At 40.2% G+C, this 144,179-nt stretch overlaps 1 protein-coding gene and 1 pseudogene across 4 annotated transcripts; one reads left to right on the top strand and one right to left on the bottom strand.

Annotated features, from left to right (window-relative positions):
- Positions 1–41,638: 41,638 nt before the first annotated feature.
- Positions 41,639–101,644, bottom strand: TAB3 (TGF-beta activated kinase 1 (MAP3K7) binding protein 3). Of its 4 annotated transcripts, none has more exons than XM_053917244.2 (9): positions 101,224–101,644; positions 87,465–87,567; positions 70,874–71,065; positions 65,841–67,272; positions 64,617–64,777; positions 58,750–58,843; positions 55,619–55,702; positions 48,746–48,847; positions 41,639–45,151 (listed from the first exon to the last, which is right to left on the bottom strand). In XM_053917244.2, exons 3-9 carry the CDS (start codon positions 70,973–70,975, stop codon positions 45,003–45,005), a joined length of 2,124 nt encoding a protein of 707 aa, XP_053773219.1. In that variant the 5' UTR covers positions 70,976–71,065; positions 87,465–87,567; positions 101,224–101,644; the 3' UTR covers positions 41,639–45,002. The 4 variants fall into 4 exon arrangements, 3 of the variants coding, with proteins under 3 accessions (XP_053773219.1, XP_024413319.1, XP_053773220.1); XM_024557551.4 differs by lacking the exon at positions 101,224–101,644 and adding an exon at positions 94,661–94,912; XM_053917245.2 differs by lacking the exon at positions 87,465–87,567.
- A 14,945-nt stretch (positions 101,645–116,589) lies between these two features.
- On the top strand, positions 116,590–117,771 carry LOC112302018 (tRNA 2'-phosphotransferase 1-like; annotated as a pseudogene).
- The last annotated feature ends 26,408 nt before the right edge of the window (positions 117,772–144,179 follow it).

Below are 144,179 nucleotides of genomic sequence, written 5' to 3'. Positions count from 1 at the left end.
TGTTAGAGAGGGGAAGGGAGGGAGAGAAACGTCAATGTGTGGTTGCTTCTTCTGCACCCCCTACTGGGGACCTGGCCCACAACCCAGGCATGTACCCTGACTGGGAATCGAACCGGCGACCCTTTGGTTCTCAGGCCAGCACTCAATCTACCGAGCCACCCCAGCCAGGGCCAAAGCCCTTGAAAATGAGATTTTGCCTTGTTAAATGCCAGTAGGAGACAGCTTTAAAGTCACTGTTGTTTTATAAACTTCAAATATATTTCTGGTAAAATTTGCCTGATTAGTTATGTGACTGTTGTGACAATGAGATATGATTATAAACTTTATTCCACCTTAACACTTTGTAAAAATTAAAAATAGCATCTAATGGCAGTTGATGACAAGTGATGGGAACCCGAGTTCCACTAGGGTGGTAGATTGTAAACATGGCCAAAATTTTTTCTCTCCCTTCGCAAGATGCAGTCTGTTTATCCACCCCTTGACTTGCTTTGGCCAATGGGACACTAAAAACTGCGACACAATCAGAGGTTTGAAAAGTGCATGCACCTTTGGGCTTGCTCTCTCTTGTACCTACCTCATGGAACCCTCTGATTGTCCTGCTGAGCTGGACTGCTGAGGACAAGAAACCACATAGCCCAGCCATTTCCATAGTGCCCCAGCCAAACAGCGCCCCCCCCCCCCCCCCCGCCAGACTATAAGTGAGGTCATCTTCTAGGTCATGCAGCTGTCAGCAAGAGTGGCGCATGAGTGAACTCAGGTCAGATCAACTAAGGCAGCGCAGCTCAAAATCATCCAGCTGATGCACAGTATCATGGGCTCAATAAACGCTGGCCTTAGGCCACAGAGTGTTGCAGTAGTTACGCCGTAAATGCTAACTGCTCTACAGCTTCAGCCAAAAACGATTAATTGGAAGACCTCTGTGTGTGGTGAGGCCGAACCAAGTGAAGGAAGGGATGTGACAAATTGGGCTTCAGAACAAGTAGTACCAAAGATTTGAACATCAGCACAAAACAACAGCATCATCTAAGGTGAAGATATTTTTTAAGGTATCTATACATAGCTGGTAAGGGATTTTAAAACTCTAATGTTGACCCAAATAGAACTCCAAATCCACCTTTTAAAATATTCCCTGACCCTGGCTGGTGTGGCTCAGTGCTAGCCTGCAAACCAAAAGGTTGCTGGTTCGATTCCCAGTCAGGGCACATATCTGGGTTGCAGGCCAGGTCCCCAGTGGGGGGGGGCACATGAGAGGCAATCGATGGCTGTATCTCTCACACACGGATGTTTCTCTCACTCTCTTTCTCCCTTCCCCTCTCTCTAAAAATAAATAAATCTTAAAAAAAATATTCCCTGTATGATTACTGCAAAAGAAACCACCTGCTTTAATGGAACCTTCCAATTTTCCCTGCCCGAGTTCACCAGTGCAGGTACTGCCTAAAACACCAAGCAAGCAATTCCAACCTTCATCACGGGACTTGATGCTAGTTTGGTTATTCATCAAAGGTGAGTGCATATTCACTGCGGAAGCTATTGGCCCATTAGAAAGTTTCCTTTCAATCTTCTCCATGAATGAACACAAGTCACTGCATCAGCCACATAGAATTTTTAAAAAATGTATTATGCTTTCAAGGACTGCCTCAGAATGCAAGGATAAAACATACATCATTAATGTACTGTAATGAATAAATGCGTAAATACTTAAAAGAGTATGACCTTATATATTATTTCTTTTTAAAATTTTTAAAAAGATTTTATTTATTTTTAGAGAGAGATGAGGGGAAGGAGAAAGAAAAAACAATGTGTGGTGGCCTCTCGCATGCCCCGTACTGGGGACCTGGCCTGCAACCCAGGCATGTGTCCTGACTGGGAATCGAACCGACGATCCTTTGGTTGGCAGGCCCACACTCAATCCACTGAACCACACCAGCCAGGGTTTATAATTTCTTTAAAAAAAATTTTATTTATATAATTGACATCTACTACTCTGTAAGTTTAAGAAGCGCAATTGATTTATATATTGTAATATGATTACCACAACATTGGCTAACACCTCCTTCACATCACATAATTATCCTTTTTTTGTGGTGGGAACAATTAAGCTCTAGTTTCTTAGCAACCTTGAAGTTTATAATACAGGACAGTTGTCTATAAACACTAGGCTGTACATGAGATCTTCTGGACTTATTATGTATAAGTTGCAAGTCTGTATCCTTAAATAACATCTCCCCAGTTCTCCTATCCCCAGCCCTGGTAACCACCCTTCCACTCTGTTTTTGAGTTTGGCTTTTTTAGATTCCATATAAGTGATGCTGTGAGGTCTTTGTCTTTCTCTCTCTGACTTACCTCATTGAGCACAATGCCCTCAGGGTTTATCAATTATTGCAAACGGCAGGGTTTCTTTTCTTTTCCTCATGGCTGAATACTATTCCGTTGTGTGTGTTGTATGTATGAATAATCTCCTTTGTCCACTCATCCATTGCCAGACATGTAGGTTGTTTCCATGTCTTGGCCGTTGTGACTGATGCTGCAATGAACGTGGAAGTACAGATATCTTCAATGTTCCGTTGTATTTCTTTTGTTTTCCTTTTTTTAAGGGAAAAATGTTTATTTGCCTTGTTTTGTTCCATTTCCAACGCTCTTCATTCGCTGTGTAATTGAATAGAGTTGACATTGCATACATTTAAGGTGTACAACGTGTTAACTTGATACATTTATGTACTGTAATATGATTGCCATTGTAGTGATAATTAGCACCTCTATCACATTATGTAATTATTCTTTCCTTTTGGTGGTTGAAATGATTACATTTTAGTCTCTTAGCAAGATGTTTTTATTTCCTCTGGCATATGGAAGGTTTTTATTTTTTGAGGAACCTCTGTACTGTTTTCCACAGTGGCTGTACTAGTCTGCATTCCCACCAGCAATGCACTAGGGTTCCCTTTTCTCCACAACCTCTCCAACACTTGTTTGTTGATTTGGTCATGATGGCCATTCTGACAAGTGTGAGGTAGTACCTTATTGTGGTTTTAATTGGCATCTCTCTGATGGCTAGTGATGCTGAGCATCCTTCTATGTACCCGTTGGCTATTTGCATATATTCTTTGGAAAAATGTCTATTTATTTCTTCTCTCCATTTTTAAATTGGGTGATTATTTTGTTCCTGAATTGTATGAGTTCTTTATATATTTTGGATATTAACCCCTTATCTGATATGATTTAAAAATATGTTTTCCCATTTTGTAGGTTCCTCTTTCATTGGCTGGTGGTTTCTTTTCTTGTGAAGAAGTTTTTTACTTTGGTGTGGTCCCACTTTGTTTTTAAAGATTGTATTTATTTATTTTTAGAGAGAAGGAAAGAGAGGGAGAGAAACATCGATCGATGGCCCCTCGCATGCACCCCACCCCGCCTGGGGACCAAACCCACAGCCCAGGCATGTGCCCTGGCTGGGAATCCAACCTGAAACTTTTCACCATGTGGGCCAACGCCCAATCAACTGAGCCACACCAGTCAGGGCAGTCAATGTGTTTTTTTTTAATGGCAGTACCTACTGTTTAAGTTAATATAACTTCTTTTTTTTACCATAGCTTACTGTACAGTTTGAAATCAGGAAGTGTGATGCTTCCGGCTTTGTTCTTCTTTCTCATGATCACTTTGTTCAGACAGAGTGTTTGTGGTTCCATACAAATTTTATAATTGTGCTAGTTCTGTGAAAAAGGCTGTTGGGCCCTGGCTGGTGTGGCTCAGTGGATTGAGTGCTGGCCTGCAAACCAAAGTGTCCCTGGTTTGATTCCCGGTCTAGGGCACATGCCTGGGTTGCAGGCCAGGTCCCCAATGAGGGGACACACGAGAGGCAATCACACATTGATGTTTCTCTCCCTCTCTTCCTCCCTCCCTTCCTTTCTCTAAAAATAAATAAAATAAAATCTTTTGAGGTGTAATTGACATGAAAGATTATATTAGTTTCAGGTGTACATCATAATTCAATATTTGTATACTGCTAAATGATCACCACAATAAGCCTACTTTCCCTTTCTCCCTGTCACATCATAAAGTTACAATAAATGCAATACAATATTATTATGATTATGTTAATGCTCATCTGAGGATATACTTAATCCAGAGAAAGAAGGGGAGGGGGAGACAAAGAGAAAGAGGGACCCGTATACACCCCAACCAGGGACTGAACCTGCGACCTAGGCATGTGCCCTGACTGCTAATCAAACCTGAAGTTAAGAACAGTCTAACAATAGCCAGGGGGGAGTAGGGAGGGGACAGTGGGGAGAGGGGTTTACAGGAGCTACTATAAAGGACACAAGGACAAAATCAAGGGGGAGGGTGGAGGCGGGGGAGGGAGGTGGGTTCAGCTGGGGTGGGGTGGAGGGATGGGGAGAAAACGCAGACAACTGTAATTGAATAACAATTAAAAAAAAAAAAACAAAAAACCCCTGTGACCTTTTGGTTTATGTGCGATGCTCCAACCAACTGAGCCACACCAGCCAAAGCAATGCAATATTATTGACTATAGTCCTCATGCATCCTCATGACTGACTTATTTGCCATTGGAACTTTGATAGGATTGCATTAAATCTATAGAGGGCTTTTTATAGTGTGGAAATTTTGACCATATTAATTCTTCTAATCCATGAACATGACCAATCCACTGACGGCCTTACTGGGTTCCTTTGTAGGTTAAACTTCTCTCGGGCTGCTTGATGATTTTCTTTCTTTGATTTTTTTGACAGTTTCATTGTAATGTCTTGGCAAATACCTTTTTGCATGGAGATAACAGGGTGACTTATTAGCTTCATGAACTGGAATGTCCAATTCTCTCCCCATGTTTGGGAAGTTCCCTCTTATTTCTTTTTAATTTTGCTTATTTTTATTGAATTCATTTTTCGTCATTGTTGATGATGGTGGTATCTAACTATGTTTACTTACCCCATTGAAATAACTTTCAATTCATAGTTCTTTAGTGCGAGGCACACTCCTAAGAGTCCTCTATTTCTATGGTTTCCCAAGACTGTCCATTTTGTATACTTAAAAGAAAAAATTAAATGTATTAGGGTAGCATTGGTTAATAACACTTAAATTTCAGGTGTACAACTTTATGCTATGACATCTGTGTACTCTATTGTGTGCCCATCACCCAGAGTCCAGTTTCATTTTGTCACCATGTATGTGACCCACTTTACCCTCTTTGTCCTCTCCCCACTCCCCTTCCCTTCTGGTAACTACCATTCTGTTGTCTATATCTAGGACTGTTGTTTGTTGCTTTTTTGTTTTATACTCCACATATGAGTGAACTCATATCTTCTTGTCCTTTTCCATCTGATTTATTTCACATAGCATAATACTCTGTCCATCCATGTTGTCATGAATGGCAGTATTTCATCTATTTTATGGCTGAATAGCATTCCATTGAATATATGGACCACATCTTCTTTATCCAGTTATCCATCAAAGGACACTTAGGGCCCTGGCTGGTGCAGCTCAGTGGATTGAACACTGGCCTGCAAACCAAAGGGTCACCTGTTCAATTTCTGATCAGGGCACATGCCTGGGTTGCGGGCCAGGTCCCCAGTAAGGGTATGCTAGAGGCAACCACATATCAATGTTTCTCTCCTTCACTTTCTCCCTCTCTTCCCCTCTCTCTAAAAAAAAAAAGAAATAAAATCTCTAAAAAAATAAAATTCAAAAAAAAGGACACTTAGGCTGTCTCCATGCCTTGGCCACCATGAATAATGCCGCAATGAACACAAGGGCAAATGTATCTTTACAGACAAGTGTTTTCAATTTGGGGGGGGGGTAGATACCCAGAAGAGGAATTTCTGGGTCATATGGTAGTTCCAGTCTTAATTTTTTGAGGGTCCTGCATACTGTTTTCCATGGTGACCACACCAGTCTGCATTCCCACCGGCAGTGCACTAGGGTTCCCTTTCCCCACATCCTCACCAGCACTTGTTTGTTGTTTTGTTAATGTAGCCATTCTAACAGGTGTGCAGTGGTCTCATTGTGGTCTTGATTTGCATTTCCCATATAGCGTATTTTTTGTACTATATGATGCACCGGACGATAGGATGCACCTAGGTTTTAGAGGAGGAAAATAGGAAAAAAAAATTTTTTTGAAGCAAAAAATGTGGTCCTGCTCCTGCCTCCTGTGACCCCCGCGCCACCGCTGCCGCCCCCCCACCCAAGCTAGCCAGGTAAGGTACATTCGGACTATAAGACACACCCCCATTTCCCTCCCAAATTGGGAGGGGGTGCGTCTTATAGTATGAAAAATACGGTAACTAATGAAATTGAGCATCTTTTCATGTATCTGTTGTGTATGTACATGTCCTTCTTGGAAAAGTGTCCATTCAGGTCGTTTGCCCCCTTTTTATTAGGATCGTGTGGGGGCTTTTTGTTGAGTTGTACAAGTTCTTTCTATATTTTGGGTATCAGTTCCTTATCAGAGCTATTGTTGGCATGGCCTTTTGGTTTGGTTGTTGGCTTCTTTTGCTGTGCAGAAGTTCTTTTTAGTTTGATGTAGTTCCATTCTTTTATTTTTGCCTTTACTTTCTAGCTATTATTTCTTCAAATAAGCTTTCTGCCCCTTTTCCCATCTCTTCTTGTGGAACCCTGATTATTCTAGTATTTATGTGGTGTTTTTTATGGAATCACACAGATCACATAGGCTTTCTTCTCTTTTTTATTCTTTTTGTCGTTCTGAGTTACTTCAAAATGTCTGTACTCTCATTCTGTCCTTCATTGCTCTTCTCTCCTGCAGAAGATGCTCTCTATTGAATTTTTTCATTATTTTTAACTGCAGAATTCTTGTTTGCTTTGCTTTAATGATTTCTATCTTTTTGGTAAATATCTCATTTGACACATGTATTTTTTAAACGTATTTTTTCATGATTCCACTAAATTGTCTGTACTTCCTCGTAGCTCCTTGAGTTTCTTCAAAACCGCTCTTTAGAATTTTTTATTAGCTAGATAGCAACAATTGTGCCTTTCAGGTTACTGAATTATTCTTTTGGTGATCACATGTTTCCTTGATTTCTCGTATTCCTTGTAGTTTTGCATCATTGCTTTTACATTTGAAGCAACAGATATCTCCTTAAATATTTGTTAATTGCCTTCAGACGGGGGATTCTCTCCTTTGGCGTAGTTATTTTGTGGAGTTTTCTCTGCTTTTGTATGCATACACCAACTACCTTTTCTTGCTCCCTCTTGTGGCAGAATTCTTAAGCGTTTATGTCTTTTCTGGTTCTTACAACGAACCAGGCTGGCTAGTAAAAACCTCTTTTTTCCAGAAGATGGCGCTACAGCTCAAGTTTGTGGTTTCTCCCAGGCCCAAAAACCGTTTCCCTGCTCCGCCTGCTGCTCTAGCTGCAAGCACTCTCTGTGCACAAGGAGCCAGCGGCAAAGTGCGGGGACCTATGTGTTTAGAACTCAAGGTATTGGGGGTGCCAGTGGATCTTGTAGGGAGTTCCCTGAGTGTGGTACCCCCAGAGGCTCTTGACTGGACTTCCTGCTGAGTGCAGTCAACAGAACAGTGTCCTTTTAATGCCGTTTTATGTTCTTTCTGTTTCTTGTTTTCTTCGCTTCACTGCCAGTTGTGCAGGTCCCATCGCTGTACTCTGGGTGCTGCTCCAGCTGCACCCTGCACCACTGGACTAGCTGGGCACTCACTTACTGCTCCTCTTTCCCACGGCGGGAGATGTTGGCACCACCTGGTAGTACTAGCCCTGTGCGGTGTTGCCTGGCAGAGAGGTGGTGCTGGTAAAGTTCTTACACTCTCTCCCGTGTCCAAACTTGTATACACATATATGTATACGTTTGTTCCAATAGCATGGCGGAATCTCCCCTTTGAAAGGCTGGACTAGGGCAATTTCTCTCTCTTCCATGGGTGTCTGCCCAGGTCAGCGATCTCCAGATTGTTCTCAATTGTGATGGGAGGGCTTAGGGCAGGTTTGCTGTTCCACTGGTTGTGTAGCCTCTGTGCTGATGTCCGTGTGCCTCGTTCCAGAAGCGCAAATGGACAAGAGTCCTCCCAGGTCCCTTGATGTACTGGTGTTGGGTCCCACACCTCCTACAAAAGGGCTTTTGTTGATGGACAGATGTCTAATTTTTTGTTGAAAATGGGTACAGAAAGGAGGAACATCTTATGCCATCATAATACTCTTATACTTTCTTAATAAAAATAAATTTCAAAACTTTATTGATTTGAGAGAGAGAGAGAGAGATTTATTGTTCCACTTATTCATGCATTCACTGGTTGATTCTTGTATGTGCCCTGACCAGTGATTGAACCCACAACCTTGACATATCAGGGGTAACACTCTAACCAACTTAGCTACTTGGCCAGGGCAACACAAATAAGTTGTCATGGAAAATATATAAATGTATCTGTCTTCACGGTTTTGAGATACAGGTGTTTAGGTTGAGGTTTAGAGGACCGTGAGAAAACTGTGGGCTCTGCATTCTGACAAAGAAGGTTGAAGATCATCTATGACACTATCTAGTTCATTGACATTGGGTATTGTACTTACCTAACCAAGTTACAGGTTTCTTTAACTACAGGTATTTAGCATAATGTCTAAAATGGTAAATACACAGGACATCCAGCTATTGTATTAGTTAGGGCATTAATAAAGGAAGCTTTAGTCTCTGAAATCAAGTGAGGAAAAACCTCATAGTCTATAAGAGCATGTGTTAAGATAACTCAGAAGAAAAGGTGTCTACGTCTCTACATGATTTAGTTCTTTTGGAGTGAGATGACAGTGTATGTACCTCAATAATGCACAGGCCTGAGCCTGTCATTGGAGCTCATTCTGCTTGGTAAGGAAACACTTGGATTAAACAGTGTGTTGATTTTGTAGGAAAGCGTTTGGTTGTAAGCAACAAAAACTAGTTGTAGCCAAAAAACCCCCCGAAAACCCACAAATGTGTTTCTTGGGTAGACTTTAGGTTATATCTTGGACCCTAAGTACAGAAAGGCAGCTCGTCCAAGAACTAGGTCATCTTCACGTCCCTGTCACTCTTTCATCTCTCTGCAGGCAAAGATCCTTATTGTCTGTCACTGCAGACCAGCATTATCTGTTTCTAATTCACACGGTTCAAATTACAACTACCACAACTGCCTGAGTTTCAGGTGACCTTTGATAACCAGGGAGAGACACTGCCTCCTCTCCTGTCCCTGCTGTTGTGATTGTAGCACCAAGTGATGCAGCAGCTGTCAGCCTAGCCCCAGGTGACCGTTCTGAGTAGAAACGAACTTTTGTTTATTTAGCCACTGAGATTTGGGAGTTGGTATTGTAGCATAAGCTAACTATCCTGCTAATAGAAGATGTTTCATATTCAGGGCTTTGGTAGATTTTCTCCGTATCCTTCCGTGACAGAAATACACAGGTGATTCTGGGAAAGAGAACTTATGCTGAAAGCTAATTGGCGTCCTCTATACCAAGGCTTGCGTTCTTAGTTATCTTAATGCTATGGATAGCTAATCTATTAAGCACAGTTAGCTAAAAACTGCTAAAAATGTTCTCTTCTAGGAAATAATTTGCTTGTTCTTACAAAATATCACTTTTATGGTATATCGTTTTATTTATTGATTTGAGAGAGAGAGAGAGACAGAGAGAGACAGAGACATTGATTTGTTCTTCCACTTATTTATGCATTCATTGGTTGAGTCTTGTATGTGGCCTGACCGGGGATCAAACCTGCAACCTTGGTGTATCAGAATGATGCTCTAAGCGACTGAGCTACCTGGCCAGGGCTGTAACTAGGGCATATTCTTAATTTACAAGTATAAAACACAGTATTTAAAAGCTGCATGCAAAAAAACTCACCGTCAAATCTTCATAAAACAAGATTTGAATAACTCAATGCAGGTGTTGCTTTAAATAGATAATAAAGAGCAAATGTAGGTATATATTTCAGTGATTTTGGTTTACCTGATATTATTCCTGTAGTAAACGCTGAATGGATGGAAGTGACCAGGTTTAGAAGCGCTTCAGGTCACGCATTTGACTGCTGGGTTCAAATCAATACTCTGCTATAAACCAGTCTAGCAACTTGCTTCTCTTGATCTCCTTTCTTTCTTTCAGACACAACAGAAAGCTGAAACTAAAGGACAGGGAGAACATGATTATCAACAAGAATCGTTAGAATACCAGATCTGGGCTTGTACATGCTTGGTCATGCACCATGACCATAATAAACAAGAGAACAAGAAAACGTTGTTTTTAAAATTGTCATATTAACCAAAAAGTCTTCTTTGTTTAATTTCTTTAGTAAATTATTCTTGGATTAAATATGGTATACTAAAAGAGATACATCTAATTATAATTAAAAAGCACAACATACTATGAAGTCTATTTAATACTGTGCTGAGGAGGTATTTTGCATAAACTAGTATTTGAATTACTCAATATTATGTGAAAAGTATCTGCATCTGTAAATTTTAAATATGGTTTAAAATTGGTGATTCTGATTCTGCTCAATAGATATGTCTTTTTGGAACAGGCAATTTGGCTTCAGAAGGCATTTTCATAATTATTATTTGCATGCATTATGCTACCAATAAATTAAACTTTGGCCTCTTCATTGATACACTGATTATAGAATTTACTTATGAGAAAGTTTTCTTCTTTTTTAAGATTTTGTTTTTTTTTTTTTAGAGAGAGGAAGGAAGGGTGAAAGAGAAGAACAGAAACATCAATGTGTGGTTGCCACTTGAGTGCCCCCTACTGGGGACCTGACCTGCAACCCAGGCATGTGCCCTGACTGGGAATCAAACCGACAACCCTTTGGTTGGCAGTCCAGTGCTCAATCCACTGAGCCACACCAGCCAGAGCTGGGAAACTTTTCATATCATCTCAAATGTATGCTCTCAGACTGTACTTTTCTATTTTTGTGTAGCTTTTGTGTTTATAAAGGACATCATTGCTTTACTACCTACATAAAGTCCTATAAATATTATTTTCAAAATAACTTACACTGTCTTCTTTCTAAAATCAGTATATTTTGTCTTCAAGTCATTGTTCAGTGTATTCCAAAAGTACAAATTATGTGTACTCACGCACTCAGGTATATTAATATTCTAAGGATTTTGTTACTGTATTTCTATAAGCATGAATACTTTCATTATTAAATGGAAAAGCACTCCTTTCTTTTCAAATAACATTTTGGAGAAAGAATTATAATGGTGAGGACAGCTATTGGCTGGTACACTATCTTCCGTGGCCAGAATTCCAGAGTACTGTTTAAAGCACTTCATGAATATGTTAAGTACTACATGAATATATTAATTGGGGTATTCCTAGATCCAACAGCTATAGGGGGGAAAAAAGGTGGAGCAGAAATTTATCTCATGAGCACAAAGGTATCAGTGATGCCCACCCCACCCCGTCCAGCGCATACACACACACACAGACAGACACACCCCCTACATTATTTCTGCTTCTCTCTGCCTGGTGATCTGGTTCTCTCTCACAGCAGAGAGACTTCTCCACAGAGAGGGTACTGGCATGGGACATGGAAGCCCTGGGCACCCTTCTCTACTGTATTTTTATTTATTTGATTATTTGAGAGGGAGAGGTGGTGAGAGGGGAAGAGAGAGAGAAACATCAATTTGTCATTCCATTTATTTATGCATTCATTGGTTGATTCTTGCCCTGAGTGGGATCAAACCTGCAACCTTGGTGTATTGGGACGATGCTTTAACCAAATGAGCTGCCCAGCCAGCACCTCTCTACTGTGTTCTGACTGACGAAGGAAAACTTCCTATCTAGCTGCAATCCAGAAAATTCTGGAGAAGAACTTGGGCCCAGCTGCAGCCAGTCACCCACCCCCTCAGACTACATACCGTGGGTAACAAAAAGGAAGAGCTACGGTTGGCAGTTCCAGAAACACCTGGATGAAGTGAGGAAGGAGCAGCTCCTTAAAGAAGATCATTATTCTGATGAGATAAATAATATCTATAATCCAGTTGTGAACCAATAGATCTAAACACAGAGAACAGAATACAGTACAGGTAGCCTTACCAAAGATCATTTTTAACTGATCAATATATTATGATAAACATAATCCAAAGTTTCAATTTGCCAAGAAGTTATAACAGATACATTTTATGCACTTAATACAAATATAATCCAAAAATATATAATCCAACATGATAAACTATATATATGTGTCTCCAATATGTTATATAATATACAGATCAGGGGCAAAAGTAAGTTTACAGTAGTTCATATAGAAAATAATGCAATAATTAATAATGAACACAAGAATAAACTCTGTGTCTCACATACTCACTACTGTAAACCTACTTTTGCCCCACTCTCTCTCTTTCCAACTTAGTGATTCCATTTTATTTGGATACATTCCCAGAAGTGGACTTGGTGTATCGTGTGGTAGTTGTCTTTCTAATTTTTTTGAGGAACCTCCAACTGTTTTTCTAAAGTGGCAGCACCAATTTACATTCCCACCAACAATGTACAAGGGCTCCCTTTCCTCCACATTCTCGCCAGCACTTGCCTTGCCTTTTTGATGACCATCATTCTAACAGTTCTAAGGCGGCATCTTATTGAGGTTTTGATTTGCGTGTCCCTGAGGATTAGTGATCTTGAGCATCTTATCATGTGCCCGTCGGCCGTGTGGGTATCTTCTTAGTTCCTCTGGCTCTTTTAAATGGGATTGTTGGTTTTTGCTAGTAAGTTCTTTATATATTTTGGTTGTTAACTCCTTACAAGATATGGGATTTGCAAATATTTTCTACCACTCTGTAGATTGCTAAAATATTTTCTTAAAAAACTAAACAATGCGCGAAAACTTTTGGCAATGGCCCTCACTTGTTCACAGAGTGCTTCTGAGTGAAATTGACTAACTTGAAGTAGAGATTCGGTAGCTACTCGGCAGATGTCTTTTTATTATGAAAGTATATGCCTAACCTCCCCCAACCAAATAATTCCAAATGGTTGGCCCTCCAAAATTTTTTTCCTAAAATCCATTCTTGTCCATGACCCTACCGCATTGGCTATGTGGACTCTCTGGACCCATTCCATCATAATCGTGACACTGACGCTGAGTAGTCCCAGCTCACTGCGTTACCTTTGAAAATTCATTCCAAAAAGATGCATGTTCACATATATAGACTTAGAAAGATGACCTAAAGCTTCATAATGGGAACTTAGAATTCATTTCCTAATCCTTCCTCCTCTCCCCCTGCCCTCTCTTCTTTTCTTTAAATAAGTTAGTAAGAAATTTAATGCCTCTGCAGTTATATTGTTTAGATCAGTAGCAGGTCACTAAGTCAATGATGGGTTTGTAATTAGGGTAAAGATCTGTTTGCCCATATTATCTTTTTAGAGATTTTATTTATTTATTTTTAGAGAGGGGAAGGGAGAGAGAAGAGAGGGAGAGAAACATCAATGTGTGGTTGCCCCTAGCGTGCCCCCTACTGGGGACCTGACTTGCAAGCCAGGCATGTGCCCTGACTAGGAATCAAACCAGGGACCCTTTGGGTTACAGGCTGGCACTCAATCCACTGAGCCACATCAGCCAGGGCCATTTACCCATATTATTATTATTTTTTTGCCACGTGTAAAGTCTGCAATGAAGTAGAAATTGGGTAAACTGAAACCATTTCAACTGCATTCATGTGGCTCATGTGTATTTGTAACAATTTTGAATGGGAAAGACCCCAAAGACACACCAATACACTTGCCGAAAGTTCAATGACAAAGTCAATGGGAAATTGGTCAGGGCAGCCAAGAGCGGAATAAGGAGCACATGAAAACCCAGAAGATGCTGAAGGAATAAAATATAGTCTGTGTAAAAAAACAAAAACAAAACAAAAACAAAAACAAAACCTCTTTTAAAAAGTGGAGTTGCCTTTCACTCTGTGCGGTGGAGTACTCTTGGTGCAAGGCCCTTGCAATGAGTCAAATAAAAGGAAATGTTTTTGATTATATGAGGATTTTTTAAAGATTTTATTTATTTTTTTAGAGAGGGGAAGGGAGGGAGAAAGAGAGGGAGAGACACATCAATGTGTGGTTGCCTGTCTCATGCGCCCCCTATTGGGGACCTGGTCCACAACCCAGGCATGTGCCCTGACTGGGAATCGAACTGGTGACCCTTTGTTTTGCAGGCCTGCACTCAATCCACTGAGCCACAGCAGCCAGGGATATATGAGGATTTTAAAGAAAGAAAATAGAGCATATTCATTTATAATTTCTCACTAGTCGTTAGTGTGATAGCTGTGACTTCTTGTTCGCTGCCAAACGAGCACGTGAACGTTCTTCTGTGTTCTCAGCCACCACTCCTCCGGCCCTATTAACACAGATTTAAATGGTATGTCAGTTAAGTTGGTTTTTCTTTCAACACACAAATGCCTTTAACATTTTTTTAAGTGGAGGATAGTTAAATCCATTCTTTTCAGAAGATATTTTATGGTTGGTTGTAAATTATTAACAAGATTGAAATCCATAGAAAACAGGGTTGAAGAGGAATCTGATATTATGAGTGGTTCCCTCTTTGGAATGGGATTTTACTTGATTTTACTTTAATCTTTGTACTTTCCTATATTTTTCTACCATGAAGATATATTTCAAAATCAGGAGAGAAACAGACATTAAAATGGAAAACATGTCTGACAAAAGCCGTGTTAAAAACCAGTCCTTTCCTCAGGTCAATTGTTTCACTTATATAAACAGCAGATATTTACTGCCACCTTCTATTTATCTTGCTGCCATCCACAGTCCCTAGTTAGGTAACATGGTAAAGGATTTAAGTGGAAGGCACAATGCTAAGCAAGCATTGGAAGTGATGCAAAGGCTTAATACGTAGATACATATAAAAAATTAAAAATTATTTCTTTACAAAGACTTTATGATATAAACAATAGCTATATTTCTACAGATTAAAGAAACTAAATCCCAGGCCCTAGCTGGGGAGCTCAGTTGGTTAGAGCTTTGTTCTGACACGCCAAGGTTGTGGGTTCGATCCTAGTCATGGCACATATGAGAATCAAGCAATGAATGTACACCTCAGTGAAACAACAAATTGATGTGTCTCCCTCTCTCCCTCCCTCCCTCTGTCCCTTCCTCTCTCTCTCTCTCTAAAATCAATAAATAAAAATTTTAAAAAACACAAACTAAAACTCAGTGGGGTACAATGACATGCCCATTGTCATATAACAAGAAAGTGGCTGGGCTCAGTTGTTGCAGTAATGGTCCCCAAAGAAATACATCTTGCATACATATCCTTTCATTCATCCACACTGACTCCAGGCCATGTGACCTGCTGTGCCCAATAGGACATTAGCAAACAAGTGCAAAGGCCCTGTGGGATGTAGCAGATGGACTTGGAGATCATGGTTGAATAGGCTTGATCAACACACTAAGAATGGTATTTGATTCAACAGAAAAACAACCAGATATAGATTTTTAGGCAAAATTGTAAGATGGCTCAAAAAGCAAGCAATCAGAAGGGAAGAAGAGGTGGGGGGTAATTGCAGCCATTTATGGAAGAATCACGGCGATGCCCAGCCACACTGATGGAAAGGACGCAGCAGGTCAAAGCCTGCTGCAGAAGCTGAGTGAACGGGGCGTAATGACTAAGTAGGCGTGCAGGGGGAAATCCGGGGAAGAAATGTGGGGGAGCAACATTTTGAAAAGTGTATGGAAGGGGAAGTAATTTTTTGTATCTGCTGCGTGCCATGCACTTCACACTCTCAATGTCTTCTTTAACTTTTTACACCAGTCCAAAATGAGGTGAATATTATTCTTCCTATTATACAAATGAGAAAACCCAACCGTGAGAGAGTTTGAAAAATGTGCTCAATTTCACGCCAGAATTGGGACCCGAGCCTGTGTAACATCTGTTTGGGTGGGGGAGTAGTGGCATCGTGAACCTGGGACACTGGGGGAAGAATTGAGTTGAACTTGAAACCTGCTGCGTCTGAGGCATGACAGGCATTCAGGTGTGAACAGTCAGCCATCAGAAGGAACAAGGACTCCTGAGGATCTTGGGAAAGGCCAGAAAGCAAATTGGGGTCATTGCATATGACTTGCCATTCTTTTTTTAAAAAATTAAAATTTAATTCTAAGTAAAACCATGCATATCTTGGATTCTAGGGAAGTAATCAAAAAATTTCCTCCAAGCCATCCAAGTCAAATTGTAACCGAATGCAGGTCCGACTGCCTGCCGCTACAAAAGCCAGTACTCCAGAGGCAGGTGCTGATGGAAAGGAGAGTGGTTTAGTCACATGCTGGCCACCTGGAAGCCAGGGGACTCACGTCTCAAAGCCCATCTCGTGGGAATATGGGAATCTTGTCTCAAGTCCATCTCTGTGGGAAGATGGGGGACTCGCGTCTCAAAGCGCATCTCCACCTCTCAGTGAAGGCAGAGGGTTTTACAAGGAGGGAGAGGGGAACAGAACGCAGAGGTCACAGGAGGGCTTGCAAAGTCCTCTACGGGCAGATGAGCACAGTCCATTCCGATAAGGCCGGTGATGGCCCGGTGTGCGTCACCCTGGCTTCACGTCACCCTGGGTTCACACCATCCTGACTTTACTTAACCCTGGCTCCAAGGTTGAAGGTCAGCAAATCTCCCAGAGCTGGAGTGACTGAAGGTTGGAGTCTATCTTTTGCAGTTAGTTCCCAGGATTCTTATACAAACATGCTGTTCCTCTGAAAGCTACATATTAGTCAGAGTCAGCACTTACAGAAACAATGTCCAGAGAACGGCGGGGTGTGTTCCAATGCCCTGTTACAACTTTCCACTGTTACAAAATCTTTATCACCTTGAACAGAGTGAGTTTACTTCTCTCTCAACCAAAAATAACGCATGCTAGTGGAAGCATTCTTTTAATGTTTTCAAGGCAACGGTGGCACAAGAATCAAGGTCTTGTATTACTTCTGGTGATTTACTGTCTCCTGAATTTGCAGGAAGCCAAAATCAAGAGTCGCATGCAGGCAAAACATTTGGAGGACATGATGAAATAAATAACAGTTATCTATATTTTATATAAACATTCTTCTTTTCCCCCTTAGATAAGGAGTTGGCAAACTTTTTCTGTAAAAGGAAGGATAGTAAATATTTTTAGACTTTGCAGGCTCTACAGTTTCCATCACAACTATTAAATTCTGTTGCAACTCCTCAGTTCAGTCATTGTAGCTGGAAAGCAGCCATAGATGATATATAAACAAATGGGGATGGCTATGTTCCGATAAAACTTTATTTATCTCTAGACAATGGGCTGTAATTGGCCCACAGGCTACAGTTTGCTAACCTCAGCCTTAGCTAATTATAGAAGCTAATAGTGATATTTTTTGATTTACATGTACATTCTAAACCCATTCTTGGAATAGTTACTTTAATATTTTTAAAAAATTACTTTACATGATCTATGAATCTGGAATATTTGCAATCATTCCAATTTTCAGGGAATAAAACCATACCTTATTCATCCTTATATCTCCTGCACCTTGCTCAGTGCATAAAATATATTAAATGCTCAGGTAATGTCCAGTATAAATTGCTGAGTGAACTACATCTGGTCGACCCTCCTGTTTTGGAAGTGAGGCTATGGCACCTTTGAAGAAGCACAGTGTGGCTAGTAGGCGATGCTCAGAACTGCACAGGGAGCAAGCACGGGTTCTGGTTGTGATTCTGGCCCTAACAGTGAATTGCTACAAGCCCCTTTCCATCTCTGGGCCTATCTTCATCATCTGTGAAACCAGAGAGTTGGACTATAGCCGACTCTGTTGGTTCCCTAGCTGACTGCCATTCCCAGCCTTCTTCTTCCTCACCTATCTCCCCAAAGGAGGCTGAAAATGCCAAATCCTCACTTATCCAGCCAACTTTGCAGTCAGAATAGCCATGGGAGTCATTTCTGGCCAATGAGATAGAACGAGAATTCTAGGAGGTTCTAGGAAATACTACCCTCCCCCATGAAAGGAACAAGCCACGTAAGGAGGGTAACGCCTGAGCTGCGGCAGCCATAGACACCTCTAGTTTGGTGATATGGTTTAGCCAAATTTGACCAATATGATTAACTTAAGGGTACCTTTGAGATCTGTGACTAAATCCACATAAGCAGTTAATCAAGGAACTAAGCCTTGAACTCAGTCATCTTAATTCATGTGCTTTTACTAGTATATAAATCTGCCTCTTTACTTAATGTTCCATTTTATATATTTACTCATCCATTCTCTAATTGAATTAAATTTATTGGGACTAGTCTACAATGTAGTCATTTTCTTAAGTACACATTGATAACCACAGATGGTATTTTACATGAATGATCTCAAAAAGGACCTGCAGTTGCCCCAGCTGGTGTGGCTCAGTTGGTTGGAGTATCATCTTGTAACCAAAAAGTTGTGGGTTCGATTCCCAGTCAGGGCACATACGTAGGTTATTGGTTGGATATCTGCTGTGGGCATGTATGATTCCCAGTCTGGGAGCATATGGGTCGATGTTTGCCTCTCACATAGGTGTTTCTCTCTCAATCCCTTCCTCTCTAAAAGCAATGAAAGAATGTGCTCGGGTGAATGTTAGAAACAATGGAAACAGTACAATAAAAAATTATTTAAAAAAGAAAGTCCCGCAATTAACTGATATATGCCTCAATAAGGACTGAGGTGTGTGTCTGTTTCTCCAGATATGTCATGCAATACAAAATCTTAATTGATTTAGTGAAACGTAAGTTGAAATACAGTGAGCTGTGTCATTTTATATTTGATGAAAGCCAAACAGTTCTAATTAGGGCAAACAGAACACTTCTAGTTTGGCTGAAGAAAAGTTGCTGTGACAACCTCAGAAGCAAACAAATACACTCAGATTATACCAGAAACATTAATTTAAAACAAAAATTTATAATGAAATCTTTTTTTAAGATTTTATTTATTTATTTTTAGAGAGAGGGGGAGGGAAGGAGAAAGAGAGGGAGAGAAATATCAGTGTGTGGTTGCCTGTTGTGTGCTCCCTACTGGGGACCTGGCCTGCAACCCAGGTGTGTGCCGTGACTGGGAATCAAACTGGCGACCCTTTGGTTCACAGGCCGGCATTCAATCCACTGAGCTACACCAGCCAGGGCCTATACCAGAAACATTTAGAAGCTATATGCTAATCAAAGTTTATTGACTTGCCCCCAATTTAGAATAAATGTTTTTCATTAGGTGTTTTCTTTCTTTTTTTTTCTTTTCACTATAAAGTCAAATCTACCCCTTATATAATATAAAACATTTGAGACTGAAAATTTAGGGAAGATTCAGTTCATGTAGTGAATGGACCAAAGAGGATTTTAGAAAACGAGGGACAAATCTGAGAGCTAGAGCAAAAGTAATCAAAATCTGATAATCTGGCTCATTAATAGGACAGATGGTAACATCGGGAAATTAGAATATAAAAATAGTATTAAGAATTAAGCTGTTGCTTACTATTGAATTAATGACAATATGGCATCTTGGAGTTATTTTACAATTTTTAATTATAAGAAGTTTATGAAATAGAAACCAAGAAATATAAAAACTGAGAAAAAAAGGTAACAAGTTCATGATATAAGTAGGAGTGACCAGATCAATGTTTCTTCTTTCTTTTTTTTTAAATTTTATTTATTTGTTTTTAGAGAGAGGGGAAAACAGGGAGGAAGACAGGGAGAGAAACATCAATGTGTGGTTGCGTCTCACACGCCCCCTGCTGGGGATCTGGCCGCAACCCACGCATGTGCCCTGACTGGGAATGGAACTGGCAACCCTTTGGTGCGCCGCCGGGCACTCAATCCACTGAGCCACACCAGCCAAGGCTGTTTGTTCTTTCTAAAGAATAAATTATTGTCCTGGTTGGGTGGCTCCATTGGTTGTAGTGTTGCCCTGTCCCATACACCAAACAGGTTGCAGGTTGCATCACTGGTCAGGGCATATACTTCCTTGGTTGCCGGTGGGTGGGTGGTGGAGCGGGGTGGAGCAGTACGCATTTGGGAGGCAACCAGTTGATATTTCTCTCTCACATCAATATTTCTCTTTCTCTCTCTCTGTCTCCCCCCTCTCTTTCTCAAATCAATAAACATATCCTCTGGTGAGGATTAAAAAACAGAATAAATTATTTAGAAAAAATTATTTTTTAATTTTAGTAGAGAATAATTTTTTGGTGAAGAAAATATCCTAAACAATGTATCTCTCAAAAATGACTTAATTTTATGACTATAATAATAAATTGTTACACTTTTAATATCTCCATTTTATATTTTATATTTACTATATACCAAAAATATTATTTTGGATATTCCTTTCCCATATCGGTTGTATTACTGCAGCATGGCTCACTTTCAACTCATGTAACTAACCAAAAGTTGCGATGTTCTGGCCTCCTGGCTCAGTTGGTTAGAGTATCAGCCCCCAATACACCAAAGTTACAGGTTCAATCCCTGGTGTGGGCACATGCAAGAATCAATCAATGAATGCATAAATAAGCGAAACAACAAGCTGATGTTTCTCTCTCTCAAATCAATAAATACAAATGTTTAAAAAGTTATGATGGACTAACATTTTCATTGCCACTGATACTTACTCTTATACTTACTTATTGGTCTCTGGATTGATATGGTAGGTTTCTATTTCAAAATTTATAATATGACTAAAAAAGTAAGCTCTAAACATCATTAAAATATTCTCTCCACGTCATTTGCAAAAATTCAAGGATAATTTTTTAATTATTGGCTTATAATCTTTAATGGTACTAAAGGAATACTGATTAAGCTATCTAAATTTCACTCCAGATAATTTTATGTTACATAGGTGTGGTTCCAAGTGCCTTCAAATTTATTTTTATTCTATTGTGCTTATGTTGTAGAGTGTAAAAATGGCCACAATATTTTGCAGCTCTTCCCACCAGGAGGTGAAGTTTCTTTCCTCACACCTTCCATCTGTCTGGGCTGGCCAAGTGACCTGTTTCATTGAATAAATACAGTATTAAGAGATGTGCAAAGTTCTGCGCCTAGGATTAAAGAGGCCTTACAGATTTTGCTTTCTTGTGACTCTTGGAACCCTTTCACCTCCATGTGATCAAGCCAGGGCTAGCCTGCTAGAGAATAAAAGGCAAAGGAACAGAAGTAAGGTGTCCTAGCTGGCGACCCCCAAAACCAAATAGCTCTGAGTCACCCTGGTAGCTAACCACAGAAACATGAATGAACCCAGCCAAGAACTTCCCTACTGAGCCGAGTCCTAATTACTTACTCATAGAATCCTACATTAAAGGAATGATTATTCTTTTAAATCAATAAATTCTGGGGTAGTTTGTTACACAGCAATAGCTAACTGATACAATCTGCTTCTAAGGGACTAAAGTACAGTACATTAGTTCATGTTGTCACTTTTATATTTCCATTTCTACATGTTTATTGTTTTTAATAATTTGGTGAGGCTTAAAGATCATGAAAATGATTCTGAAAAATTAATCACTTAAATTATAGTTGGGTATGACAAAAATAGATTGTGTGTTGGAGTTTGAGGGAGATCAATAACAACCTCCTTCCCTTCAATCTCCCACTCCAATTTTAAAACCAGTTAAGTGAGTGGCCCCAGAGTAAAAGAAAAGAATAAATTCTCACTGTAATGGAGGGAGAGTCCTAGATTACGAACCTGATGCTACTGAGCTACAGACTGAGAATTACACCTCACTCAGAGCCCCTGGCTGAGTTGAAAGACTCTAGGGAATACAGAGTGGGAAGGCAGCCACTGTGAAATTTAGAGCAGGTAGGAGCACGAGTAGAGCATATGCCCTCTATATAGGAAGGAAGTAGGACAGGGAGAAAAAATTATGCCAAGATGAGCAAGTTCCTTCTCCCACATATACCGACAGATAAATCAGCACCCTCAGCAAAAGGCCAGGAAGGTTGCTCTAATGGACTGATTCCTCCAAATGTAAAGCTACATCAGGAGCATTGAACTCCTGCCTAACACTCTCGTGAACTGAAAATGATGTGAGTAACCTGAGCATTACTCAGAAGTGAGGAGATTTAAAATTAGAAATATACCTTCTTGAGAAGAGGCAAAAAATTCTTTAATATGTAATTATAACAAAAATAATAACAGTAATGGTAATAGCTCATGGTTTTTGAGCATTTATTATGGCCAAGCAGTATCTCTTATTTTTTTTATTTCCTTTTTATTAAATTTATTCAGGTGACAGTGGTTAACATAATTTATACAGGTGTCACCCTGACCCATGTGGCTGGGTTTGGCTTCATCCCCAGAGCAAGGGGTTGCTGGTTTGATTTCCAGTTGGAGCATGTGCCTGGGGCGCGGGTTCAGCCCCTGGAACTGACTCCACATTAAACAAGATGGAATGAAGTTGGGATCTTTTCTGAATTGTTTCCATCCAAGAGTAAAACATACTTTGAAAGATATAACAAGTGTTGGCAAGGATGTGGAGAAATTGGAAGCCTTATGTATTTCTGATGGGAATGTAAAATATTGTGATTTCATTTCCTGCAGATATAAACTCGAAGTGGAATTGCCGGATCATATAGTAGTTCTATTTTTTTATTAATCTTCACATGAGGATTTGTTTATTGATTTGAGAGAGAGAGAGAGAGAGAAAGAGAGAGAGGGAGAGGGAGAGGGAGAGGAAGAGATTGATTTGTTGTTCCACTTATGTGTACATTCATTGGTTGTTTCTTGTATGTGCCCTGACTGGGGATCAAACCCACAACCTTGGCATATTGGGACAATGTCGTAACCAACTGAGCTATCCCACCAGGGCCTTATTTTTAATTTTTTGAGGAAACTCCATACTGTTTTCCACAGTGGCTGCACCAATTTACATTCCGACCAGCAGTGCACAAGGGCGCCACTTTTCCCACATCCTCGCCAACACTTACCCCTTGTCTTTCTTATAACAGCCATTCTAACCAGTGTGAGGTGGTATCTCATTGGGATTTTCATTCACATTTATTTCCCTGATGATTCGTGATATTGAGAGCCTTCTCCTGTATCTGTTGGCCATTTGTTTGCTTTGTTTGCCCAGTTTTTAATTGGAGTATTTGAGGGGGTTGTTTGTTTTTGTTTTTGCTTTTGAGTTATATGAGTTTCTTGTCTATTTTGGATATTAACCCCTTATTGAATATGTGGTGTGGAAATATTTTCTCCCATTCCATACATTGTCTTTTTATTTCGTTGATGGTTTTCTTTGCTGTGCAGAAGCTTTTAAGCTTGATGTAGTCCCACTTATTAATTTTGCTTTTGTTGCCTTTGGGTTACATTACGTATTATAAACTACAAATTGGAAAAGAAATTGTTTCTAACCATTCTGAAAAGTACAATGGTTAATAATTTATCCTCTTCACAAGTTCACTTCGGCCAAAAAATAAAAATTAATAATAGCTTATAGTCATCAAATCTTATATCTGTAACATTATCAATATTTTATTTGAGCACGATGATTTTTCTCCTTCTTTACCATTTTTGTCTTTATATCTTTCTAATTAAAGTTTTTATTTTGAGACCACCATATATTCACATGCAGTTGCAAGAAATAATGCAGAAGGAGCCTGGGTAGCCTTTTGCCAGTTTCTTCTCCTCTTGCAAAACTATAGTTTGCACAAGTATGTCGTAATTATGTCATATTGCTACAGTCAGGATACAGAACCTTCCCAGCATCCCAGTGATCCCTTTTATAACCACGCCCACTCCCTCCCACGCTCACCCCTCCTTAACACACAGCTGTAAGCACTATTTTCAATGAATCAATGCATATATATATTTAATGAAATCAGTATCTTTTCAAATGTGTGGTCCTACCATAAAAGAAGTAAAGGATCCTGCTCTGGCTCATGTGGCTCAGTGTATTGAGGGCTGGCCTGTGAACCGAAAGGTTGCTGGTTCGATCCCCAGTCAGGGCACATGCCTGGGTTGCAGACCAGGTCCCCAAGGGGGGGGGGGGCACATGAGAGGCAACCACACGTTGATGTTTCTCTCCCTCTCTTTTTCCCTCCCTTTTCCTCTCTCTAAAAAATAAATAAAATCTTAAAAAAAAGTAAAGGATCCTTTTCTTTTTCTCCCTTAACATTAGTGAGTAAACTGCTTAGAAAGTCAAATTCTTCTTAATAAGGTCACATCAGTGGCAGACATTCATGATCTTCTACAGCAAAGGCTAGTGGGGCTTACTGCTTTATTTATTTTTTTTCCCTGCCCTCCCAACCCTTCTGCTTTTTTTAAAAAAAAAACTTTTTTATTTCAGAATAATTTAGAAAAAATCCTCATCTGAAGATATGGGTTTTTTTAAAAGATTTATTTATTTTTAGAGAGAGAGGAAGGGAAGGACACAGAGAGGGAGAGAAACAGCATTCAGTTGCCTCTTGTGTGCCCCCAAATGGGGACCCACAACCCAGGCATGTGCCCTGACAGGGAATGGAACTGGTGACCTTTAGGTTCACAGGCCAGTGTTCAATCCACTGAGCCACATCAACCAGAGCTGTTTTATTCTAATTGATTTTCTGAGAGACAGAGAGAGAGAGAGAGAGAGAGAGAGAGAGAGAAACATTGATACAAGAGAGAGAAACATTGATCAGTTGCCTCCTGTACTCACCCCTACCAGGGATCAAACGATAACGGCGGTATGTGCGCTGACTGGGGTGGAACCTGCCATCTTTTGCTGTACGGGGACAACACTCCAACCAACTAAGCCACCTGGCCAGGGCTGGGATAATTTTAGATTTATGGAAAAGATGTAAAGATAGTATGGAGTTCCCAAATACCTTTCACCTGGCTTCCCCTAATGTTCTTCCCCCTCTTTTGGAAAAAGCTATAAAATTTACTGAGACAAACATCCAACATAAGAACAGTCTGCATGTGTTCAGCTCATCTTCCTTTAAACCTGTGCTTGCCCTTCTCCTGGAAGATAATAAACCTAACAACCGGGAACATTACTTAGCAGAATTTGACTTAGATTCCATTAAAGGCATACAAAGGACACTACAGTGTTGGTTTGATAAGACAGACTTCCAAGCATCTATCTTACCAATATTTTTTTCAACGACACCTTACATTCAATATTATGCTGCATTAGTTTCAGATGCGTGGCTTCCCCTAAGGTTAGCATCTTACATAACTAAATACATTTGTCAAGACTAAGAAATGAGTGCTGGTACATTATTATTTACTGAACTGCAGGCTTTATTTGGAGTCCGCCAGTTTATCTTCACTCATTTCCTTTTTCTGTCCCAGAATTCAATCGAGGATACCACAGTATATTTAATTGTGGCATTATTTTAATTATAAGAATTCATCCAGTATGCTTGACAACAAACAATTTATATAGCAATTCCATTCTGATCCTAAAATGCTTGCATGTTGAGATGATATCCAAATGTAGCCATTTAGTAAATAATATTGGGTTACATTTTCCCAGGAAAATCTGCCCTAGTACCCAGAGAAAATATTGAACCAATAAACGGAGGGGCCATTAGGTATTTCACAAGTGCTTAGGGAATTGCATTCATATTGTTTTATGGTTATTTGCTCAAGAGAGACTTAGAACTGGGGTATTTTATAAAAAAAGTTTTATAAAGCTTTTGTCCTTCAGCGTATTCCCACTTTCTGGGTGGTAGAAATACAATATGATAATTATTTTAGTAGAAGTCTTCCTTCAAACGTATTCATTATTAATTTAATTCAACATCCTTTTAGCAGGTATTTGTTGAGTGCCCATAGGGTGCTGTGGGGGAGAAAGACACATTCCTCTTCCCATCTATGTTTTACTAGGCAGTCTAATAATGAAATCTACATGAAACAGATTAACAAGAGAAAAGAAACAAATTCAATTACTTACATATATATGGAAACCCCACCTACATGAGAGGTTCAGAGGGACAGAAAGTTAAGATGAGGTCTATATAAACATTCTGAGCTCAGGATGAGGTGGGGCACCTTGGGGCTTCTGAGGGGAGGAGAATGAGCAGGTAGATGTTCAGTCATTGGGAGTTTGCCCGCCGCATGGACAGGGCATAAAAAGTTGTCTCTGGAGATAAATCTTATTTTATGGGCAAGGGCCCTAATTTAAAGGCTTCTAGATGGTCAAAAGGTGGGAGCAGACGTTTCTCTTAAGCCCACGGGTCTCAGTGGCCTTTCACTCAAAAGAATTCACATGCCACAGCTCGGGGTGACTCATTGTAAACCCTTACAATGCCAAGCACTGTTTTAAACCCTTAGGACTTATGGGTGCAGTGTGGACCTCCTGATTCTCAAGGGCTCTTGGGCTCCACTCATAAATCCCACCAACTGTCTTAATCACTCTAGTTTATCGATCCTATTGCCTCTGCAGATATGGCTGTCACACTGAAATATTAAACATTCACTCTCCTCCCGTGAGACTATACTCACGACTAAACCCCCCTTTTCAAACGAGCAGTGGTGTCCTTAGCTACCATGTGAAAGGTTTTATAGCTCACCCCAGCTTGGTTTTTTGTTTGTTTGTTTGTTTTTGGAGAAGAAGAGCACCTCCAAGGTGAGTATGACTTGGAAAAGGGCCGCTTATATTCTCTGTTTGTATGTTTGTTTTTTGGAATCCCACTATCAAATGTCCTCTAGGCCAGGGGTCCCCAACCTGTACTGCAGTGAACCTGCACTGCAGGTGTGCTTGAATCATCCGGAAGCCATCCCCCCACCGCCCGCCCCCCAGTCTGTGGGAAAATTGTTTCCCACAAAACCGGTCTGTGGTGCCAAAAAGGTTGGGAACCACTGCTCTAGGCTATAGCAATCTTTAAAATTTTTTTTATTTAGTGATTGATTTAAGAAAGAGAAGGGAAGGAGGGAGGGAAAGCAAGAGAGAAAAAGAGAGAGAAAATAAACGTGGAAACATCAGTGTGAGAGAGAAACATCGATCTGTTGGTTCCCATACCCACCACAACCAGGTATGGAACCACAGCCGTAGGAACGTGCCCTGACCTGGAATCAAACCCACAACCTTTTGGTGTACAGGATGATGCTCCAACCAACTGAGCCGCCCTGGTGGGGCCGTACGATTTCTTTATATAAAGGTTAAAATGGACAGAACTGATCTATAATGATAAGTTAAAATAATGGTTATCCTTTGCGGGGAACAAACAAGCCTTCTTTGTAGGAGCTGATAATGTTTCATGTCTTGAGGCTGTAACACAAGTATCTACATATTGTAAAAACTCTCAGGCTCTGTGCTTAATATTTATGTACTTTTATATACCATCAATAACTTATATAAGGAAATAAACCCTTATTATTCCCTCTCAATAAAGTAATTCTTTTCTTGTTATCTGTGATATTATGATTGATAATGAGAAATATAAATTTGGTCTTTGTCACTTTCCTGGCACAGAGCTCCTAAAACCCTGGGAATTTCTTGAATAATGAAAGTGGTAAAGGTATCTTTGTTATGTTAATGAGGTGACTTTCCAAGTCCCTAGGTCACCAATGATGGGGGCTGGTTGCCAGGGGAAACAGCCACGTGATTAGAGGCTTAGAATGTTCAGTCCCACCCCCTGGCCTCCAAGGAGGGAAGAGAGGGGCCAGAGATTGAGTTTAATCAGTTGTGCCTATGTAATGAAGACGCCATTAAAACCCAGGAGGATGGGGTTTGGAGTTGGTGAGCACGTGGAGATTCGGCGAAAGGATGTGGAAGCTTCGTGTTGTTATGCGTCTGTTCCATTTGGCTGTTCCTGAGTTAATTCTTTATAAACCACCAATGATCTAGTAAGTAAAATGTTTCTTTGAGTTCTGTGGCTGCACTAGCAAAGTGATCAAACCTGAAGCAATGGGGATATGCATCAAGTTTTTCTTTGGCTCTAAGTTGTTCCTGAACAGTGTGTAAACCAGGGGATGGAATTAGGGGGTAGAAAGATGTTGCTTAAATCTACCTATCAGGAGATTCAAGTCCCAGCTGCAAGTCAGTGAAAATGCCATTACGTTTTTTTCCTTTTATATCTTGAGATTTACTTAAAAAAAAAACCCTCACCCAAGGATATGTTTATTGATTTGGGGAGGGAGGGAGGGAGGGAGAGAGACAGACAGAGACAGACAGAGAGAGAAGGAGAGACAGAAAGAAGCATCCATATGAGAGAAACATGGATTGGTTGTGGTTGCGTGCCATAGGCGCCCCAACCAGGATTGAACCTGCAGCCTTTTGGTGTAAGGGACGCACTCTAACCAACTGAGCCACCTGGACTACATGTTTTTAAATAAGAGGGGAAATCTAAAATGTTCTATCGGGCAAGTCTGTCCATTACCCAAAGGTAATGTATTTATAGCAGTCTCAATAAGTGGTTATCAGAGAACAAGCCAGAATTCTGAAGCTAAACTTTAAAAATAAGTATGGGTGGAGAGGGAGGAGGGGGAGAGTGCTTTTTTTCATAGGATTTCCTGGTGCCAAAAACAGTGGCACGAAGTTTGTCAGAGTTGAAAAAGAGAATTAATGAAAGGTACTTTAGGCCAAACGTGTGTGTGTGTGTGTATATAAAAGATTATATTTTTTATAGAGAAAGGGGAAGGGAGGAAGAAAGAAAGAAACATCAATTGTTTTCCTCTTGTATGCCCCGACCTGGGGACCTGGCCTGCAACCCAGGCATGTGCCCTGACTGGGAATCGCACCAGCGACCTTTCTATTCGCAGGCCTGCACTCAATACACTGAGCCACACTAGCCAGGGCCGGCCAGATATATTTTGATGAATATGTAATTCCAACAAATCTGTGAGTCACTTCCAATGAGGATACACGTAAAAGTCTCCCAGGGAAAGAGCCCCACTCCCATGGGATTGGCAGTCAGATTGTCAATTCATTGCTTCAGGTATTTCAAGATCTCAGGTATGTCACCGAAGTAGGTGGTGTGTCAGGAGGACAAAATCCTAGTGCTTTAAACAGGCTGGTCTAGTCCAGTGATTCTAACCCTTGGTTGCATTAGAATTACCTAGAGACCTTTGTTAAAATATTGATTCCTGGTTCCCACCATCCATAAATTCTGATTCAGGCGGACTGAGCAAGAGCTAATGCTGTAGAGCATCGCTGTGCTTTTAGCAGGTTGGGGAATAAATACTCGTCCATTTGGTTTAAAAAGATAGCCCTGGCTGGTGCGGCTCAGTGGACTGATTGCCAGCCTGTGAACTGAAAGGTTGCCGGTTCAATTCCCAGTTGGGGGCCTTGTGAGAGGCAACCGTTATCTCTCACACACTGATGTTTCTCTCCTCTCTCTCTTCCCCTCTCTCTAAAGGTAAACTAATAATATATTTTAAAAAAGTAGAGAATGAAGGGGCCCTGGCCAGGTGGCTCAGTTGATTGGAGGTTCCTGTACAGGTTGTACAGGTTGAGGGTTCAAAACCCTGGTTGGTGAACATATGGGAAGTAACTGATGTTTCTCTCTCCCTTCCTCTCTCTCTAAAATCAATATCTTCCGGTGAGGATTAAATATATATTTTTAAGATAACACAAGGAATAAGATAACCATCAACTGAAATTGAACTGAAATTCCTTAACTCCGGCAATCTTAGGGAACCCAAATTCAAGTATCACGCTCCAGGCAAGCATCCTTAAAGACTAAACCAAGGATAAAGGTTATCTGCTCAAAGATGGCTTACAAAACTTATCTCTGTAGAGACGGGCAAGTTCTGCCCCATTGCTGGAGATGAGACATGGTTCCGCAACAGACCTAGAGACCAGAAAGGGGGTCAGCAGATGGTTTTGTCAAAATACCCACTTGCGAGAGTGACATGGAACTCTCACAATGGAATGTAAAAAAGGAATGCAAAAAAGCAGCCCCCTGGAGAGTAAAGAGAGTCCTCCCTCCTATAGAGTCATGATCCTTTTTAGCTTGGCTTTTACAACCATGGGCTTCAGCCGCGGTTTAGAATTCAAAACCTATATTTTTGTATGTGACACGATTCAAAAAAGCCCCCAAATTAGATACATTTTAAGGGATAACATTTGAGATACACGTACGTATACTCACACACTTTTATACCTACAACACATACTGTTTCATTTGTGTTATTCCAGCTCCCTGCGAAGAGAGTATGCGGAAGGATTAATTTCCAATTGAGGAGTAAGGCATGGTCTATGAGAATTTTTACCGGGACACACACAGTGATTCTGGGAAAAAGTGGGAATCTAAGCAGACAGGGTCCGTCTTTCTTGTGTCCTTAACGTTTCTATGAGTGGACAGATTCATATCCCCGACAGCACAAGGACATGTGGTTTTAATTGAGGTATAACTGACATACAGCATTAGCTTCTGGTGTACAACGTGATGATTCGGTATTTGTCTGTATTTGTAAAATGATCACCTCAATAAGGCTGTCGCCGTATATAGTTAGAGGTTTTTTTCTTGTGATATGGATTTTTAAGATCTATTCTCTTAGCAACTTTCAAATCCACAGTACAGAATTAACCATAGTCACCGTGCTGTGCATTTCATCCCCTTGACTCACTTATTTTATGCCTGTTTATAACAGGAAGTTTGTGCATTCGATTACCTTCACCCGTTTGGCCTCCCTCCCTGCACCGGGTGAGATCGTACAGTATTTGTCTGCCTGCCTGACTTACTTCCTGTAGCATAATGTCCTCAACGTCCATCCACACTGTCACCAATGGCACGATGCTATTTTTTTATGGTTGAATAATTGTCTATTGTTTATATATACCATATTTTCTTTCTTTAAGTAAGGGAAGGTTTATCGATGCCTAGCTCCAGAAGATGGGAGAACTAAGTCTCAAATCCATCTTAAGAGCTCAAAATTCAGGCATCTTATATATAAAGGGAAAGGAGGGTGAGTGAGGCGAAGAGGTGGGTGGGGGCTATAGACAGGCAGGCTACAAAGGTGGACCCCTTTGTAGATGGGGAGGCAAAGGGGTCCAAGGAAAAGCGTCACCATTTCCAATGATCAGCCCCGCCCCCATCGGAGTCTAGTTCTGGAGTCCTTTGTGCTATTTCCCTACCTCTTCCCCACCTAGGGTCTACTAACGCCTCAAGCAGAATGTCTGCAGTTAATTAGCATATCTATAGCAGGAGCTATTAGCCTAAAGGCTGTGGGAGAGGAAGCCTTTCACTCTTTGGGACTTCAGGTTGAGGCCCAAGAGAAATAACGGACTTGAGAGAGCCCTCCGGTGGACAGGAAAGGAAACTGGAGGTGGGGGGTCCCACCAGGTTGTAGTAACCCTTCCCCGCCTTGTCCCCGCAGGACTAGGGACCGAAAGGGCTCCCACTGATGCTAGCTAGCCCCCAGTGACTGCACCAAGCCTACATGCCCCCCTGAACCTAACCCACAGCTCTGTAACCGGCCCCTTATTGAACTCTCCTCAAATACCCAGCTTAATAAGAATGACTATTTTGAGCTGAGACCTTTACATCCAGCCCGGGGCCACGCTGTAGACAGAAATTCTACGTGGGGCTGGCCAGCCTGAGCAACACCCAGTGATGCCCAGAAGACCCAGAGCAGGGCAGTGTGTGGGCAGCAGGGCCCAGATTGGCCCACCCACCCGGGACTGACTCCAGCTAAGATAGAGCACAGGGCTCTTTCCATTCCTCTCTGCCCAACAGCTTGAAGGCAGAAATGCCACATACTCACTTCTGCAAGGGCTGGATCCCAGCTCATCAGTTGTAGCCTCCCTGGAGTTTGCTGGGGGTTGGTGACCAGCAGCCAGGCTACAGAGGCTGCTTTGGTGGCAGCCGGCCAGCAGCACGTGGTGTCTGGGCCAATTTGAAGGCTGTATGCCACATCTTCTTTACCCATTTATCAGTTGATGGGCACTGGGCTTGTTTCCCCAGCTTGGCTATTGTGAATAATGCTGCAAGGAACATGGGGTGCAGATATCTCTTCAAATTAATATCGCTTTTTCATAAAGTCATTCTAACAGGTATGAGGTGATAGTTCATTGTGATTGTATTTTCCTGATGACTAATGCTGAGCATCTTTTTATGTGCCTGTTGGCCATCTCTACGTCTTTAAGAAAATGTCTGTTCAAATCTACCCCCCTTTTTTAAAGATTTTGTTTATTTATTTTTGGAGAGAGGAAGGGAGGGAGAAAGAGAGGGAGAGATACATTATTTTTGGAGAGAGGAAGGGAGGGAGAAAGAGAGGGAGAGATACATCGATACAAATCAGTTGCCTCTCACAGGCCCACAGCTCACCCACAAGTGGGGACCTGGCCCACACACCAGGCCTGTGCCCTGACTAGGAGTCGAACTGGCAACCTTTCAGTTCTCAGACCAGCGCTCAATCCACTGAACCACACCATCCAGGGCCAGATATACCTGCTTTTTAATTGGGTTTTTCTTTTTGTTTTGTTTTGGGGGGTTTTTTAGCTGTTGAATTGTATGAGGTTTTAAAAATATATTTTTTGGATATTAACTCCTTGTCAGATATGATTTGCAAATATTTTTTCCTGTTTTGTAGGTTGCCTTTATTTGGTTGCTAGTTTCCTTCTCTGCAGAAGTTTCTAAAAATTTTTTTAAAGGTTTTATTTATTTATTTTTAGAGAGAGGGGGAGGGAAGGAAAAAGAAAGTCAGGTGTAATTTCACCTGGCTTTACTGAAGATTGCATAGAAAAGGGTGGTGGTGTGCTCTTTTAAGATAAACAACCTTTCATAGTGTATGAGGTGGTAATTCTTGTGTGTACATATGAGAACGCTGTGGTAGTTAGAGTATGTTACGTTTAAGGTTCATCTGCTTGAAGCTTAATACAGAGCATAATCATTAGCTGATCAACCTTAGATTCTTTCCAAGTTCATACATCCTCTAAATGTTAGTTGAATGTCTTCTATATTCAGGTTCCTATAATTAATATGACAATTCTTAAGTCACATCATAAGACACTTATTCTGTAGAATAAATTGTGCTATTCTAAGAGATATTATGGCAGTTTAAAAACCTAATGACACTCCTACACATTAATATCTCAATATAAATAATTATTATATTCACTACTTGCTATCTGCTTAATCGAAGTATATATAAATATTTTGGCAAAGAAGCCCATCCATGTGGATGGATGAACAGAGCTAAGATTTCCTGTGTCTTTAGGTTTATAGTCTATTCTGCGGGCATCTCACACTTGCCTTCCAGGCATGCTGATGCCTCAATGCTGTGGACTAGCAACGTGGAAGAGAAGCCGAGAACCATCAAGGCCAAGATAAATAAAAACAATAAAATAAATAAAATCTTTAAAAAAAGAAATTTAGGTGTTAGATCCCTGTGGAGGAGGAGGCCCGTGTGATATTTACAACAGACAGACAATACCAGTGTTTCTCAGAGTGAGATCTTTGGATTCCCTGTATCAGAATCGCTTGGGGGAAGAGTCGCTTATTAGAGTGAAGATTCTGGGCCCATCTTGTGACCTACTGAACTAGAATTCCTCAGGGTGGGGGCTGATTATTTGCATTTTAAAAATAGAGGTCCCATAAAAAAAATTTTAGAAAAGATTTTATTTATTTTTAGACAGAGGGGAAGGGAGGGAGAAAGAGAGGGAGAGAAACATCAATGTGTTGTTGCCTCTTGTGCGTCCCCAACTGGGGACCTGGCCTGCAACCCAGGCATGTGCCCTGACTGGGGATTGAACCGGTGACCTTTTGGTTCTCAGGCCGTCACACAATCCACGGAGCCATACCATCCAGGGCCCAAATTTATTCTTTTATGTGGAAATCTGGTTGTCCCAGCACCATCTATTTTAGAAATTATTACCCCCTTCCCCCACCCCCCGCCGTTGAATGGATGTGGCACCCTTGTTAAAAATTAATCTTCCATAGAAACATGGATTTTTTTTCTGGACTCTCGGTTTTATTTTACTGGTCTCCTTGTCTGCCCTTTGACAGTACCAGACAATGTTTTGAATACCGTACCTTTGTAGTAAGTTTTGAAATCCAGTTGTTAAGTCCCTCCACCTTTGTTTCTTTTCAAGATTGTTTTGGCTATTCGGGCTCCTTGAAATTCCATATGAATTACAGGATCGATTTTTGTATTTCTGCAAAAACAAAGCTGTTGGAATTTTGATAGGGATTGCATTGAATCTGTAGATCACATTGGGTAGCATTGACGAGTTAGCAAACAATATTATCTTCTTGACCAGGAACACAGGAGATCTTTCCATTTATTTAGGGCATCTTTAATTTCAGCAATGTTTTGTAGTTTTCAGTATACAAGTCTTTCACTTCCTTGGTTAAAGTTATTCCTAGGCAATTTATTATGTTAGATGCTATTATAAATGAAATTATTTTCTTAATTTCTTTAGCAGATCATTCATTGTTGAAATACAGAAACAACAGGTTTTTCTGTGCTGTCCTTGTGCCCAGCAACTTTGCTGAATTTGTTTAGTAGCTTTCATGCGATTTCTTTGGCATTTTCTTTATATAGGATTATGTTTTCTGAGAATAGAGACAGTTTTACTTCTTCCTTTTCAATATCGATGCTGTCTCTTTCTTTTTCTTGTCTATTGGTCTGCCTGAAACTCCCAGTACAACGTTGAACAGCAGTGGTAAAAGTGGGCATCATTCATTCTCTTGTTCCTAATCTTACTGGAAAGAACATTCTTAGTCTCTCACCATTGGGTATGATGTTAGCTGTGGGCTTGTTTGTTTTTGTTCTTTTTTAAGATTTTTAAAACATAATTTTTAGAGAGAGGGAAAGGGAGGGAGAGAGGGTGAGAAACATTGATGTGTGGTTGCTTATTGCATGCCCTCCACTGGGGACCTGGTCTACAACCCAGGCATGTGCCCTGACTGGGAATTGAACTGGCAACCCTTTGGTTCACAAGCTGGCACCCAGTCCACAGAGCCACACCAGCCAGGGCAGCTGTGGGTTTTTCACAAATGCTCATTATTGTGTTGAAGAGGTTGCCTTCCAAGCATAAACTCCTGAGAGTTTTTATCATGAAACGGTGTTGATTTTGTCCGATGACTTTTCTGTATCAGTTGAAATGATCATGTGAGTTTCCCCACTTTGTTCTATTAATGTGATGTATTACATTGATTGACTTTTGTATGATGAACTACTCCTGCATTCCTGGGATAAATCTCATTTGGTCATGGAGTATAATTCTTTTAATATGCTGTTGGATGCAATTTTTGTAGGGGTTTTTTTTTGGTTAAGATTTTATTTACTTTTAGAGAGGAAGGGAGGAAAAAAGAGGGAGAGAAATATCGATCGGTTCCCTCTCTCACACCCACAACTGGGAACCTAGCCTGCAACGTAGGCCTGTGCCCTGACTGGGAATTGAACTGGAGGTCTTTTGGTTCGCAGTTCAGCGCTCAATCCACTGAGCCAACACAAGCAAGGGCAGTTTTCTAGTATTTTGTTGAGGAATTTTGCACCTGTTGCATAATGGATATTGACTTGTAATTTTTGTTTCCTGTGATGTCTTTATCTGGGTTTAGTATGTATCTGGCTAGCCTCATAGAATAAGTTAGAAAGTATTCCCTCCGTTTCTTTTTTTGGACGGGCTTGAAAAGGATTGGTTTGATTTTTTTTTCTTTTAACTTTTCTTTAAAGGTTTGCTAGAATTCAGCAGTGAAGCAATCTGGTCCCTGAGCTTTTCTTTTTTGGAAGGTTTTTGATAACAAACCTATAACAAGCAAAGACGTTGAATCAATTAGGATTTTCTGTTTTGCCCTGGCCGGGTGGCTCAGTTGATTGGAGCATCATCTCATACACCAAAAGGGTGGCATGTTCAATTTCTGGTGAGGGAGCATACAGGAGGCAACCGATCTCTCTCTCTCTCTCTCTCAAATTAATAAAAATATATCTTCAGGTGACGATTTAAAAAAAAGATTTTCTGTTTCTTTTAAACCACTTAGCTATCTCATGTTTCTAGGAATTTTTCCATTTCATTTAGGTTATCTGATTCGCAGGTGTGCAGTCATTCCATCAGTAATGTCCCCACTTTTATTTTTGATTTTAGGTATCTGTATCTATTCCTTTTATTTTTTTCTGTCTAAGTCCAGCTAAAGGTTTGTCAATTTTGTTTTGCTTTTCACAGAGACAACTTTTGGTTTCAGTCTTTCTCTCATTTCTCTATTCACTATTTTGTTTGTCTCTGCTCTAGTTTTTATTATTTCCTTCCTTCTGCGGCTTTTGGTTTAGTTTTCTCTTTATTTAGTTCCTCAAAGTGTTAATATCAGGTTATTATTTTGAGATTTTGGGGCTTTTTAAAGGTTTTGTTTATTAATTCTTAGAGAGAGGGGAAGGGAGGGAGAAAGAGGGCAACATCGATTGGTTGCCTCTTGCATGCCTCTAACTGGGGACCTGGCCTGCAACCCAGGTGTGTGCCCTGACTGGGAATCGAACCGGGGACCTATTGGTTTGCAGGATGACACCCAATCCACCGAGACACCCAGTGAGCGCTTTTGAAAAATATAGGCATTTATAGTGATAAAATTCCCTCTGAGCACTGCCTTCAATCCATTCCAAAAGTTTGGGTATTTTTCTTTCTTTCACCTCTGCAAGTATTTTCTAATTTCCCTTGAGATTTCTTCTTTGATCTATCAGTTAAGAGTGTTTCCTTTAGTTTGCACATACTTGTAAATTTTCCAGTTTTTCTGTTACTGATTTCTCGTTTTATTCCATTATGGTTGGAGATTATACTTTGTATGATTTCAATCTTTAAAAATTTATTGGAACCTGTTTTGTGGTCTAACATACGGTCTATTTTGGGAATGTTCCAAGTGCACTCGAGAAGAATGTGTTGTCTTTGGAGCGTTGTGTGTGTCTGTTAGGGGTAGGCAGTTTATAGTGTTGTTTCAGTTCTGTTTCTTTATTGATCTGTCTAGATGTTTTATCTATTATTTAAAGTGTTATATTGACATCTCCAACTATTTTAGAACTATTTCTCCCTTCAGTTGATACTTCGCTTTATATATTTTGTAATAATAGTGATAGTCTTAAAATAGTCATAACATGATAATGGCCAACAGCTTTGGAATGTTTAGGATGTGCTAGGGACTAGTCTGTGTGCTCTAAATATAATTATTTATTTAATCACCACAACCCAATGAGATAGAGTGCTATTGCTGATCACCTTTCACAGATGGGGCGGCTGAGTTTGAGAGGAAGAAAGCAATTTGTGGAAGACCACACAACAAGCAGGTTGTAGGTAGGTCAGGTAGTCCACCTCCACAGCTGGAATCCTTAGCCAGGAACAGTCCAGACCTTCTCACAAAGACAAACCATTGTCATAAGAATTTGTGTGGCATTAAAACAAAAAGGTGTGTGTGTGTGTGTGTGTGTGGTGTGTGCTTCTAATTGGAAGAATGTATTTATTTTACAGAACGAACACAAATGGGGTAGTTAATATTCTGCTTCATTCACAGTGACTATTTAGAAGGTAAACTTTTTGAACCTATACATTAATCCTGAGAATAATTCATATTTGCTATTGGAAACTAGCATGTTGATGAGGTAGAAAGACACTTACTCTTTTATTTATTAAATTTATACTTTTTAGTACAAATTCTCCTTCTTAAATGAAAATATTCTGTGATACAACAGCAGAGATTCTGACCTTTATGTCTGCCCCTCCCCAAACTTCTGTATAGAATTTTTTTAAATGTGAATAAAATTGACAAGACTTGATAAGCAGGGAAAGATATGATCTTCTTTCTTTTTTTTAAAGATTTTATTTATTTTTTAGAGAGAGGGGAAGGGAAGGAGAAGGAAAGGGAAATATCACTGTGTGATTGCCTCTTGAGTGCCCCATACTGGGCACCTGCAACCCAGCCATGTGCCCTGACTGGGAATCGAACTGGTGACCCTTTGCTTCACAGTCCGGAGCTCAGTTTACTGAGTCACATCCACCGGGGCTACAATCTTCTTGATTATCTGTGTAGATCCTGTAATTGTCTCCCATGGATTTTTAATTCGAGATGCTCCCATAAAGCACCTCTTTATTCTTCCTCAGATTTCTTAATACTTGTGATTGATTTATTTCAGTAATTTTTTGATTTAATGTATTGCAGTCCTAAAAATATGGCCTGTATAATTGTTTTAAAACTTGAGGTTGCCCTGGCTGGTGTGGGTCGGTGAATTTTACTTTTGTTTAGAAGTAAAATTAGAAATTAAAATTTTCTCTTCTGTTCTGATTCTGTGGAATGAGATCCTCCTTTCAGAATGCTAACTCTTTCCACACATTCACTGATTTTTAAGGAATTTTGACAACATGTGGGTCACTGCTTAAATATTTTAATCCTTAACAACAGATTTTACTTATTTATTTTTAGAGAGAGGGGAAGGGTGGGAGAAAGAGAGGGAGAGAAACATCCACGTGTGGTTGCCTCGCACATGCCCCCAACTGGGGACCTGGCTGGCCACCCAGGTATGTGCCCTGACTGGGAATCAAACCATCGACCGTTTGGTTTGCAGAACGCTGCCCAATCCACTCGGCCACATCAGTCAGGGGCTTTATTTTTCTTGATTAGAAATTGCTTGATTATAAAGTGTGGGGAAGACAGGGAAGTTCAATGTTTTTGCTAAGCATTACTTTTTGCCCCTCACTAAACAAGCACTAGGGGGTGCTGCGGCACAGTAATTTACTCTGTGGTTGAAAGTTGATCTCTGGAATCCTCCGCTAGGCGAAGCAAGTTTTTCCTCCCGTGCTCACTGTGGCAGCTTGCAGTGACTGGGTGCATTGTACCTCTTATCTATGTGGTCAAACCACTCCCACTTAAGTGCCTTGCTTATTTAGTGAACCCTGGTGTGAGGCAGAAAGCAAATGCCAGTCTTAGTGCTTCCTGTCCAGCATACTGATCCTTCCAGTTGCCCGCTGCTCAGTTCTCCGGTTTTCATGGGCCCTGTTGGGGAGCCCTACAGACCTGCTTTTTGCAAGGTGACCTTCACTGGTGACTGGAATTTGGGGCTGGCTGACCCTGGTTGCTACTGTCCTCAGTATATCTTCATCTGCATCCTGTCAATTCCAGTCTGCTGAGAACACCCTTCCCTGTTCTCCTGTTCTCCAACCCTTAAAAGTGTTTTATTTCAAAATTGGGGTAGAAAAACTCATTGTAATTTTGAAATAGGAGTCCCCCTGCCACGTGTAACCATTTGTCCAAGTGTATAGGGAATGCAATTTTAATATAACAACTCAATTCTGCCCCCCACCTCAAATGCCTTTCAAAAAAATTGTTTTTTAAGATTACTCACTTTTAGAGAGAAGGTAAGGGGGGAGGAAAGAGGGAGAGAAACATCAATGTGTAAGAGATATCATTGATCAGTTGCCTCTCACATGCCCTGCACTGGGGACCTGGCCTGCAACCTAGGCTTGTACCCTGACTGGGAATCGAACCAGCAACCTTTTGGTTTGCAGGTTGGTGCTCAATCCACTTGAGCCACACCAGCCAGTGCTAAAGATTTTTTGTTTTTTTTTTAATTGGGCACACCCAAAGCACACTATACTTAGTGATTTAAATCAGAAATGGGAGATGGGGGTATAGAAATGGCTATCAAGGGAACAGAACTACCTGAAAACAGGCTCAGTCCCCAAGACAGTAAATTATACAAGTCAGTCCAATAAAAGCAGAGTATGTAACATAGAATGTATTGACTAGCACTTTGTTCCCAAACTGCCATGCAAAACTTTAGGAAGCCAGGCTGTATCTATCACCTGAGTTTTCTCACACTTCATATTTCTTAACACCGGAAAGCCATGGAAGAAGGATGGTCAAAAGCACACCCACCTCTGTCCAAGAGGCAGGCGGGAGTTGACTGCTGAGTCTGGAACTGCAGAACCCAGAATCTCACCCACATAGAATACACCCTATTGAAACCTTTGACACCAACCATCGCCTGGGTAACGTCCTAGACTAAAAGGCCAGCGGGCCAAAGTCAGAAGTGTTTGTAGAAATGCAGGTAGGAGACAAACACTTTTGTGTGGAAAACTGAGCTAGTCACTACCTAGAGAAACCATTATTATCCAGAGCAGGTTACAGACACTGCAGTTGTCATGGATGCCTAATTACCAAAGTGAGAACCATAATGAATCACTGTCGTAACCCAACAGATTTGAAGTAACTTTCTATTTTCAAAATAAATCAGTTGTTTAGAGGGGGAATAAGGAAAATACCTCATGTACTATTTTTAAAGTTATCTTTGATGTTCTTTCTTTGCATTACTTACTTACTGTAAGATGTGGTGGAAGGTAACCAAATAGTTATGACAGAAAGTTTCCTTAAGATTTCTGACAGTAAGAGAGGGGAAAATGTATAAGCAGACTAAAGATGTAAGAGACTTAACAATTTCAAATGTTCCATTTACACCCTAATTGAGACATGCATGTAAAAAAAAAAAAAAAACTTGTTGGGACTTCAGCAATTTAACAGTAGATATTTAATAATAAATTATTTTGTAAGGTGTGATGTGAGTATATGGTGCTTATGTTAAATTTAGATGATTTGCTATGACTGAGGTTTGTTTCAAAATAATCAGGGAGGTGGATGAGAATATAGATGAAATAAGATTGCTTTATATATGGGAAATTTTCTGTAGTCTGTTTGCAAATTTTCACATAATGAAAAATGTACAAATTATTTTGACTTTAAATATATTTATTTAAAAAAAAGATTTTATTTACTTTTAGAGAGAGAGGGAGGGAGAGTGGGAAAACATCACTGTGTGGCTGCCTCTCACGTGCTCCCCACTGGGGACCCGGCTCACAACCCCAGGCATGTGCCCTGACTGGGAATTGAACGGGCAAGGCTTTGGTTTGCAGGCTGGTCGGTGCTCAATCCACTGGGTCGTACCAGCCAGGGATAAATACATATGCTTAATTACTGAAAAGCATCTCCTATAATTCGCCTGTGGTGATTTCTATGCAAAAGTTGGCAAGGCTGGCTCCAGACCCTGGCAAAATGAAATTTGGAGCCTCTGTGATTTTTTGTGTTTGAAAAACTAGCTACAAATAATATAAAGATTAAAAAAATTCTTTTAAGTAACTTAAGTTCCAAACACATTCCACCTTTTAAAGAAAATGTGCTTATACATCCTTTAACCCAATTTTGAAATTAATGTATACTTCATACCTCAAACCTTGCATGACTACATGTTCTAATAGAGCAGAAATGTGATCACCGATTAGAGAGACAGCGTATTTCAGTCCGGAAATAACGAGTGTTGGAACTACGACACGTTTGACACTGTAAGTCATTTCTAACTACACAGAAAAGATGCCGATGTAATGTTTGCTTTTAGTTTATTAATTTATTTTGAAGGAATCGTTGACTTTCCGAATATGTAGTTTGGAGGTACGATGCATGCATAGCCTTTTAAAATACCTTTGTACAACTTCACTTCAAAATAATTTGATTCACAGCATACACAGAAATCTAAGAGACATGGTATTTACAAGATTTAGTAGGTTCTTGCTGTTTTAATGAAGAAACTGATCAATTCTTTTACAGTAGGGAAACATGGACATGGGGTGTCATAAGTATTGTTCAGTCTCACTTTTCATGGCTTTAAAAATTAAAATTGAGTCATTCTATTATCTCTGAGTGCCCATGCCATGCAAAATCTACTTGTTTTAAATATTCGGGGATGCACATACTACAGGAAAAAATGTATGTCTGGTGAATGTGAAAATGTCATCACAATTAACTTTTACAATAAGAAAATACTGCTAATTCTTTCAGAAACATACAGTAGTGGCGCAACAGACAGTGCCCAATTTATTGTTTGCTTTTAAAGTAACATTTCAATTATCATTTTTTCCTTCTCTACAGATATACATACACACACTGTAACATGAAGTCATTCAAAGTCTGCGCAATGACTACAATATTAAAATAAATCAATATTAACTATAAGGGGACATCTTCACATTCCAGGATACATTGTTGATATTTTCAAAGAACAATCTCCCTATACCTTATATTCTTTTTGTTTATACCATCAGACATTACAATTACCTTGAAAAATACTATATAAAACTTGAGTTGCCACAGAAAGTTGGATACGAACCCTAGAGAACTGGGACAAAGCGATGACAAAATTTAAGCAAATAATTAAAAAGTACTAAAATTGAGACCAGCTCCTTAAAAGTTATTAAATTGCTCATCACACATCCCATTTCTTTCAGGGAAATAAACAAATTAGCAACACTTTCCCCAACATCATTAATCTGCTCTAAAACTACTTTTTTTTTTTTTTTTTTTAACAACGCATTTCTGTTTCTTTAAAACTCCCTGCCTCTACCCTCTCCCAAATAAGGTCGTTATCAATTTGCAACATTTACAACGCCTAGAAAGTTTCTGGGTCCTCTATTACCTCTATAAACTTTTAAGACCTCCACAACTTAGGAGGCAATGTACTTTAACAAAATGGTAAATGTGCTTTCTACAAACCCAGTTTACAAAAGTGAAATAATTTCAAATGTGTAGTTAGGTCTGTGTGTTAGGAACAAAACTTTTAAGAGAAACAAGAAGTGCACCAATCGATCCGAAGAGCACAGGCTCCCCTCAGCGGGCAGGCGCCAGCCAGTCCGTGCGCTGCCGTTCACATGCCGGTCGTGCGCAGGGCAGTCTGACTAGGAGATCCTTTTGAAAAGGCACCTTGAAAGTTGACCTAATTCTTCAAACTGGTCACAGGCAAGAAGTAGTGGATAGATGGGACGCGGTGAAATGTATCAGATGTATCTGTGTCAAATGATTTTGCTTAGTTCAAAAATGGAATACAGCCTCTGTTGGTGTATGAAATTGTGCACAATCAGGAATGAACACGGATGAAAAAACCTCCTGAAAATCAATCTGACGTCGCATACACCACCCTCTACCACTGTCAGACAGACTGGTGGCTCAGTTTTCCTGGCAGGTGAAAACAATGATTGACTAGATATGCCACCAAAGGGCTGGAACCATGCATCTACTGGATGATAGCAGCTTGTAACTTGGATGTAGGTTCATGCAATAGTTTTAAAGTCATCTACGAGGTTTTAATAAAGCATCAAACTGTTTTCATACATGCTTTCATTTTCAATTGACTGCCAAGTTAATGACTGCCACCTCAGCAGATCACTAAGAATACTGGTAAACCTTCAGCTAGAACACCAAGCTGTATATGTATTCCCCCAACTAAATTGTTACTGAAGACCAAATGGGGTCCACCAACCCCGGAAGAGACATGAAACGGTACAAAGGCAAAGGCACTGGCCTATTACAGAACGATAGGACGGGAGAGACTGTTATCAGAGACTGACAGTTACCAGTGTCACAAGTCTTTCAAGAACGCTGTTTTCAGGTCAATGCTTTTACGTCCATCTGCTTTCTCACCATTATTTTCACAGTTCTGCCACAGCTGTTGTATGAGATGTTTATCAGTGTAATTACATGGCCACACTTTGGAGTGTGGAAGTATGATTTTGATGGAAGACTATGATGCACTGTCATGCCTTTGGTTTTGTTATGCTATCAAGTGCAGCTTATTTTTCCAGATCTGCCAGAGTTTACTGCCAAATTCTAATAGAGTAACAGCTTGGTGGGTGTGTGTGTGTGGAGCAGGGGGAGTGAGTATTCCCTAAAGTCATAACCACAGGTTTAAAAATCCTTAAGGATTAGAAAACCTACCCATTTTATTGCTCTTTATATTTACCCCCCAAAAAAGATTCCAAAATCCAATTCTCAATGGTAGAGACCTTCATGAAATGTCTTAATAATTTTCCAGTGGTGCATTCTAGTGAATCACACAGTTTTCTATCTCTTCAGTTATGCACATCCAAAAGTTCTAGTTTCATAAATAAGGAGTGCTTCAGTATCATGTGAACTATTTGAACAAACTCAGTGTTATTTTCTGAACACGGTATGTTAAATTTGAAAAGCTCTCAGTTTCAAAGTCCTACGTATTCACCTTTTTCTGAATCCTGTTTCTTGACTGGCTTTCTCTTCCTTCCCAAGTGTGCAATTTTATGACATTGGCCAACTGTAACTGCCCTCACTGATTTATTAATGTATGTGCAAATAAATATTTATTGAATATTGATTTTCTTTCAGCTAAGTTAGGATTATGGCACAAAGTATTATCTGTGCTGTAAACATCATGAATTCCTCACAAAACTGAAAGCGGGGGGGACGGGACGGAGGCCCTGTGCACTGCAAATATTTCTTGTAGAGAACCACAGCTGAGACCAAGATTTCCAAATGGATTTTGGAATGGCTTTACATTTGGCATACATTCACTGTGCTACTGGCAAAGCACAGTTTTATGAGAAGGTCATTCATAAAATCATACTTTGTAAGGACTTGTTATTTTGAAAACCAGTGACCTAATAAAAGCATGCAATAACTTAAAAAAAATCTATTTACGTGGTGTAATTAGGTCTTAGTTACCAGTGTTGATATAGCTTGCTGAATCATCGTACAAGCAAAAGGTATCTCATCACCTCTGATTGTACTTCCGACAAAGGGCACGCAATATGCCTAATTCCTGACTACTACAAATCACATTTTAAAGCATCTTGTTTGTGTGTTGGAAATTACCTCTGAAAAAAGCAGCAATTACAAATACTCTTATTATTTTGCCACCCACCCCCACCCCCAATCGTATTCTGAGTGCTTTTTCCTGTCCTTCCCTTCAGTAGGAAGCAACAGGAAAAAGCACGGGAGCCTTGGTTTTCCAGAGAGCTGTGACCGGGGAAGTCTGCTCTGGGGATTCACAGCTTGTCTGCAGAAACTGTAACATGTCATACCGTGATTCAAAGTTCTAGTTTATAAAATAAGGGCCACTCAGCAGTAACTTGAATAAATGGGATTCCACAGAAGAGTTCTTGACTTCTCTGTGTACATTCTTTCAGGAGTGAATCCTTCCCCAGTTTCAAGTATCCCTTTCTGTGTCTCTGTAATGAGTTAAGAAAGGGGGAAAAAAACCCTCCCGCATTTTGTTGTAGTGAGCACAGGCGGCTACGGCGCCACTCTCCTCCCCCTATGTAATCTGAAATGGAAAGGCTGGACAGACGAAGATTCCCACGGTTTCCTTTTCTTCTAACTGGCGCTCAGCTGCACTGTCAGCGTGGTGCAGACCGTCCGGGACTCAGGTGTACCGGGGCATCTCGCACTGCTCGCAGCGATTCAGCGCGGGGTGGTTCAGGAAGGTGCAGCTGTCGCAATTCCAAGGTGCCCCTTCGTAGTCTTCATCTCGGGATTGTGTCCGAGAACTCAGTTTGGAGCCGGGTAGATGCTCTGAGGGAAGTTAGGATGAAAACAGAGAAGACAATGACTTTTTTTCCAAGTAGAATCCAAACTAAAATGAAAAACTATCCCCCCTCCCCCCACCCCCAAAAACCCCCAAGGGAGGTAGCTTCACATCTTACCTAGTGTGAAAGCCAGTTAGCATATGCAGCCACTGGAAACGCATTACCAAAGAAGAAGTTTACGATATATAACTGACTTTGTTCTAAACAATTTACTTCTTTGCTGTAAGACCGAAGTCCAGCATGGATTAAGATTACCTTCCTAGCTCATTATCCACAGACAGTGGGGTAGTTATCCCAGCCAAATGAAAAAATGGAATGTTTCACAGCATGTCCCATCTTTAGCCCTCTGTGAACCCCCGCCCCCCCCCCCCCCCACACTAGCCACGCTGCATTAACCCTCTGATTGAAGGTGCACCTTCCAGGGGACCTGCAGCCTCACAGCAGGCCTGTGTCCAATAATAACGGCAGTAAGAGTTCACAACAGCGTTTTCCCCCTAGTATGGTGAAAAGTGAAAGATAAAGACCGTGCAGTTGGTTTTTCATTAAGCTAAACTGATACAATATAAACGATGACCCTTTATTCTCAGATCCTTTCCTACCTATTAGGTTTTTTTTTTTTAATGTCTATTTTTAAAATGTCTATACCTGGCATCCTTATGTTGGTGCTTGGGATTTGATGTTTGAAATTTTTGAAACTTACAGTATTCCTAGGTCCTCATTCTCTCTGGACTTGTGCTCAAAAAAAAGATCTTTGCTTCTAGAGTCCAATCTGTAAATCCTCCCTTTCAGGAACAGTCCCTACTGGAAGTGGGGTCAGGAACAGAGGCTAACAGAGGCTAAAGATCAGCGGGTGGAATTTACCCTGGAATCTGGAGCAAGGTCAGGGAGTCTGAAAATTCACCAATAAAACACAGGAAAATCCTCACTGTCTACTGGAAATGATCTAAGGTAAGCAGCCTTCTTAAGCAGGTAATAAAAGAAACTGAGATCCGGGGAAGTTTTAATCAGTGACCATTTGGGGGTGAAGCATATCTTCCATGGAAGTTAATGAGCTGACTGTGGTTTACCAATCTGTCTTCAATGATGAGTGGCTGGTGTGAACATTCACCAAGGGGTTAAGAGAACTGGGTGTTAAACCCTGAACGTCACCACAAGCTTAAGGCTTGGACTCAATCAGGAGGTGATTTCAGCCTCACGATAGAAGAGAAAACCACTGGCTTCTCCAGCCTATTCCTGTGACTATAAAAAGGATACAGTCCTGTTCTTCTGGAATTATCACCCTTTAGTAGTTTTCTTTTTTTGTCTCATGGAGGAATAAAAAGCACATTGCCAAAGCCTTCTGTTAGAGGAAAAATGTTCTAAATGCCGTTCATTTCCAGAAAAGATCCTCTCGCATATAGTGATCTCTACCATTTAATGAAACAAAATGCCCTGAAAACTGAACATTTATAATGTATTTATCACAGAGTGAGAAAATCTAAGATGTTTAACCCTTAAACTGTTACATTCCATGTTGGTATGCTAACTCTAAATGTAGCTTCAATTTTAGATGGTAGTAGTGCAAATGTTTAGTGTGAAAAAGTTTGTCAAATTCCTCTTTTCTCTAAGCTACATAAACCTAACTAATCCAGGATACCTGGGGACTCTTTTCACTATTTAGTACAAGGGAGGAAAATTTTTCTCTGAGTTCTTAGCTGAGACCCTCTCGATATAAAAGACAGATTAACAGAAGAAAAAAAAAAACCCAAGTTTAATAACACGTATACCTCACAGATACATGGGAGAGACCCAGGAAAACTGAGTAACTGCCCAAGATGGCCCAAACCACCAATGTAATTAACACCTCCAGCTAAAGACAAAGAGATATTGGGGGCGGGAAAGCCGGTAGTGGAAGATGTAACTACCGAAAGCACAGTAAACAAGGGTACGGTCTGTTATGCAGATTTAAGTAGCTGTCTTTCTCCACCGCTAACATTCTCTTGAGATGGAGTCACCGGAGACACCCTTACAAATGGAGATTGCCTTTGTAAATGTAAATGTCCCTTACAAAAGGGTAACTTCTGTTTTCAGAATTTCTCTTGCACCTGCAGTTTCTCAAAATAACCCTAATGCCGGAGGCATGCTTTGGGGTGGTGTATTTGCTACCCTCCAGTAACCTAACAATTTAATTTGGAAAAAGAAATCACTGTGAAGTTAACTTCTCAAAAAATATATTTAAAAGTCACCTAATTTAGAATTATTGTTGGTCCTAAAAAAAGACACTGCTCATTTCATCATAAGGAAGTACTGTTTAAATAGAAGCATCTAAAACCCAAAATACATTTTAGATGTCTATTTTCATTTGACTTACAGGTATGAAATCTTTATGGAATAGTTTACAAGTTAAGACATTTCAGGCCTCATGGAAAATAAAAACAAAACAATGAGAATATTTATACACAATGAAAACTGAAGTAAATAGGTTTTCCTTTAATAGGCTGAAGTTCCATAAAATGACCATCCTCACAAATAGCACTTATCAATTTAATCAATATTGTTTGTATTATATAGTAATTAGCACGCAGAAGATAAAATGCTCAGAAAGGATGCAACTAAAATTTACAAAAATTCTAAGTATCTTTTACAGTTTCAAAGACAGCTATTATTTTTCCAGTGAGGGAAATAGGCCAATGGGTAAAGAATAATTGTTTTGTTTTGCTTTTCTTTTTTAACTACATGAAGTATAATGTAGTTTCATGCTTAGTTTGTTGTAAACCTAATATAATATTAAGAAAGATCAAGTAGAATAATTGTAAAATCTCAAACATGTACAATATTTTTACTGACGCACAGGATAAAGTGCAACAAGCATTATAAAACTTCAGTGAGAAGTTATGAAATAACATCTTTCAAGTTATGTTTACTTGGCCTTGCTTTCTAGATACCATTACCTTAGAGCAACCTGTCCAATGTGGAGACTACTTGAAATGTGGCCACTCTGAACTGAGATGCACACTGTAAGTGTAAAATATATACTAGGTTTTGAAGACTTAGCATGGAAAAAAAAAAAAAAGAATGTTAGTCCTGACAAGTGTGACTCAGTTGGTCAGGTGTCGTCCTCCAAAGCCAAAGGTCATCAGTTTGATTCATGGGATTCGTGGTTGGGGCACATGCCTGCGTTGTGGTTTGGTCCCTGGTCGGGCACGTACAGAGGGCAACCGATCCATGTTTCTCTCCCTTTCTCCCTCCCTTCCCCTCTCTCTAAGAATAAATAGAATAAATCTTAAAGAAAACAAGAATGTAAAATACCTCACTAATAATTTATATTGATTTCATATTGAAATGATAACACGTTGATAATCTTAAAATATATTAAGATTAATTTCCCTTGTTTACTTTTTAAATGTATTTCCCAGAATATTTTAAATTATGTGTCTGGCTAACATTTCTATTGGACAGCTCAGTCTTAAGACATTCACTAGAGACAGTATTTTTTAAAGTAAAAAAAAAAAGTTGGCCTTTACTTATGATAACTCTACACGGGTTATATGACACATGCCTTTGGACATTTTGCACAAACTCTGAACACACAAGTACAAACCATCTGCAGCTGCTGCCTGGATGTCATGGACGTCAGCCTGTACTTTAGAGGTCACGCTAATTCTTCGGGCTTTCCTCTCAATTGTGCAGGGGTCTGATGAATCTGCATGAGAAAAAGGGAAGCCAGGAAGCAGGGATCAAGCCATTCATTTAGAAGAGTTGAAAGGCGCACGGTTGAGTGTATACCTCCCTTCTATTAGCTCATGTTACCTTTAATACTTTGAGGGCAAGTGCCTACACAGACAGCAGTGGCTCTTACCACTTTTTCCATCCTCTCCAAATACATGGAATAAATACCTTATTTCACCAGTTTCCCACTTTCTCGTGGGTTAGGGGTACAAACAGTGATTAAATGTCAAAGTGAAAGCCATATTTGGGGTATTATACTTCAGCAATTTCCTGATTATGCAATGGGTTGAAATTGCCCATATAAGGCTAACCAAAGAACCCATTACAATAATAACATTAAACTACAGCACTTTATAATTAAAGGATAATAGCAGCACTTGAAAAACCAGAACCAATTCAAAATAATACTACGTACTGACAATACATGCTCCCCAATCATTTCATAAATTCCAATTACCTACGTGTGCAAGAGCTCAGTAAATACTCTCCAACACGGACTGCAGGCATCCCAATATATTGTGTCTGTTAACTAATAGGCCATTTGTAAGCAGTCCTTTGTATTAAATAAAAATGAGAAATGGCAGACTTCACATTATTTGCCCTTAAGAAACAAAAACAGAGTTTGCACTTTCTACCCAGTTCTTAGCCCATAAGCAGTTGCCATACTAGTTAGTACAGCCGGCCTTCGGAGACCGGTGCTGCAGAGTCCTGAGGGTGGGGCTTAGGCCCCAAAAGCACTCCATTATCATAAGGTAAAAAGCTCTACTTCTTAGATTTGTAAAGCACTTTATAGCATCACATACCTCCTTTCTCACCGACCCTTACTTAGCTTGCGCATCTTACAGCAGCGATCACTGGTCACCTCTCTGGCGCACAGACTGGGGATTTCTGAGGAGCTTACCTGTGCACTGTATTGCTTAAGCACATAATCCAGTGCGAATTTCTGCCCCCCTTTCTACTTCTCATTCTCTATCTTTAATTATCACACTTACTATTCAATCAGATGAACGTCTATATTCCACCTGGCCTTGTACATAATTATAACAACACCAAGACATTTATTCTAATAAAACAATTCTACCCATCATTTTAGTTGCTTTTTAAATTTAAACAGTATGCAAGATGACTTAGATCAAACTAGATAAAGGCCAATTTAGTTTTTAAAAATTTATACTTTATCCTTTTTAAAGATTTATTGTTTTAGAGAGAGGTGAAGTGAGGAAGAGGACGGAGAGAAACATCAATCAGTTATCTCTTGCAGGCCCCCAACTGGGGACCTGGCCCACAACCCAGGCATGTGCCCTGACCAGGAATCAAACTGGGGACCTTTCAAGTTCCCAGGCAGCCAAATTTGACTTCGCAGAGAAAACCAAATAGCCAACTAAATCTGTTATGAAAAGGCTTCCTAAGGAATGACAGAATTCACATTGATGTTTCTCTCCCTCCCTTCCCTCTAAAAATAAAATAAGATCTAAAACATAAAAGAATTATAGAATTTAACCAAGTTCTATTTATAAATTTTAATAGAAAAAGGTGAAAGGTTTAAAAACTAGAGGGTATATAACAGCACCATTTTATACTCTCACCAATAGTGTATATTATTATATAATTAAAACTCAATGAGATTGCTAAGTAGAGATCCATTTATAGTGAAGATGTTACTTCAGATGGCCTTCTAGGCTTTCAATTAAAACTATATTGTAGAGCACAGACTGCTTGCGTAGGACTCACGTCTTCCCTCTGTGGCATCAAACATCTATCTACATAATCCATCTGCGTATTTAAGAAAATTGATGGTAATTGGAATCCCATTACAACAAACTCTAAATGACTATCCAATATCAGTTTTAGAAAGAGCCTTTTTAGTGTAGAAGTACTTGTCGGGAGCTAGATGAAACTTGATATTAATGGCATATTAATGCAAGCCCTGCAATTCCTAGCTGAGACTCAACTCAAACACATGGTACTGCTCTCAAAGACAGAAGGCAGAATGACATTATCTGCAAAAATTCTATCACCACTGCTAGAACACTGACTTATATGGGCTCTCTACTTCAAAGTTTTCCTTGTATTTTCTTTGTGAATGTTTGAGGTAAAACTTATACAATAAAATACAGAAACCTTAAGTTTACTATGATGAGTTTTAACAAACGCATCTGGATAATCCAAATCCCTACCAAGATTTAGACTACTACTATCGGCCCAGAAAATCTCCCCAGTCCTTTTCTCAGTTAATCTCCAAGCACAGTTCTGATATATATGTTTTATTACCATAAATTAATTTAGCTTGTTCTATCTGGAATTTCATATAAACAGAATCATATAGTATGTATTTGTATTTGATTTCTTTCACTTAGCATTATGTCGAGATTCATGTATCAGTAACTTAGTTTTGTGCTGAGTATTACTCCATGGTGTGACTGTATCAATTCGTTTATCCATTCATCTTTTGATGGACACTTGGTTTGTTTCCAGTTTTTGGTTATTGTGAATAAAAATGGTATGAAACTTCTAAAAAACCAAGTCATTTTGTAAACATATGCTTTAGATTATCTCGTATAAATTTTTAGAAGTAGAATTATTGATGGGCTGTAGGGCAGGTGAATGGTTTTACGACAAAACCGCCAAAACGTTTTCCAAAATTTGGGATTTTAGCCATTCCGGGGGGTGAGAGGTGGCATGTCGGGATTTTAATGTGCATTCCCTACTCTCTTCTCAAGTTGAGTTTTTCCGTGTGCACATCGGCCACTTCTACATATATTCCTTTGTGAAGCGTCTGCTCAAATGTTTTGCCCCTTTTTGTAATTGGGCTTTTTATTATTGTCATAGTTCTTTATATATTCTTGATACCGGTTCTGTACCAGACCCATTTTGCAAATATTTTCTCCCAGTTTGTGGCTTGCCTCAGTAGTGTCTCTTGAGAAGCAGAAGGCTTCAATGCTTCCTGTGTCCGGTCGGAAAATCTCTACCTACGTCTGAGTTGCAAAGATACTCTACATTTTATTCTGGAAGCGTTATAGTTCAGCTCTAACCCTGAGGTGTGTAGGAACTATCTCAAATTTTTGTGTCCAGTATGACGTAAGGATTAAACTTTGGTTTTTTCCCCACATGGATATCCAGTTCTTCCAGCACAGGTTATTGAAAAGACTTTTCCTTTTCCATTAGTTGCTTAGGTGCTTTTGTCAAAAATTTAATGACAGTGTGAGGGTCTACACCTGGATGCTCTATTCTGTTGCAATTATCCATTTTTTTATGCCTATGCTAGTGCAGCTTTATAGTTAAGTCCTGAAGTTGTTTAGCATAAGACTTCCAACTTCGCTCTTCTTTACTAACATTGTTTTCAATGTCCTAAGTCTTTGGCATTTCCACGTGAATTTTAGAACTGGTTTACTAACTTCTACCAAAACAAGACAAAGGCCTAGTGGAGTTATAATCAGTATTGCATTATATCTACAAAACCAACATGGGAGGAATAGTTATCTTAACAATATTCATTTAATCATGAATATGGTATATTACTCTATTTAGGTCTTCAATTTCCTTTTGGCAGTGTTTATAGTTGCCATGGTACATATCCTGGATTAAATTTATTCAGTTGGTGTTACTGATGGTATTGTGAATATATATCAGCAAACCACTGGAAAATGAAATGAAAAAGATAAAAATATGTATTTTGTATACTGACCTCACCTCCCAAGACCCTGTTAAATTCATTTATGAGTTCTAATAGTTGTTTTTCAGTACCCTTAGGTATTCTTTGCAAATAATCATGTGTCCTGCAGTTGCTGCTGAACTGCCAGATGCCTTTCTGTCAGCTGATTCTAGTGAAATGACCGTGCACTTTTTCTCCTTTACTTTAATGTTACATTCCTGAGCTAAACCCAACTTGGTCATGCTGTATTATCTTTTTTATATATTATAAATATTTAATGAAGGCTTTTTTGCTTTTATGTACATCAGTGATATTGATCTATAATTTTGTTTTCTTTTGGAGGCAGTAGGTAGGTAATGTCTTTATCGAGTTTTGGAATCAGGGTTCTGCCAGCTCCACTAAAAAAAAAAAAAAAAAAAAAAAAAAGGAAAGCTTTCCTTCCTCCTTTATTTTCTCAAAGAGTTTATGGAAGACTGGTATTATCTCATCCTTAAATGTTTGATAGTCTGGAGTTCTCTTCGTGGGAAAATTTTTGATAACAGATTCAATATCTTATACATGTATTAATGTATAAGCTATTAATACTTCTATTTCATCTTGTTTTCAGTTTTGTCGGTTACATTTTTCAAGGAGTGTGTCAATTTCATCTAAAGTGTCGAGCTTATTGGCATAAAAGCGTCCATCATACTCCCTTATTATTTTAATGGGTAACCCATTATGGTTATGGTAATTTGTTTTCCTAATCAGTTGACTTTAGAACTTTCTGATTTTGTTTCTTTCAGAGGTCAAACTTTTGGCTTTGTTATTTCTGTTTTCTATCTTATTGGCTAGTCTTATCTCTCCTAGTTTCTTGAGGTGGAATATTAGATCAGTGATGTTAGATCTTTTTTTTTTAATTTTTAAAAAAACTTTATTTATTTATTTTCAGAGAGAGGGGAAGGGAAAGAGAAAGAGAGGGAGCGAAACATGAATGTGTGGTTGCCTCTCATGTGCCCACAAATGGTGACCCAGCCTGCAATCCAGGCATGTGCCCTGACTTGGAATTGGATCAGTGACCCTTTGATTCAGAGGCCTGTGCTCAATCCACTGAGCTATACCAACCAGGGCTGATGTTAGATCTTCTTGTCTTATACTACTAGCATTTAAAACTATAAATTTCCTTCTAAGCACTACTTTAACACCTGCCCAAAGAGGTCTAGCTTTGTCCCTGGCTCCCCGGAGATAAACTCTAAAATCTTGAAGATTCCCAAGTGATAGAAGCCTCTCTGTTATTTATGGTGGGCCGTCCAGACCATACCTGAGAATATATGCTAATGAGGTGGCTCAAGGTGTATATATCGTCCACCATTTCCTGCCAACTTGGTCTTCCGTTCCCAGAGAACAACTTTTCAATGCACTCCCTTAAACAGGGTGATTCCTCCATGACAGCCCTTGAATCAATTAACTTAAGTTTATCTATTGGATAAACTTTATCCAGTATCTATCTAAAGGATTATCAGTAAGTAACCCTCCCTTAGTAGACACTGAGGCAAAATCAAGTTTACAGATTCATATGTTAGCCCTGGCTGGTGTGGTTCAGTGCATTGAGTACCGGCCTGCAAACTGAACAGGCATTGGTTCGATTCCCGGTCAGAGCACAGGCTTAGGTTGCAGGCAACTGATTAATGTTTCTCTCCTTCTCTTCCCCTGTCTCTAAAAATAAATAAAAATTTTTTTTTTTTAAAGAAAGTGATCAATGGTATGTAACCCAGTGACTTTCAACTTGAAGCTGTATATAATGTTGCCATAGTGCGAAATCTGATGCTTGGCAGTCAACCACTAAAATTCTTCTTTGCGCCCTTCTTAGAAATTAGTAGGCTATTTTAAATGCACATCAGATGAAATATCCATGGTAGTAATAAACAGTAAGAAGAACAGATACCGTGTTGCAACTTATAAGTGAAATACTTAAAAACACTCTGTACTGAGCTTTAAAATAAATATTTAAGTAATTTAGGTCAGGTAATGTTATTTAGACAGAATTTACACATTCTCTGATTAATAATAATTCTGGTCAGATTTTAAAATGTAAGGGTAAAAGTAAGACATTCCAAAAAAAATGTCTTCATGATCATTCTATTTTGAGTTGCTTAAAGCCTTAAGGATTAAGATCTGAAATGCATACTTTAGCTCAGTCTTGAGAATTATATTTATAAAATAACATGGGCCATTAACAAGAATAGGGCAGAAAACCTGGCTGGTGTGGCTCAGGGACTGAGTGTCGGCCTGAGAACCAAAGGGTCAGTGGTTCAATTCCCAGTCTAGGCACAAGTATATGGGTTGCAGGCCAGGTCCCCAGTAGGGGACACGTGAGAGGCAACCACACATGGATGTTTCTCTCCCTCTCTTTCTCCCTCCCTTCTCTCTCTAAACATAAATAAATAAAATCTTTAAAAAAAAAATAATGGGGCAGAAAAAGTTTAAATTCAATGGCTGATTTAATTCAAAATAATGGGGCAGAAAAAGTTTAAATTCAATGACTGATTTAATTCAAAATAGTTTAAGATAATAAAATGCCAATTAAACATTTGATACATAAAAATTATAAGAGATTTGATATCTTTAATATTACATGAAAATAAAATGATTTAACAGTTACCCAAAAGCAATCTCTCCAAATCTTGGATTTGTGTAGGTAAGGTCTGTTGTGCTCGCCTGCTGAGTGCACAAGGAGGCTTCTGTGGCCTGTTAAATAATCTCAGATCTACTCAAATCAAACTTTCCATTCTAACACAAGACCTTTACAATTCTCATTATTTAGTAGGAACTATCTTTTAGGATTATAGTTTCTACAGTGCTGGGTAAATTTTAACTATATAATATAATATAATATAATATAATATAATATGGTCAACTTAAAAAATATCCTATTCAATAATCTTTGACAATAATTCTAGGAGTTAATTAATAAATTAATAAAGTTTGGGGACATTTTATTATTGCCATGAACAAGTTAATGAATATCTCTAATGGAAATTTTTTCAGCAGTAAATGTGAACTCCCAAAGAATTTTCATATTTATTTGTATGATGTTTGTGACATTTCGCTACTCACCTTTCTTAGATGGCTTGGGTGGTACCACTGGGCCAGGTTCGATGTTGTCATAAAAATTATTCATGGCTTTCGGGTCAAAGTTTCCTATAAAAAAAATAAAATCACCAGGCATTTAGGGTTATTTCTCTAGTTACTTGAATTTTTTGTTATAGATATTAAACTTGTAAGAAGGGAAAACTGTTCTCTAGGGTTTCAGAACTCATTATATTACCCTACTCACTTGCCACTGAAATTATTTTATCATTGTGAGAAAAGACCCAAGCAAACTAACACATCAGTGTCTCTCTAGTGTCCGCCTACAGGAATGTGTTTCTTACTGTGAAGCTAGTCTCTTTCGGCAGAATTAAGCATGTCGGCACATTTAGGGAGGTAAATGAAGGTGAGAAATGAAAGGATGGTTGAACTGTTTTCTCTTTCTGTTTGTTTTGATTTTAGTGAACAAACCTTAAGATTTAAACAGTGAAAGCTCAATTCCATCTCTTTCTTAATTTACCTATTAATAATATTTAATCTATTGTAAATTCAACTATTAAAGATCCCAAATATGTACATTTACAGATTTTTCAAGTGTTGGTATCAGCAGGTCATGGATACCTATCTTCAAAAAAAAAAAAAAGAATGTTAAATGTCGCCTACAGATTTATTGATGATAAAAGATGATACAGTGCCAATTTGAGGATAACAGAACAGTCCCTGAGAATTTTGTCTTGCCACAAAATTTTCTCCTCCTTACTAGATCAGGGAGTGAACATTTTTAGTGTCTACTTCAGCCCCATCTCCTGCCAGGACTCCTCCAAGGTCAGTTTTGATCCAGGGCCAGCTTTTGGTCCTACCTCCACTTCTGTGAACCTAGCACCGCAATCTCCTCATTCTGCACAACGCTAATTAAGCTTTATAACTGTACCCATGCTTATTGCCAGAGGATGGTATATGGCATTGATGAAGTTCAAATATATTGGATCTCTTGATTTCTAGACCTACTTTTTTCCCAGCAAAATTTTTCCTCACCAAAAGACAATAAAGCTGCTTTTCAGCAAATCATACACTGATTTGCATCTAATCTAAATGTCCCCCAAATGTCTACATTCTTTCTCTCACCTAAAAGTTTAGATTGGAAATTTATATATATAAAATTCGCCCAGAGCATGGAAGAGTAGAGATTTAGAAATGCTTAAGCACCAAAAAGAGCTCTTTGTTGTCCAATGGAGACCAAAAACACAGCTCTTCACTTATAAAATCTTAATAGTGGTTTCCCTTGCACGTCCTACTACAAATGCTTTTATCCATTTGTGTATGCTACTTTAAGATATTTTCTGAAAATAATTCCTATGGCTGCTCATGAAAGCCACAATGCTATTTGGTATATTAATTAGATCTTTATATGTTTTAAGATACTTCATATGTATTTCTTCAATTACTTAAGTTACAGCTGATGTTCCAATTTCTAGATCCCATTAGGTTACTATAAATACCCTAACCAAATGTTTGTTTGCTTTGCTTCAAAGAACACAAAAGCAAAAAAAAAAAAAAATTCAATGCTGTCTTCTAATAGAGTAGCAATAGTTTATATAACCACTACATTATGCATAGTAACGCTTTCATTGCTTAAAGCTACTAGGCTGTAGAGTAACTAGGCCTCTGAAAATAACTGTAAGGGCACCTAACTAGATCCTTCAACTTTCCCATTCAAACTTACTTGTATTCAGACAGTTCCATGGCCTTTAGGTTTCCCTGCTTCTACTATTTAACCTTGCCTAAAAAATGGCAATGGAGTAATTTTATGTATACCTCTTAAAATACAGTAGAAGCTCTCTTAGCAGCCATAATTAAGAACAGTAAGGTGGGGCTGACTAAAACATGGAATTGTTAAGAAAAATTACATGTAACTTTAATGTAGCAAAATATATAAATATGGCAATATTTTAATGTTGGACCAAGACCTTTTCTTTACCCATCTGTTCAGTGGAGGTTCTATATCGTCTTATATAAACTACACCCGTGCTGAGCTAAAGTGTGGTGGGCAGACTTTTTCTACAAAGTGAGATGATAAACACCTTAGGCACTGTGGACCTGTAATACCGTCACTGTTGCAAAGCCCTCAACTGCGCCACTGAAGCGCAAAAGCAGTCCAGGGCAATATGCAAAGAAATGGAATGGCTATGTTCTATTAAAACTATTTTGAAAAACAGGCAGCAGGCTACTTTGCTGAACCCTGATCTTTATTTTCACTTCTTCAGGATGGAGCAAGAAAGGCACTCTAAGATCATTTAATTTGACGACAGAAACCTCTTAGATGTTTAATTTCCCCCTTAACCCTTTACAGTAGCTTTCACCCATTATCTAATGCACAGTCCCTATTTGATTTGCCTTTGGGTCTTTAAAAGGGTTTTGCCTTTGATTTTTATAGGAAAAGCAGCTTTTCCTGACTTCCATCATTTTAATAACTAGCACGAAAGGGCACAGCTGAGTCTTGGTAAGCGGACAGTTCCAATCGTACACAGACATGCCAGCATGTGGCTTCCGGGCAGGGCCCTGCAGTGGCTGTGGGCTCTGTCAGTATAGTTTGCAGAGGAAGTGAAGAACATCTCTACCCTGGTGAGCTACGTAAATGAAAGTCAGTTAAGAGAGCTTCTACTGTAGTATCCTTCTATAAGAAAGCCAAAAAAAGAAAAAGAAAAACAAACAAAAAACTCCTGAAAACTCTAAGGTATAGTTCCATGTTTTTATGTAATATAAAATAAAAAATCGCCATATGGAATTTTCTTTAAAACCAGAAATCTGATATTCTGATTTGGGATCCCTATTTTTCCAAGTATTTTAGATGACTCACATAAAATGGACCTACTAAGTTTTAGAATTAAAACCTGTAATTTATAGTAAACGACTGAAAGAGGATAAATGCAGAGTAACAACACAGAACGGACTTAATGGTGAAATCACCAAAGTAAAACTTACTTTTTGAACCGCACTCTGACCTCCAGCCATGGGGTGGAGGGATCTGTTTACCAGGACTGTAATCTTATAATGGATAAAAACTGTCTCTTAAGTCTACAAAACCAAAATGATTGCTATTTAAGCAGCTTAAAATACCACACTATTACTTATGGTTTACCAAATAATCAATTCTATACCTCTAGATTGAAGGAGGTCAACTTCTTTCAGTGTACAGTCAACATTTATCTGGAGTTGTCTGTTCATGCTTCTCAATCTTGTCATTTCCTCAGGCTAGTAAGAAAGGACCCAAAATAGCAATTGTGGGAAAGTCATTATCAAGCCCAACATTTAAGAACTGCTATTCATGTTTAATCGTTCTGATTGGTTATTACCAAGAATATGGCCTTAGTCCATAACAGGGCATGTTTAAGAAGTCCTATGTGTTATATTTTTCAAGGAATAGTCAGGTACAATGGGGACATCAGTACGGCCACATATAAACAAAATCTGCACATAACGTGGTGGGCTAAAATACTAGACTGTTCTAGCACACAAAATACTACCACTTTAATCAGAGCACTGAGAATATTTTATTTCTATGTTTTCATGACAAGGGAAACTAACAAGTATGAACCTTGAAAGCAAGCAACATCCATTATTTTAGTCTTGTCCAGGATGGTGAGAATTACAACCGTACTAATTTTAATTAACACTTACTGAGTGGCAGACACTGTGTTCACCAAAATTCTCTCATTCTTTCCTTAAAACACTCTTTCAAGGTTAAGTACTAATATCACTCACAATTTATACATGAGGAAGCTGAGGCACAGAGGTTATGTAATTTCCCCAAGGTTATAAAAGAGATAGAATTTGTATTTAAGTCTTCTATACATATAACCAATTAATCTAATACATGAAAATTTCAGGAACAAATGGATTCCATTCTTCTTCCAACTTTGTTTCCTTCTGCCTGGACCTTTCCAGCCCAGCCTACTTGTTAGGCCTTTAGGGGGGCATACATAAGACACTGAAATGTGAAGAGAGCCCTATTCAGTTAAACAAAGCTTTTTGGAAGCCTTTATTTCCCCTTACATCCTGAATCCCTTTATTATTTTACATATATGTACAGGAAAAAAGTTAGGGCTTAGGCTCCAGAGGTGTGAGTACTGACGCTTTCAGCACAGCCTAGATATTGACTCAGTTTCTAAGGTGATTTTACAAAGTAAAAGATAAACACCTGCTATGACAGGAAGACAAAATAAAATCCCATTCTGTTAAAAACATGTAGTTTGCTAAAAACCAAATACTATGCTATTGTAAGAGTGAAGAAAAATGAGCAAAAAGGGTTATTTTAATTCACTGCAATGCAAGATCTTATGCTGTTAGGAGGTACTACTAGAATAATTGGGAAGGCCCACTAAATTAGCAGCTATCAAAAGTTTAAAATAAGGCCTTGATTGGTGTGGCTCAGTGGGTTGGGTGTCATCCTACAAAGCGAAGGTCTCTTGTTTGAATCCGGTCAGGGCACACGCCTAGGCTGCAGGCCAGGTTCCTTGGTTGGCGGTGTGCAAGAGGCAGCTGATCCATGTTTCTCTCCCTCCCTTTCTCCCCCCCTTTCTGAAAATAAAATCTTTTTTAAAAAAGCTTAAAGTAAGTGCTATAGCAGGCAAAACAGAGTAAGAGCTATAATCCCTAAGAATGCCAGGAGAACATAAAAGTCATTTAGAAATATTTATTAGGGGTTGCTTTTCTCTTCTTATTCCCATGGGTAAACCATGTGACATTAACACGTAATACCCTGTCTACCAGGCAATATTAAGACTTTAGCTAAAGCAATTGTTCAAGGATGCCAAAGACTAATGCTGTCTTACTAGGATTTGTGAAAGAACCTATTTTCTTTGTAGAATCCTATCGGCAAAGTCAAGCACCTGAAGAAGCTGATCATTCCTATATGTTGGGGGCAGGGTGGGAATGTCTCAGCCACGGCAGCCCTGAATAGTGAAGTTCTATAAGTAAGTATGAAAATATTACAATACTGTACATTTGCTTATAACAACAATTCCCAAAGACAGTAGAACCAGTGGAACTCACTGATCTAACAGTTTCCTTTGCAAGACTCCTGTGTCCTTTTTCATAGCTTTTGACTGAGCGGAAAAGTTGTTTCTGCAAGTTACTACCATTTATAAAAAAATAGTTTTTCATGGAGAAGGGGTTTCCAGAGTGGCTGTGTGTAACTGACAGTTGTTTGTAAATGACCAGGATGTTTATATCTGTTATTGCAAAGTGAAAAATTCTAAACTTTTTTTTAAAAGGTGACAAAAATACCTTGAGTCAACTATTCCAGCACTTTTGAGAAGCTGTGTCACAGAGACCAAGGCTGAAGACCGAGGATGGTCTTTAGTGGCTTGGCCCCAATTATGCAGTTGGGACTAAGTGGTGGGTTAATCCAAAAACGCAATTAATCAGAACAAGATGAATGGGAGGAAAAACTTTGGGGGTGGGGTAATAGGCAGCTCTCTGCCTATTAAAAGTCTATGTATCCTTAACTTTCCCCCTCCTCCATGAAATTGTCTCATCTTTGAACCCTACCAGCAGAAAACTAACATTTCTGTCTCCGAACTCTGAAGGCATCTAATAGCACTACCATTCAGTTGGCTGGCACTTCTGGTTTATTGCCTTACATTTTCTTCTTTCTCTCTCTCTCTCTCTCTCTCTCTCTCTCTCTCTCTCTCTCTCTCTCACTCACACACACACACACACACACACACACACACACACACACACACACACACACACACACACACACACACAGGTTCCTAGAAAGAGATGACATCTCCCATGGCATTTATACAATGCTTGGCAAATAGTAGACTGAGAAATATGGTGGTGATGCACCTTGTACTTCCGCCCTCCTTAGTTCCTCTAAGTTTCTGCAACTGTACACAAGCTGTGGTCACAAATATGCACTCCAGTCTCATTAGGCACACTTCTAACCGATTTTTCACACACTGCTTTAAAAGAAATGAGTGTTTGATAATCTGAAGGTAGCAATATGTGCTCATTACCAAAAGAGTCCATTCTCTATTGCATAATCTACAGGAGTGGGACAATGATAAATCAGGATAGCCACTTTAATGAGCAGCTACAACACACCAGACACTTTACATACAATACACTGTCTCTTGATCTTGACCAAAATATTAAAATGAGCTTGTTATATTCCTTTTTTTAGTAAGGGAAAATCAACTGCAGAGAAGTCAGACATAACCGGTCAGTGTTCTGGCTCCAGAGCCTATGGGCACTCTTTCAACTACGTCATGGTGCCTCAAATGAGCCTCGATGAACAAAAAGGGATTTCTGACAAATCCTTTGTTTTCTGATTAATATCCTACATATAATATACCCTTGTGGTGTGCATGTTCCTAAACTTAAAAGGAAATAATTTTTACAAAATGCTTCAGATTTGTGTATGTATCTTAAGCAGATTTTTCTAGTATCCTGCGACCAACCTTTAACTTATATGAATACTTACAATTTGTTGGGCATTATATATTGTTTAATGTGTTATTTAATCCTAACAAAAATCCCATGAGATGGGTACTCACATATATTATAGATAAGAAAACAAGCATAGAGAAGGTTTCTTATCCAAGGACATACGAGTGACATGAGATCAGCAAAAGAAGGGTTTGAATTCACACCTGAATCAAGAGGTCACTGTCTTAACCATATTGTCCCTCAGCCATGAACTCCAGGAGTCCCCATTTTACTCAAGGCCTGGCAGCAGAAACATGTGGGAAGCACACACTCAAATTTCTCACTTCTTAAATATTATCACCCACATGAGCAATCAATTTTTGAAGCTGGATGATGGCTACATGGGAGTTCATTATACTATTCTGTCTATTTTATTTATCTTTGAAATTCTCTTAATAAAAGGTTTAAAATAAATTAGAGCCCAGAACAGCAGTTTCATCGACTTCGCTCTTTTTCTTTTTCTAAGGAAGTCTCATCAATAAAAGCTCTCAAGTAAAACATGGGTTTTGTGAAACACTAACTAACCTACACTACAGTACATTGGACAATTCTCTACTTCCAACAACAAAGAGCCAATAGGCTTTATTTAGCAGGGATTATCACATGGGAACAGGCTGCTAATCAACGCTTATATGGTTATGTCAGAGAAAATAACTTATATGCTAAGAAAATTTGTTTCTGCCATACAAGTACCCAAAGGACTCCAAGTGTCCAACCACCACAGGTAGTTTCCCATATGAGTTACATTCTTCAGTATCTCCCCTTATCAGAGGATTCAATAAAGATTTCAAGTGAGCCCTGCAGGTGTGGCTCAGTGGATTGAGCATCAGCTTGCAAACTGAGAGAGTGCCATTCGATTCCCCATCAGGGCACATTCCTAGATTGTGGACCAGGTCCCTGGTTGGGCGTGTGGAACAGGCAACCAATTGATGTTTCCCTTCCCCTCTCCCTAAAAATTAAAAAAAAATTTTTTTTTCTAACTTAAAGAGAAATTAAAAAAGATTTCAAGTGAGAAAAAATGAGGCAGAAATACCATTTTTCCAAGTGTTTTCAGTATTAGGAAAAAATTCACTAAATTATCTTTTCAAAAACATCCACTGGTTTCCCATGATCAGCAGAATAAAGGTCAAACACCTGAACTTAAGTGTTCAAGGTCTAAGCCCCATTCCACCCATGCACATTAATCAGAAATCTCTGCTTAAGAGAGGGAACTGTAGTTGCTGCCTGCTGAAAGTCTGTCTTGACTTCAAGTGTTCATGTTCTTTTCTAAAATGCCTTCTCCTTTCCTCTACAGATACAGCAATAGTATACTGTTCAGGGCAGTGGTTCCTTACCCTTTTTTCCTTCAATCTAATAATAACCTTATGAAAATCAAATGAAAACTGTGGACCTGCTTCCCATACAAATATACATATGAAACTGCACATAATCTCAGGCACTCACAGATCTCCTTTGAAGCCATGAAACCCAGTTAAAAACTTTTCTATTGGGCCACAGCTGCAGACATACTATCTGCAGGAGGCCTGATATGTGCTGCCTTCTCTAAGCTTGTAAACTTTGAGAGAGAGAGGTCACTCTTAGTTTGGAGAGGGTAGGAAATGAGGAATGGCTCTGGAAAAGGCAGAGATCGAGTTGAGCCCTGAAGAACAGACAGGATGTGTACGTGCAGAGCTTTAGAATGGCATTTCAGCAGGAATGTGAGACAGCAGAGAACTGCACTGATGTAAACAAACTAATTGGCATATGAGTTCCCTTATCACTAACTGAGCATACCGAGGGCTTACCCCACTGTATTATCTGTTGATGGATCTACGGGACGTCTCCCACTAAGAACCTAGCACTGGACCACATTCACTGTAAAATCCACTCGTTGACTGAATAAATGTTAAAAGGCAAAATGATAGGTGGTTGGATCAGAGAAAGTTTTTGATGTCTCAAGATTTTAAAGACTTGTTTCAAAATTTTCAGAATTGTTCAAGATCTTTATTAAATATTAATGAACATGTTAAAATATATTATCCAAATCTTTTCATTAGAGCAGTTCCTGTTAGGACCGTTGTCAATACTGTTATCTTAGTTTCTACAATTATTTACACCTAACAAAAGTGCTCTGCCTTAAAATAGTCCATAGTCAACACTCCCAAAATTCATATTAATCTCATTGTAGTTCATGTGAATTAACATACTTAGAAAAATAATTTTTAAATGTTTGCAAAAATATATGTAATATGCTTAGGAGAATACATGAATACATGAGAACAATTTATAAAAGATTTGCCTGGGGTGAACTTTTCATTTCTATTTTGACAAAGCAATTTATTGTAAATGAGATCTATACCTTGATTATAATTATCAGCATGTGAAACTATCAATGGGCCTCTGGAATTCATACATGTGAAAAAACAAAGCATGCAATTATTTTGACGAGAACTACTGAAGGCAAAAGTCCTTCATCCACCGTATAAAAACAAAAACACTGCCAGAAACAGAACACCTTCCTATCAATACATCCCAACAGATCACTTACCGTTGGAATCGGAGTGGTGCAGCTGACCCTTCTGAGCCGTCTCTGCATCAGGTCATGCTCCATACTGTTAACTTCAGCCTTCAATCGCTCTAGCTCCTCTTTCTCAAGTTTCAATTGCTTTGCTAACCTCTCCATCCTTGCTCGCTGATGTAACAGCAAGGCTATATAGCATTACAGATAAAGTCATTGCAGAGAATAACATTGAACGAGTAACCAGGAAATTTCTATATGCATTGCTAATGTATAAAATACCTGTAAGAAACCCTGTCATTCAACTTGAGTTGGCATTCATTTTCGTGTCTCTCTAATGCTATTCTGCCTCAATATCTGTTTTAACTTAGCTCGTACTGTATTTTTCGAATTATAAGATGCACGGGACCATAAGACACGCCTAGGTTTTAGAGGAGGAAAATAAGGGAAAACAAACAAACAAACAAACCCCGCTCCGCCCTCCCCACCCCTGCAAACCAGGTAAGCTACATTCGGAGTATAAGACGCACCCCCATTTTCCTCCCAAATTTGGGGGGAAAGTGCATCTTACAGTCTGAAAAATACAGTAACTGTTGCCAAGATGACATCATCTGTATGTTGTGCTTGTTGTGCCCTCCTTAGTTTCCCTAACATTCTCTTTAACTGCCTTTTTTAAACAGGCTCAAAACCAGGCATACTGAATTACAATCGATTACTTTCCTTATATACTAAAAGAACACTAAACTCTCAGATGTCTTGAAACGATCTCGATTCTCCTTTATATTTAGTTAGGTCTATTTTTAACTAATCTAACAATGTTCATTACCAACCCAACTTCTTATAAATATCATTGCATCCTTCAAGCCATCCTCTTTGAGACAAGATTCAAATACTTTCACCTTGGTCGACTTTAGTCCAACCTCTATGCATCTCTTTTTCCCACTCCGTAGTTTGTATTTATGACAGTATCAATTTCACTTATCTACATTTTTCTCCCGATGGCTGTTCTTCCTAAGAAAATTGTCAATATAGGTAACTATTACATGCCTACATTTTCATATTTTAAAAGAAGCTCTGTAGATGATTCTCAAGCACTAACCCTATTCTTAATAGCAATGCTATTGGCCAATATTTAATAAATACTATTACGAAACATTTAACTGAAACTAAATAGCTAATACAAATGATTTCACTTTGAATAGGAAATTGCCATCCCACCACAAAGATTAAATTTCACAAAAGGGCTTTAATTACCTTGTGTATAGGCATAATCATCTGATCCAGAACTAGAACTCCTGTGATATTTATGGCTTCCCTTTTCTCCCGCAGAGCCTGGTATCACTGAAATGGGCTGAATAGGTTCTGGGGCTGCAGAATGTTCTTCTTGGTCCACTAAATTTAAAAGATTTTCAGTCGTTGCTCGGCCTACAGTAATTTTGAAAACTGTAGTCGGGTTTGGTATCACCCGAGGAGATGGTGATAGAGCACATGAAGGTCCAGGTGGCTGTGTATATGTAATATACACAGGGTTAACACTAAATGGAGGTTTTGGTTGACTGGCTATCCCTCTTGAAGGAGAACTTGAAGGTGGAGTGGTGGCTGTGTACAGTGAGTGCTGATTCCGTGGAGACGGCTGGTTACTGATAGGTGAAGTACTCCTTTGAGAGGGTTCAACTGTAATTTCTATCTTCTTCATGGATCCTTTGGGTAAGCTAGATGGTGTGTATGGGAGATAAGCTACTGAATGGTTTCCCTGTTTGTGATAGCTAGGAGGTCCTTGTTGATACAGATGGGGTGGAGTAGTTGAAGGACTAGGTGGCATGAAGATGTGGGAACTCGGGTGGCCCAACTGGGGAGGCTGCACTTGATGCTGTGGAGAGCTGAAGGGTGAAGGACACTGAGAAGGAGGTGGCGAATGGTAAGGAGGTTGAGGGATCTGTTGCTGTTTGGGAGAATACTGAGAAGGCTGATAGTTCTGTTGATGTGGATAAACAGGTAAAGGACGTTGGCTATAATGAGACACTGGGCCCTGTGGTGAAGACTGCCACGGCGTACTTTGAGGAGTCTGTCTTCCTGATGAACTCTGAGATGTCTGTCTAATATAAATAGAACCAGGAGACCCATAGAGATTGCTTGGAATTTGTGGAAGAATTTGTAAAGCTCTTGGTACAGTCTGTCCAGAAGGGAGGTTTTGGGATACTGTAACAGTAATTGGATTTGTACTATACCGAGGTATGTGCATGTATGAAGGAGGTGGCGGTGGTGAAGGCCCTTGCATAGCAGATGGAGTCATTCCTGTTTGCATGGAAGATGGCTGTTGAGGTGGCTGTGAAGGAGTAGCTGCACTTCTGTTCTGTTCATTCATAAAAAATGGATTGTAGCTGGGAGTAGCAGCCACAAGAGCTGGAGCCGAGTGTGGTTCCTGAACTAAACATATCAGCTGTTTACCTGCTGCATGCTGTGGATCAATGTGTCCATCACTTGAGCTATGTACCAGTGTTCGACCACCATTAAGTTGGGCTCCATCTCCTGGGTGGTAGCTACCAGGAGAATGGATGCCCAAGTTAATATGCAAAAGGTGATTTCTATTCATCCTGTTGTCATCTGGACTATGGTATTCCATATATAAGTATTTGCTACTCTCCTGGGAAAGGGCTCGGCAACAGGCTTCAAGATTGTTGTTATTCTAGGGGAGAAAAATGGTAAAAGTAACATTGGCAAGATTAACAAATCCTAATAGCGGAAGGCAAGCTTTTGCCAGAGAGTTATGCATATATGACTGTCACAGAATAAGCAGAGAACAATATTTTAAGCACAAAAAGCTTCATGGTCATCTATCCTGAAAAGGAGATCTCGAACGATTCATATTATTTTACAGACATTTAGATCACATAACTAGGACTACCGCTACTGCTACTGCTACAGAAATATAAAGTACCTACTAATGAACATTGTGACTCAAGCCCAACTTTTCTGACTCCAAATCCAGGCCTCATTTTATACTTGCTGCATCTCAACAAATTAAAATGCTGGGCTAATCTTGGATTCACCATAATTGCTGCAATATACAAGTATAAGTAATAGCCATCATTAATATTTAAACTGGTAAACATGGAAATAATCATGCTTTAGTTTTCTAAATGCACTGAAACCACAAAAGGAGAAAAAAATTATAGTAAAATTTCTAAAGTCAAAACAATAAAAATTCTAAAGCGGCTTTCACTTTTCTTTTAACCAACGTTATGCCTGTATCATTATGAATGGTTAGGTTGAACAACGAAGTCCACTTTTTGAACTATGGCTCCGCGACGTCACCAAAGTTATGGTGATTTAACATGAAACCAGGTCTTGACTGACTTCATTCTTTACATTCCTACAGTCTCGAGTTTACCCAATGAAAGGTAGCTTGGTACATTTTCAAAATCATTTAGAGGATTTGAATTTTTTGAGTTATACATACACGTGCAAAGATGGTAATAGCAAACAAACATATCAGATGTTCCAATTGCAGTAATGAAACTCTTAACAGGTTCCCTCTTTTTTAAATTTTACAATACAAGGTAAGTTTCCACGAATACAAAATTTAGAACTATTTTATTAGCCCAAAACACTATTATTCATTGCCTTTGAAATAATCTATTAACACTTCTCAATTAGCATCACCTCTGTACTTTATAAATATACATACAAATATGAACATACATACCTATTACCATGTATTTATTTTAAAGGAAAGTATTATTTTATCTAAAAATGAAAAGAACACTATACTTCGGCCAAGAACCAAATAAAGTTAAACCTAAGACAGGACATACACGGCTGCAATTTTAGAGCTGGGAGGACTAACTCATTTACAGATAAGGAAGGGATGCCAGGGAAGGTGCACGGCTTGCCAACGGCACTACACCAGTTTACTGGAGAGCCAGGTCTAGTCTTGGTCTCCTGACTTCCGGTGCTCTTTCCCCTAAACACAGAGATTTCAAAGGAGAGGATGTTGGGCCAAAAGTATAGTAAAGAAGATTTGGTCATTTGGTCAAGCAAAAAACCTCTGCAAAATGAATTCTCAGAAATTTAAAGAATTGGAGTTATCAAAACTCCGTAGATAACTTTTATCCTTTTTCTTATGTAAAGCTTTTGATACTCAAATTTAAATATGGAGCCATAGGAAAAAACAATTTTGAAATTTAAGAATATAATAATTAGAACTCTCAAAGACTGGGTTTTTTTCTTATCCTTGGAAATTATGCTTATCAAGAGAGAAAAGCTAATATTAAGTAAATTTGGATTCCAAGGATTCAAATTGATTGCCAACTAGAAAATGTTACTTAGCTGAAGGGAAAAAACATGAAAAGTGAAAATAAAACTATCTCCTTAAAGTTTTTATAAACCAATGGTTTAAGGGCAGAACACAAACTAGAGTTTTATTTGGAACCAAAAGCAGTTTTCTACATTGAATTAGGTAGTGTAATTAGTATTGCTGCAAAAAGGATCAAAATTCAAAAGGATACAAAGTTGGATTTGTCAGCCTATTTCAAATGCATGGTCTACAGTGACAAGTTGAGTAAATTTTCCCATGGAACAAAAAAATTTACTAACACAAAAAAGATATTTAAGTATTATGTTTACAGAAGTATTTTAAAAAGAATACCACCAGAATAGATTCAAGTGTCACATTTGACCTGCTAAATGTCTTTTAAAAATTCCAAACAGTAAACATGAAGAACAAAAAAAATCAAAATTGTTTAAAGAGGTCAGAATTTTTATGAAGACCTATGAACACTCTTGAAAAAACCAATGTAAAAAAGCATTATACTCTCAAAAAGTGATCCTAAATTGAGGGATGATAGCCCAGAGAGAGGCTGTAAGGATTATGTATTAAATGCAAACTACTGAGTCTCATATATTTTAATGCAAATAGAGGAAATTTCCAGACCCAGTAGGTGGTAAATTCCATATGAATTAACTCTAGTAATCCCAAAGGAACAAAAAAAAGTAAAAGACTAGTAAGGACAATGTAAATCATCACGAAATGCTCACTGAGTTGAATTTACAGTTCCATTCCTTTACTTTGGGGTAAGGTAAAGACACTAAGCCATGAAAAAACACAGGTAATAACAGGCTAAATAAAATAAAGTTCAAAAAATAAAAACAAAACAGCAGAGCTAGGTGGGGCCCTAGGAGATTGCTAGGAAGTGCTTTAACCCAGAGCCTCACTTGGCTTCACTCCAGTGGGAAATACCATTGCTCTGCTTGAGACCAAAGGAGAGAGGCTTAAGAGCAGAAGATTCAAACTGGGAATGCGTGTCAAAAATAAATAAGTAAATAAAACAATACCCCAGAGACCAACGATCACACTAAAATCATAAGCCCAAAGGTCTAGGTCTAGTAGAAGGGCTTGCAAACAAAAGAAGCACCTCTGTCGCCAGCACTGTTGTGCGAGTCTCAACTGTAAGCGGGTGTAGGTGCTATCCTGAGTCACTCGCACTGCAGAAAGGTAGAGTGCGAACTGACTGTTTGAGGGAGCGCAGTAGGCAAGACAGAAGTGCTGCTCCCAAACGTCAACCAAAAAGGGAAATGCTGTAACTCTGCCAACACTCTGAGACCCTGTCATGGATGATATAAAAGTCACCAGGGGCAGTGTTACTACTGTTTCTCTGTTGCCTCCTGAGTGGAAAGACATGGTCTGTCAAAGATGAAATATATTTTAATGGAAGAGAAGACAAAAGGAATGTGATTAAACAAAAGAATTAGATGTGTTAGAAAGCATTTACCAACTAGAAAAACAGTAAGAAAGGGAGTAAACTCTACTTTAGAAGTAAACTTCTAAAAATAGGCTCAAAAATATATAGTAGTTCTAAATTTGAGTTTCAAAATTCAATTCTACAGATTTGGGGTCTGGTGACACAGCCCAGGCAGTTTAAGAAGTGAAATGTGAGGATCTTTTTCCCTTTTTGCTACATGTACTTTTTTTCTCTTAATTGGTGGGGGAGGGGGTGGATTCTGTGTTCCATCAGACATTCAGCCAGGTCATCGAGACATTTTCGGCTGTCACAAGTGTGGGGATACTACTGGCATTTAGTCGGTGGAAGTAAGGGATGCTGCTAAACATTCTGCACTGCACAAAGCAAGACCCCCACAACAAAGATTATCCAGCCTAAATTCTGCTCTAAATGTCACCCCCAGCCCCTGTATAAGAAAATGTAACCAAGTTCTACTCGCCACAACACAAAGCCAGCTCTAAAAAGGAAAAATTAGCTTAACATCACTATCATTGGTGGGTAATCTACCTGTAACATGCACTGAGACACCACGCCCTCTGGAATCTCAGGGAAACGTTGTCGGAGGTCAAGGAGAACCTGCATATCAAGCTGAGGACTGCTTTGCGCCATGCCAGAGCAAATGGTGGTCAAGTCTCTCTCAGGAAATGGATGCTAACCGGCCTTCCAATAGCAATGTTCTTCCAGCACCGCAGTCATTTTCTGTTAAAAGAAATTAAAAGTATGGTTAAATTTAATTACATAGTTCACTTTATTCAAATACAAACCATTAATATATTCAAATGGAGACCTACATAAGTATACCCAATTCCAATGTTAGAAAACTGACAAATTCAACTTAGCCAAAGACTTTTCTGATGTAATACAGCCATCACTGGTTTAAAAAGAAAGAAAAAAAGCCACCCTCCCTTCAGTTTCATTTAATTGTTCAAACAACACCAAAAAAGCAGCTAGATTTAAAGTGCAGAGTTCTATTATTTGGCAACCGTATTTTTCTAGCCTTGAGAAAGCCTACTTATACATAATCCCTCATTTTTCCCCAAGCACTTCTCTAAAGCAGAGTAATTATTTTGGTGTCTGAAATAATAAAATAAGGAAACAAAGACTTGATAATATCACCACAAAGCACACTTGTCTTGTTTGCCTTACATTCTCCCTGTACTTTGAAGCCAAAAGGTTTGAATTTGAAGTCTGAGTGAAGGAAACCCAATGTCTAAATGAAACACCCGGGCAAACAAAAATGGAAATGTGGAATCCTTTGTTTTCAAAAATGTTGGTGGTGGCCCATCATTAGCCAGACCTGCCCAGCTAAGCTTTCACCTAGTTCTGATGCCACTGGCACAAGTGCTGAAATGGCAGGATGTGGGAGTATCGTGTGAGTAGAAGACTCTGATTCCCAATCTTACCGGCGCTAGTTGAGTTAAGCACCCATGTAAATAAAGCAACTAATGCAGTATAATGAAATCATAAATTAATGGCAGCATCAAGGGTCAATTAACCAATCTACTTTTTAATCCTTATTTCCCATTTTTAAAAGGGCAGAAAATCATACAGTGCATACCATACAATCTCATAATATTATGGCTGTGCTCACTCACTAGATAGTCAAGTATTTTTAAGAATGAGAAGTAGCCCTGACCAGTGTGGCTCAGTGGGTTGAGCATCATCCTGCAAAGGGAAAGACCGCCGGTTCAATTTCCTGTCAGGGCACAGGCCCAGGCTGTGGGTGCAGGGTTGGTCCCCAGGTTGGGTGCATATAAGAGTCAACTGATCAATGTTTCCCTCTCACATCAATGTTTCTCTCCCTCTCTCCCACCCTCCCTTCCCCCTCTCTCTCAAAATGAATTAAAAATAAAAAAAGAATGAGAAGTAATCACCTGCATCTTCATAGGATTCATGGAAATCATAATTATAAAATACATGTCTAAACCACACACATAAGGGAGAGTCATCCCACAACAAATTTTCTATCAGTGCAAACAGGCCTCAGAACTTTACATCATACCACTACTTAAAGCAATGCAGAGAAATACAGGAAATAATTTAAAAATAAAAGTATTTAAGGAAAATACTGATTTACTTTTGCTGGTTTATAACTAAGTAGTAACTAAAAACAAATATCATGGAACCTCTAGTTTGATTCATTTTTTGAAAGACTTTATTTTTACAGAGAGGGGAAGGAAGGGAGAAAGAGGGAGAGAAGCATCAGTGTGTGGTTGCTTCTCACATGCCCCCCACTGGGGACCTGGCATGTGCCCTGACTGGGAATTGAACTGGCAACCCTTTGGTTCACAGCCCATGCTGAATCGACTGAGCTACACCAGCCAGGGCTTTAACTTGATTTTAATTATAGGCATGGAATTTCATTTTGCATGCAATCTGTGACTTATACTGGGCATCTAGCTGTCTCTTTTTCCTTTTCGAGGCCAAGACTGTCAAGAGTTATGTATTCTTACAAAGCCCTTACGTACAAGACTCTGCCTAACCATAGGTAAAAAGAGCTATTAGGGACTGCTTTAATGACTTGCAACCATCAACACAGAAGATGTCTAAGGAACCTGAGGAAAAAGTAAAATGTGGGTGAAGAATACAGATAACTTCCAGTGTGCACATACACGGGCCTTCTGGCCACTTTGTACTTTTCTGAACCCTGCAATTCACTCCTTAGTCTATTCTAGTGTGATGCATCTCACTTCCACTGAAATACTCTCTCCATCATCTCTCTGCTGCTAAATCCAGATGATGTATCTTCTGGTCCCTAGGCTCCTTGAAATCTGAAGCATCTGACGCACAGCCTCTGTGACATCCTACTAGCCTGGTTTCTTCCCATCTGTTCTTACATTAACGTTTCCCTTATTTTCGCCCTAACCCTCTTCTCATTTCACCTGGTTTTGCCCAGCGATCAGGCCCACTACTAAGGTTTCAAAAACATTTAAAGGCTGATGATTCCCAAATTGGTATCTTAAACATCATATTCTCTCCAAGAGTCCAGACACATAGAGCCAACTGCCTACAACACAGCATCATAAAGATACACCCAAAGATATCAGTATGTCCAAGAAGGAACTCCTTACCACAACCCTTCCCCCCAAAGGCTCTCTGTTCTCTCCATGAATGTTACCACTCAGTTAACAAAATTAGAAACCAGGGTGTGATCCTTGACTTCCTGTTCTTGCACAACCAACTAAACAGTGTGTGAAATCAAGTGGGTCATGGTTTATACCCTGTTTCTGCTATTTATTAGTCTCTAGGAAAGATTCGCAATCCTTAAGCCTTTGAAGCTTCATCTATAAAATGGAAATAACAGTAGAATTTAAATGGAAAACAGTCATAAGTTAGGAAACATTAGCTACTATTATTCAGGGCATGTCTGAAACTCATCAACTTCCTGCTAGTCTCCCTGCCTCCGGTCTTGCCTTCCTCCACACCACAGCCAGAGAATTTGTTTTCTAAGATGCAAATCTGATCATGTTCCCTACATTCTGTGTATCCAAACCAAACAGCCTTGTGTGATCCTTTGCATGGATGTCCTATGTTGCCTTTTCTCAGGGCATTAGCCCATGATCATCTCTCTGCCTGAGATAGTTTTCTATCTTCCTCTCTCCCCTCTGCTTCTCCAAGCCATACTGATCCCTGTCGGCATTTGTGGCACCTCCCACTTACCCACCCCCTTAGTCCTGCTGCCTTGCCTCTCCTCCTAACACTGGGCTAGAGGACCCTTCACTACGCTTAAGCTACCAGAGCAGGCTGTAGAACCACACACACTATACTGAAGCCACCTGTGTACCTGAAGGTCTCATATAAAACTGTAGCTCCACCTATAATGCGCTGTTACACCAGAGAGTAAGGAAGTACTCAAAAAAGGATGGGAAGTGGTCTTAGGACCTGTGAGTCAGCTTAAAAAGGCTTCCCCTGACCAAATCTGTGACACTTTGAGCACCGAGAAGGGAGGGCTTTTGCTTGCATTTGAATCCAACTGGTAAGCATGCAGGGAGCGCTAGAGCTGGGAAAAACATCATTTTGTAGCCATCACACTATACTGACTGCTTCAAGCAAGAATCACCAGGGGATGCTAAATCTAGAGGGAAATCTGAATGATGACTAGGGTATATAAATGGTCTTAAAGTACCTGCCCCCCGAAACTGCCTATTAGTTGTGGGGGGGTGGGGATTTAATTATACAGTGGATAAATCGAGCAACATGTTGACTGCGTGATTAAATTAACATCACCAATGAAGGCCAAATGGACAGTGTACACCTCCAGGTGTGACATCCTGAAAAGAACATATTACTTTATAGTAGACTAGTTGTGAATGCATAATAACCTGAAACTACTCATGAGGAAATAGACAAAGCCCAAATTAAAAATGTTCTGTTTAAAAAAAAAAAAAAGCAGGGGGTATGGGGGTTGACAATGTCACCTTAAAAATACCTATGTCATAAAAAGACTAAGGTTAGAAAAATATCACAAATCAAAGTAGATAGAGCCATGAAAACTAAGTTGAATACCTGATTGTCGACGGAATCCTATATACTAACTGAAGAAAAAGTATTCTAACTAATGTTAAATTTATTGGATTTACTAAGTTTACTTGATAAACTTGATAACTATGCTATGGTTATATATGAGAAGGTCCCTATTTTTTAGGAATTAGGCAATGAAGCATTTGGAGGCAAAGGGCATGACATGCAGCTTACTCTCAAATGATTCTGGAAGGAAGTATGTATCCGTGTGTATATACAAACATGCACGCACACGCACACACACAATGAAAGGCAGCAAATTATAAAGCAAACAAGGAAAAAATGTTAACAAGTGAATCTGGATGAAGGGTATATGGTGTTCTTTTCTACTATTTTTATTCTTGCAATTTCTGTCAGTTTCGAATTATTTCCAAATTAAAAGACAAAACAGCACACAAATAGAAGGGGCTATGCCTTGTTCCACACTACATTTCCAGAGCCGCGCCTAATACCTGTTCATGTGTTTGTTAAATGACAAAAATTGATTTCACTACGCAAACCCAATCTAGCTAGTAAGACAGAAGAGTGTATATAGAAATCCAATTTAGATGAACCTTATCCCCTACCTCCTGCACACCCACCCCAATAAAATATTAGGGGATCAGGGATCTCTATGTAGAACAAGCATTTGTGAATGCTTAGGAGAAAAGAAAAATAGGTTTAGGCCACTGAATCAATGGATGCATTATTCCAGTTTGCCCCTTTAAAACATCCAAAATCCAAAATGCTAAGAGAGTCTACCAGATTAACAATTTAGACTTTGAAATAATTTACATTTTAAGAAAGTTCTTAGTGTTTAAGGCAATCTCAAATTTACAGTAGTCACAGGAGTCCTACCCTGGCAAATCACTGACACTCTAAGGCAGCACTGTCCAATAAAAATATGTGAGTCATTTTAAATGTTCTAGTAGCCACATTAAGAAAGTTAAAATTATGTTTTGCCCTGACTGGTGTGGCTCAGTTGGTTGGGCATCTTCCTGCAAACAGGAAGGTCACTGGTTCTATTCCCAGTCGGGATGTGTTTGATAGGCAACCGATCAATGTTTCTCTCCCTCTCTCCTTCTCTTCCCCTCTCTCTAAAAATAAATAAATCTTTAAAAATATTGTTTTAATGTGTAATCAATGTAAAAATCATGAAGTCCTTGAAATCCAGTGTGTATTTCATACTTATAGCACATCTCAATTCGAACTGGCCACATTTCAAGTGCTCGGCAACCACCTTAGGCAAGTGCTGTGGCTACCTTAGTGGACAGCATAGCTCTAAGGCTTCAGGATTTTCATTTAGATGACAGGAAGACCTACAGCTCTTAGATTTCCTCATTCAATATCTCCTTTGAGGGCATACAATTAACTAGGCAAAGGGCCTAGCATAGACTAGGTGTTTAAGAAATAAAGTAAAATGCATTTAATTTGATGATAGGAAAAGACCTTAGGTAATTGAATCTACTTGTATTTACAGAAATGGTAACAGCTTTTATAGCAGGAAATAATCCCTTTATATTTCAGGGGCTAACCACATTCAGAACACTTGGTGGCTACTTAATCATCATCAATAAAGAGCTTCTGAAGCACCCAAAAGCTCAACTTGAGCTTTCCTAGTGGCCTCAAAGAACAATTGTATTCATTTCTCAATCCTAATTTTGTCTTTGGCATTGCAGATGCCATTTTATGAGAAGAAAAGGTAACAAGGGTCAATAAAAACAAAAGCTTCATCTATCAAGAGTTTGGGTTCTGCAAACTTGAGAACTCTTAGGAGCTACTACTGGCTCTCAACTAGTTTTGTCAGCCTTCAGAACCTCTGGTGCTACCTGGGCCAAAGTCACCGTTAATTTTTATCACGCTTGGTATCAGCTACCCTTTATTGAATACCTATGTCCTGAAAGGTAGCTATGATCATCTCCTTTTTACAAATAAGAAAACAAACTCTGAGAATGGGCACATGGCAGAACTGTCACTGCAATTCAAGCCTTCCTTTTCCAAAGTCTGTGTTCTCTCCACTATGTCATTGGCAGGTATCGTGGATGTTCCCAGCAGAGTGATAATGTGTGCCCTTCCTTGGATGGGGGTGGGGGGGAAAGCCAGCAAACTCTCAACAGTTTATCATCCAAATAGGGGTTACAGGTACGTGGGAGATGAAGGACTGAGAGGAAAGGAACAAATCCTTGTACCAACAGCTGTTTTAGGACATGTGAGAAGCAGGGCTAAAGTGAAGAAACTGCCTTTTTAAAAAATTGCTGCAAATAGTTGTCTTTGAAAAAACATTGAAAAGTATCTTTAAAATTGAAGCCAACAACTTACACACCCGCAAAGATGGCTACCATCTGAAAAGATGATTAAAAGTAGATCTACTTTTCACTAAGAGTAGGAATCTAAACCGATTTTAAAATGTCTTCTCCTTAAACTATGTATGTGATCTTTTTTTTTTAATCCTCACCTGAGGACATGTTTCTTTCATTCTATTTTAGAGAGAAACAAACATCCATGCAAAAGAGAAGGATTGGTTGCCTTCCGTATGCATCTGGATGGGGAACCCAACCCGTATCCTTTCGGTTACGGGGGCAACACTCCAACTGAGCCACACTGGCCAGGGCGTGTATATAATCTTAATGGTGATTAGCACTCTGCCCTGTATATTCACTCACAGAAGCACTAACTGACGTTTATTATCATTAAGTATTTCACAATATATAGCACTACCAAACTTAATAATTTCTTGATGATCATAAAATGTTAAAATACCTTTTTTTTTAAAGCAATTTCCTTTCCGCTCACTGGGAGTTTAACGCAACAGATAAAAAACATTCCAGCCAATAAGATGAGCCCGTTTCCTTTAAAAACACTTAGTTTTAGCCCTGACTGGTGTGACTCATTAGGTTAGGCATCTTCCCACAAACAGGAAGGTCACTGGTTTGATTCCCAGTCAGGGCACATGCCTGGGTTGTGGGCCAGGTACTGGCTGGAGGTGTGCAAGAGGCAAGTTTCTCTCCCTCCATCTCTCTCCCTTGCCCTCTCTCTAAAAATCAGTTAAAAATCTTGAACAGTTTTATAGTAACGTATTACACTGTATTTTTGTATTTAATCCCATAAAATACAACTAAAACGAAGCACTGCCATATAGTATCTTACAGATTTGGATATGACACAGATCAAAACATACAATCTTCCTGTCCATATACAATTGACCATAGAACATGAGTTTGAATGGCACAAGTCACTTATATGCAGATTTTTTCAATAAACAGACAGTTGGCCATACACATCCCCAGCTCTCACATCTGCAAATTCAGCCAACCACTTATTAAAAACAGTATTTTTGAACCTTGGTTGGGAATCCAGGGATCCAGAGGGCTGACCATACGGATTATTCTATGCCATTTGATATAAGGAACTTGAGCATCTGCAGACTTTGGCATTGGGGGCGGGGGAGTATTCTGGAACCAATCCCCCAGGGATACTGAAAGACAAATGCAATTCAGTTTTGGGGAAATCAAAAGTTTTATATATATAAATGTGTGTGTGTGTGTATTCAACTGCACAGGGGTCAGCACCCATAACCCCCACATTGTTCAAGGGTCAACTGTATATCAATGTGTGCAACAACTATACAAAATACATATGGACTTTGTTAACATTAATTATATTGGGATGCTAGTTTTTATACAATATGAAAGTGATGACCTTAAAACCAGGCAGAGGACCCAGGCAGTACCTTAACTGTATTAGCTACACTAGGACATGACCAAATTCCTGGGGCACCCATGAAACACCCCCATGAAAGCACAGATGGCCACAGCTGTGGACTGTGGAGTTGTGTAGGCGGTAAGCCTAGATCAAAAAAGAAGAAACAGTGAAGGCATAAATCACAGTTCCAAAGCCACAAAACCCAGAGCAGTGGGGTCAAGCCATTACTACCTGTTAGCTTTGCAGGGCTCCTACTTCTTCAGGCAGGATGAAGACTGGGAGTCTGAGATGATAGGCTTTGCAGTAGAATCACTCCAGCTTCCTGCAGGAGTGAATCTACCCCACCTAACTCAGGAGTACGGGCACCACAAGATGCAGCAAGCTGCTGGGATTTCTCCCAATAGAATTCTTCCTCCTAAACAGAGGATGCTCCCCCAGAACTCTGACCTGATGCTAGGATTCTCCAAACTCTAGAAAATGGCCCTGATACCTAGTGCTCTCCTTCCACAACCTTTTCTAAGCTCAGCAAATATGAACAGTGCTGTTATGGCCCAGACTGTTTACCTCTGCCAGAATTTTAGCTCACTTCCTAAAACAATTAAATCACAGGTTACAAACCAATGGTCTATGAGCTGAATCCAGTCCACCCATCTGCTTTGTTAGTGTTTACAAAAAACTTTTTGAACCACAAAAAAGGAAATTTTACATAAAAATTTGAATATCTAGGTTCTCTCTGAAAAAATGAGAGGTCTAGCAACAGTAAGCAACAACTGACTGAAGCTGAGGAGTCAGTCCCTGGTTTAGAAAGGACATACACCCTCCGGCTTGCCTAGTTTCTACTTCAAGACCCCAGACACAGAGGCCTGGCCTTGCTTTGTTCATCAACGCATTTGCTGGGTCTGTGACACCCAAAATGTACTCTAAAGAGAAGCTTAAAGATAGGCCTTGGCTGGGTAGCTCAGCTGGTTAGAGCATTGCCTCAGTATGCCAAGGTTGTGGGTTCAGCCCCCGTTCAGGGCTCATACAACAAGCAACCAGTGAACGCATAAACAAGTGAAACAACAAACTGATGTCTCTCTCAAATCAATTAATAAAAAATGTATTTTTTTAAAGAGACTACTGTAAGTATCAGTCTAGTCTACTGTATCTTTTTTTTCTTTAAGAGGAAGAAAGAGAGGGAGGAAAAACATTGATGAGTGAAAAAAACATCAATTGGCTCCCTTCCTTACACATCCTGACTGGGAATCAAACTGGAAACCTTTATGTTTGTAGGACAAGGCCCAAGCAACTGAACCACACAGGCCAGCCAGGACACAGTCTACTGCGAATTAATGGTGTGCTATCGATGTGGTAGTAAACACAATAAATCTTTACCACGCAAGCCTGTTCCAAGTGTCACAGGGTGTTATACATTCTGGCCCCTCTTGTAAAATCCCAGAAACACCCCCGAGTGGTGCCTGGGAGACAACAGTATCTCCATGCTGACAACCACTATTAGCATGCCAGGTTTGGTGAGGTGAGTATTTCCCAGGTTTGAAGAACAGTTAGCCTTGTCTTGAGAGGACTTTTAAGATTGAAAAATAAAGGAATCATTCACTCTTCTGATTGGTCTGGTCCAAATAACAACTGTTGAACAAAGAGATGTGTACTAGTATAAACCTTTGAAAACTTTCATCCATTTTCTTGCTGTTTTACAGGGGTTTTTAAAATATTTTATTTATTTTTAGAGAGGGGGAAGGGAAGGAGAATAAGAGGGAAAGAAACATGAATCTGTGGTTGCTTCTCACGTGCCCCCCTCCTGGGTACGTGACCCACAACCCAGGCATGTGCCCTGACTGGGAATAGAACTGGCGACCCTTTGGTTCACAGGCCAGCATTCAATCCACTGAGTCACACCAGCCAGGGCTTCTTTGTAGGTTTTGATTTTTAGAACATATTTATTGAGTCCTATTATGTACCAGGCACTGTGCTACATGATTTATCTCGTTTAATTCCTATTATCATCCCATAGGAGAGATTATATCATCCATATTTTACAGATGAGGAAGTGTGAGGCTCAGAGAGGGTTGCTTGTGGGTCACGTACTTAAGCAGCAAAAAGCTAGGATACAAACTTGAAGTCTACGCTTTAACCTTTATTCTCCTGTACTGTTGCCTACATGGTAAGACTCTGATGATGTCATAACTCTTAAAGACATTTTAAAGTTTAACCCCAAAACTGCTTTAAAACAGAATTTTTGTACCAGAACGTGAATTCTTCGTGATAAACACCAACAAGAAATGGCTGATATTATCTTTTACTGGCAGAGGTAAGGGTTCTAATTTCAGAATTTTTCATATATATGTGTGTGTGTGTGTGTGTGTGCGCGTGCACGCACTACCAAATCACAAGGGAGAAGAATGTACAAGTTATTACCGTATTTTGCCATGTATAATGCGTACTTTTTTGCCCACGTTTTTGAGGGGGAAATAAGGATGCACATTATACATGGGCATAATGATTACATACCATGGGCATAACAATAGGCATAATAATCCTGTGTATACTGCGCACAAAAACGTGGGTATGCATTATACACAAAAGCGCATTATACAAGGCAAAATACAGTATTTCCCCTAAATGAGCCCTTCAAAAAATGTCTAAAACAATTATCCTATAGGATTTTCATTACAGTGGAAACCATTTTGAAATAGTGACATATTTGCTGTATCTATTTCATATTGTTATATTCTCAAGAGATGTGCCATGGATCAAAATAACATTCACATTTAAAAAATCATCAAAAGCATTATCAAGTTAAAAATAATTCTCAGAAACAAAGAGAAGCATATTCAGATTAAATTTAAAGTTAATGCTCACCCTGGCTGGTGTAGCTCAGTGGATTGAGCATGGGCCTGTGAACCAAAGGGTCACAGGTTCGATTCTCAGTCAGGGGACATGCCTGGGTTGTGGACCAGGTCCCCAGTTGGGGACACATGAGGGCAACCACATATTGATGTTTCTCTCCCTCTCTTTCTCCATCCCCCCCTCTCAAAAAAATAAATAAATAAAATCTTTAAAAAACAACTAAAAAATTAAAAAAACAATAAAGTTAATGCTCCTCCCCACAAGTGATTATCTATTTGCCAAATGCTCCCTATACAGGACTTATATTGCCACTCCCTGCTTTCCCCTACCAACTTTCCCCAAAAACAAAAATAAAGTTCAGTGACCTTACATAGTCGTATATGAACAAAGTGAATGAGAAGGCCTGAACTGTCTTTTTTTCCATTACCATCTATCCCCTCTATCCCCTCTCCCACCTCCCCGCACTCCCTCCCTCCCACCTCAATTCTTATGTATTAGAAATATTTTGCTCAAAAAAAATATATTGTGTTCAATTAAGAATGCTGAGTTGGTGTTTTTGGGAAAATGGTATATGGGCTAGAGAAATCAAAGGTTGCCTTTATAAAGTGACTTTTAAAGTATCTCAAGAACAGACGTGGCTGGTGTGGCTCAGTTGGTTGGGCACTGTCCCACAAATTGAAAGGTCACAGGTTCAATTTCCTGTCAGGGCACATGCCTGGGTGGTGGGTTCAGTCCCTGGTTGGGATGCATGAAGGAGGCAACCAATCAATGTTTCTCTCCCCCTTTTTCTCCCCCCTTCCTCTCTCTCTAGAATCGATAAAAGAAAAAAATATCTCAAAAACATTCTGGAAAAGGCAAAACGTACAGAGACAGTAAGAAGATCAATAGTTGCTAGAGGGTTGTGAGGAGGAAGGAAGGGTTCATAGGTGAAGCACAGGAGAACTTGTAGGGCAGTGAAATTATTTTGTATTGTATTATAATGGTAGATGTGTAATATTCCGCACTTCTCAAAACCCATCGAACTTTATAATACAAAGAGTGAACTTTAAAGCATGCAAATTAAAAAAACAAACCTTTTAGGAGGTTAGGGGATCTCAGGAAGAAATGGACACTATGACAGAATCTAACTGTATTACAAATGTATGAAACAGCATCACTGCAGGGAACAGAGAAAAAGGGGCTGATCTAGGTAACTTTGGAAATGAGTGGAGTCTTTAAGACCCAAGGCAAAAGGACCTGTACATAAGCACTGTACTTTAGTTGATGAAGTTGTTTCCCGTGGGGGTACAGGCTAAAAAAAATTCAGATAGTTACACATGGGAGTATTAGGTTAATAAAACTGATGTACATGTATAGATGTGTACTCGGATTGAACAATTAAGTAAATGACGGTGAATGGTGGGAGCCATGGTTCTCACTGTTGGGAGTGGGAGGTTATAGACAAGCAAGAGAAGAAGACTAGAATGACCCATGTGGGAATGAACCAGAGTTGGGAGACATCAGTATGAATTCATGTTTAGCAGATATAGATATATAACACAGATTTATAAATGGATACACAGGAACATTTATAGATGTGCATAAATACACAGATTGTATATACACAAGACTTCAGTTATGAGGGTTGAGAAGTAGCGACACTCCAGTAGCAAAGCGCACACCTAGCACCCAGATCTTTATTTCCAAAAGCATTCTGTAGTAAAAGAAACCAGGGCTTTGTGGAGACACTGCTTACTCTAGAACTGGAACAGGGGATATGCGGGATGGGCCTGGAGTGTCTTGTAGTGCAAGTGAAGTGCTAAAAACAAACAAACAACCCTATGACAATGGGGACATGTTAAAGTGACTGAGGAGCCAACCGAAAGTGCTCCCAATGGCCAAAGCTGGACAAATTTGAGCAACAAAATAAAAGTGGTATTGGATTATGACCTAAAGTATAAAATAAATATCCATGAGCCTATACTGATATAAAGAAATGACTGAATAAACAAACAAAGAAATAAATGGGGGAGAAGAGACACAATCTCCCATGTAGAATTCCCAACACCCTCAAGGGGATGAGCACAACTTTTCACCCCTTAAGTGCGAACAATACAGAGTGACTTCTTTCCAAACAGCACAGCATAGAAAGGAGTTGTTTTTTTTTTTTTAAAGAGTAACTTTACAGCAGAGAAACCTGATAAATACCTTCTCAGCCAACTGAGCAAAGTCAACATTAACAGCGATAAATCATGCTGATAGTTTGTACTCCTGATAGGATGTGGTGAGAATGACACTTCAACTCTGTGGTCTTCCCCCCCAAACCCCTAGCCCCAGTCTAATCATGAGAAAAAACATCAGACAAGTCTCAATGGAGGGGCAGTCTGCAAAATACCTGATCCGTTCTCCTCGAAACTCACAAGGCCAGCAAAACAAGAAAAGTCTGAGAAACTGTCACAGCTAAGAGGAGCCTAAGGAGACATGACGACTACACGTAATATGGTATCTTGGTGGGCTTCTGAGACAGAAAAATATACATTAGCTAAAAACTAAGCAAATCTGAATTAACTAAAGTACGAACTTTAGTTAATAACAATGTTTCAATATTGGTTAATTAATTTTTAACAAACGTACCATGCTAATGTAATACTAGAAGAAACTGGGTGCAGGGTATATGTATTATCTTCTCAATTTTTCGGTATAATTTAAACTGCTCCAAAAAATAAAATCTATGTTTAAAAAAATTTTTTTTAATTACCTCAGAGCCCTGGCACAGCAGTCTTATTCACATCTCCAGCTCTGAAAGCCCCTTCTTTTGAGTAGTCTGGGAGTCTGACAAAATGAGATAGTTATCCTTTTGCTAACTTCCAAACTTAGTACTGAAGAATGGTAAAACCTCACCGACTTCTAGGGCCTTAGAGTTAACAGGAGACAGAAGAACCACTTTTAGGGCAGGTGGTTCTTTCCCAAGTCTCATTGAAAGCTGAACTTCTTTTCCTTTAGGTCACAAATACCTTCTACAGTAATTACATTCTACATTATCCCACAGAAGAGAACAGCAGTTCAGAAAGGCAAAAGTCCACCGCTCATATCTTAAGGCTTTTTTGCAGCATGCCTGGTTGTGACTTACCATCCTAAGCTACCCCCCCACCCCGCCCCATTCTTTTTGGAGAAGAATGAGCCTGGGCCTATCAAGTATGTGTGAAATTTTCTATTGCATAGCCAAAATAGCATGTAACTTCCAAAAATGCTGACTATTATATAACCCATTTCTGTTCCATGAAGAAATTTATATATAGAATAATAGTAGCTTTATTGGCTTATTTTGACAAATGAGTATTCTCTCTCCCCATCATTTAGAAGCTATTTTTATTCCCGGTAAACCTAGTAATTCAATGTTAACTTTATCATTTTAGGGCAAATATTGGCTTATATCAGAGCCATCATGCACATAAGTTTCTAATTAATCTCCTGACTCAACCTCATTTTATAACCATAGCAGAGCTAAAATAACATATCTTGTTTATATTGTATAATTTTGGCACTTTACCAGACTTTTTATCTTAATTTCTGTTACTTTATCTTAAATATTACCCCCAAAATGAGGTTCAAGTATGAGCAAGAAGTACTCTGCACCTACATAAATGCTGTCCTCTACCACGTGTTGTTGCTTTTTCCAATCTCCTGACACGTGACAATGCAAAATCCACCCCCATTCAAGTCAACCTTCTCCCATCAACTTCAACCAACAGCTTTCTACCCCCACTAAATATCTATTAAAAGTCACTGTGTATTATTATCACTTTTAGCACTTGAAATAGTTTAATTTTTACTCTTCTCTAGGTTTTATCACTGCAAATCTTGAGAATGAAAACCAAACATGCTCGTTTACCTATAGTGCCTTGTGCACACTAAATACTTAGTATAAATGACAAAATGTACGGCTTTTAAATAATTGAAAAAGTAACTTGCTCTGGTTCGGATGTTCTGAGGTCTTTGTTGGGTCAATTCTTAAACGACATTATTTTAAAAGAAAAGACACGCCCTGGCTGGTATGGCTCGGTGGATCGAGTGCCAGCCTGCAAAACAAAGGGTCCTCGGTTCGATTCCCAGTCAGGGCACATGCCTGGGTTGCAGGCCAGGTCCCCAGTGGGGGGCATGTGAGAGGCAACCACACAATGATGTTTCTCTCCCTCTCTTTCTCCCTCCCTTCCCTTCTCTCTAAAAATAAATAAAATCTTTAAAAATAAAATAAAAAGACAACCTACTCGTAACAGATGCCAAAGGCAGATCATCTCCACATTTTATTACTTAGAGATTACTTAGGAACAGTGAGTGTTTTTTAAATGGTGGATTGTGACCTCTTAGTGAATTATGTAATAAATTTATAGGGTGTTGACAAGCATTAAGAAAAAAAAAAGAAACAATAGAAAATATTAGAGGGCTTCACACATAGTAATGGTAAATACTGAACCAACTTGTCTGAGGGGTATGTGTGTTATGTACGAGATCATGACTTGGCATGTATTTCTTACTATGGGTTGCTTTGAGAAATGCTGACTTAGATATGGTGAGGTATTTTAGGTTATGTACGAAAAATTTTTAGCACCTTTTTACTTTTATCTGAATAAATGGCGGGTTTTGAATGAACAAAATGGAGTTATCTGAGAAACTTCTGGATATGAAAGTTGAAAGCAACTCTTATAAATTTTTGTGTGACTTTTCCTCAAATTCAGCCTCGATGTGTTTTGTGCAGCTCCCTCACATACTATTGGAGGCACCTGTCTTACAAGATTTTTTTTTTTTTTAATGAGTTACCAGATTGATCACCCTAGAAATTCAAGATCACAAACTGGGAATTTCCTACTGTAAGGGTTTGAAAGATTTACAAAATGCCATTAATAATTATTTATTTAACAATATTGAGCCTGACAATACTACTACTACTTCTGGATTCCTTGTTCATTCAGTTAATAAAATTTGAGTACTCTGCTTAGAGACACAGAAGACTCATGCCCTCAAACTGAGAAAAATACACTGATAGTTATAACAGAGTGGGGTTAAGTCCTATAATAAGTTGTCAGAAAAAAAACCAATTAAGGTAGAACAATTAAAAGGAGCACCAAGGAAAGCTTCATGGAAGAGATGACATTCAAGCTGGGGTGCAAAGTAGAACTGAAAAAATAAAAATAATAAACGGCCAGGAAGACACTAAATGTCCTATAGTGCACACAACAGCCCCTGACAACAAAGAATTAGCTGGCTGAAAGGTCAATAGCGCCAAGGCTAAGAAACCTTGAACATAACCTTGTTTTACACGAGAAGGTAACTGAAGGCTAAGAGGGATTTAAAAACTTGCTTAAAAGTCAAGATTATAAAATAGGCCTCTTAACATCTTGTTCAGTGTTTAAGTCACAACACACACCCACCTATGTTATTATACTAGGAAACAGCTGTTAAAAAGAGTGGGACTATCTTTATAAGGTGGCAAAACAAGCTATCTAAAAATCGAAGCTGATATTGTTTAACAGCCTTTCTCGATACAGTTCTACCAATGGCTCAAAGGAAGAATTAGGATACAAATGAAAAATTATGATTTGTTCATAATACTAGATTTATCATCTATACAATTCAATTTTTGAACATGTACCTAAGAATAAGAATAATTACCAAAAAATTAGGAAGTTGGAAGATCAGCTTATGTCCGCACACCCAGTTACTCCTTAGGGCAAGTCTTTCAAGCTCCACTAGCTCCAGCTACTGGGGTCTGGGACCTGGGTAGGATTGATTAGCCCTCCCCCCCTTTATTCAGTTACCCTTCCATTTGCTGGTGTGCTTTCTAATAACAAATGAATTGTATAGACAACTTGCTTAGGGTCCTGATTTAGGGCCAAATCTAAACACATGAAATTACCCGAACATCTTTTCCTTGCTCTTAAATGCACAAAACAGATTTGGGGGGGCGGGGGATATTAACAACATGGATTAGTTTTCAAAAAAGGTTTTTCTCTAATACATTACAGGAATACACAGACACAGATATACACAGACACAGACGCACACTCCTTACCTCCAATTTCTCAACAGGTAAAACTTCAACTATGATACCTTGTCTACTTTGACATGCAGTAAATCACAATAAAAACCTTCAAGAAAAGGCTGAAGACACTGTCCTAAAAACAATAAAAGACCAAAAAGGAAAGATTTAAACTGTGAAAAGAAAAAACAGTGTGAGCAAGTGATACAGTATACAAATAAAAGGTCAAATAAAGAATGCAGCCACCTACGTATCTATCTCTACCGGACATTTCAGTGAATGAACTTGATAGAAACCAACAGAAAGTTTATCTGAGTGCCCAAACCACCCTGCTCCCCTTCCCAGGCAGTCAGTGACCTCTAGTACCTAATCCAGAGCTGCCAACAGCAGAGGTAAAACAGCAAAAGCTAAAGCTTTTCTAAGGTTTCGGCTTCAGAGAAAGCTAGCAAGGGGAACTCTAGTTGCATCCCTGGCAAACCATTAGGGTCCCCACAGCTCCTCATGATATACTAGTTATTAAAATTTTTTAAAAAATACTCATCTGAGGACATGCTTATTAATTTGAGAGAGAGGGAAAGGGAGGGAGAGAAATACTAATGTGAGAGAGAAACATCAATCAGCTGCCTCTAGCACATGCCCTGACTGGGAATTGAACCGATGACCCTTCAGTTTATGGGACAATGCTCCAACCAACTGAGGCGCACAGGCCAGGGCTAGTTATTAAATTGTAATGGGGCCCTGGCTGGTGTGGCTCAGTGGACTGGGTGCCAGCCTGTGAACCAAAGGGTTGCCAGTTTGATTCCCAGTCAGGTCACACACCCGAGTTGCAGGCCAGGTCCCCAGTGGGGGGCACATGAGAGGCAACCACACACTGATGCTTCTATCCCTCTTCCCCTCTCTCTAAAAATTAATTTTTTAAAATCTTTTTAAAAAACTTTTAAAAAATTGTAATGGCTTTGATTACAAAACTATGCAGAAGCCCTTAAAAGACTGGAATTCAGAGAGGTAAGCCAAGCAATCCAGAAGAAACTAGAGCACAGGTGGCAAACACAGGGCCCACGGGCCATCGGCCCTCCACCTTGTTTTATCCGGCCCGGCACCTTGTTTCTACCCAGTGGCAGCACCGAGCTCTCACTTAACTGTTAAGGAGTAGTTACATTTATACAGTCCTAAAATGACATTAGGCCCATTGAAGGCAACCACAAAGCTGATGTGGCCCCCCGTGAAAATGAGTTTGACATCCCTGCCCTAGAGGTTTTAAACTGTATCTGACAGCCCGATAGGCAAAGAGGGACAAAAGGAAAATCCACTTCCCCCACTTTCAGGTTAGGAACCCAAAGGGCTGCACCTTAGGAACAGGAGTGAACCAGAAATTAATCAGGTCATACACTGAATGCAACTTGGTCTTGAGTCATCTTGTTGGCCCATAAAAATCTCAAAATAATTTTTTTTAATTAAAAGAATTTATTTATTTTTAGAGAGAGGGGAAGGAGGGAAAATGAGAGGAAGGGAGACAAACATCAAATGGTTGCCTCTCGCACGCCCCCAACTGCAGACCCTGCCCAAAACCCAGGCATATTGTGCCCTGACTGGTTCTTGAACCAGTGACCTCTAGGTTCTCAGGCCAGTGCTCAATCCACTGAGCCACACCAGCCAGGGCTAAATAAATAAAATCTTAGGAAAAAATAAGACTCACAGGCATTCCAAATATTGAATTATCAAACAGATTTTAAATTATTCAAGGAGGTGAAAACCAAACTTAATGATCTCAGCAATGACGTAGAAACCATAAAAAGTGACATAGCAGATTTTTAAATGAAGCAGACTAATTCTGTAATTGAAAAATACTAAAACTGAAATTAAGAATTCAATGAACAGGCTTAACAGTCAATGGACACAATTGAGACAGTGACTCGGAAGATGGGTGGGTAGAAAAAGCTCAGAATGAAGAGAAGGTAAGAAATAGGAGGAGGCCCTAACTGGGTGGATGGTGGATAAGTTGGTTAGAGCATCATCCCAATACACTGAAGTTGTGGGTTCAATCCCAGGTCAGGGCAAGAATCAACCAACAAATGCATAAATAAGTGAAGCAACAAATCGATGTTTCTCTCAGTCTAAAATCAATTTTTAAAAAAAAAGAAGAAACATAAGGATACAGTGAAGAGGTCTAACATCCAATGCCATTATTTGGACTCCCAGAAGGAAAAGAGAGACAAAAGCATTATTCCAATGGCTGAAATTTTCCAAAAATGATGAAAGATGTCACACAACAAAGTAAGAATCTCAATGAATTCCTAGCTGAAAATCAACAAAGAAAAACTTTAAAAGCATCCTGAGGGTAGAAATATTACTTCCAAAGAAGCAACAGTTAGATGGATAGCTTAATTCTCAACAACAAAAATGGAAGCGGAAGCACTGAGTAATGGTATCTCCAAGGAGCAGAAAGAAAAACCACCACTAACCTAGTATTGTACTGCAGAGAAAATATCCACTAAAAATATAAAAATGAATAAAAACTTGAAATATTCTCACACAAATAAAAACAGAGTTCACATTCAGCACACCCCCCACTAAGTAATCATAAAGCAACAGAAAACTGACTCAAAATGGGAAGTAACAGATGCAGAAAGAAATGAAGAGCCGTGAAAAATCTAAGGGAACATTGTGTAAAATAACAAGTTTTTAAAATTAAGTTATCGACATTTAATCTGTAGAGCTTTTGAATATATATATATATGAAGGGGGACTCCAAAACCCCCAGAATTCACAAAAAATTGTGTATTTATTGTTACATGTTTAAACTTCAGTCAACTTCAAAGTATTCTCCATTTGATGCAATATACCTATCAACATTTTTCCTACTTGTCAAAACAGCTTTTGAACTTGTGAATTTTAATGCCTTTTAGTGCTTCTGCTGTTTTTTGTTTCACCTCTTCCACATGGGCAACACGTTTCCCTTTGTGAACTTTTTTCATCAGGGAGACAAAAAAAGTCACTCAGGGCAAGACTGGGTAAATAAGGAGGGTGGGGTATGGGGGCCATGGAGTTTTTTGGTCAAAACATGCTGAGTACTCAGCCTTGTGTGGGCAGGTGTGCTCGTAAATCACCCATCATGAAATGGGCAAATGCACTGAAAGAATCTTCAAAAAAAAATTCACTTAAGTCGAACGCAGCCTCTCACAACAATGCCAGCTGGTACACTGATACAGATGGGATCCTAGAACACTCACCTAGTGGGGGAAGCCTATACTACAAAGGGGCCCACCCTCCAGAGGACAATTCTGGGTTTTTTTGTGTCCCTCTGCTTGTGTGTGTATGTACATACATAGACACATAAAATTAAGGACAAGAGCATGTATGTCAAGAGGTAAGTAAATGGAACTAAAGTATTTTTAATGTTCTTGCTTCAACCAGGAGGAAGGTAAAGTATCAATTAATATTAGAGTTTGGTAAGTGATCATAAAAAGAATTAAAATGAATGGGCTATCTGAACAAAAAAAGGAAAAACTGATATAAAAATGATCATTCAAATGAAGAGAAAAATAAATACAGAATAGGTAGGAAACAATGTAATGCTGTATATACTTTCATTGTCAGACTAGATTTTTAAAAATCTACAAATATGTGTTGCTTTCAAGAAACCCATGTAAAACATAACACAGCAAAGTTAAAAGGATAGAAAAATACATCATGCAAACTTTAGCCAAAATAAAGACAGTATAGCCAAATTAGTTTCAGACAAAACAGAAAAGCATCACTAGAGTTAAAGGAGTCACATTAAGAATGATAAAATGTTTACTTCACTAGAATATAATTAACTAAATTTGCATGCACTTGATAACATGACCTCAAATTATATATACAGCAAAAGTTGTCAGAACTACTAGGAGAAAGAGACAAACATCAGTATCATAGAGGTAGATTTTAAGATATCTCTCAGTAGTTGAAAGAATAAGCAGACAGCCCTGGCTAGTGTGGTCAGTTGGTTGGAGCTTTGTCCCATACCCCGAAAGTCACGGGTTCAATTCCTGGTCAGGGCACAAGCCTGGGTTGAGGGTTTGGTCCCCAGTCGGGGTGTGAGAGGCAGCCAGGCAATGTTTCTCTCTCACAGTGATGTTACCTCTCCTCTCTCTAAAATCAGTAAGCATGTCCTAGGGTGAGGATGAAAGAAAACACCTCCCACCAAACAAAAGTCCAGGACCAAATGACTTCACTGGTGAATTCTAACAAACACTTAAAAGAATGACCAATACCAATCCTTCTCAGACTCTTTCAAAAAATAGAAGACTTGCCCTGGCTGGTGTAGCTCAGTGGATTGAGCATTGGCCTGTGAACCAAAGGGTCGCTGGTTTGATTCCCAGTCGGGGCACATGCCTGGGTTTCAGGCCAGGTCCCCAGTAGGGGGTACTCAAGAGGCAGCCACACATTGGTGTTTCTCTCCCTCTTTCTCCCTCCCTTCCCTTCTCTCTAAAAATAAATAAATAAAATCTTAAAAAAAAAAAAGAAGAAGACTTTAAACTCGTAAGGCCAGCGTTTTAAGTGCTGGAGAGGATGTGAAGAAAAGGGAGCAAAGCCTTGTGCACTCCTGGTGGGAATGTAAATTAGTGCAGCCACTATGGAAAACAGTGTGGAAGTTCTTCAAAAAACTGAAAATAGAACTGCCATATGATCCAGCAATTCCACATGTGAGTATTTGTCAAAAACTGAAATGAAAACACTAATTTAGAAAAATAAATGCACACCCATGTTCATTGCAGCATTATTGACAATAGCCAAGTTATAGAAACAATCTAGGAGTCTATCAATGGATGAATGGATTTTTATCTTATTTTTTTAATAAATTTTTAAAAAAGATTTCATTTATCCATTTTAGAGAGGGGAAGCAGAGGGAGAAAGAGAGGGAGAGAAATATCAATGTGCGGCTGCCTCTAGCGCACCCCCCAAGCGGGGACCTGGCTGGCAACCCAGGCATGTGCCCTAGACTGGGAATCGAACTGGTGACCCTTTGATTCACAGGCCGGCACCCAATCCACTGAGCCACACCAGCTAGGGCTGATGAATGGATTTTTTAAATGTGGCATACATATACAATGGAATATTGAGCCATAAAAAAGAATGAAATCTTGCCATTTGTGACAACATGGATGGACCTGGAGAGCATTATACTAAGGAAAAGACAAGACAAAGACCAATATCATGTGATCTCTAGTATGTGTTATCTAAAAAAGAAATAACAGGTATATTCCTTAACTCATTTTACAAGTCCACCAAAACCTGACAAGGACAGTACGAGAAAACAAAATAAAGGCCAATCTCACTCAAGAACAAAGATCCAAAATTTCTAAGCAAATAAAAGGAAAATGTGATAATGACCAAACTGTGATTACTTCTGGAAGGCAAAGTTGATTTAACATTAGGAAAGCAATCAATATAATTTGATTCAAGGTGCAACAGTAGGAAAACCATTTGATAAAATCCAGTATTCATCATATAAGCTCTTACCAAACTAGTAACAGAATGAAACTTCCTTAAACTAACAGAGTAACTAGGAAAAAATTAAAACAAATATCTCATTTAGTGGATCAAAGTTTTCTTCCCTTTGACAAAGGGAACAAGACAATATGACCGTCTATTACCACTTCAACATTATAAGTACTAGTCAAAATAGACAAGGAAATACCTAACATTTTTGAAGAAATTCCACCCAAAACAGTTACAAAAGCATGAACCTCAGTTACCTATTAGATCTAGTTATACTGACCCTTTCCCTGAGATTTACAGATTTAAAATTTTACTATATGTTAACATTTTTACCAAATTTTTGATGCCCATATTAAACCAGTTCTCCCATTCCTTCTCTAGTTAGAACTCTAGAACAAAGAGCAAAAGGTTTGAAGTCCATTGCTTCAGGTCAAAGCACAAAAATCAACTAACAAAAACTTAAAAAGCAGGTGTTACACAACATGCTAATTATCAAGAAATATTGGGTCTCAATATTTCTCACAGGTCTCAAACCCAACTAGTCACTCAAACTTACAGTAACGTTGGTTTGAAACAGATTAACACCCTCTCCCCAAAATAAATTGACTTATATCTAGATTTAGTGACCAGTGTTGACTTATAAAGGTCTAAGATTTATTAAATGAGAGGGTCTTTCAAATCTCAGAAATGAACTCATAGGTTGACATAGCTAGTCAAATCTCTCAATTTTCCTAATGAAGAAACCAAGGTCCTTTGCAGTTAGGTGATTTGTCCAAGGTCATAAGCAGCTCTTGATAAGTAGAAACAATTGAAGTTATTTAATTTCACCCCTCTACCAATTTTCTGAAAGTTCTAGGGGATTTCCACCCACCAAGAATTTGTTTACTGGTAGTGTCCCTCAATATATAACATTTGGCACCCAAATGTTACCAACTCAAAATTAATTTCTTTGCCATCCATGACTAATAGCCAAAAACTATTTCTGGGACAGAAAAGATAAGACTTTTGAAAAGTAAAGTACATGATGTGCAACCCAACAGATAACTTTCTGTTTACACTAAATGACAACTTTGACATCAAACTTAGGCTTATGTGATAACTTAGAATGACAATGGCACCTACAGCACACAGTACCCCTGAAAGACTTTAAAAAAAATCAATCGTGATCACAAACAAACCAGTACATATAAACAATTGTGCTGATTAGTGACAATAAATTATTATAGTAACAATATTAATCTTTTTTTTCCTTGAAAGTATTCTACTTCAGATTGAAAATGAACAGCTTCCACAGTGTTTATTGCAACATACACAGTATTCACGAATACAATGCTGGTCACTGAGGAACAATATTAATTGCTTATTAAATCGATCATAATTATAACTAAAGAAGCAATTTCTCCAACTCATTCCAATTATCTCCAGTATGAAGTATGCTTTCTATATAATTTCAACGTTTTTAAAAGAATGTTGTCCTTTTGAAGCTAAATCCATCAAAAGTGAACATTACATAAAACAGTTCTTTTATTCCAGTGAAAACATTTTTTAATTATAAAAATGCTTTAGTCTGCACTCCATGCCCATAGCATTCTGTCCTCTATTGTAGGACTCTCTCCTTTTATTTCAAACTAAGCAGTGGCAAGATGACTCCCTGGTCTAACCATCCCCAGGGGAAATACCTGGCCTTTCGGGGCCGTGCAGAAAACTTAAACCAGAAAGAGGTTTTATGGTCACAGAAATTTACTTACTAAAGAACTGGAGGTCTCAATGATATAAACAAATAATTAGAAGTAACTTAAAAACTAAATACAACATGGTATCCTGGATTAGATCCTGGAACAGAAAAAGGGTATTAGTGGGAAAACTGGTGAAATGGAATAAAATTGCAGTTTACTAACAGTAATGTACCAATGTTAGTGTCTTATGTTAGTGACAAATGTACCATGGTTATTTATACCTGAGTGAAGGGTATAAGGGAACTCTATAGTATAACTCTGCAACTTTTCTGCAAATCTAAAATTATTACAAAATAAGAAGCTTATTTAAAAAGAAATGACTTAGTAAAAGCCATCAAAAGTCAAGAAGTTCGTACCTCAAAATTCTGACCCAGTTAAATGTCCCTAGTCAAGCATCTTGAAGTAAAGTGTCTCCATCCCAAAGGAGGGTTTGGGGATAGTTCACAGAAGGGACTCTAAAGGCTACCTATTTCTCCAGTATTACTATAAATAAAATAAACCCCAGGAAAGCCTCAAAAAAAATGCTTACTTTAGGGAGGAATGAAAATGAAAAACTATGAAACCATTTCTCAGTGGAAAAGGCGGTAAATGATAAATCCTATTTACTACAACAGATATGGGCAGTGGGACCCCAAGTAAAGAGGGTTATTCTAAAGCTCTCAGAACAGTAAAACTTAATAGTAAATATATAACATTTTTCATATGCACTCACCTATGGGCCAGGTGCTTTTTAAAGTACTTTATATAAACACATCTAACCCTCCCAAGAACCCTGTAAGATAGGCAGTACCTATAACTAAATTTTATTTTGGGTTTTTTTTTTAACGTTTCCATAAATCCAATAGAAATCTGATTTTTTTCTTTTTTTAAAAGATTTTATTTATTTATTTTTAGAGACAGGGGAAGGGAGGGAGAAAGGAAGGGAGAGAAACATCAATGTGTGCTTGCCTGTTGTGCTTCGCCACTGAGGCACACCAGCCAGGGGATATAACTAAATTTTAGACGAGGAGTTCTGTAAGTGATAACAGAGATTTGAAGGCAACCACTATACTATACAGCCTTCTGATCAGCCAGGCTTGGAAAACAGTCCTGCCTGCTAGAGACCACTTTGCCAAAGGCTTGTGAGTCTTTGCTAGGATCGCGAAGGAATGTGACTCCACCACCCATTTTTTAAATTGTGTTCATAATCTTTCAAACCTGATGTGCTCAGTGCTATTCTTGTTGAAACACTGTTATACACAGAAGCTAATTTTTAACAGTATTATCAGTTTTCAAATTCAGATATATGTTGGGCTGGCCTGGGAAACTGAAGGCCTTATGTGACCTTATTTCTCTGGGAAAATGGAGTTGATTTCCCCCCCCCCAAAAAAAACCCTTATAAACGGACCATTTAGAAATTGAGGATCCCTCTACATAGATCCCAAATCTCAAAATAATATGAACAAATTTTAATGAAGACCCTGAAGCTACTCAAATAAGCCAGTTTTGCTCAAAGTGGCACAGTTTCTCTTATACCTAACATAACAGGAATGGTGTTACTGAAAAAAATTAGCTGAATAGTTTACGGATTTCCTTCACTATGGCCAATTTTACATATCCAACAGTTAATATACTTCTCTACCTGGACCCCCAATAGGCTTTGCATCAAAAAATTACTAATGAGTAAACAAACACCTTTCACACACCCATGACAGAAGGGATGTCATCTCAGAAGGTAGCCAAAGTAGTAATAGTAGCAGCAGTAATGACAACAATAAAGTAATAATATCAAAAAGAACTGAGCATTTTCCATTGCTAGGCATGCTCTAAATATTATACATTCTCTGGCTCCTTTAATCCTCACAAAAATCCTGTGAGGTAGATATTACACTATCCCAATTTCAAAAATGAGGAAACAGGTCAGTGATTAAGCAACTTGCCCAGTATCACTGAGCTAGTTAGTGTCAGAAGTAAGATTTGAACATTTGAGAATTTTACCCTGGGAGGGCATATTTTTAACCACTACATTCTATGTGTAATTAAATAATTTGGTGAACTCTCAAAGAGGGCTGACTCAAATTCATTTTTAAAACAACAGTGGTTGGGGGACCACCCCATCCCCCCAATAAAGAATCCCATCTTGACTTTTATTAGGAATACATCCTTAAACCAAGCTAAAACTGAACACATTTATGGAGAATAAATATAAAATATATTATGCTTTGCTTTTATCACTTTGAAATCCTTTACTTAATTGAACTCTACAAACAGTGGTAACTGCATGCAACTTCAACAACAGACAAATAAAACTTTTATTGTTAAAGTCTTCAGGTAAAACATACTGCCCATGTTTACCACTAAGTAAACTAGGGTAAAATAACCAAGAATTCCAATACTCTTGAAAAGTTTCAAAACAGCGGCAAGATATACTGGGAACAAGATATGCCTTTTCTGACAAAGAAAAACTGTTCTTTCTACAACACGAACATCTGCTTTAATGACAAACATTAACCTGGGATGGACTGAACTCAAAACATGTGCCTAAACCCAGAAATTCTTTACTGACAATCCATAAAGGCTATCAGTTTATCTCCCAAAAGAGCCGTCTGATCCACATACCACATCTAATTTTGGAGAGTCATGGGTGTGCTCCCTACCATCCCACTGAGTAATTAACAAAAAGCATGCAACCCCCCAAGTTCTGGAGCACAAGCCGATTTTTAAAATCATCTATTTGAACCTCAGAACTTGCTTTCCCAGAAAACAAAGGTCTATGTGCCAGGTTTCAAAGCCAGTCCACAAAAACTTAAAACACCCATAAGGTTACAGAAGTATAATAAATTACCCAATCTGTAGGAAAACCCATTTAGCATTCAACTTAGAATAAAAGCAACTACTCCTGCACCCCTCAGCCCTGGAAGTAGAATTCTTCCCTCCCCCATCTGGGAGTCTGGGCTCCCCAGACCAAGACCAAAGGTCCGGGCTTCCACAATCAAAGTGCAGCACAAGGAAAGGCATGAAGGAGGGTGGTTGGCAGTGCATTAGGGCCCCAGAGTTAGGACAAAAAGGCAGAGCCGCGGTCAGGAGATCCTGGGATGAGGGAGGCAAGACTCAATGGAAGAGAAGGATGAAGGGTGGGATGGCAGCTAAAAGGAACAAGGAAAAAGTGTGGGGTCGGGGTGGGCTGCAGAAGAAAAGGGAACAGTGCCTACTCCTGTAGAACATGGGCTTTTGCAACCTTTACTCTTTAAAATACTTAGGAGAGGGAAGGAAAAGAGAAACCGTGGCAAGGGTTTTGATATTACCTCCCTCACTCTGGCTACTCTCATTCTCCTTTCAAGACAGAATGGAGTGGGTTAAGGGGTCTTTATCCAGGTCCCTTTTAAACTAAGAGCACAGTGATTCAAAGAAGGGAAGCGGACTTCGAGTTCTGTTGCCCTCCTTGTCAGCATCCATTCTCCCAAAGACTTCTATGTTAACTGAGAACTGCGGGAAGGCTCTAGGTACCAGAAGGAACAGTGTGAGAGAGGAAGGAAAGGAGAGAAATTTGAAGCAGGAAGGAAGTGGGATGTTTCAGAGTCAAATTAATAGACCTGCCAATAAATTAAAACTATAATAAATGTTCTTAAGTATTTAGGATTAATTCCCTTTGACAGTTCCAAATATTTCATCAGATCCATTTCATTTTTTAAACAAATTGGCCAGGGCAATAAATTGAGCTTTATTATGCAGAAGGTATGAGGATAAGCTTCTAAAAACATAGGAGACAATTTCCTGGTGTCTTTTATTTATACAGCAGCAATATAAATCATTTCAGAAAGGCTTTATTTACTTAGTGAGTACTCAGTTACATTATCATCTGTCCTTTTTTTTTTTTTTTTTTGCTCCAATAGCCCAAATACCACAAGTAATTACCTTCACAAATAAGTACCATTTAACTCTTTCTTGGGAGTACAACTATAATGAAAAACTTGCTAATTCAAGCCAAACATTGCCCTCAGGATTCCAAGGGTTTATTTCAGGCAAAGCTCTAAACTCCACATCACACACACACGCAGATGCATCCTGAAGAGCACAGGACTACTTTTTCCTTGGCCTCCAATCCCCATGTTTCAGTGAGACATGGCTACTTAACTGAAGGCCCCGATTTACTTCCTAAAATATGGAGCAGTAAATCCTAATTCCATAATGACTTCTCCAGAACTTCCAGCCACTGATAATTAATTTGACAGGTAAGCCTAACCCAAGGACCTGCTGGAGGATGAGTGCCGGCATCTGGCATCCCTTTGATTTTTATTTGTTTTAACTTTCAACAGCTACTCTTCCAGTCGAACTCTCTTAAGCAGAGACAATGGCCAGGATGGCAAGCTCAGCAGGAAGATACAAGAACAGAGGCCCGGGGAAGACAAAAGTGACCAACGGCCTGGCCTGTCTAGCCAAGATGTTCTTGCTGTTGCAACTACATCTAAGATACTGCCTGGAAACCTGGACTGTCTTTCACTCCCTAGCTCCACAGAAGATTATGCTGGATCCCAGAATAGCTACTGTGTTTTCTGCAGACCACAAACTAAGTCCAAGACTTCTGAACCAAATTAAAGAAGAGAAAAACAATATCTTATCAGGTACTCCACTTGCTGGAGAAGGTAGGTGGGTGAGGGAGTTAGGTGGGTGGGTATGTATGTATGTATACCTCCAAGCTATGATAAAGCAAATTCAAACCCCTATAAATAGTTGGTACTTTATTTTAATAATATAATTTGAAAAACTATTCAGGATCAGAATAAACAAAATATTAAAAGTACCTTGGGCATGCTGAAACTGGAGGCAAAGTTACTGAAAACATCTGAATTTCAGATAGGACACTATGGGCTAGTGGGAATCCTTACTAACCAGCAAACCTGCGAAAATGTTACCTCTAGCTAGGAAATGAAGACGTCTGGGGGGAAAAAAATCTTGAGATTATCTTCAGCCAAGAACACTGAAAGCTTTCAAGATTACCAACAGAATTGAAAGGTCTCTTTGTGACAAAAATTTCCATTTTCATAAAATTTGTATCAGTCAGCACATACACTTATGCAGAGCATAGTAGAAAAAAACACATTGCAGAACGAGACACACGAGTTGGGAGTTCTAGCTCTGCAATTTACCAGTTATATGACCTCCCCAGGAAAGTTACTGAAGAGTACTGGAGGTTAAGTGTCGTTATCTGTACAACAGGGATAATGCTACCTTTGGCACAGGAATAGCTTTGAGGATTAAGTGCAGAAATACATTAATTCTCCAAGCCCAGTGCCTGAATATAATCAATGTTAACTCCATCTGCTCCAACACAAACTGTACAGAGGGTGGTATCTGTAATTGAGAAGACTGTCAAACATGTGGAAGAAAATTTAGAGAGACAGAACACAGATTAATCACATATTTAACACTTATGTTCACTAAAGTCCTTCCCTTGATTAAGCTATTTGCAGGCAAATGGGGGGGGGCTAAAGTTGAAAAACTTCGCATCATACAGTGATTTAAAATTATATATGTGTATATGCTTGCAATCTTCCAGTGTTCATAAAAAGACACCATCACAAAACAAACCCTTTCAAATTTAACGCTGTGAAATTTTTAACTCTCATCTCAAAGCCCTTTTTTGATGTAAATGTTTCTTCTTACCAATGTTCTCCTATACTACTGTGAAACATTTGCAAAGGGGGGGAAAAAAAGTAAATCCCCTTATCCTTCCCAAATAAAAAAGTGCGCAAAGGAAGCTTTTCCATTTGTCAAAATTATTCTTTCCCATTCAGTCTTGTTTTTACAAACTACAGGTAAATATATCACAAGCCAAAATTGTCTAATTGACAAATGTCACTTAAGAACACACGGAATTGACAAGCCCTGTCTGGACCAAAGGTGACAAGTTTTCTTAAGCAATTTTTTAAAATTACATTTCAGTAAAGACAAAAATGCTTTTCATCGACATTATGAACTTTTGACTTTATATGCAACTTACTTTATAACCCATCTTGTCCCCCATGCCACCCCCAAATCCTGGTTTTATGAACTTTAATAAGCTGGCACGCAATACTAAACTACAGAACTCCAGTGGTGCTAGCTCTAATCTGTTGGACCTCACAGGAGGACTGCTCGTGTGATCTTTAAATGAACGTAGACGATGTTTTCTCCGTACTCCACACCTGCCCACAATCATTTGCAAACCTCTTTTAGAACAATTACTACTAACCTTCCTTACAATTCTCAACAACCCCAACCTTGGTGCATTAGTTCTCATCCCCAGGTGCCCTGCTGGGACTTGAAGCCCGTCCACAGCGGTTCACTCTTTTCGAAGTCCAGGGTCCGGCGAGGAAGGACATCTTCCCCTCCGTTCCAGGGGCGAAGGCTAACCCAGTCCCCCGGCCACTCCCTCTCTCCTCCGCGGTCCGGGGCCGCCGCGCCAGGCCCTGCGCAGACCTCCGGCAGCCCCGGAGCCCCAGGCCAAGCAGCCGCGCACACGCCCACCACCCGGGCGCGGGGCCACGGTGTCGACCCCCGGGCCACCCCCAACGCCCCCATCCGGGCAGGTGCCGGGCCTCCTCACCGACACTCACCCGGCAGCCGCTGCTGGCCGCTCGCCACTCGCCGCCTCGCAGTCACTCCCGCAGCCTATTCCCGCGGGGGGTCTGTGCCGGCGCGGCTTCCCCGACCGACACCCCCCTCGGGTGCGCGCCGCGCAAAGCCCGGATACGGTGAGAGCCGCCGCCACCGCCCCCTTTCCTCCCTCCTCCCTCAGTGCGTCCCTCCCACCGGGGCCCGCCTCGTATTTCCTGGATCCGCTCTCAGCTAGAGCTTGGCTCGCGAATCGTCGGCTTCGGGTCTCCCATCGGGCGCCGTCGCTCGCCAGACACAAAGATGGCGCCGCCGGAGACTATTGGGGGCGCTCTCGCGAGTCTTCCCCGACAGCAACCGGAGGGCGGGGGCCCACTGGAAAGGTGGTCAATTACAGTAGCCTGAGCTGGCCTCTAAACGAACGCTCCCTCGTATCGGCAAGGGCCAGTACTCCTTAAGGGGGGTTATTGCGCTTGCGCAGCGGCGGGCAGGCGGGCCTATAGCGCATGCCCAGAAAAAGCCTCAACAACAGCACCCATTGCTCCATGTTTTACCTGTTTCCACTGGAGGCGCTGAGTGAAGGAGGGGGCGGAGGAACCAGAATGAAACTCCGGAAAGGGCTTGGCAGGAGCCAGTGGCGAAGTGAGAGGCGTCCCACAAAGATGGGTCATCCCGACAGCCCAAAGGGCGAACACACTTAGGCGTCCCCGGGCTCTCTCCAGTCTTTTCCCTCTCCTTACCCTCCCTGTCACCGAGTATTCTTTGCAGAGTCTCAGCTGTCCCTTCACCGCGTTGTCGATTTGCGTTATTTATTGAGAGCTTGCTGTGTGTTCAGCTGGGCTCACAGCTGACAGTCACAGTCCTCCCGTTTCTCACAGCACCATCTAACTTTCTCTTTCATTTTGGCGCTGTGTGAGCCTTCCAAATCTCATACTATTTACCGTTTGTGTTCTTGTTGTGTTTTTCCTCACTCATTCACTTATTCATTCATTTAAACGTGTGTCGTTGAGTTTCCTGTGTGCCAGGTGCTGAGGAAACTGATGTGCTCTTATTTAAGGGAGTTTTGGTCTGAGACGGAGGTGGATGAGGAAAAAAAAAAATGACAGTTCACAGTAAATTCTATGATAAAAATGAGTACAGGTACTGGGGTGGGGTGTCCTGAAATATATCAAAGAGAAAATTCTTGAGTTGAGTCTTAACAGGAATAGAATTTAGTACAGTAAGTGAGGGTGCTGTCAGGAAACAAACCATTCTGGTGATTTTAACAAAGAATTTAATATAAAGGATTGATAATTAGATAACTGAAAAGACAAGAAGAAAACTCAATGTATAGCAGAGATAGCAACTGCAGGAAGCAGCTACTATGCCTGGAGCTTGGGGAACTAAGGAAAGAGGTTGGAATCATTACAATTTAGATATTTAGAGGAGGGGCCTTACGGAACTGAAACTCAGACTTTTGAGGAGGAAGCAGCATCTTCTGGTACCAGTGTTTCTGAGCGCGGCTCAAGATGCTGTGTCCACTAGTGTGGGCAAAATCTCAAACTGGTTCCAGGTGCTTTATGGGCAGGAACCTCTACTGTCCTGAGAGCTTCTCATCTCCCTCCTGCCTGGTGATGAGAATGACACACAGAGAACAGAGCTGAATTTGACCCATATCCCAAAGCGGAGCAGCTCGGGTGTTAAGAACCACTCATTATGGAAGCTGAATGTGGTCAGAAAGGGAGCCATTCTCTCCTGTTGCACATCCCACATAGTGGGGACCATCATGTTAAAACATTTGGAGAAAACCTCCTTCAAATTCAGGTTTCATATCAAACAGAACTGCCCCAGCCAACTCACAAACCCATGAGTGAGAAATAAATGTGCATTATAATATGGCACTGAGACTTTTACCTATTCCATGGCACAAGTGGACTAATATAGCAGCTCTGTTCCACTAAGTGAGCAGGAGTTAGTCTCCTGTCTTGCTCCACCATCGCTAGAGTGTTGTCCTAGTATATTTGGTCCAAAATGGCTCAGCACCATATCACATTCCAGTCATCAAGAAGGAAAAGGCTTACCCATCTCCCTTAAGAGCACAACCCAGAAGTTGTCAACATAACTTGTGTTCACAGCCCATTGGCAAGAACTTAATCATATTACTGTATTTACCTACAAGGGAGACTGGGGAGTGTGGTCCTAATTCTAAGCGGTCTTGTACGTAGCTAAAAATCTATGACTTTAGAAAAAAGGTTGGGAAGACAACCAGCAGCCCCATAAAATAATCAAAACTCAGAACTTGATTTAAAATTTTACCTTGTTCTGTGCTGGCTGGTGTGGCTCAGTGGATTGAGCGCTGGCCTGTGAACGAAAGGGTCGCCAGTTTGACTCCCAGTCAGAGCACATGCCTGGGTTGCAGGCCAGGTCCCCAGTAGGAGACATGCTAGAGGCAACCACACATTGATGTTTCTCTCCTCTTCTCTCTTCCCTTCCCCTCTCTAAAAATAATTAAATAAAATCTTTAAAAAAACAAGATAATTAACACATCCATTACCTCACAGTTAACTTTAAAAAATATTATACCTTGTTCTCTCTCATCAGTGAGGAGTTTAAAGTCAAAGAAGCGGGTGTAATCCTTCTTTTTCTGTTCCTTAGGCTTCTACATCTCCTCCCCCATTTTGCTAACCACAATTTCTCCTCCAAGGATGAAGAGGGTGGGAATGGAGGTGGGCAAGTTACTGCTTTGCAGGTGCCGTCATAGATGCCTTTGTCTTCTCTGCACATGACAGACGCCTAAAATTGGCTCTTTCTTGGTTTAATTTAGAGGTTCTTCTTAGGCTTCCACTGGGAAGATTTGATAGCACATTTGAGGACACAAATAAATAATGCTCTTTTCTCTGGCCTCTCTTTCCTCAGCCCCTGGTCTTATTTACTTTTTGATGCTGCTCTAAGTCCTCTTTTGGTTATCAATGTCTTCTATGTCACTGGCACCCAAATGCTGGCTCCCTCATGGGGTGAGCGTGATTCTTCAGCACCCTCTTCAAGTTACAGTTCTTTGATAAGAACTCAACCTTTTCTTTAAAAAAAATATGCTTATTGATTTTAGAGAGAGAGAAAGGGAGAGAGAGAGGAAGAGAGAGGGAAACATGGATATGAGAGAGCAACATCAATAGGTTGCCTCCCATATGCACCCCGACCCAGGATCAAACTCACAACCTAGTTATGTGCCCTGACCAGGAATCGAACCCCCAACCTTTTGCTGTATGGAACAGTTTTCCAACCAACTGAGCCACACTGGCCAGGGCTGGACTCAATCTTTTCTAACTCCTTCTCAGTCCCTGCCTCTTGTGGAATACCCTCAACTTCTTACTGTCAGGATCCCGTCACCTAATGGCAGGGCACAAATAAGAGGCTCAAGCTTGCTTGCCTTCTGTGATGTTCATTTGTTAAAAGGTTTTATTTATTTTTTTAGAGAAGGAAACAGAGGGAGAAAGAGAGGGAGAGAAACATCATTGTGTGGTTGCCTCTCGAGCGTCCCCTACTGGGTACTTGGCCTGCAACCCAGGCATGTGCCCTGACTGGGAATCAAACCAGCGACTCTTTGGTTGGCAGGCTGACACTCAATTCACTGAGCCACACCAGCCAGGGCCTCTGATGTTCATTTGATCCATGGGGAACTCACGTGTCTTTGCCATGCTGAACAACAGACATGCCGCCCTGTCCCGCTGCTCCAGCAACCTTCCTGTCTTCATAATTCTGACAGATGACAGGCAGCAGTCCCTTTGCTGATTCCAGTCTGCAAACTCCAAGGATATGTGGTCAGCTCTCCCTAAAATGTTCTGCCTGGGTTGGACCTCCAGATAGCCACCGTTCAGTAACCAAGCAGCTAGAAGGTGATACATCTTGAAGATGCCCCTTACTCAGTTCTTGGAGGTGCCCTCGCTTGGCTTTGCCCTCCCTTGTAGGAGAGAAAATCTACATTTCTTCAAAAGTGGTAAGTAATACAAATCTCCCTTCTGGTCTTTTTTTCCCCCCCACAGAATTTTATGGTTTTATTAACACAAAGCAGTGTGCACACAAGCCGTGTATTCATACCCTTTGCTGTGCAGCCCAGCATTGGGATTGGTGTCTGATGGGCTGCTGGGTTGTTCTTTCCACAAGGGCTTTGTGGTTCTCTCAGGAAATGTGAGCAATATCAACACAGTGACATTTGTTGCACATCAGCAGCACTTCAAACTTCTTGGCCTTGTGGACCAGGAACTTCCGAAAGCCACTGGGCAGCATGTGATTTGTTTTCTTGTTGCTCCCATAACCAATATTGGGCATCAAGACCTGGTCCTTGAATCTTCTGCACATACTATTGTCAATGCCTCTGGGTTTCTGCCAGTTATGTGTAATTTTGACAGATCGGTCTGATCATGCTGGATGAACTCCTTGGTCCTCTTTGGGTCTGAGGGCAGCCGTGATGCTGAGTAAGAGATGGCTGCCACCGGTGTAGGCAGTGCCAAGGAAGAGCTAGCCTTCTCTTCTTTGGGATATGGGAGAGGTTTGGGTGATAGTCATAGAACCGGTTTTGCTGCCTTTTAGTGAACCTTTAGGGAAGGGCCTAGGAGCTCTCTTTACAATGTGATAGAACTTAGCTTGTATTTTCTTCAGCTGCATCAGATACATCTTCTGTCCCATTTCAGTTATTTTGGGCTCACTTGTATCAATATTCTATTGCCACATAACAAACCATTCCAAAACATAATAGCCTAAAATAGCAACCATTGTGTTTGCTCATTATGCAGTACGTTAGCAATTTGGGTTGGGCTCAGCTGGGCAGCTCTTCTTCTGGTCTCACCCAGGGTCACTCATGGTGACAAGAATAGAGGCTATACCCTGGCTGGTGTGGCTCAGTGGATTGAGCACCAGTGTGCAATCCGAAGGGTTGCTGGTTCAATTCCCAGTCAGGGCACATGCCTGGACCAGGTTGTGGGCCAGGTCCTCAGTTGGGGACATGTGGGAGGCAACCAATCTGTGTTTCCCTCTCACATTGCTGTTTCTCTCCCTCGCTTTCTCCCTCCTTTCCCTTTTCTCTAAGAATAAATAAATAAAATCTTTTTTTTAAAAAAGAATAGAGGCTGTGCATGAGACCAACAAGGGCTCTTAGCAAGTCAACTCATTCCACCAGGTATGGTCTAAAAGTTAGTTGAACCTTTAACGGGCCATTTCATTAGACTGTCTGTTTCTGAGTGGTGAGGTTTACGTGATGAGACCAGTGGTTCTCATGGTCATGTGCAACTCCTTTGCAGTAACATGGGTCCATTGGTTTTAAGCAATACCGTGTGGTGGCGCCCCTGGGGGAACTGTGGAGAGGAAAAGCAAACTCAAAACGAGAGTATGAATCAGTTCTGGAAAGAATGAATCTGCTGCCCCATAGTCGCACACACCCCATGTGGAAAGGATCCAAAGTAATCAATTTATCCAAGTGGCTGGCTGGTTTCCTTGAGAAATTATGCCATACTATGGCTCGGTGTTGGTTTCTGCAGGTGGTGGGTTGGGCCAATAGTAGCTCATTGAACTTTGGTGAGAGGGAGCCCTCGTTGAGCCTAAAGGATGATCCTGGGTTCATCCTTCTTGTAGAGCAAGCCTACAAGGAACCTTGTGGGTGATGTACCGCTTGGGCTGCTTGGTGCCAGTCCATCTGGGTTTAGGGTGCCAGCTCTCTATAGGCATTGTCTGGGGCTTTGAGACTGAGTAGATGTTACAGTCCTCCTATAAGGGAAGGAAGTCCCATGGGAAGCTGAGCTTGCATGCAGAACATCCCTCTGGGAGAAGAGCAGATCTCTGGTTCCAGTTAGCTTTTTGCTTCCAACCTAGCATGAGTTCTCAGGATCACGTTCAGACAGATGTGCTCTTTGTACTAAAATACTCTGTTTAAATTATGCTAATTTTCACTTCTGTGTAGATCCTTGGATTGATTCTTGCCTTGTAATTTGGTGATTCTCAATGGGAGAGGGGTTCCTCACAATCTAATTTTTTCCCCTGTATTCTATACCCTACTCTTCTTCCTACCTAACAACTTTCATTTAGCACTTGCCCCTGGACAGTACCCTAAATAATGAGTGTGTCAAAATGCCTTCTGAGTTTTCTGGAAGAAGTAAAGGCAGCCTATTTTAATTTTCCCTTTTATAACCACAAGGAACAACGGAATTGAGCCCTCTTATACCAGGACACTTAATGAAGGGATATAAAATTATTAAGTGCAAAGGATGAAGCAGGAAGAGACACCAGTTGCCCATCACCCCCACCCTTTCACCCATGGGGACACGCTCATTGTCTCCTGGTTCAGCATTCTCTGACTTGGGAATTGTGTGTCTGGTGATGGGTAATGGGTTGGTGCTACTAGTAGAACATGACTCACCTGTACTCACCAGGACTTTTTTGGGAACAAGCCAGAGGAATTGGGTTGGGTCCTGGCCTGTCACCTGAACTGAATGCATATAGTACACCAATCTCAGTAACTCCATCTGGTGACCAGGATCAACCCTTTCCTTGCTAGTTCCCCACTCCTAAACACCAGTGCCCCCAGCTAGTGGTCAGCTTCCCGCTGGCTCATCTCTGTCAAAGGTGTCATCTTGGGAGTGGTAACCTTTCTCAGAAGAAAGAGCTTAATTAAAATTGGCTCAATATCTTTTCCTTGTTTGGAGTCAAAGTTTAATTAATAATAGGACTAAAAACATTTAGAAGGTCAGTTCTCTTGACCAATACAAAGGAATCTCTCATTTCTTTTTCCAAAGAGTTCATTTCAAATAGAAAACATGCTCAGTATCTACTTCTAAATGAATTCATTAATTGTGTCTCTCAATTTATCTTTCCTTAATGCTAGATAAGCTCAACGATGCTCTAAGAGAATCCTCATACAGATACTGACAGTTGCCCACCTTCCTCAACTCTCAAATTGAGAGAATTACAAATAGGTTTCTTCAAAAATATCTCTTGTCTCGAAATTCTGGCCAAGATGGAGGCATAGGTAGACACACTGTGCCTCCTCGCACAACCAAAAGAAGGACAACAACACATTTAAAAACAAAAAACAACCAGAACTGACATAAAATCGAACTGTATGGGAGTCCGACAACCAAGGAGTTAAAGAAGAAACATTCATCCAGACCCATAGGAGGGGTGGAGATGGGCAGTGGGCTGGAGAGGACTCTCGGCCAGGCAGTGGCTGGCGGACCTGGTGAGGTGGCAGCTGGAGGATTGGGCAGTCCCACATTCACGTGTAGATAAACTGAGAGGAACAACTGGGGAGCGAGACAAACCACACAACCCAGGGTTCCAGTGCCGGGAAGTAAAGCCTCCAAGCCTCTGACTGAAAACATCTGTGGGGGTTGAGGCAGTGGGAGAAACTCCCAGCCTCACAGGAGAGTTCATTGGAGAGACCCACAGGGTCCTAGAACATACACAAGCCCACCCACCCAGGAATCAGCACCAGAAGGGCCCTATTTGCTTGTGGGTAGGGCAGGGAGTGACTGAAAACCAGCAGAGAGTGGAGCAAGCGGTACTGTTCCCTTTCGGACCCCACCCCACATACAGCATCACAACACAGCATGTGGGTTGCCCTGCCCTGGTGAACACCTAAGGCTCTCCCCCTTACTATGTAACAGGTGTGCCGAGACAAAAAAAAAAAAAATGGCCCTAATGAGAACAGATCAAAGCTCCAGAAAAAATACAACTAAGCAATGAAGAGATAGCCAACCTATCAGATGCACAGTTCAAAACACTGGTAATCAGTCTGCTCACAGAATTGGTTGAATATGGTCACAAATTAGAGGAAAAAATGAAGGCTATGCTAAATGAAATAAAGGAAAATGTACAGGGAACCAACAATGACGGGAAGGAAACCAGGACTTAAATCAACAGTATGGACCAGAAGGAAGAAAGAAACATGCAACCAGAAAAGAATGAAGAAACAAGAATTCAAAAAAATGAGGAGAAGCTTAGGAACCTCCAGGACATCTTTAAATGTTCCAACATCTGAATTATTGGGGTACCAGAAGGAGAAGAGGAAGAACAAGAAATTGAAATTTTATTTGAAAAAATAATGACGGAGAACTTCCCCAATCTGGCAAAGGAAATAAACTTCCAGGAAGTCCAGGAAGCTCAGAGTCCCAAAGAAGCTGGACCCAAGGAAGCACACACCAAGTCACATCATCATTACATTAGCCAAGATTACACAGAAGGAGAGAATCTTAGAAGCAGCAATAGAAAAGGAGACAATTACCTACAAAGGAGTTCCCATAAGACTGTCAGGTGATTTCTCAAAAGAAACCTTACAGGCAAGAAGGGGCTGGAAAGAAGTATTTGAAGTCATGAAAGGCAAGGGCCTACATCCAAGATTACTGTATCCAGCAAAGCTATCATTTAGAATGGAAGGGCAGATAAAGTGCTTCTCAGACAAGGTCAAGTTAAAGGAATTCATCAAGCCCTTATTATATGAAATGTTAAAGGGGTTTATCTAAGAAAAAGAAGATCAAAAATATGAACAGTAAAATGACAGCAAACTCACAGTTATTAACAACCACACCTAAAACAAAAACAAAAGCAAACAACTAGAACAGGAACAGAACCACAGAAATGGAGATCACATGGAGGGTTATCAACAGGGGAGTGGGAGGAGGAGAGAGGGGGGGAAAGGTACAGAGAATAAGCAGCATAAATGGTAGATAGAAAATAGACAGGCGGAGGGTAAGAATAGCACAGGAAATGTAGAAGCCAAAGAATTTACATATATGACCCATGGACATGAACTATAGGGGGGTAATGTGGGTGAGAGGGGGTGTGCAGGGTGGAGGGGAGTGAAGTGGGGGAAATGGGACAACTGTAATAGCATAATCAAGAAAATATATTAAAAAAACTAGCAAACAAAAAAATATCTCTTGTCTAGTGAGCCAGCAAGGGAAGTTTGCTATAGATCCACCAAGTGGATAGCAGTGGTAGTAGAAGACAGGAGAGGAAAACACTGTTTTTTGGCTAAGCAGTTAGAAGAAAATTAGTGAGAAGGTGAATTAGAAAGAGTTCATATGGCCCTGGCTAGTGTGTCTCAGTGGGATGAGTGCCGGCCTACAAACCAAAGGGTCACCGGTTCGATTCCCAGTCAGGGCATGTGCCTGGGTTGTGGGCCAGGTCCCCAGTGGGGGGTGTGCAAGAGGCAAACATGCATTGATGTTTCCCTGTCTTTTTCCCTCCCTTCCCCTCTCTCTAAAAATAAATAAATGAAAATAAATAAATGAAATATTTAAAAGTAAACAAAAAGGAAGCGTCCATATGCAGTGACCTTATTAGGATTATAGCAAAGATAGAGAGTATTTGTAGTGGAAACTGTAGTGTTCCACCAAGATTCCCTCTTCAGGACAATGCACCTATCCCTGAGTTGTTGGGGTTGTTGGTTCCTGACAGCTGACATTTTCCTGGCTAGCAATTGCCTTTGCCCTCAGGGATCTGCCTGACACTGGTTAGGTGCTCTCTCTGTAGGTGGCCCTCAGCTAGTGACTTGCTGCTGTAGAAATACAATCTTGGCATCCTTGTGTTAAGTTGGGACAACTCTGAAGGACCCTTCCAGCTTCAGAGCTTCATGTGAGATAGGCTGAAGCTTTGGTTGCAGCTTCATCCTGGGTCAGTGTCTCCCTCTGTCCAATTTTGTTTTCGTTAGTTCCTTACAGGTTTATTTGCCAAGAGAATTTCTCCACAAACCTTCTGCACTCAGCTATTCATCTCCTTTTAGTACCTTAACAGATCATTTGTTTACTTTCAAATTTCATGCTCCCACCTAAATACATCATTTGTTGCCTTTTACATTTCATACTCCCAATCAGAGAGTGGTGGGTATCAGAAGAATTCTTTCTAAAGCTCTCATTCTATAATCTTCTGACCCATTGTTGTGAGCATAGAGATATGGGAGGGAAAATCTGGGAGATGCTAAATCAGAATGATGAGAGCGGGTCCTTGTAAAGTTGTGATTTATGATAAGAAATACATATATTTGGTTTTTGTCCACATTCCTGGCACAGAGCTCATGAAACCACTTGAATTTCCTAAGTGATATGAGTTATAAAAAAAGTGCCTTTTGTTAGTCATATAACAAGCTCCTTTCAACCACACCTGAGTTTATGTGAATGGGGTGACTTTTGGAAAGTCCCTTAAGATGGGGGCTGGTTGCCAATGAGACCAACTCTGATTAGAAGATTGGGATGTTCAGCACCACCCTTCAACCTCTGGGGAGGGGAGAGGGGCTAGAGGTCGAACTGATCACCAGTGGCCAATGATTTAATCAATTGTGCCTCCTAATGAACCCTCCATAAAAATGTAAAAGGAAGGGGCTTTGGGAGCTTTTGGGTTGGTGAGCAGGTGGAGGTACCAGGAAGGTGGGGTGCCAGAGAGGGCACGGAAACTCCATGCCCCTTTCCCTATACTTGGCCCTAGGCACTTCTTTCATCTGGCTGTTCCTTGGTTATATCCTTTTACAATGAACTGATAATCTGGTAGGTAAACTATTTACCTAAATTCTGCAAGCTGCTCTAGCAAATAAATCAAGCACAAGGAAGAAGTCATAGGAACCTCCAATTTATAGCTAGTTAATCAGAAACAAGGTTACAAACTGGACTTGCAGTTGGTATCCAAAGAGAAGAGGGAAGGGGCAGTCCTACAGGACCGAGCCCTTCACCTATGGGACGTGACGCTATTGCCAGGTAGATAGTGTCACTGACTAGAACTTAGTCATGAGGCTATATCTAACTTCATATGCCCAAGAATCACATAAGAATGGATTCTGGTGGACCAGTAGCAGATTCCACCATAAAACTGTACATAAAACCTTTTTGTAGATTCTTACTTTCCTTAACATTCTAGATAACATTTTCCATGTTTTTTTTTATAGTCTTGATTATGGTGGTAGATTTTACTATTGTTGAATATCTTTGCTACCCCTTTCCTCTGGAGCCATGTCTATAGGGCCATTTCCTTGTGGGCCCCCCTGTAGGAGCAGTATCTGCCTCATTGATATCAGGCATGGTCATATGGCTTGCTTTAGCCAGTGGAATTTGAGCAGAAATGATATATCCCACATCTGAGCCTAAGCTTTAAGAGTTATTGTGTAATTCTATCCTTGTTCTTCTTCCATTGCCTCGAGACCAACATGAGGCTGGTACTCCCAACTGGGTCCTGGGATGAAGCAGAGCTGCAGCTAACCTGCAAAGGATAGGTAACTGAGTGAGGAATAAACCTGCGATAAATCAGAAATTTGGGGATCGGCTGTTACTATGACATAATCTAGCAAAAGCTGACCGATACAATCTTTACAATGGTGCATATTATTCCATTATGCTATGTACCCTGAAATTTGTAGTCCATTCTCCCAATAATGAACATTTGGTGGTTTCCCATTTTTTTTCTAATGTCAATAATGCTGAAATGGACATCTATGCGCTAATTTTTGTTTAAATTATTTCCCTAAACTACAGTTTTAAGGGTTGAAAACTGGGTCAACATGTATGATCATCATTATTGCTCTTATTCCCCCAAAGGGGTGTGTTGTCTATATATTAAGTCAAGTTCTACCACAGAAACCACTCTAGTACCTTTAAGAGAGGGAGAATAAAACAGGACATTGTTGTTCAAAGTAATGGAGAAGCTGAGAAGTTAGTGGTGAAATAACTCAGAGATTGGCAACAGCAGAAAGATGCTCTTGTCCCTAGGGTTGGAGGGACACTTGGATGAGAAACCAGGGCCATTCGAAGGGAACTAGAACCATGACTGGCTCTGCTGAGTCAGAACTGTCTAGTACTAGCAAGGACCATCAAGGGAGATTTAGTCTGGCAAAAGCTGGATCCACGGAAGACATGTTGTTAAGATGCAGAAAGAGAGAGGGAGAAAGGTACTTTGAACTCTTTCTTCATTTTGTTCTCTAATCCTCTGCAAGTACTGTCCATTGGGCAAAACTACCCAGAGGCCAGAGAACAAAAGAACCTGGAAAATTTAGTTTCCTATGATACAGAACAGAGCCAGAGAAGGGCAGTGGGGTATCTGAGAGCAAACTGGACAGTAACAAATGAGTAAACCACTTTATCAGTCTTTCTAGCATTTTGTGTTATCATTATAAATATTCTTTTGTAGCCCTGGCTGGTGTGGCTCAGTGGATTGAGTGCCAGCCTGCGAACCAAAGGGTTGCTGGTTCGATTCCCAGTCAGTGCACATGCCTGGGTTGTGGGCTGGATCCCCAGTTGGGGGTGTGTAAGGGGTAACCACACATTGATGTTTCTCTCCCTCTCTTTCTCCCTCCCTTCCCCTCTCTCTAAAAATAAATAAATAAAATAATTTTTAAAAAGTGTTCTTTTGTCATGAGAGGCAAAACAGTTTAGTAGCTGAGAGTACTGACTCTGAAGTCAGACACCCCTAGGTTTGAGATCCTGCTCTGATGACTTCCTAATTATGTGATCTTGGGTGATTTGCTTAACTTCTTGAAGTCTCAGTTTCTCGTATATAAAATGTTGTGAAGATTAAATGATATAAAACACTTAGCATAGTGCCTAGCATGAAATAGGTCCTTAATAAGCATTAGGTAATATAATTGTTAGGTGTAATATAACATCTTTAGATTAGTTTAATTTTCACTCCTTTGATGTCTGTGTAGGTTAAACATTTTCCAAGTAATTTTTCCTTCACCATATGCATTTCCTCAGTAATTAATTGACAGTCTATTCTCTTAACTACAGGTTTTAGGTGCCTTTCTTATACATTTGAATGATTTGTTAATATGGTATAGTTATTAATGCTTTGTCTATCACATTTTACATTTCATATTGCTCGAAGCTAAAGAAGTTGTCTTATACAAGGCTGAGAAATATTCTCTTTTCTTCATGGTGTCTACAATTAGATTATGATAATTACTTATTAAGCTATGACTGTGTATAAAAGATAAATAAATTCTCTCGTATAAAAGTCTAGGATGGTATGGTGCTCTATAGTGTCAGAAAGCCAGGCTCCTTCTATTTTGTTCTGCCATCCATAGAATGCTTCTATGGTTTATTGATTCCAGATGGCTCTCTATATTCCTACTAGTGGAAAGGAAGGAAGGAAGGACATGTGCCTTCTCTTGAAGGACATAACCTGGAAGTTGCGCACATTACTCCCTCTCACATGCCTTTGGACAGAACTTCGTTCCATCTAATTATAAGGGAAAGTGGAAAATAAAGTTTTTATTTTAGGTGGACGCATACTCAGCTCATAATTCAATTATGATAAAAGAAGGGGCAAAGAGACATTGAGAGAAAACTATTAGCTTTTGCCATTCTCCTATTCTGGCCACATAAACATCTATGCATGCCCTCCCCCCCCCCCCACACACAGAATATACCTATTGCTGGGGGAGAACTCCTAAGTAAGGGAGGGAATTTGCCACCCCCAAAATGTGCCTCTTTGGCCTATTGATTCTCTTAAGCTGCTTGTTTTTAAGAAACAGCAGACACAGAAGAAGCTCTGAAACTGAGTGGAGTACCGGTTACCCTTTTGTTAGGAGACATTTACATTTATAAGGGAAATTTCCATTTGTAAAGGGGTCTCCTTCCTTTACTAGGAAGAGGAGGATGGCTAAGTATCTAGAAACTCATATTAAGAGAGAAGGCCAGGATTTAAATCTGCATAACAATCTTACCCTTGTTTACTGTGCTTTCCTGATAACCTGCATAACTCACCTCCTCCCACCCCCAACATCTTCTTTTGTCTTTAGATGAACGTAATTAAGTTTGGTGGCTGGGACCATTTGGCGGAGTTTTCCTGGGTATCTCCCATGTCTACAGGAGGTATACACATAATTAAATTTTGTTCTTCTCCTGTTAGTCTTTTATTATGGGTAGGGGGGAGGTCTCAGCCAAGAACCTAAAAAGGCAGAGGGAAAATTATTTTTCCTCTCCTATGCTACATACATATCAAAGTCCAGAATCTCTGAATGATGTGTGATCCCCTGTGTCAGGCTTAGGTATGTCTCCTTGTTTTCCTGCAGTCTATAAAAAATAAGACAAGTGAGGTGCCTCATCCACAACATAATGGTGTAGTAAGATCGAGGTGAAAAGAAATGCTGATAGTGAAAAGGGAGAATTGGAACTATTCAGCAGTCCTCCATTCAAGGCAATTATCGAGTCCTCCTGGCTTGGAAATGCAAAAGCCCCTTGTGCTAGAATTGGATTAAATTCCTCAGTTAGCTCATCAGACAGCCCTGAGCTCTGCTCTCTTAAAGGTACCCCTTGTCCATTGTCCTCTGTGGCCCTAGTCTCTGCCCTCTGGAAGGTTCATTTCCATAGATTATTATGGCCACATATCTGCAGTGGGCCTTTCTTGGGGATTGCTTGGCTTTTCACAGCTGGTTTCCTGTTGAGCATATTGGGCGCCTTAACACCTCTTGGTGGTGAAGGGGAGCAGAATTTGCCACCCCGCACTATGCCTCCATGACAAAAAGGTTATGTTGAGCTAATTATTTTAAAGAAACAGCAGATACTGGAGAAGCTCTGAAAACCAAGTAGAAGTTATCCTTCTCTAAGAGATATTTACATTTGTAAAGGAAATCTCCATTTGTAAGGCTGTCTGCCTCTGTATAACAGAAAGAGAAGGATGACTCTAAATGTCTAGAAACTCATGGTAATGGAGAAAGCAATGATTTCAATCTACACAACAACCTTACCTTAATTTTCTGTGCTTTGCCTCATAGCCTCCCATTACCGACTCCCCACCCCCAATTCTTCCTTGTCTTTAGCTGGAAGTGGTATTGAAGTTGGTGGCTTGGACAATTCAGGAAGTTGCTCAGTTTTCCTGGGTCTCTCCCTTGTATACAGGAGGTATACATGTTAATAAACTCCTGTTTGTTTTTCTCCTGTTAGTCTGTCTTGTATTATGGAGTGGGGTGGGGTTCTCAGGTAAGAACCTAGAAATGTAGAGGGGGGATTATTCTTTCTTCCTTACCGAGGCTATAATCATCATAGGTATTTGCATGCCAAGTTTTTGGTTTCTTAGGCTTTCAGATTCCCTCTAACATTTAATAGGCTTCTGGTTTATTTGCTGCATTTCAGTAACATGTAGAAGGAACCTTGTCCTGGCTGGTGTGGCTCAGTGGAATACTGGCCTGCGAACCAGAGCGTCACTGGTTCGATTCCCACTTAGGGCACATATCTGGGTTGCAGGTCAGGTCCCCAATAGGGAGAGTGTGAGAGGCAGCCACACATTGATGTTTCTCTCCCTCTCTTTCTCCCTCCCTTCTCCTCTCTAAAAAAATAAATAAGTAAAAATCTTTAAAAAAATTTTTAAAAAGTAGCCATCCTGCAGGGTCAGTGGCCTGGCAGTGGGAGTCTATCTTGGCCATGAACTCCTCCGGAGGAAGGAAGCAGGAAACAGCAGGGCCCAAGGGTGTAGAAGGGCTCATAGAATGTAGCAACCTGACCAAGCTCTGCACCATAGTCCCTGAAGCTGGGGCTTCCCGTGGGGGCCAATAGCTTTGTGTCCCTAGGTGCCCTCCTGCAGCTGCCCTGGTTTTGAAGATTTTCAGCTGAAGATGTGCAGTGCGTGGTGGACAACAATGACAAGTGGCATTTTGCCCTGCTGCAGGTGACCCCAGCACTGGCCCTCTCATCCAGGCCAATCGAAGTCACTCCCTGTGTAGGAGGCCACTTAAGGAGTCAAATCCAGGGAAAAGACACACCCTTGGGTGGAGACCTAAGATGTTAATAAAGGTTGCATGTTAGAGCATGTAACCCTTCTGCATCTGTGCAAATCACAGCCAGCTCACCAAAAGAAGGACCTGAGGAATGAAGAAATCCATTCTGCACCTGCGCCAGCCAGTGCCAGCCCGCTGGTGAGGGAAACCCAAAGAACAAAGGGGTCTGCCCTGTGCCCATGTGAGTCAAGTGCCAGCCCACCAAGGGGGGAGGAGGAAGCATGTGACCATATAAGGCAGGCCCCAGCACCATCTTCGCTGTCCAGTGTGCATTGCCTCAGTGTACTGAGCTGTCCCATGACTTCTTGAATAAACTTCTTTCCTTCCAAATGCTCTTCACTTTCTCCGTTGATTTCGGCTCCTTCCTTTATTTCTTTATTCCTATCCTGGGAGGAACAAGAGCCCTCCAGCCGGTAACACCTGCAGGTAACTGAGTTAGAGCTGATACCTCTGGAGACCCGCAGGCATTGTCCGTGATACTCATCCATGGCACATTCTGGCAGCACTGACCATCCATCTTGCTCAAGGGCTCGTCCTGCTGGGGAAGAATGCACATCCATCTGGCCCCAGGACTGCCTGAGAGCCCTGGTGTCATCACTGACATGCAGCCAAATTGTGAAGTAGCCATGCTCATCAAGAAGCCCCTGATCCCCCCTTCCGCTCTGCCAATGGGGTGATCCTGACAGTGGGGAATGCTGATAAGCTTCCTGCTTCGCAAGTGCTTCAAGGAGGTCCTGCAGAGACCCTCCCCTTGACTGGTAACTAAGAGATGGAGTGTCAGAGGGGCCCCAAGCACAGCTCCAGAGGAAGAAGGATGATCCAACAATAAGATATTCTTTTCTAATGTAAAAAGATGACAAAAGCTTTATTTTGAAAAAAAGAAGAAGAGGAAGTAACTGTAGCCCACGATCTCTTCCAGGCATAGTCTCTTGCTTTTTCCACTGTTCTCTGTGCTGACTCATCTTCCTATCATTCAACTTGGTAGTTGCTCCCTGAAGCTCTTCTTAATAGGTTTGGGTGGGAGGTTGACATTCTTAATATGCTCTTTACCTCTACTCTGGCTCTCATTTACTGGTCAAGAAGGAAGAAGGTGCTTACGTAGCCCAATGTTATCTCTCACCAAGTTTCTCTTTGTAGCCTCTTTAAACTGCTTCACTGTGGAGTTGCAGAAAGCAGTTGGCTTTTGCAGTTGTGTGGGGCTCTGAAATCTCAGGCTGCAGATAAAAATGACTCTTGATAGAGCTATGTTCTCTTCCATTTTTGGTTTCTGTCTAGATAGTTCTGACTGGGGTCCATCCCTCTGTAGGATGCTGCTAAAAGTAGCAAGAAGCAGCAGACACTGCTCATTGTTATAAATCCGTCTTACTCACCCCAATGCTATTGCTTTCAATGCCCGTAAGCTGCTTTCCAAGATCTCACCTACCTTTATGAATGCTGTGCCCGGCTACAATTTCTTTTTTCTTAGAAGAAACAGAAAATGGATAAATGGATGTTGGGAGAGAATTAGCACTCTGTGCTACAAATGCCTATTGATTCAGACAGGATCTTCATTCCACTCCATAAAGTGAATCAGCAACTTGTAGGAGGCATGGGGCCAGTGCAATAGAAAACTGGCACCCTCAGATTAGTATCAAAGGACTCACTTTGAAAAAGAAAACCTAGACAGCCCCCCCAACAATTGCAGCTAATTTGCTAGTTTTGATATGATTGGTATAAATGTTCAAAGACTATCTCGTAACTAGCAATGAAGCTGACTTTCTGGGCCCTGTCAAAAAACTTGATTTTGAAACTATAGTAAAACAACTAACTACACAGTGACTTTTAAAACTGTAAGGATGAGAAAACCCATGCACTGTTATAATTTTTCAATTTGATAGATTGCTGAAGTTACTCCTAAAATTCTTTTATTTTGTTTTGGATATATTTATTGCAGATTTGGGGCTTGTTATATATTATAAATACCTCATGATGTTTCCTCCCTTTTTACATTGTAAAATAAACCTTTAAAGAGAATGAAAAATTAATGACTGTCACAAAGAGATTTTTCTTTCCCTTCTTACTGTGCTCATTTTTTAAACTATGTGTCATTTTCTTGATGTTCATTTCATCTGATAAATTCCACATTCCTTCATCTCCAGCACTAAAGATTCCTTGGCTAGTTGGCACTGTAAAATACGAATTAAATACTGACTTTATTTGAGAATGGAGACAGTGACCATTTTAATAGGAGTTTGGAACAAAGTCAGCAGACTTTGAGAAGTTTATATCATTGTCGTTATTTATACTGGTAGAAAATATAAGGGACTTTAGTCTATTTTGTTCGCTGCTGTATACCTGGTGCCTGGAACAGTACTTAGTGGACACTCAAATATTTATAGGGTTAATGTATTAATGGATTTTTTCTTTTAAATAATCCTAAAATCCACTGGAAAATATTTAATCAAAGTAGTTGGAAGAGGTTTGGATCTTTTTGATTCTAACAAGGAGAAGGCATGGTGGGATTATATAATTTAGACTATTAAAATTTGTGCTATAAAGGACACATGGACAAAATCAAGGGGGAGGGTGGAGGTGGGGGAGGGAGGTGGGTTCAGCTGGGGTGGGGTGGAGGGGTGGGGAGAAAAGGCATACAACTGTAATTGAATAACAAGAAAAATTTTAAAAAATTTGTGAAAGCATGCAGACTGGGTGAAAAGACATCTAACCTTGTTTTACATCTTCAAATATTCATCCCAGGAGACAGGAGGAGGGGCACAAACTGTGGGAACACAGTTATCGGACACAGTGTCTCGGATGTGTGTCTCAGTGAGAACACACTGATCCAAGTAATGGGCAACATTAGTATTGAAATCAACATTTTCAATTGTTCTTCACATAGCCTCATGGTCTCATAACAAATTTGAGAAATGTTTTATATTACTACTCTCATTTTATAAATGTGTAAATTGAGCTTCGGAGAGGTGAGTAATCTGCCGAAGTCCCGCAGCTGATGATTGATAGAGCCAAGACCTGAAGGTCTTTGACAGTTAAGATCACAGTGGATAAGAAGTCATGTTTTTGTTCCATTGGCATTCAGCTACTCCAGGGGGGTTCTTTCTCTGCCCTTCAACCCCTTCTTCAGCATATCTCCTTTTCTTCTGGTGAAGTATATAGCACTAATGTTGCAATGTCCTTATGTGCCCTGACTTTATAAAGAGCACCTTTTCTTTTCTGTTGTTCAAACTGATGCATCACATTCGCTGGGTCTTCAAGAAGCAAATAATGACGACTGGAATGAAAGTGCCAGAATTCCCCACAAGTAACCTGCCATGTTATTTTTTTTTAAGAAGATTTATTTATTTATTTTTAATTTATTTTTTAGAGAGGGGAAGGGAGGGAGAAAGAGAGGGAGAGAAACATCAATGTGTGGTTGCCTCTCACGAGCCCCCTACTGGGGACCTGGCTCGGAACCCAGGCATGTGCCCGGACCAGGAATTGAACCGGTAACCCTCTGATTCACAAGCCGGTGCTCAATCCACCGTGCCACACCAGCCAGGGCACAACCTGCCATGTTAAAGATTTCTGGAGAGCTATTTATTATGAAGACTCTATTATGGGCCAAAGGTAGTGTATCCCCCACCTCCAATTCATGCGTTGAAGCCATAACCCCCCATTGTGGTGGTATTTGGAGGTGGGTGATTAGGGTTAGAAGAGGTCACGATGGTGGGGACTTCAGGATGGGATTAGTGGCTGTATAGGAAGAGGGAGATTTCTCTCTTTCTCTCTCTCTGTCCACTCACACGCACTGAAGAAAGGCAGTTATGAGGGTGTAGTGAGAAGCTGTGTATCTGCAATCAAAGAAGAGAGTCCTCACCAGGAGCTGAATTGCCCAGCACCTTGATTTTGGACTAACTATTGTTCAGAACTATGAGCAAATAAATTTTTGCTGTTTAAAGCACCTAGTCAGTGGTATTTTGTTTTAGCAGCCCAAGCAGACCAATATACCCTCTGTCGTGCTTTGGACCCCAAAACTCTATGTGGACATCTCAGATCAGGTGATGCAGACTGGATCACTAGTGAGGAGTGAGCACTGTGTTTGCCCAGACTGGAAACTGGCCTAAATGGCCTTTCCCATGGGTTCTTTCCCCTGAGTCTGAAACTGGTTTCTGCTCAAGCTTCCAAAAGAATGCAACTGGAGGTAGGGAGCTCCTTCCTAGCTGAGGGGTGAGTGAGCGAAAGAAGGAATGTGGCCTATTTGTCATTACCAGTCACCAAAAAAGGTCAAAAGAAAGACTCTCAAAAAAGAGAACCAAAGGAAGAGAATTCATGTATAGGGTATCTCTTTATATGGCTTGTACAAGTCATTTAACTTCCCAGCTATTCATGGAAGCTGAGGTCATTGATTTCAGACTTTTCTTTCTTTGGAAAATAGGTGTTCAGTGCTATAGCTTTTCCTCTAAGCATGGCCTTAGGTGCATTCCACAAGTTATAATGTCATATTTCATTTTCATGCAGTTCAAAATATTTTCTTACTTCTCAGCCCTGGCTGGTGTGGCTCAGTGGATTGAGCACCAGCCTGCGAATTGAAAGGTCACCAGCTTGATTCCCTGTCAAGGTACGTGCTGGGGTTGTGGGCCAGATCCCCAGTTGGGGGCGCACAAGAGGCAACCAGTCCATGTTCTCTCACACATCAATTTTTCTCTCCCTCTCTTTCTCCCTTCTCTCTCTGAAAATAAATAAATAAAATCTTAAAAAAAAGAAATAGAACTGGAGTATGAGACAGGGCCTAGACATCACACAACTCTAGTTGAGTGGCACCCTATGGCTCTTGTATGCGAATGATACGTCCCAGAATTTTGTTAAGTTGGGGCTTTTGCTAGAGGATCCATTTGGAGGGAAGAATTATAGTCCCGTGTATAAAGGCTGTGAGGGGTCTAAGTATACATAAGGCCAAGCAAACTGTCCTAATGCACATCATTGTCCATGGAGGGGAGAAGAAGATAATTTTCTCTCTACTCTTAGGTTCTTGATTGAAACCCCCAGTAATAAAAGAGAGATTAACAATAGAAAAGCAAACAGAAGTTTAATAACATATATACCTCATGTACACATGGGAGAGACTCAGGAAAACTGAGTAACATGCCAAAGTGGCCCATGTCACCACCTTAAATACCATCTCCAGCTGAAAACAAGAAAGGGTTGGGGGGGGGGCAGCGGTTATGGAAGTTTTTCAGGCAAAGCACAATAAATAAGGGTAAGATTGTTATGTCAGTTTCCAGATTTCTAGTTATTGACCTCTCCCAAGTACAGAGAGGGAGATGCCCTTCCAAAAGATTTCCCTTTTAAGTACACATGTGTCTTATGCCCTGGCTGGTGTTGCTCAGTGGGTTGAGTGCCAGCCTGTGAACCAAAAGGTCACTGGTTCGATTCCCAGTCAGGGCACATGTCTGGGTTGCAGGCCAGGTCCCCAGTAGGCGGCGTGTGAGAGGCAAGCAATCCATGTATCTCTCACGCATTGATGTTTCTCTCCTCTTTCTCCCTCCCTTCCCCGTGCTCTAATAAGTAAATAAATAAAATCTTTAAAAAAATGTGTCTTACAAAAGAGCAACTTCTGTTTTCAGAGATTCTCTTGTGTCTGAAGCCTCTCAAAAATAATCAGCCCAAAATAATCAAATAATCAACATAATCGATAAGCCAGAAAAGCATATTTTAGGGGGGCATATTCTGCTTCTTTTCATTCATGAGTCCAAGAAGATTGTGCAGTGGAGGGAGTTGTGTATACCGGGCAAAGTACTGGAGAGGAGAGGCATAAAGAGAAAAGATACAGAAACCCTCATAGAAGTCCCTTTGATGTCTGTGGCTGAATACCAAGCTGTGCGCGTGCACGGGTTAAATATACAGTGTGCCCCCGAAGTCATGAAGACCTCTGGAAAGGATTTATCAAACCTAATGCTTACGAAACATGCTATTTCATGGGTAAACAAATACATTCCGCTCAAGGATGTTGGTAATCACCTATTTTAAAAACGATAGTTTTAAAGGCTAACCGTGTATGTAGACTGTCTAAAGGTTACCTCACTCAGTATCAGGATTCTTGAATTTATTTTGTGAACGTCCCCAAGCAATCTAAAGCCTGATATTTTCTGAGTCGTGGGTTGAACGTACGATTTTCTCACTCAGCCCTGGTAAGAAGCACTTTTGAATTCATTTCCCTGACAGGAGATTGCTCTCCCCAAAGCAATTTTGGAGGGAACATTAAGTGCTATAGAACTGGAATTGGAAAAGTGGGCCCTAGAAAATGTTTTTAATCAGGGCTGTGTGGGCGCCCATGTAATCACTATGTAATAGAAGATGTTAAAGGCCCTGGCCAGGTAGCTCGTTGGTGAGAGTGTCGTACAGATAAGCCAAGGATGCGGGTTCAATACCCAGTCAGGGCACATACAAGAAGCAACCAATGAATGCCTAAGTAAGTGGAACAACGAATCAATATTTCTCTCTCTTTTCTTGTCTCTCTAGGAAAAAAAATCAATAAAGAAAGAAAGAAAACGTTAAAGGAATAATGCCTTCTTTAAAGAAGTTAGTGACTAAGAAGTTCGTTTAAACCGAGTCCTCTCTTCTCTGGCTTCCTATTTGAGAACTGTTTGGCCCAAACTGAACTCAGTATTTCTCTTTGGTAGCTATTCTACAGCCCACCCTTACCACCTGCCCCCAACGTCCTCGTCTTTTGAACTATAAATGGAAATTCACATGTTTTGGTTTTTGTCCTTGCAAGTTATAGTTGTCTCTGACAATTCCCTTTTCGTTTGAAAAAACGCCGAAGTGGTGCTATGTATTTTCAGTCACATTCTCTCTGGTATCAAATGTCACAGCTGGGTTGCAGAAAGGTTTTTTTTTTGCATTATAATAGCATTTCCTTTAGACCTCTAGGGGCCTCTATCTCCAAAATCACTTGTCTGCAGTAACTTCAGGAGGAATAACTTGACCTTTTTAAAAGTAAACTTTCCAACGGAATATCTCCCTCTGGATCTAGGTTCAGATGGTTCTGTGTGTGTGCATGTTATGTTACTTGAGCTTTTAGGTTAATGTAGATTCTGACTTTTAAAGTGATATATAGTGTCTTTGATTTCCCAAACAGAGATCTTTCGCTGATTGTGATGATGAGTAAACTGTTAAGTATTGCGGCGGGATGGTTTATTGAGGGTGACAAGGAGAAAATTCCGAGATGTCCTAAATTAAATTACAGCAGGCCAGAGGGTGGAAGGAAGAGACAAAAAGGGGTTCATCAGTTAACAGCAGTGCAAAACCAACAAAAGACTGCTCACACTCCTTAGTGTATGGTGGAATTATTCAATTAACTCCCAGGTGGCTACTTCCGAGATTATCTAAAAAGAGGGAAGAGCCAGGTGCCATTGAACCCCAAGAGCCACTGCTTTTGTTTACACGTGAGCTTTAGGGACTCACCACGGCTATCCCAGAACTAACCCTGCTTCACCTTCTCCCACTCCTTTGTCTACAGCTAACGTGAATCCTTTCCAAAGGGCTTATGTATTTCTCCCACTATTTGATGTATGAAATCTGCTTGCAAAACTCCAGGACCAAGGACCTGTTGTCTTTTCTACCTGTCCACGCTTCTGGTGGTTTAGATTCCAGGCCCTAAGGCCCCGGTCCTTTTTTTTTTTTTGGCTAGCCATAGTCTCATAAACCCTTTCTTTTAAAAAGACTTTTAAGTTGTGGAAGTCAAATTTTTTTGTTTCTCAAGGGCATAATGCTTGTTCTTCCTACTCCTATTTCAGAAGGTTAGTCCATACTTTGTGCTCCTTCCCTAATTTATATTATGCAAGGTGAGGCCAAAGTAGGTTTACAGTTGTGAGTTCACGAAGCAGAGTTTATTCTTGTATTATTTTCCATAGGAACAACTCCCTGTATTTGTAGGCAGAAATAAAGTGACCAACTGTCCCAGTTTGCCCAGGACTTGGGGAAGGGGAGTTCCTGGCATGTGGCCCTTTCAAAACAAAAACCAGATAAAACCTTAGGCAAACTGGGACAAGTTGGTCACCCTAAACAGAAGTCATGTACAAATACCTCCCATCCTGGAATTTTTTCTAAATCCTCAGTTCACTAAGGGCAAATGGAGAGCAGGATACTATATTCATGTAAGCTTTTAATTTGGAATAGAGCATACGATGCACAAAGCATAAGTGTATATAGCTCTACAAAATTTCACCAAATGATCGCGTATGTAACTAGTACTCATATCAAGAAAGAGATATTTCCAGAATTCCAGAGACCTCCTTCTGTATCCTTTCAGTTGTGACTTGCTTTAATAACCTAAAAGAAGAAAAATAATTTTCTCTCTGCTGTTCCGAGCTCCTGGCTGATACCTCCTTTAATAAAGGACAAATTAACAGAAGAAAACAAAAAACAAGTTTAATAACATGTATACCTCCTGTAAATATGGGAGATAGCTAGGAGACCTGAATAAAACTCTCTGAAATGGCCCAAGAAATCACCTTAAATATTATCTGCAGCTAAAAACAAAATAAAATGTCGGGGTGGGGAGGCCAATTATTGGGGATTTTCAGGAAACACACAGATTGTTACGTACATTTAAGTCCACACCTTCTCCATTGATAAGAGTTTCTTGTGATTTACAGTTACCCTGCTCTTCCTGGCAGAGAGGGGGAGACACCCTTACAACTGGAGATTAACATTATAAATGTGCATTTCCCTCACAAAAGGGTAAATAAATTCTGCTCTGTTTTTAGAGCTTCTCTTATGCCTTCTTTTTCTCAAAAACATGCTACCTCAAAATAATTCTTATGCCAAAGAGGCGTATTTTGAAGTGTCATATTCTGTTACTCTTCACTATTATTCTTACTTAAAATATTTCTGATTAATTTTACCCGGTTTTAAAATTTATGTCCATCCAACCATATAGTGTGTACTCTTGTATGTAGGTTCTTTCGTTCAACGTTAAGTTTCTGAGATTCATTCGCGTCGTCGTGTGTCATTTTGTTTGTTCGTTCTTCTTGCTGTGTACCACAATATACTTATCCATGCTGCTTTTCATTGACGTTTGCGTTGTTTCCAGTTTGGATACGTAATGAACAGTGTTACTACGAATGCCTTTTTTAAAAAAGATTTTATTTATTTTTAGAGAAAGGGAGAAAGAGAGGGAGGGAGAAAGAGAGGGAGAGAAACATCAGCATGTAGTTGCTTCTTGCACACCCCCTACCTGGGACTTGGCCTGCAACCCAGGCATGTGCCCTGACTGGGAATTGAACTGGTGACCCTTTGGTTGGTAGGCTGACACTCAGTCCACTGAGCCACACCAGCCAGGGCTCTACTATGAATACTTTTGATGGTAGGGATATACAGCGGACAGTGATTTGGCAGAACCTCAGGGAGGCAGCAACAGTGAAACAGATTGGCGCCAAATGGACATAAACGCTAGCCATGGGGGTCCTCCCTGCTGCACAGTCTCTGACCTACCTATGCAGGGGACAAAATCGGGATTAATTCCATGCCCCAAGGAAAACTCTGTCTTTGACAACTGAACAACTAGGCAGGGGGAAATAGAGGTTAGGGACCTAGATGGAGTCCAAACTTCGAGTTTAAGGGTAGAGTCCTCCAGACTGCTAAGTGTGCGTAAGAATTCTGACACCAATTCCTAATGCATGGATTTCTTTCTTTCTTTCTTTTTTCAGTTTTAATGAGATATAATTGACATATAGTGTTGCATAAGTTTATTGTGAAATGATTACCACAATAAGTTCAGTTATTATCATCCCCTCATGTAGTTACAAAAGAAAATAATATTTTTGCCTTGTGATGGGAACTTTTAGGATATACTTTCTTAATGTACTATAATAGTAACGTTAAGTATACTCATCATGTTGTACATTACAACCCCAGTACTTATTTATCGTATAACTGGAAGTTTGTACCTTTTCACCCCCTTCACTAACCCTCCGTGCCCTACCCCCCCCATCTCTGGTAACCACAAATCTGATCTCTTTTTCTATGAATTTTTTTAAGAGTCTACATATAAGTGAGATCATACACTATTTCTCTCCCTTTGTCTGACTTATTTTACTAAGCATCCATGTTATCACAAGATTTCCGTCTTTTTTATGGCTGCATAATATTTCATTACCAATACCGTAGTCCCCCTTGTTTGTGATTTCACTTTCCATGGTTTTAGTTATCTGCAATCTGAAACTGTGCTCTGCAAATATTAAATGGAAAGTCCCAGAAATAAAACAACTCATAAGTTATATATTGTGTGCCATTCTGAATGGAGAGATGAAATCTCATGCCATCCCGCTTCATTCATCCTGCCCAGGATGTGAATCATCCCTTTGTCTAAGGTAACCACACTGTATATACTCCCTGCCCGTTAGTCACTTAGTAGCTGTCTGGGTTATCAGATATTTTGAAAGAGAGAGAGATAAACTACATTCACGTAACTTTTATTACAGCATATGGTTATAATTATTCTATCTTGTTAATTTATAAATTAATATATCATAGCTATGTATGTATAGGAAAAAACACAATGTTTATAGAGTTTGGTACTATTTATCTGCAATTTCAGGAAGCCACTGGGAGTCCTTGAGTGTATCCCCTGCAGATAAGGGTGACTACTACATATGTACTATATATGTACATATACTCTGTGTGTGTGTGTGTGTGTGTGTGTGTGTGGGTGTATAACATTAGGTTTATCCATTCATCCAATGATAGACACTTAGGTTGTTTCCATGTCTTGGCTATTATAAATAATGTAGTGAACATGGGGGTGCAGATGTCTCTTCAAAATAATGATTTCATTTCCTTCAGCTATACCCCCAGAGGTGAAATTGCTAGGTCATATGGTAGTTCTATTTTTAATTTTTTGAGGAACCTCCGTAATGTTTTCCATAGTGGCTGTACCAACTTACATTCACAGCAACAGTGCACAAGCAGGGGTTTCTCAGAACCACCTTCAGGTTGGATAATTCCTTAAAAACACAGAACTCACTGAAACCTATTATACTTACATTTATTACAGGAAAAAGATACAGTCAAATTAGCCACAGATGCATAGGCCTAATCTGAGAGGCCTCCAAAGGGTTACAACTTCAAAGCTTCCATTTTTCTCAGGATGCACATTACTTCCCTGACATTGGCGTGGAACAATGCACACCGAGTACTGAAACAGCACTCCGTGTGTGCTGTTAGTTCGGGAAGCTCACCCAAACTTCGGTGTTCAGAGTTTTTATTGGGACTGTATTATATAGGTATGATTGATTGAATTGTGGTTGAATTGAATCTCTAGCCCCCACATCCCATCAGGTGGTTAGTCTTTCTAGTGTGGCCAGCCCACACAGAAAACTTGTCCAGTGTGGCTGGCTCCACCCTGAGTCATCTCATTAACATAACCTATCAGGTGTGTTCCAAGGAGCTCACTATGAATACCAGAGACACTCCTATCACCTGGGAATTTCCAGGTATTTAGAAGTTACCTCCAAGAGCCGGGACAAATACTAGACCACTGTTTTAGCAAGGCCAAGTTCTTTTATTACATGGGGCCCTTTCTTCGTTTTTCTATAAGACTCCTAGATTCTGATGTAACCGTGACAAGGAAATTGTCCGCTAATGATTGAGATTATCTGCCCAGTAGGTGTGAATAGAAACGCAAAACAAAATTTTTTTTATTAATTGTTCAGTTACAGTTGTCCTCATCTTTCCCCCCATTACTCTCCCCTGCCCTTCCCTACCCCATCTTCCACATTCAATCCTCTACCCCCTTGTCTTTGTGCATATGTCCTTCATACACATTCCTTGACTCATCCCCTCCTTTCCCCCGTTGTCCCCCTCCTGCAAAACAGAATTTAAGGTGATTTATAGAAGACAAAACAATGCCGTATTTCCTATAACAAAATAGTGTTTTGAAATGCAAACTAATTTGTTTTTCATTATTGGTACTTCCTTTATACTCCCACATCTCTTCCCTTCTTAAAATGAGCAGAAACAGAGAAAAGATAATCATTTACTTTTGTACTACAAAATATGCTTTTGAAGCTCTTTGGGAAATGTTTATGAAAGGAGAGGTTTTTGGAGTGCAAGAGCCTGAGTGGTTTGGGTATCAAAAACGAAGACTCCAGCCCTGGCTGGTGTGGCTCAGTGGATTGAGCGCGGGCCTGCAAACCAAAGGGTTGCCAGTTCGATTCCCAGTCAGGGCACATGCCTGGATTACAGGCCAGGTCCCCAGTAGGGGGTGTGTGAGAGGCAACCACACACTAATGTTTCTCTCCCTCTCTTTCTCCTTCCCTTCTCCTCTGTCTGGAAATAAATAAATAAAATCTTAAAAAAAAAATAAAGGCTTCAAGTTTGACATAAAGATCTGGAAGAAGATCAGATCAATTAGAACCACCTAGAGCTATATAAAGGCATCCCAGGACTAGAAGAGTGAAGAGTCAGAGGGAAAAAAGAAATACACAAATGTGTTCCTGAGAAGAGGCTCTGTACTCTGCCTGCATTCTCTCCACCCCTACCTAGTCAAAGAGAATAAAAAGGCAGAGACATAGTCAGAAGTTGCTTGTGGTTGACACTCAGGGCCCCATCCACAGCCCTCCCATCTTAAACGTCCCAGTGTGTGCTCTTTGACTCCTACTGGCCGATAGCTTTGTGTCTAGAGGTTTTTTCTGAGGGACTACTATGCTTGGTACAGCAGTACAGAAGGGCCAGGGAGTCAAATTCCTGAGAGCAGCCCTTAGGCAAAACTCTTATTATAATTACCTCCCATTATAGATCTCATTATTAATACTCTAGGTCTGGCCCCACCCCTTGGGTGGGATACTTTGGAGGTGTATATTTTATACCATTTCACCAGAGTTGTCCCATGGAGTTTAAGCTCCTGGTAATCCACCATAGCATTTGACTTAATAATGCACCTTATCTGCCTTGTCTTCTCTGCATCACTCCCCACTCCAAGGTGATTTCTGTGTAGTCCAAATAAACTACTTGCCCTTGAATCCTGTCTCAGGTTGTCTTCTGGAGGTGCCCATACTAAGGCACAACTCTTTCCATTGTTTAATGAGGCAAATGTTCCTTTTTAATAGGTTCATTAAGAATAAGGGAGAAGGAGAGGATGGTTCTCCTCCACGTGTCAGATTTCTCTGTGGCTCTTTGCAGTGGATTTTCTGATTAATTGCATCACTCAGGGCAGACATTCAGGACAGAGAGTGTCCTCATGTACTTTGTAATTTTTGTGTTCTGAGCTCATTTTTATTGGGTATTTATCTTTCATGAGAGTCCTGTGTGTGCACTAGGCTGAGGAGGTATCTCAGTCGGATGGTTAAACATTTGCTTCTTTGACCTTGAAAACTTAAGATCAATTTCAAGTGAGTTTCTCAGCAAAGAAAACTCATACTCTAAGGTAGTGCAAACCTGTACCCCCCCCCCAACCAGGCCAAGATCATGCTTGGGGCTCCAGTTTCTTATAGTAGCTCTGTTTCCTCCAGTGGCCCACAGCAGGCATGGTGTTTGTGTACACTGTAGTTCTACTTTCTGCCTAAGGACAGGGAAACTCTTCCTAGTGCCCACCGTTATTTCGAGAGCCTAGGTCTGGTTTCCTGGTTTGACTTGCTCCCTTAGCCTGGATTCCAGTCCTGTTCTTGTATCAGCTGCACAGCCCGAGTTACGTCTCTAGGGCCAGGACTCTGAAAGTTGCCTGGCTTCAATTCCTCCTCATTGCTTTGAATCTAAACATCCCTTGTTCTTCTGACACCTGGGAATTTGCTTTTGAGCACAACTATGTTTTAAAAAAATATTTTTTCATATTTCATCCACCATTTCTGTGTTTTAGGAGTAGAAGAAGGAACTCCAGCATCTTGTTGGGCAACCATAGTTACCCTGACACAAAGCAGCCTAAACTCTCAGCAGGTCACCCTGCTCACAAAGAAGACAATTTGTTGCATTATACAGAGTAGATTAGCTCTTCATAGTCCATTCTGGAATGGGATCTCGGCTTTAATGTGTCCTAAAGGCTTCCCAAAGCAAAAGAGCCCTCAAAGAGGAATTCAAGCCTTTGTTTGGAAAACTTAGACTTTGTTTGAAGATTTCAAAACTCTCAGGAACAGCTTCTTAGGCAGACCTCATAATCAGTGCACCCGAGCTATTCCTTTTCCCAGAAATTTCTGCAAGAGAAAAGCTGTTCTCAAACACATGGCCCAAGATGGGGGCCTATCCTTGACATGAGCAAGATAAGCAGCAGAAGGTATCTCTCAATTCTAGAGAAAAATTAACCTCAGGGGTCACAGCTCATTTTCTCTTCCAACATCCCCATCATAAAAGGTCATCTAGTCTAGGGAGAGACCAAGGACTTTGAAGTCAAACATCATGGTTGCAAAGAGTGATTTTCAAAAGTTAAAAATGTGGCTCTAATATAAATATAGAATAGGCATATGTTGAAGATTTTATTTAACTCATTAATGAGGAGATCAATAAGATGGTAGTGCTGGTTCAAAGAGCATTCTGAGGACTAGCATATCTATAATCCACCAGGAAAGGCAGTTTGAAATAAATTTACTAAGTCGGGGACAAAACTGGTTAATGTGTAAAGGGCAATGAAAAATGAAAATGTACTTTGGGGCTATGTCTTCTATGGCACAGAACGATTACCATATCACTTTGGAATCCAAGCCCTTAATTAATAGTAAATGGCAGTGGTACATAGATATATCCCCTAGGTAATTATATAATCATGTGATCCTGTCCACATCCCCAGATGGCACTATACAACCCAATTTTTTCCTTATCTCTCAAATTTTAAATAATATCTCCTAGCAATAGCTAAGGCACCTAGCTATGCAATATACTACTTTTGAAGCAATTATCCAAATTCTCTGGGACTCAGTTTCTTCATCTGCAAAATTGGGGTGGTAACATCTATCTTGCTTAATTATTTTACTTTTTCTTGCTCCATAACTAATGGAGGCCAAACAGGGATGACCCCTGGGTAGACGGAGTGGAACTGGGTGCTTTTTACACTAAAGACTGGTAGCAGAGACCTGCGGGTACCAGGATGTGGGTCAGAAAATGGACCAAAGCCTGGATCACTGTGTCTGAGGGATGAGAGCCTAGAAGGGAAACTGAGTGAAAATGAGCAGCAAATCTAAGGTGCAGTAAGAAGGAGAAGAAACCCAGAGATAAAACCAGGAACACGTGTCAGCCAAAGTCCCACTGGTTTGGAGGTCAAAACATAAAGCAGTGTGAGAAAGGGGATGAGAGTGAATCTGAACCTGAGTTGGGGAACGTGGCAACTTTGGTTGTACTCAGTTTTTTCAGTAGTGTGGGGTGTGCCTTGGAGCTTAGGGCTATGCTGAGACAATGAATGGTGTAAAGAATAAAGAGAATTTATACAGGGCACTTTGTTTGGTATCTGAAAATAGAAGGTGCTTAATAAACTGTAGTGATTATACCTTTTATCTACTTTTCTCTCCGTGGAGGTTGTAGGTGAGGCAGTTTTCTTTAAAAAAGAACCATGAGCCCTGGCTGGTGTGGCTCAGTGGGTTGAGTGCAGGCCTGCAAACCAAAAGGTCGCTGGTTTGATTCCCGGTCAGGGCATGTGCCTGGGTTGTGGGCCAGGTCCCCAGTAGGGAGTGTGTGAGAGCAACCGACCAATGTATCTCTCACACATGGATGTTTCTCTCCCTCTCTTTCTCCCGCCCTTTCCCTCTCTCTAAAAATAAATAAATAAAATATTTAAAAAAATAAAAAAGAACCATGAGAATAAAAGTCTCTATAACTTACTTGTTTAGTACAGAAGGTGTTCATATTACTGACGAAAATGAGGTGGACATATGGTAGTTTTGATTGCTATGGCAAAAAAGATGTACCACTTGCATCTTCCTTCAAGAAAGAACTTGTAGGCCCTGGCTTGGTAGCTCAGTTGGTTAGAGGGTTGTTGTGATACGCCAAGGTTGTGGGTTTGATCCCCAGTCAGGACATATACTAGAATCAGCCAATGAATGCATAGATAAGTGGAACAATGAATCAATATCTGTCTGTCTCTCTCTTTCTCTCTCCCCTTTTCCTCTCTCTTTCCCGAAAGAAAGAAAGAGAGAGAGAGAGAGAGGGAGAAAGAAAGAAAGAAAGAAAGGAAGGAAGGAAGGAAGGAAGGAAGGAAGGAAGGAAGGAAGGAAGGAAGGAAGGAAGGAAGGAAGGAAGAAAGAAAGGAAAGAAAGAAAGAAAGAAAGAAAGAAAGAAAGAAAGAGAAAGAAAGAACTCATTCATCAGCTGTCAGGAGCGCAGTTAGCTGATAGCCTCCAACTGCAGTGTCTTCAGGACCTGCCTTAGGACATAATTGTGAGGCCTGGCACTTCCAAGGGAAGGCCTAGCCAATGACTGAACTTAACGTGCCTATGAAGGCCTGGCCTTTTCTGCCCAGCACAGGGATTCACTAATGGGTAATCTTTGTTCAGATCCCCACTGGGTTGGCAGTGCAGTCAGAGGCTCTCTCTGCCCCTTTCTACTTTCTCCTCCAGTTTTTCATAGGTGCCAGATTTGCATCATGGTTTGAAGGCTTTCTCTGTTGCTTCTGTTTCTTGTCTCTTCATTTTCCCCAAGTGTTCAGTTTCCCCAATAAACTTTGCACTTCTCACTTTGTTTCACCATTTGCTACCCAGACGACTCGAACTGACACAGTGGGTACCGGGAGTGGTCTGAGAGAGCAGGAAAAAAGATGGGGATTGGTGACTGCTCACTCACCACCTGACTGGCAATGAGGACCTCATCCTGGGTGGTAGGTAGGATATGGAGGGTCCCTGGGATAATGCTGTGTCTACTTGCTAAAACTCACACTGGTGGTAATTTGGGAGAAGGTTCTGATGGAGGGGAAATGGTCTGGTGCAAGGAGACCAGTCCAGGAGGTGGGGTGGGAGAGCAGAGGAGGTGTCAGTGCATACAGGAACAATGGAATTGTTCGGTTGCTATTAAGTTTCAATGACACCCTACAGAGAGATAATGAAAAATTGAGGGCAGTTAATAAACAATCAAAAAATGGGCGTGAAGCCCAGAAGGCCTCTTTGCTGGATTACAAAGAGGCCCTTATCTCCTGCAGTGGGAGAGCAGAACAAGCTGAAGACTAAACGAAAAAGTTATATTCACTGACCTTCAAAGATGGGGTCTGCTCAGCTGAGGCAGTCTGTTATGTCAAGGTCAGGGCCCTGTTTGGGACACCCTGGGACTCTGATGCGTGGGATGAGGACATGTGGGTGGATACCCCTGAAGAGTTTGGCTTCTCAATCTTAAAGAAACCAGATTAGGCCCAAGATGGAGTCACACTCATGCCAAGGCACATGTCAGCAAAGAAAAACTTTAAGTTTTTATGCTCGCTCTCCCAGAAAAGGAAGGCCTAGGTTAACCAATCAGAATTGGCCTGCTTAGCACAAGTCACCTGACCTGGCTCCAAGATTTCCCTTCCCTTCACATAAGGAGAGTAACTCTGCTTTAACCAGTCAGCAAATGCTCAACATAACTTCCTCGTCCCTGCTCACTTTAGTCTATAAGACCCTCTTGAATTGTACAGTTCTTTGGAATTCCTTTCTTTAAAAAAAAAGATTTTATTTATTTTTAGAGACAGGGGAAGGAAGGGTGAAAGATGAGTGAGAGATACATCAATCAGTTGCCTCTGGCATGTCCCCTACTGGGGACCTGGCCCACAACCCAGGCATGTGTCCTGAGTGGGAATCAAACTGGCAATGTTTTGGTTCATAGGTCAGCACTCAGTCCACTAAGCCACACCAGCCAGGGTTGGAATTCCCTTCTATTTGCTAGATTGGATTCATGAATTGCTAAATAAAAGCCAACAAGATCTTTACAAGTGGAATTTTGTTCTTTAAGACCAGACTCCTTTGACCCCTGAGAGCCTTCTTAGGTGACCCGCCCCTGCCTGTTAAGAGTCAGCATGTTCTCTGACCACAAATTGATCTCTCTCTCTCTTGCTCTCTGTTAAATCAATCAAAAAATCTTTTTAAAAAAAGAGTCATAGTGATATTTCTGTTCTATACTGGGAGTTAAAGTGAGAGGTTATGATTCCAGGTTATCTGAAAGGGGTTTGCAAATAGTCGAGATGGAAAGTGAGGGGAGGGAGGTGGAATACAGCCCTATATTATACCACTTAAAATCACTGACTTATCCTATCAGGAGGCGACTTGGACAGACCCTAATTCTTCCAATGGTGGTAAGACAGGGGCTATAATAAGTCTGAATAATCAGAGGTCCGTATTGAGATCGCTGAGTTGCCATCCATATCTGACAGTCAGTGATTAAGGAGCAATCAATTAAATTAAACCTGCAAATAACTTGTTATTCTTTCTGGGGTTTTTTGCTTTTGTATTTTTAAAAATATTTTATTTATTTACTTTTAGAGAGAGCGGAAAGGAGGGAGGGAGAGAGAGAGAGAAACATCAATGTGTGGTTCCTCTTGCACACCCCCAAGTGGGGACCCAGCCGGCAACCCAGGCATGTGCCCTGACCGGGACTCAAACAGGCGACCTTTGGGTTCTCAGGCTGAGGCTCAATCCACTAAGCTACACCAGCGAGGGCTCTAACTTGTTATTCTTAACAGATGTCACCAAAAGTTATAAAAGAGTGTGTTATTAGCTAGTCATGCCCATGTAAAGTATTGTATGTACAATCTCAAACATGAAGTTTGTCAAGTAGGAACAGATAATGAATTTAAATTGAGTGATCAGCAGACCAATAGGTCTGTAGTTTGGAATGAACTAGAAGATTGCCCATAGAAATTATTTGATACTCTCTGGAGAAGCCTTAACAGGACAGTTTAAGAGAGCTTAATAAAAGTGTAGGCAGCTGTCCTTGGATAATAAAAACTGAGCCAAGGAAACTTTCTGAGTGTCAACTGAAATCTGAGAATGCTGCTTCTACCCCATTCACCAGATTCAAAATAAGAATGTATTAGGTTCTCTAATCTATGTTCATTGGTGCTAACAGGGGCCTAAACTAGGGTCATGGTATAATGCAATGAGAATATATTTTACTTATGTAATGTTTTTTAACTTAAAACATTTTTAAAGTTATTATTTTCCCTAAGCAATTTCTTAGGTAGGGAAAAGTGTGCAATAAGGAAGAATTAACTTTAATTTAAAGATCATCCGAGGTGACCGCTTCGGTGACTTGTTTCACATGGCACCACGTTAACCTGGTTAAGGTTTTGTTTTGTTTTGTTGCATCCCAACAGTACTTGTCAAACCAGAAACTGGAAGGGCGAGGCCCACGTTTACCAAAACCTGGAACATGATTTTAATTTTCATTGGTCTGTTGTTAGAAACGAAAGGGGAAGTGTCACTTGGGCACTTAGGGCAATTTTGAGAAACAGCAGGAAATTGCCAATGAAATTTAAAAAAAAACAACCTTGCTCTGGATTACTCTTCTCAAACCTTTTAATCTCCTCATTCAATTAGACTAATTAGACTTCAGGACAAGTTAAGTCACCAGCTGAAGTAAAGGAAAGCTGTACGCTGTCTACAGAGTTCAAAATACCTATAATAAAGTATAGGACACTGGACACAAGAGTAGAGACAATATTTTCTTAAGATTTGTTACATTTCCTATAACTCAGCAAAATGCGATTTATGGTTGTAGGTAGTCTGTTGAGAAATGCTATATTTAAGCAAACACATAAGTTGTCACTAGCTTATGCAGAAACAGCCCTAGCTGCCCTGTGTCAGTTGGGAAGTTTAGGTGTTCAAAGATCCATAAAGATTATTAAAACTAGTAAAGACTAAAATAGAGAAAAGCACAATCTCAGACACACTGGAAGTGTAAACTGGGATATATTTTTCTGAAGGGCAACTTGGGGGACGGAGGTGGGACTGGCTGGGGTGGGGTGGAGGGAAGGGGAGAAAATGCAGACAATTGTAACTGAATAAAAATAAATAAATTAATTTAAAAAAATAAAATAAAAAATACCTCTGTATGAACAAAACACTATATTCATTACTTCACAAATTCTGAAAGGCATGTCCTTTTCATAAATAAAAGATTATCTTTGAAAAAAAAAAGTGCCTTTCTTTTATCTAAACATCTTCATTTAGAAACATTTTTCCATAAGAATATAATTACGTAATTGAACAAAGACCTTTGTAAATAATATTTATTATAGTCTTGAAATATTGGAAACAAATATATGACAATACAGGATTGATTAGAAATTATGATACAAATGTATAATGAAGTATTATAAGCCATTAAGACATTTAAAATATATATTCATTAACATAAAAGATATTCATGGTACTACAGAGTGAAAAAGTCCTATGAAGCCTGTGAGCTCAATATTGTTTACATCTTAAATTTATATTTGCGTATGTAAGCACACACACACAGCAAATGTCTGCAAGTTTATAGTAGGCAATATTAACTATTGTTAAATACTTTATTATGAAATATTGAAAGCACACAAAGTCTCCACCCCTGAATACCACCACCTCTGAGAATTGAATTCAACATATGAATTTGGAGGGACATATTCAGGCCATAGCAGGCGCTTAATCGGAACGGTGCATTTATTGACTCACAGAGTTCCAGGATGAACCTGGGCCTCAGGAATATCTGGAACCGGGAACCAGGGGTGTGATTGCCAGTATTTTCTTTTTTTCTCTCTCTCTGATTCTTATCTTTGATTCTCTCGTTGCTTTTACTGGAGTTTCTGTCATCGCAGATCACTTCTCTTCCTCTTTCTCATCCTGATGGCTAATGTTTATTTAGCTTCTATAATGTTCGCATTGCCTCATGTGGAATATTTCATTTTACGCTCAAGCAACATTTTGAGTTAAGTGCACTCAACCCAATACTTCATCTGTGTGATTGATCATGGTCATGGGCAAGTCACATAAATTCTCTGGGTCTTATTTTTCTCAATGATAACATGGAGACAATGAGAGTACCTAACTCATGGAGGAGTTGTGGTGATCAAACCAAGAATATAAGTGCAAGATGGGATACAGTGCTTTGCCCAGAGTAAATGTTCCATAAATATTAGCTACTATTATTATTATAGGTTGTCATCATCAAAGTAAAGCAGGTAGATGCAACTAGCCCTTCTGCCTTCCACGCAGTTTCTTTATGGTAACATTTTTTTTTCTTTAAGGCTGTATCTAATTTTAAAAAATCAGATCATATCAGGGTAAAGTTGTTTAGTGAAGGAAGGAGCATAAAATATTAAGCATTGTGGATCCGAACTGCCCTAGGGGATAGCCTGAGACATATCAAGAGTGAGAAAGGACTATTTGTAGAATCTCTCTGCTACGTCCTGGTCACCTTCTTTCTTTCTTTTTAAAGATTTTATTTATTTATTTTCAGAGAGGGGAAGGGAGGGAGAAAGAGAGGTAACTATCAATGTGTGGTTGCCTCTCACACACCCCCTACTGGGGACCTGGCTCACAACCCAGGCACGTGCCCTGACTGGGAATCGAACCGGCAACCCTTTGGTTCATAGGCCGGTGCTCAACCCACTGAGCCACACCAGCCAGGGCCTGGTCACTTTATTTCTGATTTCAAGTTGAATGTCACACATTTTCCTCTTCATTTTAATTCAAGACCATGGGCTGTTTGGACTGTGACCTGAATATGTTAATAGGGTGGTCAGTGTTTTTTGAGGAAGTTATCTTATAATTGTGTGTGACACAAGAAGAAAAATGAAGCCTGAAACTAGTTTTGATGCCTAGAAGAAAAATCAGCGGCTGTTATATAGCTAATGCAAATTTCTGCAAAACAGTATCATGCCCTAGAGAAATGAGGTATTTTCTTAAAGAATATCGTGTCCAAGCTACTTTATAAATTCAGATTTTAATATCATCAATTGTGAAGTGTTTTGTTTTTCCCTTCTTCCCCAAAGTTGCAAGAAATGCTGAGTTCAAACTAAGAAGATATTATCCACTATGAACACATTATTAGAATGTCACTTTATATTTTGAAAGAGCTTTCGAGTTTTCAAAGAGCATTTTTTCCCATTTCACTCTCTCTATGACCTAAGTGAAGTAGAACATGAGGATTATTCATAAACAACCAAGTGAGTAAGAATGTGTGATGATGTAAGAGTCATTTCTGCCCCAGACCAGGTAAAGAGCCCATTAGGGTGAGGAAGGGCTGGAATTTGGAGAGGAAACAGGAGAGTCACACATCAGTGAGCGTCCCTAAGAGAGTACTGGGGCCTGGCCCCCTCACTCTAGGATGGGTCTAGAGGGTGACACAAGCCTCAGACGGGATCTGAGGATGGAAGCACGTACGCTATCCATTTCAATGGGTAGTCAGGGGACTGCAAGCCTCTCAGAGAAGCCCCTCATTTAGCAAGGCACCAGAACAGAGGACACTGATGCTGAGAGAGGCCCCCCAGCAGATGTACCTGAAGTCGCCTCACAGGGGCCCATGCCTGGTGTAGGAAAAGCATCCGAGTGTTCCTAAACCTCTGAGAGTCTGAGAAAGAGCCCCAGGGGCCTGAGGATGCATGGGGTCAGGATAGAGAAGGATTAGAGTTGTGTCCTGGTAACCACAGGCCAAGATGGGATTATGGACTTCAGCAGTGAATGCCAGAACTCAATGACAAAGACCAGATGAGCAAGTTAAATTCTGATTAATTTTTAGTGAAAGAGAAGACCTCTGCATCTAGAAACCCCGTTCATTTTGAAGTCCAATTTATAGCAAGTCACGCAGAAAGAACCTAGCTTATTTCTGAGGAGAAGAAGGGATGGGGAATATTAAATTACTCAAATGAGTCAGTTTCAAGCTAGAAATGCTTGAGTTACCTTAAATTGGCAAAATTAAGTTTTGTACTGCTGACTGCCTTTATAAGGGCTCAATAGCTGAATTAAATATATTTAAGGAGAAAAGAAAGTTACATTCTTTAGGTTATTTGAAGGTTTATTTTATTTATATATTTTTAAAGATTTTGTTTATTTATTTTTAAAGAGAAGGGAAGGGAGGGAGAAAGAGAGAAACATCAATGTGTGGTTGCCTCTCGTGTACCCCCTATTGGGGACCTGGCCTGCAACCCAGGCATGTGCCCTGACTGGGAATCGAACCAGTGACATTTTGGTTCACAGGCTGGTGCTCAATCCACTGAGCCACACCAGCCAAGGCTGAAGGTATATTTTAAATACTTTTATTATTTAAAGGATTCCTCTAGTGATCACTCTAAACTGTGAACAACTGTTTAATTTGCATATCGGATTGAAAAGTTGCACTCAGATTTTGGGATTGTGAATTTACTATCCACTACCTATGTGCAGATAAGTTGCACATTTCCCTATCTCAGGGAAGGTCTTCTGCTCCTAGAGGGACTGCAGCCAGGATATAGCTGTATAAATGTATATGTGTATACATTTCCATGTCTGTTCGTTCGTAAACTCTTGAGCTTCCCGTGTGAAACCTGAAACTGCCCACCCCTCCTCCCTGCACACACAGAAGGCAAGGAGAAATGGAAGGAAGAGGCAGGCTACTGCAGATTGGTAGGTGGAAGGGTTAATAAATAGGAGAACTTACGTATGAGGCTTGTCTTGGGCACCACAAGACAAGTAGATCTCTGTACTCACCTGCTGGAATCCTAAATGTTTATCTAGAGGCCTCCTAAGATTTGGTCATATATACTGTTCAAATGGTCTCATCAAAACCTTACTTTCTCAAGGTGGTGTCCTTAGTGTAGCTTCTAGTGTTGGACAGGCAATCAGAACACACATTCCAAGGGGGGACTCTTAGCAGTCCAGCTTTCGGATCAACGAATGGTGTCCCTTCAATGACTTCCAACAGTCTTTGTTTCTCATGCTCTTGTGCTCCTGGAGTCTCTAAATTAGCTCCATCCCTGGTGTTCTCAATATCTGAGGCAATATATATTTTTTCTTTTACCTCATCTTTCCTGGTTCCTGTCATTTGCAACTGAGATTCTTAAGTTAAAAAAAAAAATCTAACAAAAATGTGTAAGTCTCACATGAATAAAACTACAACACTTTAGAGCAGTGATTTTCAACCTTTTTCATGATATGGCACATAAAACTAATTGCTAAAATTCTGTGGCATACCCCCCAAAAGTTTTTTGGCTGATCTGACAGAAAATAGGTATAATTTTCATTCATTCATACCCAATAGGTATTGTTGTGTTGGCTGTTGTCATTTTTTATTTGACCGTCTAAGGGAAAAGAGGTCAGTGCCCCTGACTATAAACAGTCAGGTATTGCATATCTTAAAATTTCTTGTGGCACACAGGTTGAAAATTGCTACTTTAGAGTATGTTCTAGGGGAAGACTTGAGTAAATGGAGAGATTTACCAACAAGGGAGCATCCAAAAAGACACCCTCATATTTGGGAGGGATCCTCTACTTTGTGAAGCATTGGTGGAGCCACTGTGGAAAATAAAGGAGGGAAATACTTCCTTCTATTATCATCTATGGAGGAGATAAGGGAGCATGTGAGAAGGGTTCAGCCAATGAATGCTACATTCCTTGAATCTTGAATACCAAGATTCAGGGAAGTTTAGAAATTATTCATGGTGGCACCAGCAGTGTGTGGAACTGGTGCCAATGGCTACATCCAAACTATGGTGGACATACCCTAAGGTGACCCTCCAAAGAGTCACATTTTTTAATAATCCCTTCTCTTTGAGTGTGGATGGAACCTGTGGCATGCTCCTACTCCATAGAATAATACAAATGTGAGGGGATAGCCACTCCCTTGATTATGTTACTTTATATAAAACACTGTCTTAGAACTGACAGTGACCAGAGAGGGGGGAGAGGGAGAATGGGAGAAAGACGGGTAAGGGTCAAGTAAAGGAACTTGTATAAAGAACCCATGGACAAAGCCAAAGGGAGGAGATGGGAGGTGGGGATGGGTGGGGCAGGGGAGAGTAATGGGGGAAAAATGGGGACAACTGTAATTGCACAACAATAAAAAATAAAAATAAAACACTGTCCTAGAAGATTAGATAAAGAGACTCTCCTACTGCCTTGTAGAAGAAAGCTGATATATTATGAGAGGGCCACATAGCAAGAAGCTCTAGCAGGTGAGAGTAGCCCCTGGCCAATAGCCAGCAAGAAAGCAGGGACCTTAATCCCACAACCACAATGCACTGAATTCTGCCAACAGCCGTGTGATCTCGGACAAGATCCTGGAGACTCAGATGAGATCACAGCCCTGACCAACACTTCGATCAAAGTTCCGTGAGACCCTGAGCAGAAGTCCCAGTTATGCCATGCTGGGTCTCATGACCCACGGAAACTATGAGATAATAAATGTAGATTGTTTTAAGGTGCTACAACTGTGATAATTTGATATGATAATTTGACAGATAGCAATAGAAAGCTAACAAGCTAGCAATACTCTTCATATGCCAGATGATGTCCATTGTCTCTCAGTTCTAGTACATCCATATTTTTATTTTTTAAAAGATTTTATTTATTTATTTTTAGAGAGGGGAAAGGAGGGAGAAAGAGGAGAGAAACATCAATGTGCTGTTGCTTCTTGAGCGCCCCCTAATGGGGACCTGGCCCGCAACCCAGGCATGTGCCCTGACTGGGAATCCAACTGGCAACCCTTTGATTCGCAGGCCGGCACTCAATCCACTGAGCCACACCAGCCAGGGCAGAATTTCTTTTTTCTTTTTTCTTTTAAATTTTATTTACTGATGAGAGGGATAGAGAGAGAAAGGGGGAGAGAAAGAGAGATTTGTTGTTCTATTTATTTACGTATTCATTGGTTGATTCTTGTATGTGCCATGCTTGGGGATCAAACCTGTAACCTTGGAGTATGAGGATGATGCTCTAGTCAACTGAGCTCCCTGGCCAGAGCTGCAGGTTAGAATTTCAACATGAGTTTCACTGGCTAAAATCAAGGTGTCAGCAGGGCTGCCTTCCTGTTTGGAGGCCCTAGGGGAGTATACATTTTCCTTATCTTCTCTGGCTTCTAGAGGCCGCTGCATTCCTTGGCTCATCGTCTCCTTCGTGTGCAAAGCCAGCAACATTGCACCTCTCTGACTTTCCTTCTGTAAATATATTTCCCTCCAACACTATTCTTCTGTCTTCATCTTTCACTTTTAAGGGCCCTCATGATTACATTTGACTCACCCAAGTAATCCAGAAAAATCTCCCTATCTTTAGGTCAGCTGATTAGCATCGTTCATTCCACCTGCAATCATAATTCTCCTTTTACAGGCATTAGGACCTGGGTATCTGGGCGGGACATTAATCTTCCTACCACACAGAACTGTCATTTCCCTCCAGAATTAACCTATACATTTAATGTGATGTCAATTAGATCTTGATAAGGTGATTCTAAATTTAATGTAAAAGTGATAATGTACAAGAATAACAAAAATGTTTTTGAAAAATAGGAATAATGACAGGGGACTTGCTTTATCAGACATAAAATGTGCTATAAAGCTAAAATAATAAAAATACTTTGGCATTAGTGGGTGGTAGAAGATAGTGTTATGAAAACCAGTAATTCATACAAAATAAGTTCCAGAAGAGTTAAATATCTAAATGTTAAAAAAACCTTAGAAGTGCACACATACACAGAAGTTCAGAGTGGGAAAAATTATTTTTATTTTTTTAAGATTTTATTTATTTATTTTTAAAGAATGGGGAAGGGAAGGAGAAAGAGAGAGAGAAACATCAATGTGTGGTTGCCTCTCATGTGCCCCCAACCAGGCACCTGGCCTGTAACCCAGGCATATGCCCTGATCAGAAATCAAACCAGCCACCCTTTGGTTCGCAGGCTGGAGCTCAATCTACTGAGCTATACCAGCCAGGGCAATTCACAGTGGGAAAAATAATTTTTAAAAACTTGTAAGTTATAAAGGAAAATATTGACGTATTTGAATAAATGCATGCAAGTTTAAAATTTCTGTATATCAAACCATAGCATAAACCAAGAAAAAAGGTAAGTGACAGCCTGGGAGTATATTTTAAATATATACATCAAAGGATTAATATTCATTTTTTACATATATAAATATATACACACAAAAGAAAAACAATCCAATTGAAATGAATACAGAAAATACATTAATCATTCATTGAAGAAAATCAAATATCCAATAAACATAAAAACTTATGCTTGTAGGAAAATGGAAATTAAGAAATAATAACCTGTTTCTAATCACATTAGGAAAAATAAAAAATATACATAATATCTGATATTCACTAGGGTGGTGGGAATGGGCCCTCATTATACTGTTTGGAATAGTATTTTTTTTGA

The sequence above is a fragment of the Desmodus rotundus genome, chromosome X (assembly GCF_022682495.2).
Source record: "Desmodus rotundus isolate HL8 chromosome X, HLdesRot8A.1, whole genome shotgun sequence".
Taxonomy (NCBI): domain Eukaryota; kingdom Metazoa; phylum Chordata; class Mammalia; order Chiroptera; family Phyllostomidae; genus Desmodus; species Desmodus rotundus.
The sequence above is the reverse complement of the archived record's forward strand: the minus strand, read 5'-3'. Positions and strand labels throughout refer to the sequence as shown.

Coding starts and splice junctions, on each gene's coding strand:
- TAB3 (XM_053917244.2), bottom strand. CDS start 70,975: ATGGCGCAAAGCAGTCCTCAGCTTGATATGCAGGTTCTCCTTGACCTC. Junction 67,273..70,873: donor TGTCTCAGTGCATGTTACAG/GTAGATTACCCA, acceptor TTTCTCCCCTAG/AATAACAACAATCTTGAAGC. Junction 64,778..65,840: donor TGATTATGCCTATACACAAG/GTAATTAAAGCC, acceptor AATGCTATATAG/CCTTGCTGTTACATCAGCGA.